Raw genomic sequence first — 144,179 nt, 5'->3', positions numbered from 1 at the left:
AGGGCAGGTGACAAAGCTTTCCGCTAGGACCACCAAAGGTACCTCCAAGCCACCAGTGTCCAGTACCTCCAACAATGGGTCATCACAGCCACCTGGACCCACACCTCAGGCCCCAGGAGGGCCTAGCTCTTTTAAACTGGACATGAGGAAGGACATTTCAATTCTGAAGTTGATTGCTCTTGACCAGGCTTTGACTCTCCTCCATGAGATCAAGCAGGCAATGGGAAGACCCCAAGTGACCAAAGCTACAGGGAGCCTTTATGCCCGTCCCCCTGTATATAGATTGTATGTATTACATAATTTTTTGATAGCTTAGCTTAGGTTAGTGCAATGATAGTGTAGCATTAGTGGTTTTAGGGGTTTTCTAGGGGTGTGTTTTTGGGGGGTTTGAGGGTTGAAGTGTTTCATATGTATTAGAAAACGTTTTTAAAATAATACAAACAAATTATGATTGTTTAGGATTTCATGTGTAGGTAGTTGAAGTTTAGATGTAATTTCTGTTGTCCTTATGTGAAAACATGTCTTCATGGGGGTGGGACGGGTTGATGTTTATCATGTAGCGCTAAATGTGAAGAGTAAGGAAGGTTAAGTTTAGGTACTTTCAGATAGTAGCTAGGATAAGATAGTGTAGGTTAGTTAGTTAGTATATGGTATGTAGATTTATATTTGTTTACTTTTATATTGACATTAAATGCCATTGTTTGCTAGTCTCTGACAGTGAGGAGGCGCAACAGGGTTGCTTTAAATTATTGTAAGTTTCTTCAAGGTGTTCTATGGCCCGGAAGCACGGCGGGCACATTGATTACGTACAGTTCAGACAGCGATGGGCATTTTATTAGCTGGTGAAAGATGCGCCCCTCACACTGTGAAAGTCTTGTGAATTCCGTTTCCTTCCGGAAATTGAATTTTCTAATCTTGAATTAGGAACAGGTCACCTCCCTTATTGAAGAACTAACGTAACCTTTTCACAGATGATATCTTTGTTGGTCATTAACTATCGCTGTTAAATGACCGAAAGCCTCCGTAATTGCTTGTTTTAATTGTAGCTCAATTAAAGTTGCCATAAGGGATGAACTGGCCAATGGGCGATAATTGCCAGGTGAGAGTGACGGTGATACCAATAATTCAGAGGACAGCTGGATACGTTCATATTATCACTTTCTTTATTTCACTACCTTCCTGCTCTCTCCCTCCATCCCCACCAGTATCTTACTCACTAGCCAACAGAACACCTTCAACATTCCTCAAAAAATAGAGACCAACTCACTAGGAAGACTTAAAAATAGAAGCCATTTTATTTTTCTTCATTTATTTTTCTGCCATTTTGGACGAAGCTCCTTAGAGTAAAAACAACAGGTATGTACCGAGAGCAGCACACTATCTATCTATCTATCGCCATCACTCTATCTATCTATCTATCTATCTATCTATCTATCTATCTATCTATCTATCTATCTATCTATCTATCTATCTATCTATCTATCTCCCTCACTCTATCTGTCTATCGCCCTCACTCTATCTATCTATCGCCCTCACTCTATTTATCTATCGCCCTCACTCTATCTATCTATCTATCTATCTATCTATCTATCTATCTATCTATCTATCTATCTATCTATCTATCTATCTATCTATCTATCTATCTATCGCCCTCAGTCTATCTATCTATCTATCTATCTATCTATCTATCTATCTATCTATCTATCTATCTATCTATCTATCTATCTATCTATCATCTATCTATCTATCTATCTATCTATCTATCTATCTATCTATCTGTCTATCTGTCTATCTGTCTATCTGTCTATCTATCTATCTATCTATCTATCTATCTATTTATCTATCTATCTATCTTTCTGTCTGTCTATCTATCTGCCTATCTATCTGTCTGTCTGTCTGTCTATCTATCTATCTATCTATCTATCTATCTATCTATCTATCTATCTATCTATCTATCTATCAGTCTATCTATCTATCTATCTATCTATCTATCTATCTATCTATCTATCTATCTATCTATCTATCTATCTATCGCCCTCACTCTATATATCTATCTATCTATCCATCTATCGCCCTCACTCTATCACCCTCCCTCTAGCTATCTATCGCCCTCCCTCTATCTATCTATCGCCTTCACTCTATCTATCTATCGCACTCACTCTATCTATCATTCGCATCACCACAGCATCACACAGCACCACCACAGCATCACTCAGGGGCACCACAACATCACTAGGCCCTACCACAGCATCACTGAACGCCACAGCATCACTAGTCACCACCACAACATCACTCAGCTCCACTACAGCATCAATCTGTGCAACGAGTCAACAACAACTGGTTCAAATATGTTCTCTCAACGTTTCAAGGTTTATTACAAATGTCACAAAAAGATATTAATATTTAACTTCTGTACTTGGATTTTCGTCACAATAAAATACACTGAAAATAATCTTCACAAAAGTTATTTACAAAAGTTTAAGCTATTGCCATTATTAATTACAATAATTTTTATTTAAGTATTAATTATTTACAAAAAATTAAAAGCCATTGTTATTTGTAATCAATACATCTAAGTCACGTAAATACAATGCATATTGCAATACAAATGCTATAGGTGTCCCATTTGCGAAAGTTTTAACTATTGGCATTGTAAATGACAAAGCTATAAATTTCGCTATTTACAAAACCAAAACATAAATAAAAAATGTGTCATTTACAATACCAATAGCTCAAACTTTCCTAATGCGAGACCTATTGCATTGCAAATGCTTGTTACCCTTCGCTGTCCAACACTTTCCCTACTGTTCCACTCATGGGAGTATGAATGGTAATTTGTACCCACCTGCTATCCAACATTTTCCCCACTGTTCCACTCCTTGGAGTGGGAATAGTAATTTGTACCCACCAGATATCCAACATATTCTATACTTTTGCACTTGTTGTAGTGTGAATACTATTTTTATTCACCATGCTATGCAACATTTGTATTATTGTTCCATTTAATGTAGTGTAAAATATTAATTTGCATGACAAATTTTAATATTAGTATTTATATTATTGTATATTATTTATTTTTAAATTTATATACGTTTTTTCATATATATGTAATTATATTTTTAGTAATGTTTTAAACATTTCATCATTAAGAATATTATTTATTTTTTTATATTATTACATTATATATATGTTTAAAAAAATGAAAAACAATGTTTACATTATATTTATTATTTTTACATTTTAGTTTCAGTGATGGTGTTTTTCTCTGTCTATGTGTGCTGCAGAATGCAGCACACATAGACAAAGCAAAAACTAGAAGAAATATTAATATTTTTCCTCATTGCGCCAATGTAATGGCTGCTTTTGCCTGGTTACGTTTTTGGTGCTGTCTCAGATTTACAGATCCTTGTAAATGTGGGCTTCGTCAAAAAGCAGTTGTCGTTATGGTGGAACGCCCACAGTAACACTCAGTTCAGTTCATAAACTTTATTCGACAGTTTAAAAAACGTCATAAAAGTACACAGATAAAATCATACATGTGACATTACACAGGGAAAGTACATATCATCATGGGTTGTTTTCAGAAGTCAGCAAAAAAAAAAAAAAAAAAAAACCCAGAAAATAATAGCTAAAAAACAATACTTTTTCTTGCAGCAACAGATTTCAGGATAAAAGTTGCTATAAAAAAGCACAAATCCGGGCTAGCAAGTGAAAATAACAATTTCATGGCATTTGAAGTAGAAGACACAGAATATTTTTTAAATAACGGTTTCAAGTAAACAATACGTAGGGCTTTATAAAGGGGGCAGATTAACATGAAATGAAGGGTACTTTGCTTGGTTAGTCCATCACATGGACAAGCAGATGTTGTATAATTTTTCATTTTTGGAAAGGCCACAAGGTTGTGGGCAATTCCAAATCTAAATCTGGATAGTACGAATTGGTGAGATTGCCTGTAGATTATTTTAAGATAGATAGGCAAACCAGGACCCTCGTTAGCATTGGAGGAATAGAAAGCATGGGTTGAGTAGTTACTTGTGTCTGCTTTCCGTTTAATGAATTTTACCCTCATAAATTCTTCTTTCACCTCCTTTTTGGATAAAGTAGTTACAATCTCGGGATCTTTGCGTACATCCAAATCAAAGAGTTCTTTAAAAGTAGTGGTCACATACTTTATCCATGGTATATTCTTGAAATTATCCAAAGACAGACAATCTTTGATAATGCTCTTTGTGAAACTTGTTTCGTCCTTCAGCCAAATAGACCTCCATACCAGGAGGGGTCTCAATTCGATTAAATCGGCTATATGGTCCAACCTTAGTTCCTCGTGGACCAGGTAGTTAGATGCCGATGAGGGTAAACAAAGTAGCCGTTTCAGAAACAAATTTTCCAGAATTTGCAAGTCTTTGTTAAACCCGTACCCCCATACCCCTGAACCATAAAGTGCTATTGATGAACATCTGTGTCTATAAATATTTAGCATTGCCGGAATCCGTCGGCTGCCCAGTTTATTGGCAAATCGGAAGACACCTAGGGTAGCCTTCCCCATCCTGGCTTTTATATTAGTTTGTTCAGGTGTCCATGAGCCCCGACTGTTAAAAGTAATGCCCAGATAACAGAAGTTATCTACAACCTCGATTCTGTTATCTTTAAAATAGAAAGACTTGGGGTGATTCACCTTTTTGCCACAGACCATAATGAATGTTTTAGAGTTGTTAATTTTGAGTTTCTTGCCCTGGATAAAATCATAAAAACAGTTCATTAGCCGCTGTAAGCCGATTGGGGTTCTAGATAATAAAACGGTGTCGTCCGCATATAACAACACTGGAATTGGTAGGCCACCTGTTTGTGGTGCATCTGCTTGGACCTGTTTTAATTCTTGTTCCATAGAATTAATAAAAAGGGAGAAAAGCAAGGGGGCCAATACGCACCCCTGCCTAATGTTTGATTTTACCATAATCTTTCTCGTACACTCTCCTGCTGGTCCATATCGAATCTGAGTGGTAAGGTTGGAATATAACCTAGCTAAGAAATGGATAATAGCAGAGGGAGCTCCCATATCGAGGAGGGTTGTCCATAACAGGGAATGGTTCACCAGGTCGAAGGCACTAGAGAGGTCCGCAAAACAAAGAAATAAGGAGCCCGATTTGACCTTGGTATATTTGCCTATTAAAAGGTTGAGGTTAATGCACTGGTCAATGGTCCCCAAACCCTTTCTAAAGCCATATTGGGATAGTGCCAGGATATTGTTATTGGTCGCCCACTCCTCCAGGCGTAGTAGTAGTACCCGGCTCATGATTTTAAGGGAGGAGTCTAAAAGGGAGATGGGACGGTAGTTTTTGGCCTCCCCTCTATCTCCCTTCTTATAGATTAAGGCTCCGCTGCAGTACTTGCCCCCAAAGCGTCCACGAAAGAGCAGAGCAGCACTTTACACACAGTGCGAGCGGCTCCCGCGCCAGCGGGGGCCGTGAGGAGTTATGAAGGCTGACAGGCAGGTCGGAGGGAGAAGGGGGCGGGAAGAGGAACCAGGTGCGCGCGAAAAACGAACTCCGGGAACAAGCCTGGGACAATTTGGATTGTGCCGCAGCTCTCCGGGACTGTAAATTGTTTTGGAGCACGATTAATGCCCCATTCCTCCAGAAAGAAGATTTCCCAGTACTTACCGCATTAGTAAGCGAAGATAGCTGGGTCCGATATTTTTCAGGAATATTTGACCCCCCTGAGGAGTCTTATGATAAAATCTGTATGAATCCCCAGCTGACCCCGCAGACCTTGGGAATCACCATCCGAGAAGTAGCTACGGCAATTAACTCTAGTAAAGGAGGTAAAGCCCCGGAACCTGACGGGGTCCCGATAGACCTTTACAAACATGATCTGGCCCTTTGGAGCCCCCTATTGACCCAGGTCTTTAATGCTGCCACCGATTTCTCCACCCCGGCAACCTGGAGTGAATCCGTTATTATCCCGATTTTTCCTGCGTTTAAGTTCAATGTTATAATTGGACCGCAGGGTTTTAATCACTTCCCTGTCTCTTGGAAGATTGGATAGTGCTTGCTTAAGGGTTTTTAGCGCTGTTGTACAAGCTTGGTCGAACCAGCCAACCTTATCCCGTTTAGAATTGGTCTTATTGTTAGTAAAGATTCTATTGGTAATAGTGCCTAGATCCTCGAAATCCGCTATAATACCCTTAGGGAGGGCATTGACTTCCAGACAGCAAAATATCTGCCTGGTACCACCTACCACAACTGCACTATGTAGTTTTTCTGATTTTTCTGTGCACCACTTTATCCGGGTGCCATTAGGCCTACTTGGGACAATATTGTCAACAACCCTGCCTGTAGGCGTGATTCTGGGGCCCCAGATAAGAATAGACATAGTTAGGGCATTATGGTCGCTCAGACAATAGTCCTTAATTATTGGCACTGTGCAGAATGGCACCAAAAGGGTTGAAATCAACAAGTGGTCAATAACCGACTCAGTATCCCTCCCTTTGAATGTTGGAACAATATTGCCCTGTTTATCAAGAGCTGGTTGGTGGATAACTAAATCAAATTTTAACAGAAGACCATTAAGGGAAGTCCCATATGGGGTGTGTTGAAAATGTGCTAAATACTCCCCCGAATCCCCATCGAACCCGCAAACTGGGGTTTGAGAGTGCGGGCACGTTCTGATATTGAAGTCCCCTCCCCATACGATGTCATAAGATGTGAGGGGTTTATTACAGATTTTATTTAGGAAGGCTTCCAGTTCGTCCACAACCAGGGTGCTGGTCGGATCAAATGTGTTATTATAATGATTGATCAGTAAAGTGTTCCTACCCTTTTTGGATTGTAATTCCAGGATTTGAGAATGTGTGCCAACAGTAGAATATGAACCTACAGTTATCGGGAGATCGACTGATATAAGAACAAGCAGACCCCCTTTAGCCCTCCCCATAGCAGATTCCTGGGCAACACAATTATAAGAAACAAAACCATCAAAATGAATGTCTAAAGTGGACCATGTTTCCTGTAAACATAGAATATCAAATCCAAGGATAAGTTCCCTCCACCATAGAGCCGAAGCTCTCTGACGCCAGCCAGCTATATTCCAGCTCACCATGGAATACCCTTGATCACTTGGGGTAGATATCTCTTCTAAGGGAGAAATCATTGTACATCCCCTATCAGCAATAGCCTCATCGAGTGGTGAAAGGTGGACTTCAGTTGGTTTATCGAGAGTTAAGGGGATCAGATCGGGTAGGTCAGAAGTTATTTTGCCAACCGTTACTGGTATGGTATAATACTCCACAGTAGCCCCGCTATCAACAGGATTAGTCTCGATGGGCAGAGGGGGAACAGTGGTGGAAACGCTGGGTAGTCAGTCGACTCCCTCTAGCCCGTCGAGACAACTATATCGATTATAATCCCAGAAGGTGTTCTGCGGGGGCTCAAATGGGGGCAATCTGGGGTATCTTGGGCAAAAAGGCCTTCCCCTACGTTCAACCCTAGTCCATTCATTGCCTCCATCATAGTACATGGGGTTAATGGGTGGGGGGAAGAAAAAGGAAACAGGGAGGGTCTGGATAGTGGAATCTAATGACCTATTAACACCCGCACATATGTAAGACACAGTACGTGGGTCTCTAAAACTGACAGTGATACAGTCTCCCTTAATGGATTTAGGGATTTTACCAATCCATGGTACCCTCCTCACCATGATGACTTCATTGTGCAGGTGTGCCGGTAAGGGACGGTTCCAATTAGGCCATTTTATGACTTGGTTTTTAAGGGAGTTAAAGGTTTCGGTTTCACCCCTATCTAATGGAAGTGCTCCTGCCAGAATTACCATGAACCGGTTGGCCTCCGGTGGTAGGTCAGGCCGTCTAATTCTTGGAGTTTTGGTGTCTTCGGGTGGGGGCCCTTGGGTATCGATAGACAAAAGTGCGGGTGTGATATGCGTACCTGGGGGGGGGCTTGGATATTCTGGGAGGCAACTAAGCTAACAGAGCTAGGGACTTGGGAATCTAGTTGGACGCTTGTGGACGTTGAAACAGGAATTTGGGGCACAGTAGTAGGAGGGATAATTTGGGGGGCAGGCAAACTAGGAGGGAGACCAGAACTATTAGGCTTGGAGGAGTTAGCTAGAAGTATAGCGGTTGATTTCTCTATATTAGACATTCTAAAATCAAGCCTATCTAGTTTGGCCTCTAAAGGAAAAATAATCGATTTTAGTAGGTTTGTTATTTTATCCATAGAGATATCGTTACTAGGTAAGCTCCCTCCACCATTGGAATTCAACAATACAGATGCTCCATCTATTCTAGCTGTTTTAGAAGCCCTCCCGTTATTTTTACCTTTATTGTTATACTGTCTCTTCCGTTTCCTAATAGCCCCTTCTTTTCCCCCCTGAGTTGTAAGGAGGGTAGAATTTCCATCATTTACAGAGGTAAGAGAAACATTTGCACAATCAGAGACATGGCTAGAATCAGCAATGACGATGGAGGGATTGGATATTACAGCAGAGTCTACACTTAGCAGGGGGGCAGAATCGGGAAGTAAAAGTTGGGCATCCACCACAGGCAAGCAGTCAGTAGGTCTTTCAGGAGTTTTGGCATTAGCAAAAGGGCCCATACTGGAACGTTTGAGAGACATTAGTTCCTTGGACAATCGTTTCTCCAGTGTGACAATTTCTTTGTCAACAATGTTGTTAGCCCTAGTAAGAAACTTCTCCATACCTCCTGCGGCAGATTGAGATCCTCCAGCCAACAGGGATTTGCTCCTGGTTTCGCGTCCGACCATGATCCACAGGAAATCAGGCAGCAGAAGGATTCAAGGGGGTAGCCCGGTCCGGTCAATACCGGTCACGAATGGGCACAAACGGGACCGCTCTTGGCCCGGTCTTCGCCCGCTTCTTCGTCCGCGCGCGTCCCGCGTACGCGTTCCAGGCGTGGTTGAAATAGAGGAGGAGAGAAGGGGGCGGGAAGAGGAACCAGGTGCGCGCGGTGGACGGCGCTAGCACTTCTGGACCTCGCAGTCCCGCTCCCACGGTAGATGGTAGTCCAGGCTCTCCCCCTGCCGAGGTGACCGAGCCGATGTGCTCCCAGGTCGCTGGATATGCAAATTAAGGCTCCGCTGCAGTACTTGCCCCCAAAGCGTCCACGAAAGAGCAGAGCAGCACTTTACACACAGTGCGAGCGCAATCAAATGGTGTCACCCACGAGGGGCCGGAAGTGGGTGCCAAGACGAAAGTTTAGCAATAGTTCCGGCTGCTTCCTCGCGCTCCTCTGAAGGCCAATCACGGACTGTGCTGCTCATTAACCAAGCCCACAGTAACACTCATTGCACGCCCCTTTGACGCCGAAGACTGTGTGAGTGGGTACTATATTTACAAAGTGTTGTTAAGTCACGCAAAGTGGCTTAACGCCACTTTGTAAATATGGTGCAGAGCACTGTGTTAAAAGAACATCAGAAAAAGTGACGTTCAGGTGGTGCATTACACTTGTGAATATGCCCCTCCGTTCCTCATTGATGCGTAGGACACCTGTTATACAAGGGAATGGATTGCAAATCACACTTAATTTCCCTTTCAGATGAATACCACTGTGTGCCTACTCTGTGTGGATGGGCCCTCTCAGATTCCGATCACTGACATTCAACCCATTTTGTCAGAACCTGAGTTGGTATTCTACAGGGTGTCACACATCGTTTTCATCAGATCCATGCACTTGCACATGTATGTGCCTCCTCTGGCTGTTGCGATTTTGGTCCTGGCAGCCATCTTACTGCCACACAGTGATGGCACTCTGGTCATATATTGATTCTCATGTGCCTATGAAACCTAAATTATGCCTGACCATATCCAATGGACTGGCATGGCATGCTGTTATACAGTGATATGAGTCAGGCAGTACCCCGGATGGTAGTAGTGCTGCGAATGGTGATATGTATCTAAAAAGGGGTATATTCACATAGAAATGGTACAACACAGTGGAGCAAGAAATTTTGCTGCACCACCTTCCATCATTTAAAAAACAGAGGGATGCACCCTATTCACAAGAATATGGCACACCCGATGAGTTTAACCTTCAGCTGGCACTGCAAAAAACAGTCTAGCGCCAACACTGACATCCATGCACCATGGTGCAAGGGTGCCTACGTTGGCACACAGCTGCCTTTTTGCACCAGCACAGGGGTGTGCACAGGGGTGACACATATCCCTGTAAATACAGACCATCTATCCATTTTTGCAATGATGCAGATCAGCGCTGCTGACTTTTTTGATTCGACATGGTGCTGAATATCACTGTAAAGATGCCCCATAGTCCTCCGGTGTCCATCACTTGCATTCACCCTGACTTCCAGTAGATGAGAGGAGTTCATGGGGTCCCTACCGTGGCAGGTTAAACTTGTGGCTCTGAGCCTGCCTGCCAGAACAGCTGCATACAATGTAGTTGCAGCTACAGACGTGACTTTTGAAATGTCCCTATTTGTAGGTACTACCCATGGCCCACAAATCCCTCCCCCCTAGGAAGTGTTGTTTCTCCTCTGAGATGCCAATTCTTTACTATGGATTTTCAGGCTAAATTAATGTGCATAGGCTCAGGTGAGACAGAGGGGCATATTTCATAGGCATGTGGTGTTGCCCAGCTCTACAGACCACCTTGCTGTGCCAAAGTGAGTGATTAGGAAAGAGCAGGGTTGCGCTGTGGTGATGAAGATACAACACATCCATGTGCTTTCCTCTATGCCGATGCTTATTCAGCTGCCTGGCACCAATGCAGGTACCCTTGCACCATAGTGCAAGGGTGCCTGCTTTGGCGCAAATCTGCTATTTCTGCACCAGCACAGGCAGAAAGGACCGGAATGCACTGTATCTTGTAGTTACATGCCCTTTCCTTTTGACGCAGGGTAGCAAATCTAGAAGGCTTGCCGCCTGCCCTATGCCAACATATTATCAAAATGTCCGTGAGCCTGCCATTTATATCATGTTAAACCATAGATGAGCTTTCAGACAGTGCTGTAGAGCGCTGGGACATAGCTGGCGTGCACTGCATGGCATTACATAGTTCCCCACATTACCCATTTTTGCAACTTACCCTGTTGCTGTTGTACTTCATCATAGCCAGCCCTGTCCTGTCCCACAACTCCAACAACCGACTCCTCGCAGATGAGAGAGGACGCCTGCACTTCCAAGGGATCCAACTCCTCCTGGGACACTGGACTACCACCTCCGGTCTGCAATGCTGCCTTGATATTGGTTGCCAGTTTGTCCTTTGTCTTGCACTTACAGTCAGTCACTATACTCTTGCCTTTAGCAACACTGTTCACCTTGTACACTACGGTCTGCCTGGTCTTTTTCCTCCCCAATGGCACTTTGAAGCTGATGAAAGGCTGGTGGTGCTGCACTGTCAACTCTGTGTTGAAGATATGATTCTCCTCCTCACTGAACCTGCACTTCCTCTTCACCTAGGACTCTGACAGGATATCCTGGCTGGTAATGGGGTTGCTGGACTTGTTGTCCTGGCCTGTGCTCACTCCTGTCTGCTCCATTGCTGTTTTCAGGTAAGTGTAACTTTTTTTTCACACACCGGAATTGTTTCATCTTTTTTTCCAGCTAGGTTCTCAAAAGTGATGCTAGGGCGGGTAGCATCTAGTTTTCTGGTGGCTAATTGGCCGAATGTCACTTTTTGTACATTAGCCTGCCTTTTTTTACCAACTCGGCGTACACATCACCATCAGTTTTTCCGACGCCAGCCTATTCCTAACACCATGAAGCGCTGTATCATAAATACAACTCTAACATGGCGTTAGGAACTGTCATACTGCAGCAATTAAATGTTTGTCACTACACAGCTGCAAAACAGCAGAGTGCAATTTCTTGTAAGTATACCCCTTTGTGCCTTTGTTTCCCTCCAATACATTGGCATCTAAGTGTTAGGCTCCAGGTAACTCCCAGCCAGGATGACATTAAAATAAAAGGAGGGCTGATGGTCCTTTAAATTATGCCTTTGTTTTGGGCCCAACTGAAAGTGAAAATACGAATGCCACTGACCACTTGCAGGTCGCTGCTTAGAATGAAAAGCAGACAATATGCAAGCACTGCTGAATGTATCCTGGTGTCTGCACATTACACTGGACCAACTTCAGCATATTTCCCTGAGAACAGCTAGATCCCCAATCTGGCTTAATTATACCTTCCAGACCTACGATCTAGAGGCATACCCCTCATTTACTAAACTGGTAGCAAGGCAGGAGCTGGCAGAAGTGGGCTAACTGGTACTCTGTGAGCCGCCATTGCAACAACACATCATCAGTAGGCTGAAACTAACCTGTCTCCCAACAGTCTAACTGTGTGGCCGCCAAGGAAAGTGCCAGATGGAGAGAATGCATAACTCAAGGTTGCAGCATTTCTCTCTATGCTCAAGAAAGGTGAGAACATAGAAAAACTACTTACTTCATCATGTGGGACTAGTCTGGTGAGGTAGATGTATGTTGCTGCCAACACGGTGATGCATTTGAAGGTTGGAGACAAGCAAGGAATGACAGTTTTGTGATATTGTCTACCAATTTCCTCTTTCCTTCTTTTCTTTCTGTTCCTCATAATTGTTCCCTTCATCTTTATCTATCTTAACATTCCGTCCATCTATTTGTCCGTATGTCTTTTAAATTCCAAACTTGTTTTCTTTTAATATAGCACCTGGGAATGTACTGGTGATTCTGTTGGAACTTCTTAAGTTGGATCAAGCAGGCTAGTGCTGCCTCGTCGCAGCTGACACTTGTTGCACCAATAAAGTTGATTCTTACCTGTTGCCAGCTTCCGTGTCTCTACTTCATTTTGGTAACAACTGTTTTCCAGCCCCAGTTATGCTCCTGCTTCACAGACCCTGGTTCTTCAGGTCATCCCGAACCAGCATACTGCAGCACAGTAGTGTTTCAGTTGAACCACTGCAATTGTTTTACCATTACTGAGTGGAACAACTACCCCTGTGTAAGCCGCACCTCGAGCTCCAAGGTGAGATCCAAGTGTGTAATTTTGGGATCTATACTCTACAGGGCTCCCAATGCCCTCAACTGTGTGGCATCAATGCATAATATTCTCCTCAACAGCAAAAGCCTTTTGCAACCCATGAGTCACACAGCGCTTATGTCTGAAAGTTTGTCCATCTTGGTTATTTACGACCAGCACTGCTGACACTTCAGTGCTCTTACAATCATACCAAATTGTGTTACTATCAAAGGCAATGGTTCAGACACCTATTCTTTGCACAGATATATTTTCACATTAAGTTGCACAGCAAGTAGATGTGGATTTTCCCTCAAGTTATTAAGCACATTTTTACATTGTGTCAGATCAGGTTAATGCATCTGATAATATCATCAAAGACAATATATGAAATGCAACAATGTCAAAACACTCCAACACCATTAATACCAAGCCCAAGCGAAAAATGTTTGAAATGGAGCAAATGATTTGGCTTGTATTCTTAATCTATGATTGCAATTGATGGATGCTCATTTTCAACACTCGGGAAAAAGGGCATATTGCTGAATGGGTCTCAGGGGGACTTGGCATGAGCCGGTGTCCCCCTGGGAGAGTTCGCGCAATGGAGCGATCCATCGCGGCGCGATTGGGCAGCCGGAGCAAGAGGGAGGGACTTAGTGGCCTCGGGGTGGGAGCGGGAAGCGGTGACGTCACCGGCATCAGGGAAAGAGCTGTGGCGGTTCGTTTTTGGTGACGGAGCCGTATTTCGTCCTGTTGCCAGATAAGGTGTCCAGTGAGCAGTGTTGGAGTCCTGCAACGGTGAAGCAGTCTTGCAGCCTGCGACGCTGTCTGGTGGTGAAGGCGAGATGGACGATGCAATAGCGAGAGAGGCTGTGAGGACACTGGTAGCGATCAGACGTGTGGACTTACTGCGCCCAGGAGCTGCTCTCGAATGTGCCGAAGAAGTGAAGCGCCCGAGGCGTATGGCGGCAGCAGGGGTGAGTCGTGCAGTCGCTGCTCGTATGCCACAGGTCAGTCGCCTCCCAGAGACATTGGCTCAGGCCCCGGTTTCTGTCACGAAGCCTCGTAGAGCGCGCTCTTCAGGGAGGAAGGTTCGTGGCAAAAAGGCGCCGCTACGTTCAGCTTCTGCCCCGAATGTTTTGCGGGGGGCCATGTAGTAGCAGCACCTATTACAGGGAAGAGAGCTGGTAAGAAGGGCGGCAAAGCAGGCACTAGCTTGGTGCACGGCCAGCAGCAGTTTGCCAGTCATGAGGAGGTGTTGCTCCCTCCTTATTTCGCAGGAGCCCAAATTTATTCTCAGTCAGCAGAAGTTTTAGTGCGTCAGGAGGAGGCAGTAGTTGCTGATGACAGACCCTCATAGGGCTATGCTTTGCATACAGACATTTCCAGAATTGACATTGCGCCAGATGTGTGGGTTGGGGGTCCTGCGACTGCGTTAGTGGATTACCCTTCCGATAGTGATGAGGAAGAGATGGGGCAAGGGGAGCCTTTTGAGACTGGTGCCCTGAGGGGGGAGCCAGTTTGCATTGACTAGGGAGTTCAGCAGCGCGAGGACTCAGAGAGCCAGGAGGTGTTGCTTCCTCTGCCTTGAGGCCCCTCGCGTTCACTTATGGACGTGGAGCCTCTGCAGGAGGATGTTCGTGTGGATTTGTTTCCTTATGACATTTTGCCAGAAGATGAGAGTTTGTGGGGTGGTGAGTGTGGGGTGGGCCCATTGGGAGAGGGAGGTCATTTTTCAACGGAGGCTACTAACTTGGGCAATGATGTTGTGGAGGTTTTTCCTGCGTCTAGGCCACCGCCACGTCACCCGCACGTGGATTTTGACTCTGAGTTGGGTCCACAGCAAGGACAGTGGGTGTGGGTTGCACACTCTGAAGTGCCCAAGAGGGCATCGTCTGGCGCACCTACAGACCAGGTAATGGGTAAGTTTTAGCTGGCTCTGAGAATAGTTCTTTTTCTCAGAGTTCTTTTCCAAGTAAGGCGAAGCAAGGAGCGGCTTTTGGTAAGACAAGGTATACCCAGCGCGGATCTTTTGCGGATTTAGGGTCATCGGCCGGGCGCTCTCGGCGGAGTCCTGTGACCTATTTGGGGTTGTCTGATGGTGGCATTGGTGATGGTGAAATGCTAAGCACCAGTTTTGATGGACACAATGTGCACGTGGGGTATGGTGAAGACTTTGATGGTCATGACAAAGAAAATGTTGACAATACAAGTGAATGGGTGTCAAAAAATGCGGCCCCTGATGTGGGTGGTCAAGAGTTTGGGAGGGGGGGCACGGGGCATTTCACATCTTCTAGTATGTTTCAGAGAGCTGGAGCGGTTTTCTCTGCAGACCGGGGACGGCATAGCGGACATCATAAGCGTGATGATCTGAAGGAATTTCAACACAGGGCTACACAGCTTCCTTCAGGTAAGAAGGATTGGTGGGCTGCATGGACGCGGCCTTTGGCGGACGGCTCAGTTGTCGTTCAGGGGGATGGGGGGGAGGGGGGTACCATGGTTCCATTCAGGCCAATCAGAGTTCAACAGGACACGCCTTTGTCAGGTATGGGGCCAGTTAGGCAGTGGAATGTGGGTGGTGGTACCAGTCCTGTTTCAAATGTGGTCAGTACTCCCAAGAGTAGGTTTCAAGGGTGTGGTCGCACTAAACTGCCGTATATGGGTCTGGCCATGCCTTTGGGCATGCACTTGTCTGAGAAAACGAGGCAAAAAATTTGGAACCACCACTATGTGGATGTTTTCAGATTACTACATAGAGATCTGCAGGCCAGAGAGGGTTCAAAAGAGGAAGAGCTGGAGCTGTCCCGTCGCCCTAAGGTCCCTAAGAATATAGAAAATTGCCGGCTGCTTTTATATTCTATGCTAGTGTCTACTGTGAACGGTATCCTGAGAAGGCGGTGGCGCTTTTCAAATACATTGATATCATTAGGAGGGCACACCTGCAAGTGGGGGGATTTGCTTGGCTTAACTACGATGAGGAGTTTAGGGCCAGAGTGAGTCTTTTCAACGACAAGCCGTGGGCGGAAGTAGACCAGGAGCTGTGGTTACAATGGATGTCGGTTCATCAGACTTCGGCGACCATCCATACAGCAAGTGGTCTTCCTATCACGTATCGGCCCTTTCTCCAGCGTCCCGCTCCAATGGGGGCGGGTGGGATGGGGAGAGCCCAGTTGCCTGTCACAGGAGCGTGCTGGAATTTTAACAGGGGTTCCTGTGTCAGGCAATTCTGCAAATTCAAGCACGAATGTGCTCAGTGTGGAGGCAGGCATGCTGTATTCCAGTGCTTTCCCAGCCATCCACAGGGAGGGGACCAAGGAAGGGGACAGAGAGGTAGGGGAGCCATTCCATCTGTTGTACCAAAAGGCTCCTACCCCAGTTAATCTACAGACAATGGTGCCCTATTTGGAAGAATACCCTGAGGGGATTTTCAGTGGGTTTTCGCATTGGGTATCAAGGTCCCTGGTGCAGCGCTGGGCTGACAACTTGCGGTCGGCAAAAGAGTTGCCTCAGGTGGTCCGTGCTAAACTGAGCAAAGAATTGCAATTGGGCAGAATAGCGGGTCCTTTTCATCAGTGTCCGCTACCCAATTTAATGGTCTCTCCTTTGGGAATCATTCCGAAGAAAGCACAAGGCGAGTTTCGGCTCATTCACCATTTGTCTTGGCCGGAGGGTCAGTCAGTAAATGACTTCATCGCATCAGAGGATGTGGCGGTGTCATATGCTTCGGTGGATGATGCCCTGCGCCTGGTTCGCCGGGCGTGGGTGGGTGCGGAGCTCGCAAAAAGTGATGTGCAGGCTGCGTTTCGTTTACTGCCTATCCACCCCTTGGACTTTGAACTGCTTGGGATGTGTTTTGAGGATGAATTTTACATTGATCGTGTCTTGCCCATGGGTTGTTCCATCTCCTGTGCTCTTTTTGAGGCGTTAAGCACATTTCTGGAATGGTGTTTGGTACAGGCATCAGGCCATACAGCTGTGTGTCACTATGTAGATGACTTTTTGTTTATTGGACAGGCAGGGAGCGATCAATGTAGCAGGGTGCTGGCTTGTTTTCAAAGGTTGGCGGGGGAGTTTGGGGTGCCATTGGCTCCGGATAAAACTGAGGGTCCAACGACCAAATTGATTTTTCTGGGCATTGAAATAGATACGGAGGCAATGGTGGCTAGATTGCCGTTGGAGAAAGTGACTGAAATCCAATCCTTTTATGCAACTCAGGCAGGTTCAGCGCCTGCTTGGGTATTTAAATTTTGCCTGCAGAGTGGTGAGGGCAGGCAAAAGGCAGAAGGCTTGGGGTTGCTGTGCCGGGAGCTTCACTGCCACACCATCGCATATGGTTGACCAGAAAGGTGAATGAGGACTTGGGCATTTGGTTGCGTTTTTTAGAGAGTTTAATGGTGTGTCGATCAATTTTGTGGAAGAGGACACTGTTTTTTCCGATGCCTCCGGGGCCCAAGGCTTTGGGCTCTTTTGGGACGGGCGATGGTGCAGGGAGCGTTGGCCAGAGCATTGGGTACATCAAGGCCGTAGCATCGCTTTTTGGGATTTTTTTCCGCTACTTGTAGCGTTACAGGTATGGGGTGAGGAGTTCCGGGATCGGACTGTACTGTTTCACATTGACAATACAAAGTCATAAAGATGTTAAAAATTACAAACTCATAAAGATGTTAAAAAAGAACACGCACAGAAATTAAGAGAGTATGATTCTTATTGGTACAAAGAAACACTACTATTGGCTTCAATTACTGTAAGCTGGAGGCATAGTTTAACCATTCAAGGATGACTACAAAAATAGAAAAAAAAACATGAAGGATAAAGAATAGAATGAAACGGCGTTGGTACGGCCCACTGGCCCTGGCACTGATCTACACTTTCTTTTAGATGGATAACAAAATGCTATTACTTACAGGGCAATGACGGAGGTGGCTGGCATGTTGCCCGTGCAGTATGTTGTGGTGGGAAGAACCATAATGTGAATGCTAGTCGGCCAGACCAATGAAAAAGCTCCCAAAGCCCTTTTATGTATGCATATGTTTATGTGTTGTATTTTTTTTAACTATTATTGTTTGATTACAGGCAAACAAGATAAAGCTGTTTCGGGGCGGACATAAAAAGCCACTTTGGTTGACATATAATTACTTGAATATGAAAAATCCGTGTTAGCAGCGAACACTGCATTCTTTGACTAGTTTTTCGCTTTAGCCTCCTCCCTCGAGTATCCCCAAGTCACTTTTCCTTGCCTTCAGATCCTCCCACCCAAACACCTCCCCAGACCCATTAGAACTGCAGGTGTGTGGGAAACCTCATGCTAGCAGCGACAGGTTCCACTGTAGGCCGCAGCCTAATTAGTAGCATTGTGACGGCGCCCCGCTAGGCCTCACTATGCCTTAGAGAAGCTGGTCTCTTCTAATTTACTCGCTGCTTTGATAGGGTCCGGGCAAGATTGATGGTTCCCTCAGAAAGGCGAGCACCCCCCTTCTTGGCATGAACAATGGCCGCCGTGCCCGCGCAGACACCACAGATGTGAGGGGGAGAGAGCCACTCCGTCGACACAAAGGGTGCCAACACTTTCTCCATTGTCTCCCATGTCAGCGCTGCTAATGTTTTCCCATGTCGAAGGCCAAGGTTGCATCCGCCTTCCCTATTGGTCACGTGTGGCCGTGAAGCTTGACGCGATTGGCGTGAGCTGCTTTGATTGTGTGAAGTGCCATGAAAAAAAGCCACCCTGAGTTTCGTGAATGGCGGCCTAATTAATGTTGACAGCCCCTCTGTAAATCTTTGGCGCGATGCTTAATCAGAGGTCGAATTAATACCGTCGACAAGCACTGCGGAATCATCTTTACTATTCACTGCGACACCGTTACCGGCTTCCACCGCTTCTTGTGATTCGGCGATGAATACACATCATTGAGCAACCCTTTCTCTGCCGCCGGTTCTTATTGGAGTTTTGTTTTTGTTTTGTTATTTAAAATTTTATGTAGGAAAAGCGAATTGTTTTGGATGGAAAATGGAAACAAACGAGCCTGCAAAAGAAAAAACCCAAAAGGAATTTCGAATACCGTTGTGTCGCTGTGAGAACAATGCACAATTAATTATAAGTCTAATTCTGACTTACAAACGCAGATGGCTTATATTCATAACTGCAAATGCTCCCTGTGTCTTTGGTTGCCGTGTGACTCCCTTGCAATCATTTTTGGCGACCTGCATTTGTCATTAATTGGACTTCAACCAAGAAGAAGAGAGCGAGAGACAGAAAAGGGGGAAAGGAGACGAAATAGAGTGACAGAAAAACAGAAATGGAGAACCGGGTAGGAAGTGTAGGATCAGGGTGGGACTGGGAAGGGAAATAACCAAGGGCCCCACTATAAACACCCCCACCTTAATGAATCAGATGGATAAAGTGGCTGCATTCTGCCATTCAGGGCAATTTTGAACTTGTTAGGAGATGCTCTATAGGGGTTCAGCAGGAGATGGGAGACGGCATGCATTGGTGCTTGCTGCGTGTAATGTTTGTGGTAATATTAGGAGAGTTAACATTTGGAAATGGCCCACCATACTGTATAAGAGACCCACAAATAGACTAAGACGTAGCCCACACTCTGACCTATCAGACCAGCCCTTCGTAATTGCAAGATTCCCTTACTGGCCAGCCCTATCCTTGTAGAGTGATGAATGATGGGATCAGGACTAGACAGCGCTGGTATCCAGCAACTCCCGATATTCAGCAGGAAAATCTTTGAGCAATGGCACTTAATATTTCACAAATTAAACACTCAAAACTCACAAAAGGTGACTTTGCACTTATAACTTCTTTTAGGCATGAGCAATATTAACCCATGGTGACTTAATTTTAGGCTTGTAAAAATTCCACCAGGAGGCCAGGAGTAGATGTTTCATTTAATTGGCTCCCTGGCAAGTTTGTGAGCACCCACACACTTGGGAGTTGAGTGCGGATATTCCCAAACTTCTCTCGTATGTACCCCTTCCCACCTTGCTATTATCACAGATTTACTTCTGCTACAGCAAAAGTAAACCCCTTTCCAAGCTGGCAAGAGAACATCCCTAACATTTGTTGTTACATGGAACAGATTTCTCTAAAAGGAAACATATTTTGCCAGGGGATAAAAAGTAAGGAAAACATATACTACAGAACAAAAGCAAAAACCTTTCTGCATTTATAATAGTACAAAATACAGAGTTGTGCATGCGAAATGCCTTGGCGCAGGAGTTTATGCCTGGAAACCTTTGACTGGCATCTAGTGTATAACTCTGAGGGTGCACAGCAGTTCTTAATTTGAGCCTGGGGTTTCCGGTGCTTGGCACTGGCACCTTATTGTCAATACCGGCTCTTATGCCGGTCTGCCACATGATGGCACTCTTTGTCTAATTTAGAGATGTGCACTACAACGGTTGTTTATCAATACAATATGCATAACAAATGACTAATACCTGCAACCCATGCCGTTTCTGTAGCAATGGGTGCATGGCATAGTATGAATAGTCACACTTGTAGGAGTGTGATCGTTAGTAGTTGTGTTGGTGCTGTCATTGGAAGCGACGGCAGGGGCAATGGTTGGTGCAGGCTGCAGTAACCTCTTGACAAGGGCCCTAGCACATATTTATTTTACAAATTAAGAATTAGTGCAAATACATGGTTTTTGTTATGATTTTGGCCCAGGGATTTAAATCGGGTGAGTCCTTCTGGGTCTCAGACCCAGCAGTAATTAAAAACTAACTTTGAAATGGTCTATTGGGCCCTAGATAGATCTCCTTAACAGGGAAAAAACTGAATGATTTTTCAAAAGTGATACCTCAACAATGACTGTAAAAACCAAAATCCATGTGTTTGAGTTACATTCTGTTTACATTTTACATGTTTTACTTAATTTATTTCTCTGCCACATTTGTTTTTTTTCCATAATGATATGTTTCTGTAGTTTTATCATGCAGCATATTAATCATGTACTGTGCATACTGTGAAGTGGGTTACCTGTAGGTGTCTGTGTGAATGAAGGTTGTAGAAAGCTGTCTAAATAGGCCACTGTCGAGAGTTCTGGAGAAGAGTCTGTAGGCAGGTCCAAGCAGCCTGTCTCCCATAACCAGAGACACATCTTTTGAAATAATATCAAGCCACGACCAACGTGGATTCCCCAACATCAGATTACTCTGATATAGAGTTAAAAATGTTGAGGGACAGGAATCCCTCTGCGTCTGTGTGTGTGTGCGTGGGGGAGGGGGGGGGTGAGGTTGAAAGGTAAGTCACTGATCCTCTCTAAGGACCAGGATCAACATGCATATCTCTTAATCCTGAAGAAAGAAGACACCCTTTCTCTTTAGAGTGAGAGCCAGTGGTGTATTATATAAAACAAAGACTCCGCCAGGCCATTGGCAAGATTGAGGAATGATACTCCAGAGTCATGTAATGATGAAGAGGTGTGGATGAAGGAGAAAGAGGTCAAGGTTTGCCCTGTCACATTAAGGTGTGTTTCTGAGAGTGAGTGGATTGCAGAGTTGGAGAAGGATAAGGTTTTGAAATGTGTGCGCAATGGCATTGTCAATGGAAGTGATACCTGTATTTGTGATGTGACTTTAACTGGATAAGCCAAGGTGTCTGATGAACTTGCTGTTAATAACAGTTTCTTGTTAAGAAAGAGCAGGTTAGTGCCGCCTGGTGGTAGGAGAAAGAGACTAATGGGTTTGGTTCATGAGGGACACCAGGGTATTTGTAAAACAAAGGAAAGATTGAGGGTTACCTACTGGTGGCCTGGAATGGATCTGATTCTTTAGAGGATGGTTCAGCACTGTTGTGAGTGTAAGTTAAGTGACAAAACTTTGAAGTTAAGGATATCGTCTATGGTTTTCCAGGAGATTCACAATGATGTCGAGGACAAAATGTGAAGTTAAGGATATCGCCTATGGTTTTCCAGGAGATTCACAATGATGTGGAGGACAAAATTGCGTTTGATATTGTGGGACCCATAAGTGGGAGTTCCTCCTCGAGATATATATTTGTGTTGATGGGTATTCTCTCTCAGTGGCCAGAGGTGGTGGTCACTACTGAAATCACCAAACAACTGTTATCAAGTTTTAACAGAGTTGTTATTTTGGGAGGGGAATCCTAAAAGTTTACTGACAGACAATGGGGTTCAGTTGACATCCAGAGCAATGGAAGACTTTTTAGAAGAAAGGAACACTGTTCATAAAAGATGCGCCTTATAACATGTAGATACCAATGTTGTTGTTGTTGTATAAGCTTTATTCGAGACAATTCTCATAAAAGCACATAAAATCAGAACAATTACACAAAATACATATTACAGGATAAAAATTCATTAAACACAGTGCAGCTTATACAACATTACAGATAAAACAATTTGTACCAATGTATAAAAGTTTATTAAAAGGAATAACGAAATTACCTGCAATCCCCTAAAGACCGTCGTCTTATCGCCCAAGCCCAACCCATGTATTTGGCGACACCCAGATACCAATGTAATAATTGAGAGGTTTAATAATACATTGGAAGAGACTGTGCAAATTGCAAAACACAAAGGTATGAACTGGATTGATATGGTAAAATCTAGAGGAGAAATATAGGTATACAGGGATTAGTCAATTTTTTCTCTTTAAGAAGGGCAGTCCAAATTTTACAAAAAAAAAAGAAGGGCAGTCCATATACCAAGGTGTGTCCTCCATGAGTGAATGTCTATTGCAAGGAGCTTTCTTAAAAGGAAGATCTTATTGAGAAATTGAGGTCGAGAGAGGTCCAACTTCAGAAGACAATGAAATAGCAGTATGATCTCTGTAAGGCAGACAAACACTTTGACATTCAGGGGAGGGACATGGTGAAAGTAAAACTGCAAAAGAATTCCAATACTTCTTTATCTCACTTTAGCAGTCTCCGTAACGTTATCAAGATGCTTAGAGGGGCTGCCAAGGTGGACGATGGGAGGATTTGCAATTTCAAAAGAATAGTGGCATTGCCTAAGAAAAAAGTTAATTTTTTTCTTGTACGTTGTTTTTTTGGGGCAAGGGAGGGGGACGTGTGATATTGGTATGTTACTTTAGCTGGTTCTTTCCCTTCTTCCCCATGTCTTTTGTGGTATGCTCTTGTACAATATTTATGCTCAAGTGGGGAATTGTGAAAGCTGAGAAAACTGTGATGGAGGTATGAAGTATCTGCACTGTGTTGTGGCTGGAGTTTCTTCAACTCAATAAAGGAAGAAGTTCTTCATCTCTGCATTTTTTCATTATTTGGACATCACAGGATATTCCTACTTTTTCCCAGTAAGGATCAATTCAATTAGGCAGGGCCCTTGGCACACGTACCTGTACAGGTAATGGGTCAATATTCGTACCTAATAAAACTAGGGGGGCAAGTCAGCGGTGTTTCTCAACAAATGGCATGAGATTCCTTCAGATGCATAGGTCCTCCAGGTAATTCAGGGCTTCAGAATAGAGTTCTGGGGCTCACCCTTCTAGGTGGGAGACCAACCCCATAAATGTTCTCAGAGGAATTCAGACGCCTGATAGAACAAGAGATCTAAAGTTAAAGGCAAAAGGGGTTAGAGAAGAATCAGTTTTGCATCCAAGAGGGTTATTGAGCAACTTCTTTGTGGTCAGAAAAAGGACAAGTGTTTGAGATCAGTAATTAACCTAAGGGAAATCAATGGATGGCTGGGCTACTGACATTTCAAGGTAGAGGGAATCCAATGTCTCAAGGGATATCCTCTCACAGGAGAATTGGATGATCTGAATGCACCTGAAGGATGCTTACCTTACTATTCCAACCTTTCCACCCCACAGACGTTTTCTCCAATTTCTCTTGAGCGACCAGATTTCAGATATCTGGAGAAGTCAGAATTCTATCCTAAGATGTAAAGACATTTCCTGGGTTTCACAATAGATCAACTTGATAAAGTAACTGAAGGAGGTGATTACTAAAGAAAAGGGTTCCCTTCAGACTATCTGGGGGATATCAGAACTTCTCCCATCCTGTACCAGATCCAAGACTCTGACGGATATTGCCAAGGATTTTTGGTGGTACTGCCTGAAAAGTGGAGTGAGCATAAAGGGTATTAATTTCCCATGGCAATTCTGCACAATAGCAGACTGAAATTTGTCCTTTCTGAGGAAATCTAGTTGTTAGCAGCTCAGACCCCTGATTTTTTGTTAACTTTACCACAGATAGGGCTCACCCACCAGAATTTATTTACATCTAGACTGAATTTACATATTCCGCAATACTTCAGCAGGAGACCAAACCCAGAAGCAACCCAAGTGGATGCATTTCTACAGTGCTGGAGCACGAGTCTCAATTATGCCTTTGCTCCTTTCATGTTTCTAACCAGAACATGCTTCAGACAAAATCAACAAGGGGCGATGATCCAGGTCACCCTAATCTGGAGGACATATGCCTGGTTTCCTCTTCTTCTAGAGATGTCCAACAAGGTCTGATCATGCTTCTCTTCCATAGGTACGTCCTTCCAGGTCTGGGAGGGGAATTCCATCCTATGATTGTAGACAACCTTCTTAATGTCATGGCCTGGAGCATTTCAGGGAGACATGGCATTTGCCAGGTCTTTCAGAGGCAGCTTCCTTTTTCATCGAGCATTCAAGTACTCACATAATACACAGATTAGCATGGGAGGCTTGGTGCAGTTAGTGTATCGAGAGACAAATGGATCCCGTGGGGCAGACATTGTATTGATCATGAATTTTCTTTCAGAGATGGCTATGGTTGCCAGAGAACAGTCCACAGAAAATTCATTCTGGTCTGCAATCTCCATGGGGAATTACCTGGTCTCAGGAAACCTCGCGATTGCTCACCCTCCAGGTTGCACATTTTTTAGGAGGATAAGGTTATCCAATCCACCTAGTCCCAAATACATTTGAACATTGGACTTAGATATGGTCTTTCAAATGTTATGTGATTGGCTAGACAATAACGATCTGTCCAGAAAATGACTGTTTGCAAAATTGACCATGGTATTAATATTATGCCTCATCTCTTGTAAGAAGGTCTCTGATGTGTGGGCTATAGACTTAACGAGGCAATTGTTTACCCCAGGAGTGGTTTCATTTTCAATATGTAGGCATACAAAGTTCAACACTCGGACTGTTCTTTGCACATCATTCCCTAACAACCCAAAGTTGTGTGTAATTAGTTGTTTTCAAGTGCATATGCCTATTTCAAAGAGCCTCAGACCCAGGGGAGTAAATCAAGTATTAATGTTGATCTTGAAACCCCAAAACCAGTATTATCACTCACTTTATCTCGATGGGTCTGATAGTTAATGCAAGAGGCAGGGATTGACACATCACAGTTTGTTGTTCATCCAACAATAAGTATCATGTCTTCCAAATCATTTACTCATGGAGCTGGATTAGAAGATATTTTGGGATCAGCAGTCTGGTCTTCGGATTTCATTACAAGAACCGAGGCTATCATTATGCATAAACATTTTATAACTGCCCCAACTTGCAGCCCTTTAAACAACATTCAATGTAGAACACATATTCCATTCTGGAATCTTGAAGCAGAGTATGTAAACCTCTGCCACACCATCACATTTCTCTTTGATTGGATGCTCCTAACAAGACAATTAGTGCATCCTTCTATGTTTATCTTCACTTACTATTATTTTGAAGCTTTTTCTAATTTTAGTCTTCCGACTTTTCCAATTTATGGATAGGTCAATGTTTCGCTTTTTTCATGTTTAGTTAGTTTTTAATAATATTTCTGTTAAACCCTTCAGTCTGCCCTGGTATGTCCATGATTGTTGCCTTTAAGTCTTCTAGCTTTTATTCTATAGTTATTTGATTACTGCTTACCTTAGTTCGTTTGGGAGCGTCTTACTTCGAAAAAACCTTTACTGCAAATTCCTGTACAGCCTGCACAGTACAGCGTAATTCGACTTGCCACTTGTTTCTCTTTGAAGTGAGCACGCTGTCAGTTACCGTACAGGTGAATAAAAGGGGAGAGGCACATCCAATCTCGGTGTTCTCTCTCGTCACTTGCCTTGCACTTCATAGCCAGATAAAAGGGACTGGGGATTAGTTAAGGCAGCTGCCATTTTCTTTCGTGAAGCTTTATTCTAATGCTTCCATTTCACTCGGGATCATGTACTAAGCATTGCCATGATGACACACTTAATTTCTGTTAGCAGACTCACCATGTGAAGCCCCTTACTGGCGTGCTGTGCTTTCATTGATTACCCATTTAAAAATAAATAAGCATTTACAATGCAATGGTTTCGCCTTTGGAAAAGTTAGAGCTATTGGCATTGTAAGTGACAAAATTTGTATTTATGTGTTGGTTTTGAAAACAGACAAATAAATAGCATTGTCATTTACATTGCCATTAGCTTAATCTCGGCAGTCACTCTGCACTCCCTAGCAGTCACTCTGCAGTCACTCTACACTCCCTAGCAGTCACTCTGCAGTCACTCTGCACTCCCTAGTCACTCTGCACTCCCTAGCACTCCCTAGTCACTCTGCACTCCCTAGCACTCCCTAGTCACTCTGCACTCCCTTGCACTCCCTAGTCACTCTGCACTCCCTAGCACTCCCTAGTCACTCTGCACTCCCTAGTCACTCTGCACTCCCTTGCACTCCCTAGTCACTCTGCACTCCCTTGTACTCCCTAGTCACTCCGCACTCCCTAGTCACTCTGCACTCCCTAGTCACTCTGCACTCCCTAGTCACTCTGCACTCTCTAGCACTCCCCAGTCACTCTGCACTCCCTAGTCACTCTGCACTCTCTAGCACTCCCTAGTCACTCTGCACTCTTTAGCACTCCCTAGTCACTCTGCACTCTCTAGCACTCCCTAGTCACTCTGCACTCTCTAGCACTCCTTAGTCACTCTGCACTCTCTAGCACTCCCTAGTCACTCCGCACTCCCTAGTCACTCTGCACTCCCTTGCACTCCCTAGTCACTCTGCACTCCCTAGTCACTCTGCACTCCCTAGTCACTCTGCACTCCCTAGTCACTCTGCACTCTCTAGCACTCCCTAGTCACTTTGCACTCTCTAGCACGCCCTAGTCACTCTGCACTCTCTAGTCACTCTGCACTCTCTAGTCACGCTGCACTCTCTAGTCACTCTGCACTCACTACTCTGCACACTCACTACTCTGCACACTCACTACTCTGCACACTCAAACGTAAGGAGAGCTGAAGGAAGGGGGCCGGACAAGCTGGCTGCAGAGGGAAGAATGGCTGAGTGAAACCGGGTAGTGAAGAGAAGGAGGGACGAAGTGAAGGAGATGTGAGAAGGATAGGATGAGAGGGTTGAAAGGGAGCCTGGCTGAGGCTCGGCAGGGGCTGGAGCTGAATAACAGACGGGATGCAGCAGGGGTCTGTGTGGAGTGATGGAGGGGTAGGGTCAGTGTCTTTCACTCCAGTTGCCACTAAAGTCTCTGAGAAGGACCAGTAGAACAATTATGTACCTAGAAGAAATAATAATGCATTTTGTATAGCACCAAACGCTACTATTCTGCTGTTTCTAAACACTGTAAAACATGGACTTACCACCTCTCGGAGGAATGAAAGACTGGGTCTGCCTTATTCGGATTTGAACTCATGACTTTTTCCAAAAACTGAAGATAGGAGAAGATGTGGCATAATGGCAAGAGCTAGTGACTTTGGAGTTGGTGAACTAGGTATGAATTTCACGTGGGCTCAACATCCTGTGATTCTGGGCAAATCACCTGTGTCCCTTAGGAGCACCCCAGCCAAACCTCCCGCAATTTAGGAACGAGTTGAAGACAGCTCTTTAAGAAGCACTGCGTCAGGACCAGTGACACTAGAATTATGTGATTTTGCCACCACCTTTTCCGCATAAATGAAGGATACTGAAACTGTAAGTTTCCTTTGGAGCAGAGTCAGGCTGTGGGCGCTTTGAGACAAGGCGGTGTTAAATGGCATGCAGGGGTGGGGGGAGCCCTACCTTTACCCTGTACAAAAGCCAGGGGCAGGTTCAGACCTGCCCCTTGTGGAAGTGTGCCCGGCGCTGCCCTCCGTGCTAGCTCCGCGCAGAGTGGCGTCGTCGCCCATGAGACCCGTTGGATGGGGTACAGGAAGGTACGGTTCAAACGCCGGGGGCAGGTCTGCTTTCATCCCTCGCTGCCACCCTGCCCTCCGCCGCTCATGGCTGCAGCAGTCCTATGAACTGCGCTTCATCTATCAGACCCATGCGCTCTCTGACCAGGTACTCTATCTGAGGTGCACTCGAGTCCCCCCCAACCCCCTGTCACTGTTTAAAACGACCCCCACCCCGACAGTTATCTTCATTTCATTCCCGTTTCCCCACCTTTCGAGTCATGCCATGCCGCCTCTTCTCAATGAACCGCCTTCTTGTCCATAGGCGACTTCGAAGCACTGTGTGCCGACAGAAAAAGCGAGAGTGGCATGAAAGCTAAACTGAGAGTAGAAGGGTCCGGTGGAGAGGGGAAGAAAGAAACATTATATGTGTGTTTTTTTTTAATGCACTTTACACTTCCACACATTGACAAAGCTGTCTCGAAGCGCTACTCAGGTTTTCTGAATAATTGTCATTGATTTATGTTTCGTTCGCTGCATTCCCTCTATATGCCGCTTTCTTTCGCTCTCACTAGTGCAACAAAAGAGGTCGCTGTACTGTTCCTATGGGAAATGGGGAGAGTGTTTAGCTGGCATGACCACAGATGTTAGAGTAACATCCTGGGGCATCCATTTTGTTGGATATAATGGCCTCACACACCCCGAAGGATGTCATGCTTCATCATCGGCAGTTGCTCCTCGTCGGGGAGGCGGTGCAATCCCCGACGGGCTCACCTCAAAGAGGGGCTCTTTGGCGGAGATCTTTTTCCAACTGCCTTTTGGTGAGGTGGGGGTGTGTGGACCGGGCTAGGTGTGATGATGTGTGGGGTATTAAAATGTAGCAAGGGGTACCTGAATTCAGTTTATTCTGGCGGTCCCCTGGCTGCAGTTAAAAAGAGGGGTTAGGCTCACTATGAGTCAACAAGTTAGGTCAGGTGACCCTAGATGAGGCTAAAGGTGATGAAGGTCGACATGTTTCACGCTATGGGTCTATTCACCAGCGATTCATCAGGACCGTGTATATGTGCAGTGTCAAACATGCTAGTGTCATGTATGTCTTATGTTTACCTCTGTGGGTGCTCCTATGCCTAAAGGTTGAGGACTACATGCCACATGAGGGGTCGGCGGGAATAGACATCAGGGAGAGCCCAAGGTTGAAGCTCGTTCCTCCTGTGTCCGCGCTGATAGACCTACCCTTCTCCGCCGAGCTCGAGTGCGCCAGGTGTCCCAGATTTCCGCAGACCGGCAAAGCTTTAGAAGACTGCCCCAGAAGCGTGGCCACCCAGCCAACCATTTATATTGGACATTCAGCTTTAATGGACATTCTGTACAAAGTAGGCACCCGCGACATGTGCCTCAAGTGAGACGGACTTGTTCTGAACGCTCTTCTAGACGGCTTCATTGAATTAAAAGAGGTCCGTCTGTGTTAGGTATAGTATTACACAGACATAATGGCTAGGCGCATCTCACAAAAAAATGCCACTGGAATCATGACACTTTAGGAATCATTTGGGGCTGTCACTGGTAAACAATATAAACAAATAGTCAAAACTCCACGGACAGAAGGGACCTTACCTCGACCTGTCTGGCAGTGAATACTAAACTAGTGCTACCGGTTGCTTCCACCCATGTGAGTTCTACTACAGTGAGTTGTTTTCGTAACGTCACCGCATAGGTAAAGTCAGTGTAGAAGGAAAGATGGTCAAGAAAAGCAAAAATGACGGACGTTTTCGGTAAGGCAGATTTGCTCACGGACAGCGGGAAGGGGGCGGGCACACGGACAGCGGGGGGTGGGGGGCGGGCACACGGACACCGGGAGGGGGGCCTACGAGGACACGTACAGCGGGAGGGAGGGACACGTACAGCGGGAGGGGGGGCACAGACACCGGGAGGGGGGCCTATGGGGACACGGACAACGGGAGGGGGGCTCGTCCCCATGGCTCTCTTACAGGATTTGTCGCACAGGTGTGGTGCGCACCAGCAGTGGTTTCCTGAACTCTTCTATGGCAGATGGATGCTGTCAGCTGGGGTGGCGTACCACCGAGCCTCCTACCACCACTAACCCGGGCACACATCAGGCCGCACCACCGACCTCCCGAAACCCTTAAAGGGCTGGCAATCTCAGCGTCCGTTCTCTCCTACGTCAGGGCAAGTGGGAGCCACCACTGGAAAGGTCGAGGACAGTTCCCTCATCCCCCCTCGCCCGGCCCGCCTCCCAATGTCTGCGGCGGTATGGCGGCCTATGAGGAGAAGGTCCAAGATCCGGGTCATCTCTGGGCCCCAGCGGACCTCACAGACCACCCCTAGCTCTGTAAACGAAATAGAGAATACAAGAGTCACTACGGGGAGCACTGCGTGCTTTCTCTTACCGGGTTAAGGATCGGGTGTAGGCTCCCACGCACCCCGCTCTCTGGGGGTGAGGCCCGCTCTGTTATGCTTCCGGAATGTGCTGAGTTGTGAGCGGCGGGTTGCACACGGACAGCGGGAGGGGGGGCGGGAACGGACAGCGGGAGGGGAGGGGAGGGAACGGGATCAAAACAAAAGGAAACAGAAAAAAGAATGTGCTGAGTTGTGAGCGGCGGTTGCACACGGACAGCGGGAGGGGGGGCGGGAACGGACAGCGGGAGGGGAGGGTCAGGAATGGGATCAAAACAAAAGGAAACAGAAGAAAGACATTAAGAGCGGAAATGTCAAAATACGTAAACATACAAAGTGAAAACACATTTATAAAGAAAATGCTCCTTACCTGATCGCTTCGTGGGAACTCAAATCTTGCAGCCAACTCCAACAAACACTTGTAAAAAGAAGAAAACAGGCCGACTCGAAAAAAAACAATAACACACACCCACCGCCGCGATGACGATCAGAAGTGGGTGGAGAGGGAAAAAATCTCGGGAACGCCCACGAATCTGGTCCGGCCATGACGGACAGATCTCTGTTCCAATGGCTAGCCTCCATTTATGGAGCTAGCCAATGGAACAGAGGGCGGGACTAAGCCCTACACTGTAGGGACATAAGATTTCTCCTGGGCGGAGCTAGGAGCTCCGACGCCAGGCGAAACCTAAAAAGGAAGAAAAAAGGGGATGTATGTAAATATTTAGTGAGAAAAGAGAATATGGCAGATGGATCAGAATCTCAGGTTCCTGCCTACTTTTGAGTATAATGATGATTAGTTTAAAAGATATTTTGAGCGGGATTAAGATTTTCCGATAAAGAAGTAGTGGAAGCCGCTTTATCTAAGCAGAAAAGAGATAATCCTTCGGTAGAGGATTATTTTTTAATTTCAAAGGAGAATTCCTCTGTTACTGTTAAAAAGGAAGGTAAGGTGTCTAAGAATGCAAAGCACCTTGTTAACAATGATGTTGATGTTGGGAGAGATAATTGTGTACAGGGTGGTCTATCTCACCGCTTAGTGTCTTGTAGCCCTATTGCTACAATAGAATGTTATGTCCTCAGCAGCACAGAAAGCAAGAGTGACTATATTAGTGCTACATTGGGGTTTGGTGTCCAGAGCGGCACAAAGAGAAAGAGTGACCATAATGGCACAAAAGGCAGACACGGCTTCCTTAATGTAGAAGAGGAACTATATGATAATGAGGACATGGAATTCGATGAATATGTGTTTGACTCTCAAGAGGCCTTTGAGATTTCAGAAAGCCTGGATATGATATCTGTTGTAAATTCATACTTAGCTCTATATGGCTTCTTGGTGTCTTTAGTCCTTTCTTTGTGTTTCTATCTTCTTACCTAGCTGTGTTCTATCTGGTGTCTTGGGGATTCTTGCCCTGGCAGTTGGTCTGGTCAGCTGTGAGGCTTTGTGCTCTGCTGTCTTATCTTATTCTTTGTAACTTAATAAATCCAACTTAACTACTGGAAGACGTGTCCCGCTGCCTACTTAATTTATTTACAACAATATCAAACGAACTTCAACCTCAAGGCTGATTAAAGACCCTCTTGGTGGGGATATGTTTAATCTCATTGGAATCAGGCACCTTCGTAGTTCAGATTGGTGGTCTATGGAGCATGTGCAAAAATGATTAGGTTTTGATTGAGGAAACCCTTAGATAGGGATACTCACAAATTAATGAGGGCTTCAATACTCCAAATCTTGATCCAGAACTGATACCCATTCTTTTTAAAACAAGAACTGACTTGAGAAAGGGAAATGAGTGCAGCTTAAAGCAATGCCAAGACAGATTGTCAGATTTTCTGGACTCGCCTTTGGCTTGTATTTGTATATGGGTGAGGAAGCTTATTATAAGAATTTAGTTGTTGTGGATCTCTTGAGGGGTTGGAGCCAGCTGGCTATCTGTATGCTAGGGAATGCTAACGGGGGACTCATAGCAGAGAAGAGAAACTTCGATGAACCCCAAGCTGGCAGACTTAGTGAATAGGGAAGCCATGGGCAAATCAAATGGCCTACAATTCGAGGAAAGCCTGGTTAAATCTTCATTCAAATATGTCTCCACCTTTGCTGCTCCTAGCACGGCACAATCAAATGTGAGATGTGTCTTTCACACAAGAGTTTTTGGAAGGGGATGATAGGGGGAACTAGCTGTTGGCTGTGGGATTCAAAGGTCCCACTACTACTCTCAGGACGTACGAGGTTATGGAAGTAACGTTTGTTCCAACATGGGTTTCTTTCCGCAAAGAAGTCAAGCCTCTCATTCCTGTGGAAACAGATCCAGATATCAAGGATCAGAAGGCCAAGTGAGTCTGAAAGCTTTGGCTCGTTCTTCCCAAATGAGAGTATGAGGAAGATTTCGGTTTACTGTTCAAAACTGGGTGAAAATAACAAGGGATTTTGAAAACAGTAAGAGGTTTCGAAATAGATTTTTGGGTGGTCCCTTTTCAGAGAACCCAGCCAAGGTAGTTAGTTTTGGACAAAAAACAAATGGTTTCGTAAAATTCTGAAGTTACCCAAATCTTAAGCAAAGGGGGTAATTTCAAAAATTGCAGATCCGGATGGCGGTTTTGGAAATCCTATTTGTAAGTTAGTTTTGAAAGTCCCCTAATAAATTTGAAGGATTTGAAAAAGTTCCTGGTATACAGGCATTTCAAGATGAAGGGAATCCATCTCTTGCGGGATATTTTACAAGAGAAGGATTGGCTAGTAAAGTTAGATCTATAGGATACTTATTTCATGATAACTATGTACATAACTTTTCAGAAATATTTACGTGTCATGTGGAGAGATACCCTATACCAGTTTTGCTGCCTTCTCTTTGGTCTATCATCAGCTCCTAGGTGTTTCACCAAGGTGTTGCATCCAGTTATACCTTTCTTGAGAGAAAGGGGTGGTCATCTGATAATATATTTTTGTTACATATGGGCAGATTTATGACCGTTTTTTTGCGGTGGCAAACGGGAATTTGGCCCGTTTGCGACTGCGAAATTGGTCAGCCACTTGTACAAACCATATTTTGCGAGCCGCTAAGCTATTAGCGACTCGCAAAATATGGTCCCTTCTTAAGAGCGAGTCTGAGTTGAGTTTGAGTTTAAAATATTTATAAAGCACACGTACACCAGGCGGTTTCATGGCGCTATAGAGTACTGAGCCCAGGAGGGCAGGAAAAACGGGGGAAGATAAAAGTAGCAGTTTTATGGAGAGAAAGCTTGTGAGAAAAGAAAAGTTTTTAGCGATTTACGGAAGAGTGGGTATTGGGTGCACGATCTAAGGTGGGTGGGGAGAGAGTTCCAGAAAGCGGGGGCAAGTGTGGAGAATTTCGTGCCTCCCCACTTTTTGCGTTTGAAGGGAGGAACTGTCAACAGCTGTTGGGCGGATGAACGAAGTTCCCTGACAGGGACGTAGGGTTTGATTTCAGAAGAAATGAAGGCAGGGGCTGCGCCGACCGAGCCTGAAAAGTAATGCAGCCCATCTTGAACTGGGCTCGTTCATGGATGGGGAGCCAATGTAAGGACTTGAGGAGGGGAGTGACGTGGTGGGATTTGGCCAAGTTGAAGACCAGGCGAGCAGCCTGGTTTTGGACCAACTGGAGTCGTTGCATGCTGTAGGCGGGCATGCCGCAGTAGAGGCGAGAGGTTACCATTGCCAGGACTATGAGCTTGAGGGCGGAGAAAGAAAAAAAACGAGAGACTTTGCGGATAGTGCGGAGTGAGAGAAAAGAAGAGGACACAACAAAACTAACCTGGGAGTGCAAAGTGAGTTGGTCGTTCAGTTTGACCCCAATAGTTTTTACAGATGACGATGGAGAAGGGGGAGGCACCAAAGGAGGGGGGCCTGTTCTCCTCCACAAAGGTGCTGAGTGTTCTGGTCATATGGCGCTCCAGAACCTTCCCCAAAAAGGGCAGTAATGAAATGGGGAGGTAGTTGACAAGAGCGGAGGGGTGTGCGCCAGGTTATTTTAGAATAGGGACGATGATGGCCGATTTGAGGGGTGGAATGACAATGCCCTGGGACAGTGAGCTGTTGAGGAATGTGAGAGGGGGCAGCACACAGGTTGAGTAGATCTGTTTCAGGATGTGGGCGGGGCAGGGATCCAAAGGGGAGCCTGATTTGACCAAGGGCAAGAGGGAGAGGAAGGACTCTTCTGTCAGAAGAGGGAAGGAGTCAAGGCGAGCTGCGACTGACGGACACGGGCGGTCGACAAAAGAGGAGAGGGGGAGGGATGTTAGCTTTGATGTTAGCAATTTTGTCCAGGAAAAAGGTGTTGAGGGAATCACATAAGTCCTGGGAGGGAGAGGGTTTGAGGGTAGCTCGGTCAGAGAAGGTGGGGTCGTGCACGATAGAGAAAATCTCTCTAGGCTGATTTTCGGCCGCCAGGATTTTGGAGGAGAAATAAGCATTCTTGGTTGCCAAAATTGATTTTTTGTACAAAGCCAAAAGGGAGATGTACCGATTTTTAAGATTAGGGCAATAGTCACGCCTCCAGGACCGTTCCGCGCGGCGGACGCTGAGTTTTTGGGCCTTCAGCTCCTCACTGAACCAACGGTTCGTGTCGTTTGTGCGCCTGGCGGACACCCGCCTGAGGGGGGCGACGGAATCACAACCTGATTGGAGCCAGGAGTTAATGGAGTCGGCTTGCGCGGAGGACGACAGCCCGTAGAGATCCGGGCTGGATGCGGAGAGAGTGGCGGACAGAGAGGCCACGTCTACATGGTTCCATGAGCGCGCCCAGGTGTTTTTGGGAAGAGAGGGCTTGGGAGCTGAGGTGAGGATTAGGGAGAATGATATCAAAAAGTGGTCGGACCAGGTACAGGGGGAGATAAACAAGGAAGTTACTGGTCAAGGATGTGGGCCTGGATATGGGTGGGGGAGTGGACGTGGGAGTCGAAATTGTGGGAGCGAAGGGTATCTGAGAATTCTTTCGAGGTTGAAGTCTCCTAACACCAGAATGGAGGAGTTGTTGATTGCTAGAGTGGCCACCAAGTCTTGGAAACTGGGAAGAAAGAGTTGGGAAGGTGAGGAAGGGCGGTACATGAGTAGACAGGTGAGCGGAGTGCTAAAAGAAAGTGAGCGAGCAACTAAGAAGTCTGAAGATCCAAAGGAAGAGAAGGCTAAGGATTGAAAGGAAATTTCTTTACGGGCGATCAGAGCGACGCCGCTGCCCAGTTTGCCAGAGGGTGGGTCAGCTCGTAAGGCATAATAAGAGGCGGGAAGCGCAGCCAACAGAGAGGGAAGAGAGTTTTCGCAAAACCACGTCTCTGTAAGGAATAAGAGGTCAGGTTTGTGCAGGTCCCAAAGGATAAAGAGTTTGTGGGAGTGCTTAACTGCAGACCTGGTGTTGAGGTAATAGGCGGATAAGCTGGTAGGTGCAAGAGAAGCCGGAAGGTCGGGGCAAGGGCCAGTGGGAGGGGGGATGGATGAGGGAGGAGAATGGGGAGGAAGGTGCTGTGCAGACAATCCCAGCCTGTTGATTCGCTCGGTCGCAGTGTCGTCCAGTGGCCACGGGCCTTGGAGATTAATCAGCTGCGTAGAGGAATATTGTATAGTTTGGCCATGATGGGGGGCCCCTGAGCCTGGTCGAGCGCGGACGGGCGCAGACGGGCTTACCTTTGGCGCACCTTCGGCGCGAAACGTCGTGCCCGCTGCGCTCGTCCTCTGCAATGTATGATTGTTTTGAGACCGCAAAACACTCACAGTTTACCACTCTTTTCAAAAGGGTGGTAAGTTACTCGCAAAAGGGAAGGGGTCCCCAGGGGACCCTTTCCCCTTTGTGAATGGTTCCGGAAATATTTTTTACGAGCAGGCAGTGGTCCCAGGGACCACTGCCTGCACTTAAAAAACGAAACTGAAAGGAAAAAGGGCTGCATTAAAAAAAACTGCTTCATGAAAATAGCAGTCACAGACATGGTGGTTTACTGACCCCAGCAGGCCACCATCCCTGTGAGTGCTAGCCATTCCTAAGGGGTTGCAAATTGCAACTGCCTCATGAATCGCAAATAGTGTCTGAGGCACTGTTGTACATATACTTTTTGCGAGTCGCACATTTTGAGTCGCAATTTGATGCAATTTGTGACTCGAAAATGTGAATGTTCGTACATCTGGCCCATATTGTTTATGTATCAAGACCAAGAAGAACTGATAGGGCACCTGGGGACAAGAAATCTGCAAGGGAGTTTAGGTTTCTCGGCAGTGTAGAGCAGTCTATCATGATTCCAAAACCAAACTTAGAGTTTCTGGGGTTTTAAGTGGATACTCTATTATCTCAGTTGGTTCTTCCTCATAAAAAGATAAAATAAAGAAGGAAGTAGGATTTGTTCTAGCATAAGAGGTGGTGACTCTGAGGGATCTGGCAAAGGGTAATTGGTCTTTTATCTTAATCCAGTCAGACCATTTCTGCAGGCCCACTTCACTACAGAGCTCTTCAGAGACTGAAGACATTGGGACTGAGGAAAAGTTTGTGGTATGCAGATGTAATACTTCTATCCCTTGAAACTCAGAAAGACTTTGAATGGACAATCTAGGGATATGGAGTGGCAAAGACATTTTGGGGAATGTCCTGAAGTTTACTTTATCGGCGGATGCCAGCAACCTTGGTTGGGGAGAGCGTTTGAAGGATATGGAGCCTGGAAGGAGATGGTCCAGAGAGGAGCAATGTTTGCATATACATTGTTTAGAAATGTTAGCTGTTTGAATGCATTGATGAGTGTCAGGAGAGTGTTAATAAACAGTGTAGTGTTGATTCGTATGGACAATTTTTCTGCAGTTTTATACATAAATTGGCTACGGGGATCAAGGTTGAAGCAATTGGTAGATCTTGCCAGGGAGATCAGGAATTTTTTGGTGGAAACAGAAAATCCTCTTGAAAGCAGAATATATTCTAAGTTTGCAGAATCAGAGAGCACATTGGAGTTTGAGGATTCTGAGGGATTTAGGCGATTGGAAGTTGAATCCAATTATTTTCAGGAAGATTCTGAGATAATGGGTCCCAATTCAGGTAAATGTATTTGCTAGCAGATTGACCTTTCAGGTGCACAAATGTTGGAGTCTGGATCCGAGAGCGGCTATGATGGACTCCTTCCTTCAGGACTGGAAGGGAGACATGGCTTACGCTTTACCCCCCTTTTGAGTGATTCAGAGAGTGTTGTTTAAAGTTTGGAGTGAAAGGTGCAGTATTATTTTTGTGACTCCCTTTTGGAGCTGTCAGGTTTGGTTTCCAGGGGTAATGAAACTTACAATAGAGGAGCTCCATTTGAAGCAGAGGAACATCCTTTGGTAGTAGAGAGGAATACGAGCCTTCTTGTCAGGAAGATTTCAGGGACTCAGGCAGAAACGCAGGTCTTTCAGGAAAAGTAAGAAGTTATTTGATAAATCCTGGGAACCAGGTACCAGGAAAAGGTACAAAGGGGTCTGGAAGAATTGGTATAGTTGGTACATAGAGAGGAATTTGGATCCTGTGGAGGCTCTGGTAGTGGAGCAAGCAAATTATGTGGTCGAACTGTTCAATTCAGGCCTCTCTTACAGAACAATTCATTATTATATATCAGGTGCTGTCCGGAAACAATGCCTTGGTGAATACATTTTCTATAGGATGTGATCCTTCGGTCCGTAGAGTGATGAAAGGAATTAGACTTAGGAGACGCCTAGAGCGCTATATGAATCCTTACGGGATGTAAGTCTGAATTTTAATCTTTTTGTATCCTGGCCAGGTAACATTTGTCATTCATTGAGACAAATATCTCTGAAGTTAGCGACTTTACTTTGTTTGTTCTCTTTTAGGAGAGCATCAGATGTTAAGGCTCTGAAGATTTGTAAGAGATTTTATACTCCATATGTTCTTCTCTTTAAAATTTGGGCAAGGACTAAGACCATGTCTGAAAGTATTTATTACTCATTGTTTCAGGACTGAAAGATGTTGTGTGTAGGGAGCTGTAAGAAAGTTTATGAGCAAAGAATGTTGGAATTTTGACCTGATGGGATAAACCAGTTATTGATCTGCTATTTGAAACATGAAAAAAGGCGGTTTCAATGGCTATAATATAAAGATGGGTGAAATCAAATATGTTGAAAGCTGGAGTTGATTTATTGAAGTTTGGGGCGCACTCCTGTAGTGGTGCGATGGGTAATAACATTTATTGGGCAGGTGGAACTCTTGCTGAGATTCTGAAGGCAGCAGAGTGGTCAAATGCTAACACGTTTGCTAAATTCTGTTTTAGACCAGAGGAGAATGTGAGAAGTCTGGCACTGGAGAACTTTAAACATGCATAATGATAGCCTTCAGTCTGGCAATGAAATGGCTATTCTCCAATTAACATGCAGAGAAAATGTTGATTTCATTAAAAACAACGGAGACTATCATTATCACACCCACCTCTCCCATTATGATTTTCTGAATAAATAATAAATATTACATGTTATGCAGAAGAAATATTGAGAATGTGTTTATGTGTTTTGGTTTAGCTGTATTAACAAGTGTTATTTACAGGTTTGTCTTCATTTGTGTGTAGGAAATTTGTTGATTTACATGATGTTATTTTACACAAAACAATTTGCAGTAGAAGACAATTTGAATCATGGTTAAAGAAGGTTTTGTGTTTTGTCGCAGCGTAAAGAGGAATGTGTTTGTGTGACAGGGGTTTATATAATCTGGTTTATGATTCTAGACTGGAATATGTGTTTTATGGTGTGTTATTCTGGATGTTCTTTAAAGGGCTAAGAGTTGGGGAAGCACAAAAAGGTTTATGCATAATGCCTTTGTTTTTAATGAAATCAAAGGATCTCTCTGCAAGTTAATTGGAGAATTGCCATTCTTCCACCAAGAAGTTTATTATTTAACTAATATCAGAGATGGCTTAATTTTGATAAATCAACTTTGAGTAGGCATAATATGTGCCTCTAGTACTGACACTGAATGAGAAATGTTCTAGCCATTGTGAAGGAGAGTTTCAATTATCTTATGAACACGGTGTTATGTCTTATGCATCTTAAGTTGTTATTGCTTGAGATTGTCACTGGCAACCAGGCATTGTGGTGAGAGTTTTGATGGGCTGGGATTCCGTTCTCCAGCAGAACTGTCACTCAAAAAGCATGTTTCGGGAGCTCTTTAAATAAAATAGGTCTTAGCACTACTTCTGTGAGGTTATTACTTCTCAAAAGTGGCAACAAGGATGGAATGCTGTTCCCTGGAAGCTCATACAGATGAAGCAAACTCTTGAATAATGTTGGACGAGCTCCAAGGCAATTGTCAGAACACATTGGGCAGGTATTATGGAAAGCGCTATGTTTAACTGGATGTGTCTGGCCCAAGCTATTTAATTAACCATGCTAGCGCAATGCGTCCCAGCTAGGTTAGGCTATTCATGAATTCTGACAATGTGGAAGAGGAAATGAAAGCAGAACTAAGAAAACCATTAAACTACATAAAGTAATTGGACTATTAAGCAAGAAGTGTGGAGATGAGTGGCTACTTTCATTGTTTTAGTTTGTTATGTTTTTTCCTGGTCAAACAATGGTGACAGCTTTATTTGTTTTGATTTGTTAGCGTGCATTTGCACAATTTGTATCTGTTTAATTATGGAGAAATAAGTAACGCTTGTTAGCCATGGATACTTCTTCCATTGTAGCTCCTCACAAGTTCTTACAGAATCTGAAATACTATCAGGCACTCAGAGGAACATCAGCTGGTGAGCTCGACAGCGCAGATGGCCATTAGTCAGTTGGCTCTTTCTCCCAAAACTCCCCCAGTGCAAGGGACAACTCTTCTCACAGGGCATGACTCAGTGCAGATGCAGGATTATGTTCTGGGTGATCGCAAGGCATTGGCACCAGCTACATTGCCAAACCCGAGGCCCAGTGAGAAACCATCGTACCCCCTGTTTAGGTCTAAGGGGACGAAATCATCGGCGGGGGATGGCAGGGAACGATTAATGACTATGGTTTTGCGGGCAGGGACGACAGAGCTGCCTCCTCTGGCTCCACTGACTCCAGTGAGAGATCAAGCACACTAGTTGCTACAAGCAATAAAAGAAAGGTTAGCCTCATTCATCAGACCTCCGAAGCTCATGAGTGTGTCCAGAGCGAAACAGGAGGAGTCACAGTAATAATTCCAGGGAATGAAATTCAGCTGGGAGAGACTCTTCAGGTGATCTTAGAGGCAATAACGGGAATGAAAAATGCATTGGAGAAGGCTCACAGGGAGGTCCAGACACAACTTGGGACCATTAACGACAATATCATGCAACAAAATCAGAGACTTAGCAAGCATGACGGCCTATATTAGACCTAGAAGATGTCCAGAAAATGTTTCATGAGAAGCATTGGCAGGAGATTTCAGAAATTCAGAAAAAGCTTCTTGAGTTTGAGAACCGCTGTAGGCACTCTAATGTATGATTCACAGACATTCCAGAAGGGCAGGAGGCAGGGCAAGATCACACAAAATTTGTCTCTGACTAAATTCAAAGCCATGTCTTCCCGGGCTGTACCACCAGCTCTAGCGCCGAGACGCCCACGGGTATTCGCCGCGCTCTACAAATGTCAATAAATAAATAAATAAATAAATAAATCAGTACTTGAGGGCTCATCTCGTTCCATTTCATCAGCCAGTAAAAGCTAAATACCCTCAAACCTTTTTAGTCAACTTTGGAGACTTTCGGCTAAAAGAATCAATTCTATTGGCTGCCATTGAGCAAAAGCGATGTCCCTATTTAATATGTTTTTTGATATGGCAGCAATAGCAGCTCGGCACTGTCAGGAGTTCAAATTTATGCTGGAACTTTTTAAGAAATGAGGCATTCAGGTGGCTATGATGCAACAATTAAAACATGAAGTTCTTGTGAAGGGGCAGTTTCACATCTTGGGATCGATTCAGCAGGCTATGGAACTTCTGCAGCAGTTAGATCATGCTAAATGATGTATGAGAATAAATGTTTTTTGAATGTTTGAGTCCATGTGGGTAAGTGCTAGGATGTTTAAGCAGCAGCACCAGTCTTCTATCAAGGCCTAAAACAGAGCTTTATTTAAACAAGTTATGTTATGTTATGTTATGTTATGTTATGTTATGTTATGTTATGTTATGTTATGTTATGTTATTAAATCATTTATTGAGTGCACTAACACTGATTAGTTTCTTGGCGCTAAAATTGATAGTAACACAATCGGAGGTGGAAAAGGTGGATTAAAAAACTTGTCTAAAAAGCCAGGTCTTCAGTGCTTTCCGGAAAGGTAAGAGATCTTGGCAAGACCGGATCTCCAGGGGAAAGGTGTTCCATAGGCAGGGGGGCAGTGTTGCAAATCTGCGTCCACCAGAACGTTTAAGTTTAAAGGGAGGGGTCTGGAGAAGGGCTAGATGGAGTGAGCGAAGGTTGCGGGAGGGGACGTGTCTGGTGATCAATTGATTAATACATTTAGGGCTTTTGCCGTGTAATGACTTGAAGATCATACAACCTGCTTTGAAGTAGCAGCGTTGTGTGACCGGAAGCCAATGCAGCATGATGAGAAGAGGAGTCGCCGCCTGCCATCTTGGTTGCTTCAGGTTCAGCCTAGCAGCATAGTTCTGCACCATCTGGAGACGCTTGAGTAAATAGTTAGGGAGACCTAGGTAGATGGCATTCGCGTAATCCAGATGGGACAGGACAGTGGCGATCACAACCTGGGTAATCGCTTCAGGCGTTAGTAGTCGCCTGACCTTCCTGATTTTCTTTAGCTGGTAAAAGCATTTGGAGACCACTTGTCCCACTTGTGATTTTAGTGAAAGATCACTATCCACAATGACTCCAAGCGTTTTAGCCGATGGTGATGGTTGCGGAGCTTGACCCAGGTCTGAAGGCCAATAGTGAGGGCCCCAGTACTTAGCACTGTCCCCAGTCAGTACCAGTTTGGTTTTACCTGGGTTTAATTTCAGTTGATTTTGATCCATCCAGGATTTAATAAACCTCATGGTTGACTGGAAATGACTCATAGAGTTTTCGGAATTATCAATGGTGAAGAGTAGCTGCAGGTCATCTGCATAGTTAAAAACTCTCACCTGTTTGTCCCTCAAGGTTTGTATAAGGGGGAGTATGTATATGTTAAAAATATGGGGTGACAGGGAGGAGCCCTGTGGCACTCCACATGGGATGGCCTGTTTAACACCGGTCAAGTCCCCCAGGCGCGCCGCTTGGGAGCGGTCCTCCAAGAAGGACCTCAACCAGCAGGCCGCCACGCCCTGTATGCCGGCCTGTCCGACACGGTCGATCAAGATGTTGTGGTCGACCGTGTCGAACGCGGCCGACAGGTCCAGTAGCACCAGGGCCTGGGGAGAACGTCTATCTGCGCAGTCTCGAAGTGTGTCCAAAACTGCGGTGACCACTGCCTCCGTAGAGTGTGCAGGCCGGAATCCAGCCTGATGAGGGTCAAAGCAAGAGGACTCCTCCAGAAAATTAGAGAGGTTTTTCACCACGTGTGCCTCTAGAATTTTCGCCAAATAAGGCAATAGGGAGATAGGCCTGAAGTTTGCCGTGCATCCAGGATCCGCCCCGGGTTTTTTTAATAGGGGTATAACCGTGGCTTCTTTAAAGGTGGACGGGACGATGCCCGACAAAAGGGAATCATTTAGAAGGGCAAGAATGGGGGTTGGGTAAGTGGAGAACAAGTGAAGGGGTGGCGGCCGTCACCAGGGAGTAGGCCTTCAGTGCCATTCCAAGGCACAACATAACATGAGTGGTGGGAAGGAGTGTAAGGCAGGCAACTCCCCCCTTGCTGGGTAGGGATGCCACCCATAGGGGCACACAAGTTCCTGAGAGTAGGTGTTTTGGCAGGGGTGAGGAGCATTTGCATAAAAAAAGAAAAGAGCAGAAATATGATGGAAGAAAGGAGGATGGTTGTGAACGAAAAGCTGGCATGGTGGGGTTGTGGGTAAAATGTAGTAAAATTGAGTAGATACTCTATAGGGATTGGTTGAAGTGTTTAGCCATTGTGGAGCTAGCAATGATGAGTGCAAAGGTGCATAAGAAAGGAGACAGTGGGCCAGATGTAGGTGGGAGATTTTGGCCATTTACCGGCCGGTAACGGCCGAATTCGGCCGTTACCGACCAGTAAATGGCCATGGAGATGTAGGGGGATAAAAAACATGCATTTTCGGTAATTTTACCGAATCAGTAATTTTACAGATTCTGTAAAATTACAGAATCGGTAGAATTACCTATTCTGTATATTTTACCGAATCGGTAAATATACCGGTCGGTAAAAGTACCGAAAATGCATGTTTGGTATGTAGGTGCCAAATTTAACATTGACATAGGGCTTTGAAAATCGGTATTTTACCATGCAATACAATTGCATGGTAAAATACCGATTCAGGTGTACATGCACATCTGTGAATGTACACCTGTGCCATGTGGCACACACACATGCCCTTAGGGCATGCATGTGTGCCACATGGCACACAAGCCTAAAACAGGGGTGCCAGAGGGTGTCAAAGTGACACCCCCTGCACCCTTGCAAAATTCGGTATTTACCGATTTGGTAAATACCGAATCGGTATTTGATATTGAATCTTATGGGCTTCAAGGCCCATAGGATTCAATAGCAAATACTGATTCGGTATTTACCGAATCGGTAAATACCGATTTTTACCGATTCGGTAAAATTTACCGAATTGGTACCTACATTAGAAATACCTACTCTTAATTACCGAATCGGTAAAATTCGGTAATTAAGAGTCTGTATTTCTGTTTTTGCTACATCTGGCCCAGTATGTACTATTTCATTTGAGATGTTGAAGGTACGGATTATCGTGTAATTTGTTTCTCTTCATTTGAGATGTTGAAGGTTAGAATACTTTCTTGTAATACCCCATGGTATTACTAATACGCATAAATATGAGAGTTTAATGAGGTGGCTCTCATTTCTTTCATCTTAAGTCATCTTTGTACTGGAGAGCCACCTCAAGAGTAATACTCCAAAGATGTATATTTCCCATAAATACTCTCAGGCGTTCTTTGCATCCACTCATGCTGCAGTAAGGGGGGTAGCAATTGATTTGAGTCGAAGCATTGATTGGGATGTTGTCATGAGGTGCCGCAACAGGAGACAATGGATCAGGAAAGAGACACAAACATTTCTCCCCTATATTTCTATATGCCCTCTCCTTTGCATCCACACTGCAAGATGTAAACTATGCCTTTAAGGATCTCGGACTCTGCGATCCGTTTCCTGATCATGTGACCTGGTCACATGATCCAATTAACCAGTCCTGCTACGACCCGTGAAGCGTAAAGAAGGGCTCTTCTCCAAAAGATGCGGCGGACGACCTGCAGCTGAAGAGCAGCTTCGGAAACAAAGTACCACCCACATACTCACTGGAAGAGAACCAGGACGAAAAACCGCCAAGAGAGGAGAAAACACCACCGGAACTGAAGTTCACGAAGACCACTACAGGGACGGACCAAAAGAGAGAGCCAGACTCTATTCGGTGCGGTGAAGACTCCAGCCACATTCCAGGAGAGACGTGACTTAGGAAGGTATGAGCGCGTTTGGGGAGCATTTGGGGAAAGGGAACCCGGGCTCTCAAGTCCAGTCGGGAGGAGGGAGACGAGTGAGGCGTATGCGTGCTACCATAGTCACGAAGCTGCGCCTAAAGCCAAGCAGAGCGCTCAAAACACTGGTGATGGCATCTGGGTGAAGTCTCCCCGCACACCATTTCCCATATCAGTTTAAGGACTTTTGGACCCCATACTCATGTCATTTTTGTTTGTGTTTTCCTTTTTTCTCCTTCTGCCTTACCCCCTCGTGAGCCTTATAATCCGTGAGGAAGAAACCGACAACACCAGTCTGCTCTCTGAGTGAAAGGAGTGAAGATGCTGCTCTGTCAAAAAGGGACTATAGGGAGACACCTCTCTCAATGTTCTCTACTGAGTAAAAGAGAAACCAAGTACATTTGTCGCTGTGAGAATAATAAAACCACCTAAACCCTAAGACTCAGTCTCTGTCTTGCTTCTCCACCAGGCCACAGATGTCCAAGAGGTGATTCGAGATTCTCAAGGTAGATGAATTTGAGTGAAAGTTGCTTGAAGGGGATGTGTTCAAACTTAGTCAACTATTACGGTCCTCTCAGCGATGATGTAGACTTACTTTCTCAGATCCTGAGGTTCTTTGGTTTCTGACTTCGTCCCGTATTTAGCCGCCATTTTGTGTCTCGTCGCCATTTTGTGTTGCCCTTGCAATTGCCGCCCTAAGTGCGCTGGGGATGCCCAGACGTGGGTCCCAGGCACTCCACACCACTTGGAGTCAAGCTAGCCGGGCTGATGAGAGGTGTTACCTCGAAACCGGTCCGGTCCTCGGATGCTTGATTCCGTTCTGGGAAGGACATGGCTTTTGTAGTTCGGACTGGACTGTTCCCATGGGGCAACAGGGTCAGAGCTGATTTGCATATCGCCATTGTCTAACCCAGGGTGGTGTGGAGTGCAAAAGAACGATGGATTTGGGCCCAGATCTTTTGACTGGGGGAATGTGTGACATTGATCCACATTCGGTCCATCACTTGTTGTTTTTGCAATTGCCGCCCTAAGTGCGCTGGGGATGCCCAGACGTGGGTCCCAGGCACTCCACACCACTTGGAGTCAAGCTAGCCGGGCTGATGAGAGGTGTTACCTCGAAACCGGTCCGGTCCTCGGATGCTTGATTCCGTTCTGGGAAGGACATGGCTTTTGTAGTTCGGACTGGACTGTTCCCATGGGGCAACAGGGTCAGAGCTGATTTGCATATCGCCATTGTCTAACCCAGGGTGGTGTGGAGTGCAAAAGAACGATGGATTTGGGCCCAGATCTTTTGACTGGGGGAATGTGTGACATTGATCCACATTCGGTCCATCACTTGTTGTTTTTGCAATTGCCGCCCTAAGTGCGCTGGGGATGCCCAGACGTGGGTCCCAGGCACTCCACACCACTTGGAGTCAAGCTAGCCGGGCTGATGAGAGGTGTTACCTCGAAACCGGTCCGGTCCTCGGATGCTTGATTCCGTTCTGGGAAGGACATGGCTTTTGTAGTTCGGACTGGACTGTTCCCATGGGGCAACAGGGTCAGAGCTGATTTGCATATCGCCATTGTCTAACCCAGGGTGGTGTGGAGTGCAAAAGAACGATGGATTTGGGCCCAGATCTTTTGACTGGGGGAATGTGTGACATTGATCCACATTCGGTCCATCACTTGTTGTTTTTGCAATTGCCGCCCTAAGTGCGCTGGGGATGCCCAGATGTGGGTCCCAGGCACTCCACACCACTTGGAGTCAAGCTAGCCGGGCTGATGAGAGGTGTTACCTCGAAACCGGTCCGGTCCTCGGATGCTTGATTCCGTTCTGGGAAGGACATGGCTTTTGTAGTTCGGACTGGACTGTTCCCATGGGGCAACAGGGTCAGAGCTGATTTGCATATCGCCATTGTCTAACCCAGGGTGGTGTGGAGTGCAAAAGAACGATGGATTTGGGCCCAGATCTTTTGACTGGGGGAATGTGTGACATTGATCCACATTCGGTCCATCACTTGTTGTTTTTGCAATTGCCGCCCTAAGTGCGCTGGGGATGCCCAGACGTGGGTCCCAGGCACTCCACACCACTTGGAGTCAAGCTAGCCGGGCTGATGAGAGGTGTTACCTCGAAACCGGTCCGGTCCTCGGATGCTTGATTCCGTTCTGGGAAGGACATGGCTTTTGTAGTTCGGACTGGACTGTTCCCATGGGGCAACAGGGTCAGAGCTGATTTGCATATCGCCATTGTCTAACCCAGGGTGGTGTGGAGTGCAAAAGAACGATGGATTTGGGCCCAGATCTTTTGACTGGGGGAATGTGTGACATTGATCCACATTCGGTCCATCACTTGTTGTTTTTGCAATTGCCGCCCTAAGTGCGCTGGGGATGCCCAGACGTGGGTCCCAGGCACTCCACACCACTTGGAGTCAAGCTAGCCGGGCTGATGAGAGGTGTTACCTCGAAACCGGTCCGGTCCTCGGATGCTTGATTCCGTTCTGGGAAGGACATGGCTTTTGTAGTTCGGACTGGACTGTTCCCATGGGGCAACAGGGTCAGAGCTGATTTGCATATCGCCATTGTCTAACCCAGGGTGGTGTGGAGTGCAAAAGAACGATGGATTTGGGCCCAGATCTTTTGACTGGGGGAATGTGTGACATTGATCCACATTCGGTCCATCACTTGTTGTTTTTGCAATTGCCGCCCTAAGTGCGCTGGGGATGCCCAGACGTGGGTCCCAGGCACTCCACACCACTTGGAGTCAAGCTAGCCGGGCTGATGAGAGGTGTTACCTCGAAACCGGTCCGGTCCTCGGATGCTTGATTCCGTTCTGGGAAGGACATGGCTTTTGTAGTTCGGACTGGACTGTTCCCATGGGGCAACAGGGTCAGAGCTGATTTGCATATCGCCATTGTCTAACCCAGGGTGGTGTGGAGTGCAAAAGAACGATGGATTTGGGCCCAGATCTTTTGACTGGGGGAATGTGTGACATTGATCCACATTCGGTCCATCACTTGTTGTTTTTGCAATTGCCGCCCTAAGTGCGCTGGGGATGCCCAGACGTGGGTCCCAGGCACTCCACACCACTTGGAGTCAAGCTAGCCGGGCTGATGAGAGGTGTTACCTCGAAACCGGTCCGGTCCTCGGATGCTTGATTCCGTTCTGGGAAGGACATGGCTTTTGTAGTTCGGACTGGACTGTTCCCATGGGGCAACAGGGTCAGAGCTGATTTGCATATCGCCATTGTCTAACCCAGGGTGGTGTGGAGTGCAAAAGAACGATGGATTTGGGCCCAGATCTTTTGACTGGTGGAATGTGTGACATTGATCCACATTCGGTCCATCACTTGTTGTTTTTGCAATTGCCGCCCTAAGTGCGCTGGGGATGCCCAGACGTGGGTCCCAGGCACTCCACACCACTTGGAGTCAAGCTAGCCGGGCTGATGAGAGGTGTTACCTCGAAACCGGTCCGGTCCTCGGATGCTTGATTCCGTTCTGGGAAGGACATGGCTTTTGTAGTTCGGACTGGACTGTTCCCATGGGGCAACAGGGTCAGAGCTGATTTGCATATCGCCATTGTCTAACCCAGGGTGGTGTGGAGTGCAAAAGAACGATGGATTTGGGCCCAGATCTTTTGACTGGGGGAATGTGTGACATTGATCCACATTCGGTCCATCACTTGTTGTTTTTGCAATTGCCGCCCTAAGTGCGCTGGGGATGCCCAGACGTGGGTCCCAGGCACTCCACACCACTTGGAGTCAAGCTAGCCGGGCTGATGAGAGGTGTTACCTCGAAACCGGTCCGGTCCTCGGATGCTTGATTCCGTTCTGGGAAGGACATGGCTTTTGTAGTTCGGACTGGACTGTTCCCATGGGGCAACAGGGTCAGAGCTGATTTGCATATCGCCATTGTCTAACCCAGGGTGGTGTGGAGTGCAAAAGAACGATGGATTTGGGCCCAGATCTTTTGACTGGGGGAATGTGTGACATTGATCCACATTCGGTCCATCACTTGTTGTTTTTGCAATTGCCGCCCTAAGTGCGCTGGGGATGCCCAGACGTGGGTCCCAGGCACTCCACACCACTTGGAGTCAAGCTAGCCGGGCTGATGAGAGGTGTTACCTCGAAACCGGTCCGGTCCTCGGATGCTTGATTCCGTTCTGGGAAGGACATGGCTTTTGTAGTTCGGACTGGACTGTTCCCATGGGGCAACAGGGTCAGAGCTGATTTGCATATCGCCATTGTCTAACCCAGGGTGGTGTGGAGTGCAAAAGAACGATGGATTTGGGCCCAGATCTTTTGACTGGGGGAATGTGTGACATTGATCCACATTCGGTCCATCACTTGTTGTTTTTGCAATTGCCGCCCTAAGTGCGCTGGGGATGCCCAGATGTGGGTCCCAGGCACTCCACACCACTTGGAGTCAAGCTAGCCGGGCTGATGAGAGGTGTTACCTCGAAACCGGTCCGGTCCTCGGATGCTTGATTCCGTTCTGGGAAGGACATGGCTTTTGTAGTTCGGACTGGACTGTTCCCATGGGGCAACAGGGTCAGAGCTGATTTGCATATCGCCATTGTCTAACCCAGGGTGGTGTGGAGTGCAAAAGAACGATGGATTTGGGCCCAGATCTTTTGACTGGGGGAATGTGTGACATTGATCCACATTCGGTCCATCACTTGTTGTTTTTGCAATTGCCGCCCTAAGTGCGCTGGGGATGCCCAGACGTGGGTCCCAGGCACTCCACACCACTTGGAGTCAAGCTAGCCGGGCTGATGAGAGGTGTTACCTCGAAACCGGTCCGGTCCTCGGATGCTTGATTCCGTTCTGGGAAGGACATGGCTTTTGTAGTTCGGACTGGACTGTTCCCATGGGGCAACAGGGTCAGAGCTGATTTGCATATCGCCATTGTCTAACCCAGGGTGGTGTGGAGTGCAAAAGAACGATGGATTTGGGCCCAGATCTTTTGACTGGGGGAATGTGTGACATTGATCCACATTCGGTCCATCACTTGTTGTTTTTGCAATTGCCGCCCTAAGTGCGCTGGGGATGCCCAGACGTGGGTCCCAGGCACTCCACACCACTTGGAGTCAAGCTAGCCGGGCTGATGAGAGGTGTTACCTCGAAACCGGTCCGGTCCTCGGATGCTTGATTCCGTTCTGGGAAGGACATGGCTTTTGTAGTTCGGACTGGACTGTTCCCATGGGGCAACAGGGTCAGAGCTGATTTGCATATCGCCATTGTCTAACCCAGGGTGGTGTGGAGTGCAAAAGAACGATGGATTTGGGCCCAGATCTTTTGACTGGGGGAATGTGTGACATTGATCCACATTCGGTCCATCACTTGTTGTTTTTGCAATTGCCGCCCTAAGTGCGCTGGGGATGCCCAGACGTGGGTCCCAGGCACTCCACACCACTTGGAGTCAAGCTAGCCGGGCTGATGAGAGGTGTTACCTCGAAACCGGTCCGGTCCTCGGATGCTTGATTCCGTTCTGGGAAGGACATGGCTTTTGTAGTTCGGACTGGACTGTTCCCATGGGGCAACAGGGTCAGAGCTGATTTGCATATCGCCATTGTCTAACCCAGGGTGGTGTGGAGTGCAAAAGAACGATGGATTTGGGCCCAGATCTTTTGACTGGGGGAATGTGTGACATTGATCCACATTCGGTCCATCACTTGTTGTTTTTGCAATTGCCGCCCTAAGTGCGCTGGGGATGCCCAGACGTGGGTCCCAGGCACTCCACACCACTTGGAGTCAAGCTAGCCGGGCTGATGAGAGGTGTTACCTCGAAACCGGTCCGGTCCTCGGATGCTTGATTCCGTTCTGGGAAGGACATGGCTTTTGTAGTTCGGACTGGACTGTTCCCATGGGGCAACAGGGTCAGAGCTGATTTGCATATCGCCATTGTCTAACCCAGGGTGGTGTGGAGTGCAAAAGAACGATGGATTTGGGCCCAGATCTTTTGACTGGGGGAATGTGTGACATTGATCCACATTCGGTCCATCACTTGTTGTTTTTGCAATTGCCGCCCTAAGTGCGCTGGGGATGCCCAGACGTGGGTCCCAGGCACTCCACACCACTTGGAGTCAAGCTAGCCGGGCTGATGAGAGGTGTTACCTCGAAACCGGTCCGGTCCTCGGATGCTTGATTCCGTTCTGGGAAGGACATGGCTTTTGTAGTTCGGACTGGACTGTTCCCATGGGGCAACAGGGTCAGAGCTGATTTGCATATCGCCATTGTCTAACCCAGGGTGGTGTGGAGTGCAAAAGAACGATGGATTTGGGCCCAGATCTTTTGACTGGGGGAATGTGTGACATTGATCCACATTCGGTCCATCACTTGTTGTTTTTGCAATTGCCGCCCTAAGTGCGCTGGGGATGCCCAGACGTGGGTCCCAGGCACTCCACACCACTTGGAGTCAAGCTAGCCGGGCTGATGAGAGGTGTTACCTCGAAACCGGTCCGGTCCTCGGATGCTTGATTCCGTTCTGGGAAGGACATGGCTTTTGTAGTTCGGACTAGACTGTTCCCATGGGGCAACAGGGTCAGAGCTGATTTGCATATCGCCATTGTCTAACCCAGGGTGGTGTGGAGTGCAAAAGAACGATGGATTTGGGCCCAGATCTTTTGACTGGGGGAATGTGTGACATTGATCCACATTCGGTCCATCACTTGTTGTTTTTGCAATTGCCGCCCTAAGTGCGCTGGGGATGCCCAGACGTGGGTCCCAGGCACTCCACACCACTTGGAGTCAAGCTAGCCGGGCTGATGAGAGGTGTTACCTCGAAACCGGTCCGGTCCTCGGATGCTTGATTCCGTTCTGGGAAGGACATGGCTTTTGTAGTTCGGACTGGACTGTTCCCATGGGGCAACAGGGTCAGAGCTGATTTGCATATCGCCATTGTCTAACCCAGGGTGGTGTGGAGTGCAAAAGAACGATGGATTTGGGCCCAGATCTTTTGACTGGGGGAATGTGTGACATTGATCCACATTCGGTCCATCACTTGTTGTTTTTGCAATTGCCGCCCTAAGTGCGCTGGGGATGCCCAGACGTGGGTCCCAGGCACTCCACACCACTTGGAGTCAAGCTAGCCGGGCTGATGAGAGGTGTTACCTCGAAACCGGTCCGGTCCTCGGATGCTTGATTCCGTTCTGGGAAGGACATGGCTTTTGTAGTTCGGACTGGACTGTTCCCATGGGGCAACAGGGTCAGAGCTGATTTGCATATCGCCATTGTCTAACCCAGGGTGGTGTGGAGTGCAAAAGAACGATGGATTTGGGCCCAGATCTATTGACTGGGGGAATGTGTGACATTGATCCACATTCGGTCCATCACTTGTTGTTTTTGCAATTGCCTCACTCAGGCAGCACGGCGAACAGAGTGTTTTTGCTTTTCTCAGCTGCTACGTGTCTCTTCCGTTAAAGAGTAACTCCCTGCCCTTGTTTACAAAACCGATGTCAGGGTCTGGCCGAGTTCGCTAATCCATGTCTCTGTTGATTGATCCCTGTCTCGACTGACTATTTGGTTTCTCCTATTCTTCCCTTACATTATCTTATCCGACTGGCCTTCGCTATTCTCTCCTTGTATTCTCTTGTTACACAACTATAATTTGAGGCACACAAATACGTCCTGCCACCTGCAAATTGGATTGTCGGTACTAGCACTGATTAATTTGTTGGGAGGGGTAACACATGGGGTTTGAGAAAGGGGCATATTTGGGACACCTGATAGCTTGTTTTCCAACTTTTCCTATTGGCTTGCTTTGTATGTATTGGAAGTAAATGTCGTAAATATGTGTATTATAAAAGATTGTGCGCCACGGACTGAGGTGGCAGTCTCCTTAGAATCTACACTCTGTATGTACTTCTAGGACAACTGTGCTTAGCTGCAGCTTATAAACCTGGTTTTCTACGCCCAACAGAGTGTCTTGGTCTCTGTTCGACAAGGCAGTTGAACTCGGGGATTTAAGGCGTGCCCTGCGCCACCAGGCCCACAAGGCCCGGTTCTCCAACTGGCGCCCAAAGTAGGGCAGCTTCAGAGGTAGCGGTTCAGCCCGAGGGTCGTAAGAAGCCTCGCAAGAAAATTCTGGAGGATTCGCGAGCCAAGTCAAGCGACCCCTGTATGTCGAAGTGGACCGAAGGTCTTTTTCAGGGCGGCTGCTGACGACTGCTGCCCTGACTGCCGCTCTGCCTTGGACCCTCTGGTGATGACTGGTATCGCGAGACTTTAGACGGACCTCTGTTGGCGTGAGAGACCACTTAGTTAAGTATTTGTGGGTAGAACCCACTTCTTTGTTTTGTTTTTGGTTTTGTTATTCGACCATTGCAATAGCTGAAGCCAAGGGGTGGGTACGTTTGTGCTGTATTATTTGTTTTAAAACCCCTTGAAGTTGGCAAACGGACCAGTGAATTTAAGATGCCTGGTCTTAGCAAATTTAGGAAGTTTTGTTGTTTTGGTTGTAATAGGGATTCCTGGCTCGAGGACTCATGTCTGATTCCTCCGGTTGGAACTCCCACTTATGAGCTCTATTCGAAACATGGTGTTTCTCCCCATTGCCTTTAATGAAGCATGGATCCAATACACGAAGAAAGGTGGTGTTTTACAGTAGCCACAAAATGGTAGCTTTGAGCCTGATATATTAGACAATTTGGAAGCAATTTTGTTCAAAAGAAAAGCCCGGCCGGCAATGTTTGACTCTTTCCGCCCCTGGCATAAAGAAGCCAAACAGAGAGAAATTAAGCAGGCAAAAAGAGATAGAAAAGCGAAAGATATGATGATCATACAGGCTGCCCAGCAGTTTAAGGACGATGAGACTGATCGAGTGATTGAAGTCTCAGACAGACAACATCGTATGGCAATAGATAGATGCTACCCTAAGCATGGGCGAATTTTGCGAATCTCGCGTTCGCGAATTTTGCGGATTTGCGAACTCGCAATCCGCAAAATCCGCGAATTCTCGCGAATTTGCGGATTTTTTTTTTGTGTTCGCGCGGGTTTCTGCCAGTTCGCGAGGGTTTTGTACAATTTCGCAAAACGCGAACTTACCTGTCGGGTCGCAAGTTTCGCGAACTTGTTGTTTCTACGTGTCCAGCCTGTTTGGGACACTCTTCTTCATCACTGCCACTCTCTGTCACCACTGCCACTCTCTGACTACTCATGCCACCCTCTGGCCCACCCATGCCACCCTCTGTTTCATCACAGCACCCTCTGGTTGTCCAGTCAGTGTACATTATTGTGGCAAAGCAAGCACACCTTCCCTGCCTCAAGTGACCTGAATTAATTTGGGGCTGATTAATGTGTCACAGAATATTTTTTTAGCTGGCACCTGCTTCCTTAGTGCTTCCTGATTAGTGATCTTTTGCACTTGCTAAGTGCTTTCATTGTTGCAAAATTAGTTACAACTCGCAACTGACAATAATGAATTAGGGGCTGATTAATGGATTTGAACTTCCAGCCTGGCTCCTGCTTGTCTCCCTTAGCTGTAATTCAGGACCTTTGTGGCATATGTGTAACTATTCTGAGGTTCAGAGCAGGGTCACATAATAGTTGCAACTGGCAACTGAACTCTGGAGGGGCCCCTCAGGAAGCACTACAGGAAATGGCTACTAATGATGAGCCTGAACTTTTGAACCTGGTAAGTAGTTTCAGTTTTGCTAAGATCGTATTTCTGCAATTTTGCGCTTATTCGCGGGGCGCGAAGTTGTACTGGGAAGCCGCGAACTCACGCGAACAGTGCGAGCAAGCCATAAAATCCGCTGCTCGCGGATTTGCGGATTTTGCGGGAGATTCGCGAATCTCGCGGATTGCGAATTTACCGAAAATCCGCAAAATCCGCGAGCGAAACGGATTTTCCGCCCATGCTTACGCTACCCTGTGTTGCCTACTTCTCCACAGAGTAAGGATCTTGACGAAGATCCCTTAATGTCCCATTTGTTGAGATTACCCCCGCCTAATGTACCAGGTGCTAATGCACTCTTATTGTTGCCACCTGTCCAGCAACCTATTGTTCAGCCAGTTGGTCCGGCTCCTCCGCAATTGCCCCTTCCTGTATTACAACCTGCACCTCCTTTGCCACTAACTTCTGTACCTCAGTCTCCTTCATCTTCGGTTTCTCTTGTTGCCGCTAGTTCTTCTCTTCGTTTGCTTAATACCGTGTCTCCAGTTTTATTGTCTGCTTCTTCCCCAACTCGCAATAGGTTGGTTGATACTGTTTCTCGTCTTTTCTCCCCCCTTTTTGGACCTTTTACCAGGACTCCTGCTTTTTCTCAAAGGCAATCCCGTATTCAAATCCCAGATTCTGACGAACGAGTTGCATTGGACTCTCTTGCTCACAAATTGATCATGAGTGGTCCACAGTATAGTGTACCTGATATTCTGAGTACCTTTCTCCAGTGGAATGCGCCCACGCAGAGATATATTTTTAATGTCATGTGTGGCACTCTTGTTAAAGGATGGGAGAATATGGAGTTGGATTTAACTCCTCAGGGTCTGTTAGATATACAGGATAAGTTTGATAAAGGACTTATTGTGGGTTCCGAAGTTGAGGACGCTGTAAGGACACTTGTCACTTTGAGGTCTTTATTTTCTTCTCAGACTATTCTTGAACCTGATCCTGCAGTTAGACAGAAAATGAAACATTATCCTATGAGGGAAGTTCCTCCAGTATGGAGGGAAGCGGTTCCGCAGGCAGGCGCTGTTCCGGGTGTCCCTGCTCATTTCCAGGGTATATTGGTACATGTCCCTTGGAAACGATCTGAAGTTTTAGAGCTCAAACAGTCTCTACCGGACCCTCGTAAAAATCCTGCCAGGTATTATAAAGAGCTGTCCCAGACTGTTGATGCGTGCATCATGAATCTGGCCGATATTGATATGGGGAATGTAGTTCCACAAGCGCTGTGGGCTTGGATTCTTAGGGAAGACCACCGCCAAGCTTTAGGTGGTAATTGGGCCGCTATAAGTGCCGCAGATGCAGCACAAGTGGGTGGTGCTAAGCCTGATGATTTGATTGCACAATTGCCTGGTAGAATCATCGCTTTAATAAAGACGATGATGCCTGCCTTACGTGTTAACTGGGATACGTTAGCTGCGTGTAAGCAGAAGAAAGATGAGAGTTTCTCCGATTTCTTTACTCGTTTTGAGGAGACGTTTATCGACCACAGTGGTCAAGATATGAGTACTGAAGGTGGACAGCAACTATTTGTGGATAAATTTGTATTTAATTTGCTTCCAGAATTATCGCATTAGTTGAAAGACTCAGAACGTTTGTGGGCTGTTTCTTCCTCTGCACAAATATTAGCTACTGCTCAGTATTACGAGAATATGGATAAAGAAGAGAAAGATAAGATTGAGAGGAAGACTGAGGAATTAAAAACGAAAGTTCTTTTGCAACAGGCTTATCCCCCTCGTTCTGCCCAGCGTCAGTTTCAACAGCCTCCCCAGCTTCAGAGGTTGTTACAGAAACCTCACCCTTTTGTTCCGCGACCTTTGCTTGGTCCTAATCAATGTGCCTATTGTAAAGAGGAAGGCCATTTTAAGAATAGCTGTCCGGTTTTATTGCAGCGTAATAGTGGATTCCCAGGGCCGCGAGGCCGTGGTGGTTTTCAATCAGCACCTAGAGGTAGAGGGCGAGGTGCGTTGCCTCAAGGACAGCGTTCCTTTCCCCCTCATAATTCTTTGAATTATTTTGATCAACAGAATACTCAGTCTGCGCAATATTACAATGACGATTACTGTGTTGAGGGTGAGGTTCAGGATTTTCATTCTAGTTAGGACAGCCATGGACAAAGTAAGGGAGTCGTATCAGTTCCAGTGGATCAGAATGGGCCTTATATTGAAGTTGTTGCATTGAGTGTTGCAGAGCCATTTCTTTTGGATACTGGTGCAATGAGAAGTTCTATCATTCACTCCAAACTCCCTGGGGCACCTTTGTCTGGTTTAACTAATGTTTCTGTAGGGTTTTCTGGTGCCCCAGTTACTAACCAGGTTTCTTGTCCTTTGCCTCTTTCGATTGGTCCTTACGATCTGGAAGCTCTGCTTATTTTAACGACTGGTAGCGGAGAGAACTTGTTGGGTTTGGACTTGTTGAAACGTCTTCATGCAACATTGTATTGTTCCCCCTCTGATGTGCATCTTTCTTCAGGTAAGAAACTGGTTTCTCCTATGTATTTATCGAAAGACAAACTTCCACCTGATTTGCATTCTCTTCCTGCTACGCTTTGGGCTACAGGTCCGAACGATGTTGGTCTGCTCCAGATTCCGCCTTACGTGGTTACTATTAAGCCTAATGTTAAATTACCACACATTCCTCAGTATAAGATTTCCAATGACGGTGAACGTTATTTGTTGGCTATTATCTATGATCTGGTTCAGAAGGATGTGGTCGAAGAATCGAGAGGTCATGTTTGCAAAAGTCCTGTTCTACCTGTCCTTAAACACACTGATCCTTCTCAGCCTCCTGTATATCGTTTTGTGATCGATCTTCAGGAGGTCAACAAGATTGTTGTCCCCCAGTTTCCTGTTGTCCCAGATATCACTGCCTAGCTTACTATGATATCCGCTTCGGCGGCATGGTTCTTGGTTATTGATCTCAAAACTGCTTTCTTCAGCATTCCTATTGCTGAGGAAAATAGGGATATTTTTGGCTTCTCTCTCGGAGGCGGAAGTTTTCGGTTCAAACGTGCACCTCAAGGCTATTGTGAGAGCCCCTCCATTTATAGTCAAGCTTTGAAATCTCAGCTCGATGCTTTCACTTTGCCCCCAGGTGCCACTCTTATTCAGTATGTGGACGATTTGTTACTAGCTGCTGATTCAGAGGATGTTTGTAAGGATGTGACTGTTTCACTGTTGCGTCATTTGTCTGACCTGCATCACAAGGTGTCACCCTCTAAGTTGCAATATTGCCGCCAAGAGGTTACCTATTTAGGTCATCTCTTGTCGAAGGAGGGAAGCCGAATGACCCCAGAAAGAATTCAAGCAATCGCGCAAATGTCTGTACCATCTACACAAAGAGAGGTGCGTGCCTTCCTGGGCATGACCTCTTATTGTAGACAGTGGATTCCACATTTTTCTTTGTTGGCTAAACCTCTGCTCGCACTTACGCTGAAAGATATACCCCAACCTCTTCCCTGGACTGATGAATGTCAGAAGAGTTTTTCTGATTTACGTACTGCCTTGTGTTCTGCCCCTGTGTTCGGTACTCCAGATTACATTAAGCCTTTCACACTTTACGTTCACGAAAGGGAACATTGTGCTTTGTCAGTTTTAACACAACAATTTGGAGACAAACAACGGCCATGTGCCTATTTTCCGGCTACGTTGGATCCAGTAGCCAAGGTATTGCCTAGTTGTCTCAGAGCTACAGCAGCAGCAGCGATCTCCATTCGCCAATCTGCTAGATTGGTACTAGATAACACTCTTGTTGTTATGGTACCACATGCAGTGGATACTCTTTTGAACAGAACAAAAACACAACACCTCACAAGTGCTCGCTTGTCTGGATATGAGCTGACGCTCTTGGCTAGCCATATACACATCAAGCGGTGTAATACTTAGAATCCAGCAACATTGTTGCCCATTCTGGAAGAGAAAGACACTCAAGAACAGCATGATTGTTTTCTCCGAACAGAGGAGGAAATGATAGGCAGAATAGACTTAAAAGACACACCACTTGTGGACCCGGATGGGATCCTATGGGTAGATGGGTCTTGTTTCAAACTTCCAAATGGCAAGATGACTGCAGCTTATGCTGTTACCACCTTATATACGGTAGTGGAGACAGCACACATTGCACAGAATTCAGCCCAAGCAGCTGAACTAATTGCCCTGAAGAGAGCGTGTGTGTTGGCTAAGGGAAAGAGAGTGAATGTTTACACTGATAGCCAAAAAGCCTTTGGCGTGGCTCATAGCTTTGGTCGTTTGTAGAAGGAAAGAAGATTATTTACTTCCCATGGGACTAAGATACAGCATGGTCAGTTGGTGACTGACCTTCTCGAATCACTTGCTTTGCCTACACACATAGCAATAGTCAGGTGTAGTGCACTTAAGAAGATCACTGATGATGTGGGTCGCGGGAATGCTTTTGCAGATGAGGTAGCTAAAGAAACGGCGAGAGATGCTACGAGTCGCATGTGTGTTGCAGGCCCTGCAAGATGGGTCAGAGAGGGAGGAATGTGTGAGGACACAATAGAAAGTGTGAGAACGATTCAAGAAGAGGCTACTGAGAATGAATTGAGTAAGTGGAAAGAAAATACAGGAATGTTGGACGCGACAGGGTGTTGGACGGAATTGTCAGAACGTCAGCGTTGGCTGTTACCAGACGCCTACGTACTGTCTGTAGTTACTATGGCGCATGGTCCAGCCCACATTAGTGCAAAAGGCATATGCAAACTTTTGGCTCCAGTATGGCAGAATGAAGGATTCTTAAATGTGCGGAAAATGTAGTGAATCATTGCATCGTTTGTTTGATGCATAATCCAGGAAAGGGAACCCCAACTCCAGCAGGTCATTTTGCTCCCCCTACGTACCCTTTTGAAGTAATAAAAATCGATTACATTCATATGGACCGCTGTAACTATTTAAAGTATGTTCTGGTGGTGGTGTGTGCCTTTTCCAGTCCTAAAGGACAATACTGCTTTGTCCACTGCGAAAGTCCTTTTGAAGGAATTTTTCCCGAGGTTTGGTTTGCCGCGCATTGTCTGGAGCGACAATGGGAGTGAATTTGTAGGCCAAATTATGCAGAAAGTCTGTTTGGGTCTTGGAATTAGGCAGAAATTCCATGTGGCAAACCATCCTCAGTCAGCAGGTTTGGTAGAGTGCTATAATGGCACTCTCAAGCTTAAATTGACAAAGATTCAGGCCAGCACAGGTCTTGCTTGGCCTGACGCTTTACCTTTGGCACTTTTATCCACGAGAAGTACTGTACATTCTCGTTTAGGACTCAGCCCATATGAGGTCGTTTTTGGGCGCCCAACCAACGTCTGGGGAGTCCCCGACCTAAAAAGTATTCTGACATCCCATACCCAATGTTGATTGACTACTTGCATGACCTCACCACTAAATTACGTGTTCTTCATCAACAGGTTCAAAACGCTTTGCCGGAGGCCTCTGCAGATACAGGACACTCCATCCAACCCGGTGACTGGGTCTGTCTGAAGAATTTCCAGCAGTAAAAGAATCTGGAACCTCGTTGGGGCCCGCCCTGGCAAGTCTTTTCAGCAACACGTACATCAGTAAAGGTCGTCGGGAAGAAGAACTGGGTCCATGGCGTGCATTGTAAGAGGGTACCTTTGCCCTTACCTTTTGACCAGTGGGTTCGTAAGGGTGTAAGTGACAGTGAAGGTGAAAGGGTCCCTTGATTTGTACCTTTCAGTAGTGCACGCCTGGATCGAACGAACTCTGAGAAAGAAGACGACGACGTGTTGCAGAAGCTGTACCATCACATCTACGATTGAACACAGTAAATCCAGAGACTTTGTTTCAAGAGCAAACGATCCCTAATAAGACTCGGTACAATTTAAGATCCAGAGCAACGAAAAACAATTGAACTTTCTTTTTCCTTTTTCTGATTACACTTTTTGAGAGACATTTCTTTTTTTCCACAATCCATCAAGTTGCAGGGTCACGGTAGGAGTCGTAAGCTGTGACCTGAGCAGTGACAGTAGGTCTGCAGAACTTGCAGTGTCATAGGACGGCTAATAATCACAGCTAAGTGATCTAGGAAGATTGCCGTGAGCAACACTTTAGAGAATAGATATTAAAGTGGAAAGCAATGATAAGAATGTAGAAATGAAAAGTAAATATAAGAGATTATTGGTTAGTCCATGTGGCATAACCTTATGTATTTTAATGTGTTCATGTATTTTATTGGCTTGTGTAAGTTGGGATGTTTACACTATGGAGCAAGCACCTGTTCCAACTTCTGTTTCTTTGTCTTTTCCTACTACTGCCTCCCCACATCAGTTTCATACACTCCCAGAACATGAACAAATTAGGAGGACAGAATACTTCAATATTTCATTTATTCAGTTATTGTATCAGCATCAACTGGTAATCAACACCACTGATTGTTGGGTCTGTGGGCTCATGCCCCATAACACAGAGAGAGGGATGCCATATTTAGTCCTTCTGTTTTCCTATGAAGGCTCCGCTTGGGTCTATTTGGCCATGTTTTCTAATGTTTATCAGAACCAACTACGGTATCCTCCTGGTAGTCCATATGGTGGTGGAGCAGATTTTAGTCACAGTTCTTTAATAAAGGGAATAGTGGCCATGGCTAGAATTGCTGAGATTAGTAAGATTCTCGTTGATGAGAAACGAGCATACGATGACTGGAACGTGACTCGTTATGTCACTAGCCTTACAGATAAGGGTAGACGAAGGAGATCCCCACCAATTTGGACTGTACCTCATCGAGGTAATTTCTGTTTGCAGATCAATGGCCAAAATGTGAAAAATCAACAGGAGAAGAGTGTCTGTTCCCATACTTACATTTATTCACCTCAGATTTCCTCACCGTTAGTGCCATCACAAGGCACATATTTTGTCTGTCATGATAGAGCCTATACGTGGCTTCCTACCTATTTGTCAGGCACTTGCTATGTGGCTTTTCTTCTTCCTGCAACATATACTGCTCCTTCAGGTTATCTTAGGAAAAGATATGGTAGAGGGGTTATTGATTCGAAGGACATGGTAGGACACGGAGGAGGTGACTTCATCAAAGGGTTGCTTCCTTTCTGGGGCCCAATGGCCAACAGCAAAGACATCAGACAGCTAGTTTGTGTTGTTGAGGCTACAATAAATGTAACTTCTGGAGCCTTGAGTAATCTGACAGCCGAACTTCAGGCGGATCGCCTTAGGACTTTGCAGAACCGGATGGTTCTAGAAATTGTCTTTGCAGATCGTGGAGGAGTCTGTAAATTGATCGGGTCTAGTTGCTGCATTTACATTTCTAATAATGCCCCTACAGTATACCAAGCCATCTCTAAGTTGCATATCATTTCCGAGTCTATACATCAGGACACAGGAGATTGGTCTGTGATTAGATGGTTTTGGGGACTACTGTCCACTTGGGGATGGAAGATACTAACGTTCCTTGGAATGGTTTTGGCCATCATTTTCTCTTGTTGTCTCTGTATACAGTGTGGCCCTGCCATCTGCGGTCTTTGTGCCACCATGTGTGTCCCAAGGCCTGTGTCACAGAAAACAGAGAACATTAAAATGATGTTGCAGCAACAGCTCGATGACCTCATGGCCATAGACATCGACTCAGATTAACTTGAGTCCTTTGTATTTTGCCTGAGTAATGGCAAAAGGAGGGTCTGAGGTTCTTTGGTTTCTGACTTCGTCCCGTATTTAGCCGCCATTTTGTGTCTCGTCGCCATTTTATGTGGCCTCACTCAGGCAGCACAGAGAACAGAGTGTTTTTGCTTTTCTCAGCTGCTACGTGTCTCTTCCGTTAAAAAGTAACTCCCTGCCCTTGTTTACGAAACCGATGTCAGGGTCTGGCTGAGTTCGCTAATCCATGTCTGGGTTGATTGATCCCTGTCTCGACTGACTTTTGGCTTCTCCTATTCTTCCCTTACATTATCTTATCCGACTGGCCTTCGCTATTCTCTCCTTGTATTCTCTTGTTACACAACTATCCTTTGAGGCACACAAATACGTCCTGCCACCTGCAAATTGGATTGTCGGTACTAGCACTGATTAATTTGTTGGGAGGGGTAACACATGGGGTTTGAGAAAGGGGCATATTTGGGACACCTGATAGCTTGTTTTCCAACTTTTCCTATTGGCTTGCTTTGTATGTATTGGGAGTAAATGTCGTAAATATGTGTATTATAAAAGATTGTGCACCACGGACTGAAGTGGCAGTCTCCTTAGAATCTACACTCTGTATGTACTTCTAGGACAACTGTGCTTAGCTGCAGCTAATAAACCTGGTTTTCTACGCCCAACAGAGTGTCTTGTGTCTCTGTTCGACAAGGCAGGTGAACTCGGGGATTTAAGGCATGCCCTGCGCCGCCAGGCCCATAAGGCCCGGTTCTCCAATCCATGATATAGCTCTTGGGTCAGTTGGCCTTTTGATTTGGGGAGAATATTTTAATTACATTCAGGACCTGGCTATCAATACTTCTAACAAAGCAAAAAAGCATCTGAAACCCCGAACAAAAAAAATTATTGATGTATTTCAAGCTGGTCAATCCTTGGAAAGAAGATCACCCAGACTTCGCACAAAATACTTGCTTCTCACACCGGTTTAGAATTGCTTCCCATGTAGATTTTTTTTGTCTTTCGGGCGATCTGCAGCGTGCGAACGGACACTTGGGCAATGCTTTCTCTGATCAGTCAGTAGTCTCCGTTGTGGTCAACTTAGGATCAGCTAGTAGAGATAGGCTGAGGTAACAGCTCGGCAGATCTCTGTTGTCGAATCCAGAGTGGGTAGCCAAGATGAGTAGGTTTATCACAGAGGTTTTCATTATCAATAGGAATACACAACCGTTAATCCATAAAGATCAGTGCGGATGTGTTGCAGGCTTTCCTATGTCAGCAAATACCCAGTTTTTAACGTGGGCGATAGAATATTTTTCAACTACTCAAATAAAAATGTTAATTATGATAATCAATGCTGAAAAAACATTTAATCTCGTGAACTGTATTTCCCCATTTTTTGGCCTGCAAAAGTTTAGATTCCCCTCTCAATTCACCTCAATGCTGGTAAATTTATACCGGGGAGCTCAGGCCAAACTAATGGTAAACTCTAGGATGGCCAGCACCATTTTAATAAAGAGGGGTACATGTCAAGGGTGCCCTCTCTCCCCAATTTTATTTACATTTTTTATTGAGCCTTTGGTGGAAAAATGACATAAAGGAGGCAGGAGGGCACCAATAGAGGAGATGGCTAGGCTTAAGCTTTTTGCAGACATTATTCTCCATCTGCAACCAGACGAGGTAAACATAAAGAAGGCTAAGCAGAGGATCGAAGAATTCGGAGGTATAGGAGGCTTTAAGATAAATCAAAATAAAACAGATGTCCTGATTTTAAATGTGGCAGTTGCATATCTCTCAGTCTCATTTCAACCACAAGCAAGGTTGCGAATCCCCATAAGGTATCTTGGGATATTTTTCACAAATAATTTTACCCATTTATTTTGTCTGAATAATGAGACAACACTCAGAAAAATTAATGGGCTATTTGAAATCTGGTCTATGCTCCCATTGACCATAATTGGATGAGTCGCAGTGATCAAAATGTTGGTTTTACCATTGCTTGGATTTCCTTTTTCCAATGTACCAAATCAAAATCCCTAATGGCTTTTTTCAGGAGCTAGATTCAACAATAAGGAGTTTTATCTGGAACAAAAAGACACCAAGGGGGAAATAAAATGTGCTACAACTGGAGAAAGTAGAGTGGACTAGCACTTCTCCATATGCAGAGTTACTATCAGGCAGCCTTATTGGATATGCCAGCAAGGTACTTAGATTCGAGCAGGGTACTAGATGTTTTCATTTCAATTCAAATGGTGCAGGAAACTAAAATACCTTAACCAGCTTTTATCAAAACAGCAAAGCTACCCCAAAAGACTAGATTGATGCCTCTCATGGAGTTCTTCAGATGATGAATTTATACCATCAGAAAATCATATCAGTTTTGTTTTGATGTTCTTTCTTACAGTTCCTAGAGGGCAAATTCTTAGAGTTATTGCTACCAGAGAGGGAGATTATGTCCTGGAACCCGATCGGTTTTAAAAACGTTAGGGATTTTCTTCTAAGGGGTACAGTCATTTCTTGGGAGAAGCTCCTCACCAGGAGTGGGGAACAGTGCAAGTGTTTATTCTTGAGTTTTGGACAGATAGTTCATTTTTTTACAGCCAGTATCCAGGGTGATAGTCAAGGGCAGCACTCTATTAATAGTGCTCTGGTAAAAAGTAAATTGACAGGGATAGGGAGCTGGTACAGACTGCTTTGGAACCAGTCTTTGAAAGATGATATTGGTAGATTTCTGTCCAAGATGCTTGAAAAAATGCAATTCATCCGAAATTTCAGAGATTGAATATAAATCTCTATGAGCTGCAAACTACAAAACAATGTCACTATCATCTCGCTGGATGGCATAATATACGCCAGAGACTCTCCATAATAATATATCCATCGGTGTCCAATAACTGTTTCCTCTGTCATCAGCAAAGTGCAGGAGGATGGTGTCATACATCTTTTTTACTGCCTGCAACCTCTGGAGTTATTTGAGGTCATTAGCCAGGCTCTACAGTACACAGTTCCTCCAGAGGCAAGTCTAGTGCTGTTTGGGGTCTCTAAAGAAAGCCAGCTGTTTTGTATCCATCACATCAACGACTGCATGCTCCTTTTCCCTACATAATTAGTGAACCAGCTTTATTCCACCAATACAAGGCTGGAAGACTAAAATGTTACGTACTATACAATTTGAAGACCTGTACACTAAGTGCATAGGGGGTTTGAAGAGATTTGATGCTATGTGGCATCATTTGGAGTGTATTGAAAGCTAATAATCCTATATTGGAAGGCATGTTTCTCTTTCTAAATATCTGAACTGTAGACTGGGTGTATAAGAGCTTCACAAAATGTCATTGAATTATATTTTAAAGCATTTTTGCATGTTTCAGATTGCACGCACAAAATGCACTTTTTATATAATGCACTTTAATTCATTAATGCATGTGATTTGGTGTACAAATTTTGGTTTGATGGGATAACCATGAGTGCACTTTGATACGCCTCTTTGCACATAAAACTCTGATTCAAATAATTGTTTTTTGTCTGTACAACGTATTAGTACATAAATCCCTGCTTCTTTAAAAAAAATGATTTTGTATTTATATCGGTTGTCTAAAAAAAAAAAGATCATGTGAATGCGAAAAATGCCTTAGAGGACAATAATGGCAAAAAACTGAGCATACTTGTGGTGAGACATAGATTTTTCTCCAGATCCCAGTTTTAAGAACGTTACCCCTTACATGTAAGTTTAGGGATCCGCACGAAGAAATAATAAGAGATCAATTTATTAATAGGACCAACAATATTAAGATCAAGGAGAAATTGTTGGAATTCAAAGACCTCTCCTTGGATAAGGTCATAAGCATTGCCAGGCAAATAGAGAACACATCTAGATATGTAAACGATCTTAGTGAGGGTCAACACAAGGAGAAAATCGAGAGAAGCAAGGTGAATGTGGTGCAGAAAGTGCAAAAGGGACATGGTGTGTTCCACAAACATCTTTTGTGAAGGAGAAATGTGTGTTAGAGATGCAGGAGCAGAAGACAGACCGCTGAAGCTGATGCATATCCCGCCATACAAGCAATGTGTTTTGAGTGCAAAAAAAAGGCACCTTTCCTGGGTGTGGAAGTCTAAAGGGCAAAGTGGGGGCAAACAAGGTATGAATGTTGCCAGTGACAGTCATGATGACTAGAAAGATGTAATTGAAGATGATGACAGGGTTGAACTGTTGGTAGTTTGCAAGAACGTCCTGGCTGAAATAAAAGAGTATGGGCCTCCTAGGTATACTTTGAAGGTCATTGAGAAGGATGTCTGTGTGTGGGCGGATTTGTGTTTGCCATACACGATAATTGATAAAGTAGCATGGGAAAGTCAGAGTAGTTGTAGAGTGGGCCCACCTGACATTGAACAAAAACGGTATTGTGGAGTGAAAGAATAGAGTGATTGAATAATAGCTTACAAGGATAGATGTGCGGAAGGAATAGTGTATGTGTTAGAGAAAGGGAAGGTGCTTTTGGGGTGGAGAGAGCACAAGGCGCTGAGATTATTCTCAACCCTAATCATCCCGAACAGGTCCTGCGTACGGAGGAGTCAGGAGAGCTGAAATGTGTCAATAATCCCAGGTTATTCCCCAAAGAATTAGGATGCTTAGAGAAATCTGAGCACTGTATATATTTAAAGTCTGTGTGTACCCCCAAAGTCCACAAAGTTAGGAATGTTCCATTGGCCATGTGAGAACAACTCAAGAAAGAGATTGATCGTTTATATAATGCTGGGATGGTTGAGCCTATACAGTCATCAGAATGCCTCAGCCCGATTGTCCTGGTGTGTATGTCTAACAGAAAGTTGCACATGTGTGCCGATTTGAGGGACCTCAATGAGAATATATGGTTAGACCAACACCCTTTGCCGCACAGAAATGAAAAAAATCACAAGCATTATCTTTCTAGCACTTATCACCAAGAGCAACTGCATCCCAAGTCAAAACACCTCACATCATTCATGACGTCTGAAGGTGCTTTCCAGTTTGTGCAGATGCCGTTCGGGTTGGCATCGGCATTCACGACCTTCCAGAGAGTTATGAGCAGTGTGTTGAAGGATATCACAAACGTGCTGGTCTTCCAGGATGACATCTTGGTGTGGGGTGCAGATATGGAATTTATTGATTGTGTGCTGGATGTGGTTTTTAGAAAGTTTCAGGGTGCTGGGTTGGCGGTCAGCATAGACAAATGCAAGTTTGGGTGAATCAATGTTGTGTACCTGGGGCACACGTTGTCGAGAGAGGTATAACACCTAAAAGGAATTTGCTTGAAACAATTGAATGTGCACCTTCTCCCGCTGACAAGGAGCAACTTTATTTCTTTCTCGGCTTTCCCAAGTATTACTCAAAGTTTGTGCAACACTTTGCTGACAAGGTGCATATGTTGAGGAAGCTGATGAAGAATGAGTGCAGTTTGAGTGTACTCTAGATTATCAGGCAGCATTCAAAGTGATCAAGCTGAAACCTTTTGACACCCAGGGCGAAACCATAGTGGTGGTGGGTGCAAGTGCTTATGGTCTTGGGCCAGTTTTGATGCAGTGGAAGAATGGCCAGGAGAGGGTGGTTGCATTGCCTCACTGACACTGAAAGGAGCCAAAGAAATATACTCGGTAATCGAAAAAGAGGCATTAGCGTGCTGCTGGGGTGTGCAGTATTTCAAGACATATGTGTTGAGAACCACCTTTGAGTCGCATACAGACCACAAGCCCCTGATCGAGTTTTTCTCCACTAAAGAGGTTAAGAGGGCGACACAGAGGATTGCCAAGTGGCTTTATTGTTTTAAAGGGTACACATTTGTGTTAAGTTACATTCTGGGTAGCAAACACTGGAACATGGATTGTTTAGCACATTTACCATTGCAGGTGGAGGGAGGGAATGAAATGGAGAATGACAGTGTAGAGTGGTTGGTTGCCAGTGTAATTGAGTCCTGTGGAGGAGCCGTAGCAGAGGACAAGTGAAAGCAGGTCGTCTTGAAGGATGACACACTGAGGCAGCTTATACCTTGTTTGTCCAGTACGACCAGTCAGTCAGAGAGTGTGAGGAAGGTCTTTGGAGATTACAGGGTTGTTAATGGTGGATGGGGATTTGAGAAGGGATGGGATAGTGGTGGTACCCATGGTGCCCATGTGGTTGCAGTGCAGAGTATTGGAACTAATGCATGAGGGTCATGCAGCCGTGTCAGTCATGAAAAGAAAGGCTCGCATAAACGTTTGGTGTCCGGGCATGGACAAAGAGATAGATTTGTATCCAATTGCATAGCATGTATGTGTAGTGACAAGTCCCACAAGGTTGAGGAGACTCCCATCACACCAACCTAGCTACCAGAGAAACCATGGCAGAAGGTGGCAATTGACATTTGTGGACTGTTCAGTTGTAGAGAGTTGGATGGAAAGTATGCATTGGTTTGGGTGGATTAACAAATGACCTATTTGTCCACATCTAAAACAGGCAAATTTGTTACTTTGTCCCATATACAAATTCTGACTTGAAAGATTAGATCCTGTATTTTCCTTCTCAAAACTACTTGACGTCTCATTTTTCTTCACTTGACAAACAACTTCTTCTATTTTTGTTTCTTCTTTTTTCTCATTTAAAGATCCTTTTTCCTTCTCCTTCTTCAACTCACCAACACACTTAGTCATATGTTCTACTTGTTTCGCTATCACCAATACTTCCTCAAGGGGTGGTTCATCCTTCAACCATAGTTCTTTTCTGATGTCATCATGTGCACACCTCAGTACAAATTGATCTCTAATCCGTTCATCTAGAGTCTGAGCAAAATTACATGAAGAGGCCAGCTTTCTCAATGAAGAAACATATTCTTCCACAGTCTCATCCTTTTTCTGCTCTCTCAATCCAAAGTGATAGCGTTCCATAATGGTACTGACCCTCGGGAGATAATGTTTATCAAGCTGTGCAATTGCAATTTCATACTCATTCAAATTTCGTTGTACTCCAGCAGATAAGTCAGGAAGATGTTCTAAAACGTCTTGACCCTCTCCCCCCAAACAATGAAGAAGAAGAGCAAGTTTCCTTTCCGCACTCATATTAGTTCCGCACACCCTTGCATAGTTGGCAAATATTTTCTTCAATTTTTTCCATTTTATATTAGGTTCTCCTGGAGTCGTCAAAAAGAAAGCAGGCTGAGTTACATTCTGCATTTTTATATATATATATATATATATATATATATATATATATATATATATATATATATATATATATATATATATATATATATATATATATATATATATATATATATATATATATATATATATATAAAACTGTGTTCCTTCTTTTTAAATTACAAGTAATTAAAAGATTCTCTCCTCCTTTTAAAATATTTTTTTTTAATTAGATCCAACAAAAAAATATTTTTTTTTTATTGCTTCACAATGTCTCTTGTCTTCTATTTCCTACTCTTTTATTCTGACATCACAATCCTGTTCTTTTACTTCCAAAGCGTGCCTTCCTACTTCAAAATTCCAGGGTTTAACAATTAGCTTTGTGATGCAATACCAATTACACGCTTGGAGTGCAGCGTACAACTCTGTGTTCCAATCTTGAAGCGCAGCGCATTTGATCTTTGTTACATAGACGTGCGTCTGGAACGCAGCACTTCCAGCGCGTAACACAGCGTCAGCAGCTCTACGTCATCTGTTCACGAGTCTCTTTCTTTCACGAGACGAGACGCAGCGCGAGAGACAAACGTTTCCGAAAATTAATCTCTCTTTTATTTACATTATGTCCTGGTCGGCACACTTCCAAATTTATACCACCCACCAAACTCCTCACCGCATGTTTTCCTTTTCGAATTACTGCCGCTGGAAAGACTCCGCTTCCTTTTTAATAAATACAGCCTTGGAGGAGCAGGAGAGTCGTTCTTCTTTTCCGCCTGTGTTGAGGTAGGGTTCACCCGATCGTCGCCAAACAATGTAGTGTCTTCTACCAGAAATAAGTAGAACAGGAACAAAGTAGATTGAAGAGTAGGCTTTAGTAACAACCTCAGCCACAGGTCCAATTCTCAACTGACCGCAGGAACTTCCATGTATTCCAGAATCTCACACGAGATCAGAATACACAAGGAAGGAAGTTCCAGCACATTAAAGGTATAGTAATAGAAACAGATATACACCATCACAGATTATTTCTCAAATTGACTGGAGGTGTCTTTTGTAAGAGAGAGAAGAGCTTCCTGCATCGTAAGCTTTTGAAGGAGGTGTTTAGAAGGAAAGGTTACCCTGAATGGATCATTTCTGACAATGGGCCACAATTTGTAGTGGAGGGGTTCCAGAAGTTCTTGAAAGAGGAGGGTGCACATCATCACAGAAGTGCACTGTATCACTCATAGGAAAATGGTCACGTAGAGAGTTTTAACTGGGTGTTGAAAGAGTGTTTGCAGTTGGGTGAAGAAAACGATGTATATTGCAAGAGAGCAGTCAAAGAAATGTTGTAGAGTTACAGGAATACACCACATACAGCTTCGGGACAAACACCTTTCTTCCTGCTGAAAAGCAGACAAGCATGCACCAAGGTGACACCTGCGTGAATTAATAGATGTTGTAGAAGGGTCGTTGATAAGGCTGAACTTGAGGAGAGGGTGGCTAGATATCATGAAATATATAGATGGAGGCAAAATGACAAACTAAGGCATGTATGTTCTTGGTGGGTGATTAGGTAAGAGTGCTGCATGGTGGAAATGTAAAAACAGGGCATTCAAGGTGGTCGAGTGCCAAAGAAGTAAAAAAGGTCATGAGCAACAGTGTGCCGTTGGATGATGATAAAAAGTGGAAGCCAAGGAAAGTCACATTGTGCAATACTCTAGATCACGGGATCTGGTTGGATAAGGAATGTGGAAGGAAGATTTCTGGGAACAATCCCGGTGCGAAGGAGATGGGCGGTAAGAAAATGCGATTCAGAAGGAAACCTGTTTGGCACAAAGTCTGTTAGAACATAAAAGTATAGAACTGTAATTCTGTCTAAATTAAGCATATTGTTCTGGTAGTACTCAATGTTTTTGTAGTTTTCTGTTCTTCCTGTCTTATTGGGAAAGGGAGATGTGCTATATCTTATGCATCTGAAGTTGTTATTGCTTGAGGCTGTCACCTGGCAACCCAGCCTTGTGGTGAGAGTTCTGATGGGCTGTACATTCCATTCTCCAGCAGAACTGTTGCGTGAACAGTAGCCTGTCAGGGGTTGCATGCTTACTGAGCTTCTTAAATAAAACAAGTGTTAGCACTACCTCTGTATGGCTCTCACTTCTCAGAACACGGAGGTGAAGATTATGCCACCCATAAACTGTACAGGTACAACGCTTCCTTTTTACGTACTAACAGATGTAATGGTCTTTCTCACTGTGACGTCTTATTGGTATCAATTATGAATGAAAACAGGCAGTTCTACTCAGTTATAATTTTGATTGCAATGGCCTGGTTATCCAGAGCATTATGTTTATTTAAAAAAAGATGCTGGTATATAGTATGGTTTTGTGTTTATGATGCTGTAAACTTAAACTGGAATGGTCGTTTAACCATGTTCCTAGATGTTTCCATGTTGGAGGAAAAATAATAGTCTACGATGGAAAAGGAGTAGTTGGATAAAACCTTTGATGGTGGCACAATCACATTCACAGTTGGACCTTGCGTAAAGAAAGAGGAACAGTTACTAGAAACAGCTTGTTTTATGGACTAGGGAGACTGGTATTGGTGTTTTCAGATCATGTGTTTTGTAGTTTCTGCACTCATGCATTGTGGATATTGTTGTTTATTTTGTGATCTTAAGTAAAGAAATTTCAACACAGTCTTCGCCTCCGTGTCCTTAAGGGAATTTAAACTGTCCTTCACGATAGCTGAAAGCTTTTCATTTACACACTGTGTTCTCACCACCATACCGTTGTACAATTCTCATTCTGCATTCTCATTCACAGCATATGTAGCAATAAAAGACTATTTGTAACATTTGTATTCCTTTTTTTATTTGTATTTTTATTTAAAAAATTTTTTTTATTGAAATTAGACAATGCAGTTGTGAACAACAAAAGAGAAATATATAAATACATACATACATAGGTCACAAATTCAGTATGGACAGCTAAGGTAGATAACATTTTGAAGACAAAATAAGGTTCATGGAAAGAAAACGTTTTCAGAAATAAAAAAAAATAAAAAACCGCTAGAAATAGATAATGGACCCAAAGTTCCTACTTCAACCATTCAATCATAGAAGCCCAGATCTTAAAGGCCCGCTTCCGCTTCGTCCGACCCTTTCGTGTAAACACAGAAAACTCCAAATTATGAATAGCAAGCAACCTGGCTCTCCAATTACTGAATACAGGTGGATCAGGAGATAGCCATTGTGAAGTGATACAAAGACGGATCACAGACATAGCTATAAACAGAAAGGCAGTATCATGCCACAAATTACTTGCCAGTGATGACGCTTTAGAGCCCATTATAACCATCTCTGGAGATAAAAAGCGAGCAATATTGATCGTACCGTTAATAAATCGCTCGACATCGAGCATAAAATCATGAAGGATCGGACAGAGATAAAACATATGCATAGAATCAGCTGCCTATAAGCCATGCTTAGCACAGTGATCCCCCCTCCTTCCCCCCATTTCGTTATTTTTGCAGGCGTGTAATATAGATCAAAAGCGGCCATATAGCTTTGGGTCCGTAAGCTACCAGAAACCAAAACCTCACTGGCTAGCTCCATAGTAGACCTCAAGTCAATACCAGTTTTGCCTAACTTAGTCTCCCACTTCCAATTCTGCAACTCTAGATCATCCGGGAAGCTAGCCAATAAGTGTTGGTACAACATCCCAATCCTTGCTTTTCCTTGTATTAATGAAAAAATATCAAATTCATCCAAAATTGAAGGAGTTTCGATGAGACCTTTAAGAATAAAGCTCCTGGTCTGTAAATATTTGAAAAAAATATTCAATTTAAACATATCCTTGAAAAGCAAAAAAGTAAGTATTTCCCCAGAAGATACTAAGTCCCCAATGGTCTGAATCACCAGGACCTGCCATCTAAAATTGTATGATCCTGAAAGATGGGGGGGGGGACAAGACGTGCAGCTTTAAATGGGGTATAGATATTTAATTTAGGAATGCCCAATCTTCGCTGTATTTTCTGCCAGATATGAAACATGGCTATAATGACCTTGAACCTAGTCTTCTTTAAGTAGCTGGGCTCCAACACTTGAGTTAGAATGCCCTTATCTGCAGTGCCAAGACCAATTTCAAAAATAGTTTGGCTATTGCATAGATGAACCTCCACACTTGACCCCATAAGTGGGACACCCAGAGATTGAGCAAAGGTGGCCCAATAGTATAATAACAAATTAGGTACTGCCCAGCCACCCTGATCATAGGGGAGACACAGACATTTAGCAGCTCTACGGGCATGGCGGTACCCCCAAAGAAACCTTAAACAGATTCTATAGGCCTTCAACAAGGTTTTCTGAGAAATTTCTAAAGGAATTGTTCTAAAGAGATATAAAAATGTTGGCAATACCAACATTTTGAGGACACAACAGCGACCATATAAAGAAAGGTGCAGATGGTCCACTCGTTCGAGCTTGATATTTACAGCGTCAACCAACGGCAGGATATTCAAATCTGGAATAGTTTCAACTGCCACCAAAATCTTAACTCCTAGATAGGTTGCTGTGCTAACCACAGGGGCCTCATAGGGGGGCATATTGGGCGTTTTGACAACCTGAGTTTTTGCCACATTTAATTTGTATACTGAAACTGAACCAAATAATTCAGATGCTGACTTGGGAGCCGTGAAGGCAGAAGATACGTTTGAAGTTAGAACCACAATATCATCCGCATAAGCGAGTGCACAGTACTCTGTGCCTTCGATCCTTATAGGTGAGATATCTGATTGGGCTTCGATCTTACCAAGAAATGGATCAATATATAAGGCAAAAAGCAAGGGTGAACAAGGACACCCTTGCCTTGTGCCTCTACTAATATTAAAATACCCCAACCCCTGGCCGGAAATGCGCAGTGCCGCTTTAGACACACCGCCACAAAGCAGCCGGGTCACAGGGACAGGGGGGCTGCTGGGGGCCATTGCAGGGAAAACTCACCGCCTCTCCAGTCACAGGGCACAGTACGTTCCCGCAATCCCCATGCACCAGTCACCAGTGCTCCTCCCCTCCGACTCGGGGACTCCCCGAAGCCGTTTCCGTAACGCAATGCCTCCCATGCAATCCAGGGCAAAGGCGGCAGTCCGGCGTCAGTGGGTTCAGTCGCGGGGATCGTCGGACAGCACTAAAGGCGGGGCGTAACACCGGCACTCACGATCCTCACCGGCAGACGCAATGACTCTGAAGCGGTAGCAGGATCCACTCGTGCCAGCGTTGACCGCCGATGGCATCGTCGGGCAGCAAGGCTGTGTGTGGCCGTTGGCTCCACCGTCTGTTTCGGCCCCAGGACTCAGAGGAGCGCTGCTGGTCTAGGCTCCGATAGTGATCAGGAGTGAGGAGACTCCATTTTTTGGGAGACCGTGCGCCGATCGTCATGCCAGAAAATTCTCAGATTGCGGGCGCAGTGTTTGGGGGACATCAACGTTGTCCAGAGCCCAGCAGTCACCAAGGGCTCAGCGTAGCAGCGAGGAGAAGCAGGATTTCGGCTGGATATTAGTCAGGGCCAGCGAGGCTGTTCCTGGCAACAACAAAAAAAAGAAATGGCGGCCACAAACTTCTGAAATTTTCGGAATCAGGGGCGTGTTTTGGCGTTCTGAGTGACAGATGACGTCACAGGGCGAAAGAACGCAAAAAACACGCCCCGAATCCAAAAGAGACGGGGCTTGATTGGAGCGATGCCCCTCTCCTCCAATGGCTAACCTCCATTAAGGAAGCCAGCCAATGGAGGAGAGAGGCGGGTTCAAGCCCCCATACTAGAAATCATTAAATCTCCTCCCGGAGACTGCGCAAGTGCAGCCTTCGGTCCTCGACCTATAAAGGCTTACGTGAGCCTTGTTTACTTTCCAAGCTACCTCAGGTATATCATGGGGCACCCTAGTAAAAATGTATCTGGGTGTCTTGTGCTGCTTCTCAGCATGTGAAGGGATCAAACAATATTATGGAGAGAGAGAGAGATAAAGGAAGAGGTGAGAACAGGGGAAAGACTGTGAGGGGGAAATGAGGGGAACACAAGGAAGAGCAGAAAGAAGGTGCTACAGACACATAAGTGAGCGATAGAGGCAAAAAAGAGATGCGCAGGTGGGTGTGTGTGTGTTAGATTTCTTTCCAGGGTTTCAATTTTGTGCACTAATAATGATCATTCATATATTCTTTTATATATGAATATTTATATAGGCTTAGTTGATGTTATTACAATTGATGTGTTTTAGGTATGCCAGATTTTCATATAAAATGCCATTTTAGATGAGATGGATGCCATCAATGTCACTCACTCCTGCTTCCTCACAAGCTCATCTTCTCCCCACAGACTTCGCAGCGCATAGTCAAGCTATTGTGTAGTAGTTTGTTTCCACTGTTATGGTTACATTGCTATCAAAAACATTTCCCTGTAATCTATTACTTGAAACATAATCAAGGTCCCTTCTGCATACTTCATTTATGATCACTAGTCTATTCATCTGTTTAAAGTACTACTGTATAAATGTTTAATATTAGCTACAGCATTTCCAGATCACATTAGCATAGAGAGTGTTGAATACATTTTTCAGAAATGGGACAAGGGTTATGTGTTAAGGTAATGACATTTTTTTGTGAGTTCTGATTTGCTAAATAATTTGATACTTTTGCTCATACCACAATGATCTTGCAGTTTTTCTGATTTGTTAATCAAGAGATATGTATAAGAACCCCTTGTTTTTAGGTGTGAGCGAGAAACTATGTGAGAAAGTTTAAGAAATCTTTCTATGCTTCTAGGGGTGCTGCCCAAATTCCTTCCAATTTTGCTGCTCATTTGGGACTTATAATAATTTCAGATTTTACATACTCTGTATAATTTTGCATTTGAGAGCTTTTGTAGCATTTACTCTGTATAACAGTTCTCACCGTTTACAGTAATTTTAGTAGCCACACTTCATCTCATTTCAACTCTTCAATTGGCAAATGGCTTCTTCAGCCAAAGTATAGCACCAGAATCACAACATTTCAGTTGTTTATGCCAAGGCGGTGAGAATAGCTAGGCTTGTGCACCTCCAGAAGTATGGAACGTTAACGAGAGGACCAGATTTTTCTTCATATATCCATGAGCAAAACATGCAACATGATGTTTTTGAAGAACATCAGCATAGGAGAGACAGAAAGTTACCATGCTTGCAAATGTAGAATAGAAAATCTATTTCAGAAAAATCGAACATTTTATTCCACAGTATTATTTTCTTGTGTTATAAATTACTAGTGAGTAAAAATAGCTACCACCTGAGAGTACCTTTCAACCTAAATAAACATTTTGCAAACTCCAAGCTCACATGGGATGCTCACATTGGTTAACGGTAAATAAGGGTATAAGTATGTTCTTTACAAATAGGGACAGACAATGCATCCTGTTAATAATTTGCATCTCTATGCAGCCGCAAAAGACAGATTAGTGCCTGTAGAGAAAATACAGACAGTAGTACGACCTGCTATCATGGAAGAGAGACTCACAACTCAAGGGATAAAATATTGTTGCAGCACCAATATCTATTTGGAAGCTGCCAAAAAGGCTAATTGAAGACCATTACACATGTTAGGTGCAATTGCACTCTACTCAATCTGAAGCAGACATATAATTCCAGCATGAGGTTTTACTCAGAAACAAAAGCTGTTACAAGGCCATCAAGCTGTTCCAAGCATCCGCACAATGTGCCCCACAGAATCATAGTGATGAGTTGATTCAGTCCGCCATACACACTCAAATGCATCTGCAGCCGTTGACAGGAGATTTAGGGACCATGGGACTCATTTATGAGACCCTATCCGCACTTTTGCGCTGCCGGAACATCACGTTTTTGACTTTCCAGTGACGCAGTGTGCCACTGGCATATTTATAAGGCCATGTAAAGCCACATTACTTGGATTTTCATGGCCTTATAAATATGTGTCTGTAACGACCGGATTCTCGAACCAGATAGGATCAGCTCCTCAGAGCACCTCCAACCCAGCCGGAACGTAACCACCTCCCTCCTCAGGACCCATCTGTCCAGGCACCTGGGTACCTACCTGAGGATGGGGAACTCGCAATATACAAGCTCATATCATCAGAAACACCGCTAAATCTATAGGGATTACTAGGAATACTCACTGATTACTAAGGACCTCATAGTCTCGCGACCACATGGGTCCAGACTAATCTACCCAGGGGCAGTTCTGATTATATACCATTACACACTGGCCACAACCAGTGCTCCCTCAAGCCACAATCTTGTGGGTATAAATACCAGTGTCCCCCCTGGTACTCTCTCTATTTCCACACCAGTGTCCCCCCTGGAGCTCTCACTATTTCCACACCAGTGTCCCCCCTGGTGCTCTCACTATTTCCACATACACACCAGTGTCCCCCCTGGTGCTCACTTACTTACATTACAAGCTGCAATCTTGCGGGTATATACACCAGTGTCCCTCCTGCTGTTCTCTTACTTACAAGCCACAATCCGGTGGTATAACGCCGCATCCCAATGACGATCACTTTCCTATGAATACCTTCAGCTCTCTCTCTCTCTCTATGTTGGGAAGTTTCTCTCACTATTCACTAGAGGTTCACTACTACAATAATATTATGGAATGCCCGAATTACTTAGTGTGTAACTATTTCCCTAGCTCAAGGGCTCCTCTCTCTCCCTAATTATTCAGTGGCTACTTACCTGATCAGGGGCAGCATCTGTTCTGGTTGTAACACCTGACAGAAGGAAAGGTTCCCTGCGCTTTAAGAACAAGAGACACACACTGTATGCAAAAGTTATTCCCTGATTTAAGCGCTCCTATTTCCTTTTGAAGAAAGGTTAGCTCTATCATAAGAACAACACATGCACACTGGTTCACTAAGAACTGGGGTATCTTTATTACAATAACAATAAAACGGGAATAGACAAATACAAAAATCTGCGGGGTCTCTGTAACTAACAGGAACTGTAACACACTGCTGAAAGAAAAAGGATTGGACATACAATAGCCTAGGGAATAAAGACAAGATTAAGGTGTAAGTGTAAAGCAAACTAGTTCAGACTACCTCACCTATTAGAAGGAATGTTTCTCTCTCTCTCTGGTGGAATCAGGGCTCTCTCTCTCTCCCTCCGTCACCACAGCTTCACTCCTCCGGCTCAACTGCTCCAGCTGGCAGCTTCAACTCCTCCATCTGCTTTAATGCATTCTGATAAACTGGCAGCCCCAGCTGATAGTTCCAACTTTGTTCATATGACTGCTCCCTCCAGCTTCAGCAATCATCTGCCTTCTTTCTCCATTCCAGAAAACCAATTGAACTGAACTATACTCTTCAGCTCCAGCAACCATTCTACTCTTCACTCTTCAAGAACCAAACTGACCACTCCTCCTCTCCTGCAATTCGCTAATATGGAATCCTCTCCTCTAGTGGAAAGTTCCAGCCTGTAGCCTCCTCCCACCAGGTCCATGCACCGGGCTCCTTGCTCTAGACGCTCCCACAGTGATCAGCTGCTTGTTTCGTCTAGAGAGACCTGAGCCCAGGAACACTTCTTGATTAGATTCAGCTCTGGCTGGTTCTCTCCGGTTCGCTTAGGACGAACAACAGCTCAAAACTAAAATATTACCTTTACCCTACAAGCATCTCAGTTCTGCAGGGATAGAAAGCAAAATGGAGTCTCTCTAGTTCTGGGCCTTGTAGGCCTGAGAAGGATGAAATAACCCTTAGCTCTGTCAGAGTACCTACACAAACCATACCAATATGTAATATAAAGTCAGGACTACAAAGGACACATAATTATGTCAAAGCCAATAGGCAATAGATGGATTAGAGTCAAGAATATGGGATCTATCATCATAATAGGCAGCTATCCTCTTCTAGGTCTGGAAAAAAGGGCTTAAAAGGACCAACACAAGGTAAGAATACAGATTATAGATGTTAGCAAGCTTAAAGTCATCATCACTCCGAAATAGAGCCAAAAACTATGTCAGGACAGTGTCCCATTCATGCATAAAACTGTGTGAAAGGGGAGTTCCATGGGTGTTGCTGGGGGCGTTCCCAGCTACATCAATGGCTTTTTGACTTTGCCCATATATTTTCAAGAAATCGTAAGTCTGCGGCAGCGCCAAAAACTTACACCCCCGCAGGGAGATGTAAGGGAGGCACACTGAGGAGAAATATCTGTATGGAATTCATTTATAAAAGCTGTTGCATTGCTGCAACAAAACAGCGATGCAACAGTTTTCACTGCAGCCTCCTCGCGACACGATGGATGCGCCATATTTAATGTACGGAGCTCCATGTCGTGAGGAATGAAAGTTACTTGAGGAATCCTGACGTATATGCTGCCGCAAAAGTCACACATTGCTGGAGTTGTGTCGCAAGCATGATGCAACCCCAGCAATGCATGAGGCAGGCCGATTCACATAGCACTGTGTCACCCTTACACCTGCTATGAGGCAGGCGTAAGGTTTTGATGCAGTGGCATCCTAGAAGTGGCGCAGTAACATTTGATAGATTTCACAGCTCCACCCCTACAAGACTTTTTTGCGTGAGATCGCCAACCCTGCATAGATTATACCTGACACAGGTATAATGTGGTGCAGGGGTTTACAAGTTGATGCATCACTTTGTAATTATGATGCAACATAGCACATTGTTTACGCCGCCACTGCGTCACGAAAAGTGACACAACGGAAGTGCAAAAGTATTGCCAGGGGCTCGTAAATAAGCCGCTAAGTATGCTGCACTGTGCAGCACACATAGAAAGAGGAAAAAGACTCTTGTGATTGTTTTTGTGCAGGAAGGTTTTCCTTTCTGCACAAATATTCATCCCCGCAATGCAGGCACCCTTGCACCATGGTGCAAAGGTGCCTGCGTTGGTGCACGGCAGCCCATTGTGCAGCGGCACAAGGGAAAAGAAAAGGAAGGCGCCATATCTAATACAAATGGCGCAATCCAGCCCTTTTCTTTTGCCGTAGGGCAGTGCAGCAGCAAGGCCTGCTGTCCTGCCCTATGGCAAAAAAACCCATAAATTAGGCCCCCTGGACTTAAGAACTTGTACACTTATGCTAAAACCTTAGGTGAACCTTATGGGTCCTAGACAAGCAGATCCACAAGATTCCACTTTTATTGTTTCAGGCTCTGACTTCCTTGTTTGGGAATGTAATATTGACTTGAAACACCAGTAGCAAAATGGTTGCAGCGACTCTAAAGGAGAGCTGACTAAACCCAAGGGGCTTTGACAAAAGGTAGATCTACTACATTGTATTCTACTTATAAAGCATGTGCAGCATACTTTGAACCTCACAAGAAATGTACACCCTCCAACGGGAATGCCACAACTATCATTCCTACGAAGATGGCAGTGACAATCTTCAAGGGTGCAGCTGTAACTAGGTCACAAACGAAAATCTATCCAGATACCACATTAGAACTAGAGGCACCTTTCACCACATAGCCTTATGCCTTCTCTCCTTCCCACATCCCCAGTGATAACCTTATGCCTTCTCTCCTTCCCACATCCCCCCCAGTGATTATGCCTTTTTGGACATTTGTGGCAAATTGCACTTAAGGCTTGATACCACTTTTTCAATAAACTATAAACAAGCCAAATGTGTATATCTTTTCCCTCACATGTTAGGGAAATTAAAGGGTGTGATATACCCTGAAAAGCCTTGAGTAGGTAGCAAAAATATAACAAATATTTTTTTTACATGGGTAAAATGTTCTGTGCAAGAAAGTGAGAATCAACAAAAGGTTTGGTGTGCTAAGATTACCCGCTTCCCATCTTTCGTAAACATGCAAAGCAACTGTTTTTGAAACTTTCTAAGTGGTAGTCAAAATTGTATCTTTTTTTATCCAGAATGCTCTTTCTGAAAACGAGACAAAACTATTAATTCAGCAAAGGGATTGATTAGTGGCGGAGGCTCAGAAGTGAGTGACCCGCACATACGGGAGAGACAGCCCGTGGTGCATTTAGAACATGTCTCTTCCTTCCTCGGCCCCAAGTGCCCCGCTTTCAATCACCTCGCCTCTCCGTCGCCTACACTCACATGAAATGCGCCCCTCCCCCCCTTGCCTCTGGCAAATTGGGCAAATTGCTTAAGGTCTTCCTAAAGCTAATTACTGAAATAATACAGTTGTGAATGTAAGATGGGGAAAAGAGAAATAGCCAACAAGGCTTCCATCTGTAACATTTTGCACTAGTGAACATTTCCTTTTTAGGGCTCGCGCCCTGCGTTGCACTGCGTAGCAAGAGTCCTTTTGTCCAGGTTTTGCAAAAGGACCTGGAAATTCCACACGCTCGTGCGTGTGATTTTCTATTTGCGGCCTGCTATTGGCCTTTCACTGCTTGTTGTTTTGTAAAATAGACACCAATAAGCCAGAGGCGGGCGCCTAGCTCCGCCCCTGGTCTATTGGTATCTATTACGCGCATTTCTGCCATATGGTTTCAATTATCGTGCCCAGACATGGGCACTTTTGGCCTAGCCGATCACGGGGCCGAGGTGAGAGGCCTATTCAAGCAGGGAAGGGGTACCGGGAGCTGGGATGACAGCCCTATGCAGGCAGCTATGCAGGCAGGGAAGGGGCCCCAGTTTAGTAGTACATGCCTTTGCTAATTGTGGTGCAGGGGATCCCTCTCACCCCTGTGCCGCTGAACCTGCTGCACGGTTGACAGCTAGGCTCTGGGCTGACTGCAGTGTGGGGTGATGAATCGTGTCATAGGTGGGTGGAGGAAGTGCATCTCTATCCCCTCTTCAGCAGCTAACCCCCCCCCACACCTCCAATCCCCAGCAGCCACTGCTCTTGGTATCTCAAGGCCCCGCGACCACTGAGGGGCTAGAATTCCACAGACCTCTGTGAAGTGCCTCGCACATGCGAGAGGTGCTAGAGACTAAACACCCCCTGCACCCCTGGATCACGGGCCAGATGTGTGGGCTTACGGCCCATCCCAGCCCTCTCCTGGATGGAAGCGTTCTTTAAACCGCCATCACTCAGATTCCCCCCCACGCTGTCATTCTCTAAATGACTTTTACCTGAAATGTTCACCCCGGGTGGATGAAAGGCTGAGTCAACCCTGCGGCAGGTTGAACTTGTGACCCGCGTGAACCATACTCAGACCGCTGCACAGCCTGCTCAACCCACTGAGCTCCTTCCAACCTCAAGATGACGCAATCCTCCTCGCTACCCTGCAAGCTGGGACATAAATTGTATGCCTAGGCTCTATGCAATACCCTTTCAGCAGTGAAACGTGTGGGTGCGATCTTCATGCGTCTTTCTATACGTTACACTTCGGTACATTATTATTTGACTGTTCTTCCGCTTCACACTGACCAGTCCATAATAATGGCGTCACACCGACCATCCGTAACTGGACGAAACACGATGTCCCTGCTGAACACCTTTGAGAGATGTCAGTCTGAGGAAAGTTCCCACAATCCTGTTTCAGATGCAAATATTACACTGAGCCGCCATGAAGGTGTTATTGAGAACATGCTGATTTAATAGAAAAACACAACACCGTTTTGCGCTTGCTCGCCTTTTTTGTTGTTGCAAGAACGTGGGCCATGTTTATAGCTGGGCTAAAATGGGGCGTATGTCCCGTCCAACTTTTCTACAGAGCACCAAGAGTCAGCGGTACCTAAACACTGTGGAGGAGGCGTCCGCCACGTTTAGGCGGATAATCCGCAGTTCTCACTCTAAATTTAACCAAATTATTCAGTTAATCAATCTCGATTAATAGAAGTATGTTTCTGCCAAAATCTCGACACAAACCAACACTTGAAATTAGTTCCTATTGCAACAACATTCCAATAGACATGTATTAGGAGTGGGTACATTTGGCAATATTTGGTCAAGGCCCGGTATATTTCTTTTAATTGTATTTTTTTGTTGAGGGACAAGGTGAGGTTGGCAAGTGTGTGTGTTTGATAGGGTTTGGCAGAGACCATTGTTTTGTTTTTAGCAGACCTTCTATTTTGGTCAAGATTTTGTCAGCCCATGTTTTGGGGTTTGAGGCGTGTCGGTAGTAAGGCTTTTCGTGGGCATTTTACTAACTGGAAGCGCCAGTGCAACTCTTAATCTATGTAGGGCTGAATGTCTGAAAACCTTTGCATTTCAGTGTATGTTTATAATATGCTGTCAGGTGAAGCGGTCCCTTTTGCAAAATGCAGCCACCGTTGGGATAGTGGAATTGTAGTGATGTTTACAGGAGGTCTGGAACAAACTTTACCTGGAAGAAACAAAATCAAACCTGGGTTTGTGTGAACCACGTAAAAGGAAAAAAGTCTTCCCCGTCGTAATAGAATATTTTCCAAGTGACATTTGTATACCGGTGCACGGGTGGCGCAATGTTGAGCCTTTCATGCCTCCATCGGCACATAACATGCAGCAAACAGCCCACGGCAGGGCCGGCCCTAGGCGTGTGCAAAGTGTGCACCTGCACAGGGCCGCCAAACCCCAGGGGCCGCCACGACGAGGATCGGATCGGAAGGATCAATTACATCGTGGCACTGGCGGCCCCCTGGCAGGATTTGGCGGCCTCCGGCTTTGACCCCGGCTTCCTGACAACCCATGCAAATGACACAGAAGGGCAAACATCCCTACAATTCCACATGGAGCCTGATCTGCTGTTATTACACAAAGTAGAGCGCCCTAGTTTTGTGTGGAAACCTAGCTTCAAACTAATGAATACCGGCGAAACACTGGGCACAATGTGTATCACGTGATATCTTGCCACATAACATGTATTTCTGCAAAATTAAACATATTATGCGATAATGCGGGTGGTTTGTGCACAGAAAGATTTGTACTTAGGGGTGTGCCTCGAGGACCAGGGTGACACACAGAAATCAGTTGGTCACAATGTGTTTTAAATTGTGCAAAAAGGCGTTTTTAGCACCAATGTAGCTGAGACATCGTCCTTGAAGCATAGCAAATTACATCACTGCACATGTTGTCTTGTTCGTAAAACACTGCAGATTTCCAATTGCACATGTGCTGGTACCCATAGGTCCGAGTTAAAGAAAACGGCAAACGCACATAAATTCCTGTTCATGTCTTTTAGCACTGCCCTAATCCAGTTTGGAGGAGCTCACCTTAAACTTCCCTGGTTTCTTTCCGTCTCAGTGCCTGCCTGTCCTGCGCCTACAATACCTGCTCTACAGGGCCTCGTCCCCTGATGGGACAAGAACCGCACATAGGCATTCCATAGAATACACTTACTTCGTCGCATGCCTAGAGACGGTCACTGAAGAAACGGTTAACTGACAGTATTGACTTTGTGCCTACGCTCACATATTCCCTCGATTATTATCCTATACTAGTTTATTTATGGAGTTATTTCCACTCATGTCTTAGGTTGTAGTTTAACTTCTATGACATCACTTACGGAATTTCTAGTTCCTGTGTACTGCGCCAAGCCTTTTTTAAAATTTTGTTTGATTGATTTTAGTTGCGCTAAACAATGACAAGCCGTCTGCACTGTGGATTTCAAAAATCGACGCGTAGCAAACATCCACTAAATGCGTCAATACCACCACATGGTATTTTCGCTCATTGTTTTACTACAAATAAAAACACAACAACATAAGACCAAGTCTCTTCTAAAGTTACCAATATCTTCATTGTGATGTCTGACCATAAAAAAATTGAAAAGATTACAGTCAACAAGCACTTAAAAGTATAGGACAGAAATAAGATGCTTCTAAGCCCACTTTTGTGATAGCATAAGAAAGATGTGACACTATGTTGGCTATTATTAGGCACATGAGTAAAGTTTTTTGTTAATATCTACAACTTCAAACATCCCCTTTCACATCTTGAAAACTTTCACATTAAGCATCTACTCTACTCCTTATGAACAAATTTCCTCGCTAAACCCTAGGTTACCCATCCCGTCGGAGAGTGCTAGGGTTAAGGCTAGATTGGGCACGCCAGGCATGCACACCAAGGGGCAGATTTTCTTTATCGCAATGCAGCACAGCAACAAAAGTTACTGACCTGCACAAAGGTGAGATTAAAGCAGCACAGAGCCGTATATATTAGATATGGCCTGCTGCTGCTCACTACTCGCTCGTCACATTACTTGTCCTGACCTGCGTCCCCAGGGCAGCAGTGGGCGTGGCAAACACAGGGAGGTCAAAATTACTATTCTAACTCCACGTTTTTCATTTGTCTGCATATCCTAAAGTCAGTTTTTGCATACATTGTTATGTATCATTTTAGGACCCTAGTGAAATGTTCCCGATTAATGCCCTTTGCCCGTATATAGGTATAGATCTCCATATCCTTATATAGGCATAGAAATCAAAACCAATGACCGATTATTTCTCTGTGGGGGGTTGTGGGGGTCCGGTGCCCCTGTCATGGCCCTGGCACTGCAGCTGTCTGTGCGCCCAGTCCCTCATGTCGTGTGTCACAATGCCCTCCTCCTCCTAAATTGTATCGTTCTGAGACGAATTTCTGAAGGGTAGGAGCAGCCGCAGGTACTGGTCAATCATCTAACGACTTTTCTGGACGTATTATTAAAACACCTTCCTGAGCTCTGCCCCGTCCGGACCCCCTCTTACGGGGCCCCCACCTACGCGCCCTGCACAGGGCCACCATGAGCCTAGAGCCGGCCCTGCCCACGGGGTCTAATTCATTGGGCTGGCGCTGCCTTTCACCCTGTCGAGGTAGCTATGTGGGTAAAAAAGCCTAGGACATCAGAAGTGTAAATGACCAATTATTCTAAAATCAGTAGTGTGAAGAAAAAACAAGAAATAGCTGTATACAGATATATATTTAATAAGTATGAATAAAAATCATATAGAAAAACAAGCTATATGATAAGGTAAAAATATAAATCATTAAAAACAAACACAAGTGTTACAAATCAAATTATGTCCTATAAGTCATACATTTTACAAAACACAATACAATCACATCGATTAATGACATAAAAAGTATGAAAATATTAATCATAAAAAAACTCGACGCGCGTTTCGGCAGAAAACCGCCTTCTTCAGGAGTCTCTGCTGATAATCTAAGAAAAGACATGTATAAAAAAGAAAAGATATACATCAAATTAAGATTTTATCGATTCTGACAATTTACATCATTTTTTAACAATACCTAAAAACGTTAAAATGGAGAGAACATATAAACATCAGGTTCATCTTATATCTATTAGATTCGTCAATCTTCACAAACTACTAATTGAGGACATTAAATTTGGTCATTTCTTGTCATATGATTGACAAATACTCTCGACTCTATTGTGCAGTACTTAATCATTACTTAATCATACAGAAAACCTCTTTATATATAGGTAGTGATACCCTTAAAGTTGGGCTGTGTATATATGACTTTCATAACAGGCGGATGGGAACAAAAGGTTTTTATTTATTTGGGACCAAGAATACCCTGTAATATCGGTAAACACTTACATTGATAAAATTCATGGAAGCTGTTGATATCTTCATACATGCGGTTAGTCAGAGCCACTTGATAGAGGCTAATACCTGATCAAAATAATATAAAGAATCAATTAAATACCAAAAAACTTGGAAGTTAAATGGGAAATGCAAAATGATAAGTCACTTTGAACACAAGGTGCCGCCTAGTTGTTAAATCCGATGTATTTATCATGTTCTTCTAGGTAGCTAGTAACATCCAGTGGGGGATAGCAGAATGAAGAGGATGGGAAATATGATACATACTTTCAACAGCTTCTTTATTGGGGAGTGCTAATCTCACAGAGCTAACGTGTCTATGCTGAGGTTCGTCACTGAACAAGGAGTACATATTGACGATCAAACAAACCAGACGGTTACCTAATTAAGTGCTACTAGTTTCTGAATCTATGGGTTATTATTATGTCTATCAACGCCTAACTCCCTGGTAAATATAAAAGGTACATAGAAATCACATAATGATGGTAAAGATACCTGAGATAGCATTGACATCGTCTTGGATTCAAAACCGAGGAAGACAGCACCAAGAAGGATAAGACCCAGGCTGCGGGACGATCATAGAATCATCATAGCAAAAGATACTATATTGGTGAAAAACGGGACATATGGGAATACCGTTTAGCATATAACCACGTATATAAAATGCTGCAGTACATTTACTACAGATAGCACTTTTACGTAAAATCGGGACCATGCCTGATTAAAGAGAAACGTACCCATGAAAATCTGATATAGGAGTATTAGGTCATGGAGGGGATATGGACATCTGTAATGGGTCAAACAGGTCGTGGCTGTAGTTGAGAAAAGAAATATAAATAGGGATAACAATCAATGGGATGGAGGATAACGAACTAAAACCTGATATTGAGTCATTGTACTGAAACCACGCATGTATAAATGGTTCCAAGCAAAACGCATCTTACATAGTGTAAAGTGGACACGTGCCTTATCTATTCCAGAGAGTACGTAAATTATGATTCTTAATCTGTATATGGTCAAAATCGATGGTTCAAAGTTGGCGCAAAGTTGTGCCAGTTCTTATATAACTGCAGAGATGAAAAAGAGATGGGAGGAGATATAGACAGGCTATACTCAAAAATAATAAGTAATAAAACAGAGGTGAAAACTGCTAAGTTCGTAGCTCGTGGGTCTACTAGTATCTAAAATTTCAAAATGTAATGGCGGATGCGTCCAACGTTGCGCCCCTTTGACCGCCTTCAGGAGGGCTTTGGGGTGAACAGGTTTTTTTTACAAATGATGTTGACTATTCATTTTACAGAACAATTTTCACAGGGCATTGACGAAAACCATGAGGTTCTCTAGCCGCTCTAAATTATTTTAATAGTTCTCTGCAGCAGAAACCAGTGCCTGCAATCATCAGACCATGGCGTGCCCCCCTCAGGACTCGTGTAAGGACCGAGCAACTCAGCCTAGCCAGCAGAGAAGCATGCTCCTGCCCTATATCACATGAGCGGCTTCCTGCCCTCCAGCCCTTTCACTCTTGAGAGCAGCATCTTCATTCTGGCTAATCTGCCCCGGAAAGCATCCTCCTGCCCTCCATCGCAGGAGCAAACACAAGGAGATGATGTACAGAGCGCTGAAACTTTTCAAACACTCACCCCCAGTCACATTAAATTACAATGCCTTTTATTCATTTGCATCAGTGCGTAAACAAGCACTTTGTACTTATAGTCCATGCTTATGAGAAGCAAGGCTGGCAGTCTCTTTTACTGCCAGCCTTGCTCATCATAAGCAAGGACTATACGTTCAAAGTCCGTGTTTATGCACCGATTGCAGGTTTTAAAAACAAATTAATAAAAGGCCTTGTCATTTACAATGCCAATAGCTCAAACTTTGATAATGCGAGACCTATTGCATTGTAAATGCTTGTTTGAAAATGCAGAAAGCTATACATTCTAAAAACTAGGTAAACTTCTGTATTCAACAAAGGGACATTTGTGTAGATGGCTCAAGGTTTTTGCAAATCTAATTGTGTAAATAAAAAACTGTGAGTATAAAAGGGAAAAAGGAAATAGGCAACAAGGTTTTCATGTGTAACATTTTTCACTGAAGGCCAATCTATGAAATTAATTATATGTCACTATGCCTGACTTGCTCTTGAATTTGCAGAGATATACAGTGTTTATAGGTTGTTGGAAAACCTGGAATACCTACAGCCAACAATCTAGCTGTGGCTTACAAAGTGTTTTTCATTGTGTACTGTCCATGTGTCACTTGATAATTAAAACTTAAATAAATAAAAATTGAGTTTCAAACAATACTATGTATATTTGAAATCTATACACAAATTATTGTTTTGAAACACAGTTTATTCGTATAACCCCAAATGTAGTATTATTATCATTGCCATGTGTTTTATTTTTTAAAAATACATGTTTACCGACTGACATCAGAAAACAAAAGATATAGAAAAATGCAATAGATAACAGCAAGTGTTTGGCCCGATGCCAAGATTTGAACAATCGCATCCCTTCCATGAAAATGTTTTCGAGTGGTGCTTTTTGCCACATAGGGGCTAATTAGGCATACTCCTCCAAACTGCCCCTCGGAGGGAAGGCAGGAAAACGAATGGGCCATGATGGACCCATGGGGTGTGGCATGAAAGGGGGGGGGCAGCCTGCCACCCCATTGATCTAAGTTTTAACATTTCCTAATGTTTAATGGTGGTTCTGGCACCCTGAGGAGACGGATTGGAGGCAGGATGCCCAACAGGACCCCAAGTGGGAAGAAAGGCTATAAGTTCCATGGGTGGATGTTTTGCAGACCGAAGTCAAGAGTGTCAGGTCCTCCACCGTATTGAACAATTTATTTTTTCTTTATAATGGTGATTTCAGCCCCCTAAGGGTAGTCAGATCCCTGATCCTATTGAACTATTTTCCCTAGGTGTTTAACAGTGCTTTCTTGTGTGCACACAGGTAGCAGCACACTCCATTCTGCAGCGGAACGAGAATAACCTAATGATGAAGCATGCCGCCAAGGGTTAACCCTGGTGGGTGAGTTTTATACTGTAAAAAAACGTTTTGCTTTTTTCTAAAGGGAGAATTGGCCCATACGTTTGAGTAGGGCTCTTGTTTTTGTTGTACCCTCTTGTGAGCAAACCTGACCCCAGTGATACAGAAAGACTGGTGTTGTCATGGAGGGTGGGGGGAAGGGAGGGGGGTTTGCCCTAAGGCAGGAGAATCCAGATCCCAACCTCGATAAATTAAAAAGAAATACCTATGTGTAGTGATGCTTTCTGCCCAAGGGGTTAGATTGGGTGTGAATTGCCAAGATGGGCCAGTCCTTACCCTATAGTAGAATCTTTTTCCCTGGTATCTAGTGGTGCTTTCTGCTCTGGGTCTATGTCTTTCCCTCTTTCTTTTTCAAGCACTCCTTGCTCTGCCCTTCTTTCATGCTCACTGTTGCTTTTTGTCCTGAAGCCTTTCTAAAATATAGGCTCCTTAAATTCAGTAATCCTATGGCCACATTCTGATCATTATTTTCTGTACAGCCTCCTCTTGTTCACCTATTGTTCTCCTTCCTCTCATGCTTGTCCCGGTAATAAAAATCAGCACGAATGGCGCAATGTAACGCACTCCGCCGCTTACAGAAGTCCACGTTGGCTGAATTGTTTGCACTGAACTCCATGAACTCCACCCAGGCCTACTCTTGCATTAGTCTCTTCACCTCCTCTTTCTTACATTATCCTCTGAATCCCCATTTGTTTTGCTTCACCTCCCTTTCTTCTATCCTCTCTTTCTCGCTCTCATATGCTCTTTTCCTTACTTTCCTTCCTTTGCCTTCTCACTCTCCCGCATCTCTTTACCCATACATCTTTATTTTCGCCTCAAATCACCCCTCTCTTTTCTATTTCCTAAATTATTCTTAAACCCTCTTCTCACGTTTGCCTTCCCTCTCCTTTCTTGCACTCCATTCTCTCCTCCTCGCTTCTATCAGACCCTTTAATTTATTAGAGGATTGCCTTTATTTCCACATTTTCACAGATCACATGTTTCCATTAAGTGTGTGTTGTAATCTAAGTTAGGAATTCTACCATGTCATGAAATGTAGTGACAAAATGCAAAACAACAGTTGATGGACAGAATGCAGAACAATGTCATATATTCACCCCAGTACAGAGATCTGGGCCTAAATCCATCGTTTTTTTGCACTCCACACCACCCCACTTCAGACATGGCCATATGCAAATCAGCCTTGACCCTGTGCCTCATGGGAACAGTCCAGCCCGAACTGCCAAGCCATGTCTTTTCTGGACCGGAGTCAAGCATCCTAGGACCGGTTTCTGGCTATCAGCCTCCTTCAGCCAGGATAGCTTGACTCCAGTGGTGTGGAGAGCATGAGACTCACGTCTGAGCATACCCATCCCACTCGGGGTGACAAAATGCAAAACAACAGTTAATGGACAGAATGCAGAACAATGTCATACATTCACCCCAGTACAGAGATCTGGGCCTAAATCCATCGTTTTTTGCACTCCACACCACCCCAGTTCAGACATGGCCTTATGCAAATCAGCCTTGACCCTGTGCCTCATGGGAACAGTCCAGCCCGAACTGCCAAGCCATGTATTTCCTGGACCGGAATCAAGCATCCTAGGACCGGTTTCTGGTTATCAGCCGTCTTCAGCAAGGATAGCTTGACTCCAGTGGTGTGGAGAGCATGGGACTCACGTCTGAGCATACCCATCAAGTTCGGGCTGGTCTGTTCCCATGAGGCACAGGGTCAAGGCTGATTTGCATATGGCCATGTCTGAACTGGGGTGGTGTGGAGTGCAAAAAAACGATGGATTTAGGCCCAGATCTCTGTACTGGGGTGAATGTATGACATTGTTCTGCATTCTGTCCATCAACTGTTGTATTTGCATGGAATGTAGTGAGGCACGCGATTCCGTGAATCACTCATTCCAGGGCGGAATGTCTTACTGGACAGTTGGTGCTGTATGGTCTACAGATTTCTTATATTCTTACACTATCTTTAGTGAAAAAGACCTCTTTATTACACTGGCGACGAGGGACCCTTGCCTGATTGTGGACAGGCATCTTCAGCATCAATTCCCTTTTCAACTATTTTTTTATTTGGACTGCGAAAACCCACGCTACTATATTTTTGTGTTTTTCTTTTTCCCACTTTGCCAAGTAAGACTGGACCGGAATTGAAAGACTATCCAAAATTCATTCAATGTATCGAAGGTCAGTGACAGAGTGTTTTAACTTGCTTGACTGTGCCTTGATTGCACCAGCGGCTGAGTGCTGTGCATGTCGATTGCATGATGGATATGTTATGATTGCACCAGCGGCAGTGTGGGATCGAGTTTTGTTTTGCTAACACATATTCAATGAAGATAACGAAAATTTGAATTACTGTGGCCTCTACTTTTACAAAAGACACACCGGTGTTGTCTTTTAAAATACACTCACCGGCAGTTTGTTGACCGCGCGCGTTCCGGTCATTGTCTTTCCGCGCGTCACCGCCTCTGAAGCATCATCAGCGTAGATAGATTTAGACGTCAGTAGTGGCACGTGACACGTCAGAACGTGCGTAACAGACGCATGCAACGTTGCAAGCAGCACGATTTTATTAACAGCGTGACCTCTTGAAAAAACATCAACATGATCACCTCAAAAGTTCAAGGAATTTAATATTATCAGCTGGAAGACATCGTGTGAAGAGCAAGCATTTAGGACAACAATTTATGACCTATGTGACAACGGTGACTACCTTACTTATTTTAGCTTGTTTTTGTTTTCTACCCATGTTAACTAGTACCTTTTTGTGGAAATATCAGCTAAGGCATTAAGATTTATTGGGTACAAACATGAATGTGGATGTCATCAAGTACTATCTTATTTTTCTGACATTTATCCTTAAAAACTAATGTATGTTTCAATAACCTTATTTTTACCTACCATTTCTTTTTACATTAAGGCTTTTGCAGTGACTCTTAAATATTGTAGTTCATATACATATTGTATTTGTATCATTGTGGAATTTTAATATGGCTGCAACAACTAGCATGTCTCAACCTCCTGCTTTCCTTTCAGAAAAAGGTGAACCATCTCTTCCCTGGAAGAGATGGAGGAATTTATTTGACTCCTACATTATGGCAATTGGCGGAGAAAAGTTCTCAGCATTCAGAAAACAAGCTATTCTCTTACACAATTTAGGTGTAGAGGGACGAAATATTTACGACAGTATGGATCTCATTCCTATTGGTAATGGGGAAGGTGAACCAACTGATGTCTATGAGATGTCCATGACAATGTTGGAGAAATATTTTGGCCCCCACATTAATGTGGTTCTGGAGAGGCATATGCTTTTTTACCAGTATTCAAGGTCCTACTGAACGGGTTGGAAGTTATGTTGCTTCTCTTAAAACCTTGGCACGAACGTGTGAGTTTGGTGAACTCTCTGACTCTTTAGTCAGAGATCAGTTAGTAAGGTGCACAAATAGTACTTGTATCCAAGAAAAACTCTTGTCAAAAAACCCAACGTTGGTTGAAGCTGTTGCCATAGTGGAGGGTATGGAGAATACCTTTTCTTGGGTGAAAGAGATGAGGAAAAATTGCGATGATAAGAAGGAGGGACATAGCGATGTTCATGCTCTGGCAGAAACTGCCAGTTTGGAGAGTTCTGACAGTGTGGCTAAAGTCTCTCCTATTGAAAAGTTTAAAACCTCAGAAAGAGAATCATGCATGCGTAGTTTGCCTAAGGGTTTATCAGTCAAAACAGATCGTGAGATTTGTCCGAATTCTACCACTAATAGTAGCAATGGTACTGAAAAAGGTTCTGGAGATTTTCCTAAACCTAAGTGTTTTAGGTGTGGAAGTTTTTCACACTCTTCAAATTATCCTCATTGTTATGCCAGAAAATCAATTTGCATGAAGTGTGGTGTCAAGGGACATTATGCCCAAGTTTGTAAGTCATCTAACAAAACTCGCAATCCTGAGAACAATACTGAGGTTGTACATACTGTAATATTGAGCGTTAATGATGATAATGGTGAGGTTGATGCAGGTAAAATAACAATGCCCGAATGTAACATTTTGGTAAATGATAATGACTTTGTAGTCCTAGCTGATTCTGGTTCCCCGTTCACCATGATCGGTAACAAGCAATGGGATGAAATGGTGGGTTTGGACAGGGTAACACTTTCTCCACCTGACATAAGTCCAGTCAGTTATGGGGGTGCATGAATTAAGGTTCTTGGATATGTCGAGGCGTGTATTCAATTTAAAAATAGAAAAAAGGTGTGTAAGGTCTATGTAGCGGAGAGAGGGGACAATTTGTTGTGGTGGAGACACCAACGTGATCTTGGTATCATGCTTAATCCCAGTGCAAAAGATCCCAGAGATCAAGTCATGCTGGTGGACTCTGAGAGTAAAGGTTGTGTGTATGAGAATCGAACTTGTGAGTATTTCAAATAATTTCAAGAGGTCTTTACAAACAGTTTGGGTTGTCTTAAGGGTTTTGAGCACCACATTTTTCTTAAAGAAAGGACTGTACCTTGTGTGCATAGAGTAAGGAAAGTACCCAACATGATGATAGAACCACTTAAAACTGAACTTGAGAGACTGTTAAAGTTGGAAGTTATTGAAGAAATAGAAGCATCAGAATGGCTGGCCCCCATTGTTTTGGCCCCAAAGGATGGTGGTGCCAGCGTTAGGATGTGTGTGGACTTGAGGGGCCTAAATGAATGGATTTGGGTGGATCAACAACCCCTGCCCAACATTTCTGAGTCTTTCAGCACACTTAAAGGAGCCCGTGTTTTTAGAGTGCTAGACTTGTCGTCTGCGTATCACCAAATTCTGCTGCTCAAGGATTCGAGTCATCTCACATCATTTGTGACACCTCTGGGTGCCTATCACTTCCTGAGAATGCCTTTTGGGCTGGCATCGGCAGCGGCATGTTTCCAGAGGGTCATGAAGATGGTCTTGGGAGGCATAGGTAACATTATGTTCTTCGAAGACGACATTCTGATTTATGGTAAAAGTGAACCAAAACATGGCAAGTCATTAACTAGTGTTTTGGAAAGGCTGAAAGAAAAGGGTCTAACAGTGAAGAAGGAAAAATGTCGTATTTGGGGTGGAAACAGTTACATATTTGAGACATGTAATCTCTGGTGAAGAGATTCAACCCAAAGTTGAACTTGCGGAGAGTGTTGTGAGAGCTCCCACACCCAAAGATAAAGAACAAGTAAGATCATTTTTGGGACTCGCTGAGTTCTATTCCAAATTCTTACAAGGATTTGCCTGTGTGACTGAACCTATCAGAGCATTACTTAGGAAGGTATCACATTTTGTATGATCTGATGATTGCCAGAAGGCTTTTGATAAGATCAAGTCTGAAATTGGGATAATGCCTACGTTAGGGCACTTTGATATCAACCGGAAAACTGTGCTAACTACTGATCCTAGCCTCAAGGGGTTGGGTGCAGTGCTCTCTCATATTGTGGATGGAGAGGAGAGAGCAGTTGCATTTGCCTCCAGAGCTCTCAAAGATGTGGAAATTAATTACTCTTGTATTGAGAGGGAAGTTCTGAGTGTTTTTTAGGCTGTGCACCATTTTAAATTTTTATCTCTGGGGCATTCCTTTTCTAGTTAAGGCAGATCATCATCCTTTAGTTCAAATCTTTTCATGTTGGCACCGAGAGCATTTCACACCCAGACTCAAGCGCTGGAGTGAAGGTCTTCAGAAATATAATTTCCGAGGACAATACATACCTGGGTCCAGTAATATGTCCTCTGATTGTCCGTCTCGATTAACTGTAGAGAAGGAACAAAGTGAAAATGAAAGAGAGAGCGTGTGTTGGGTTGCTGAATCGACATTGTCGAGTGAAGAATGGTTGAAGGGTGTGAAGAGAGATAAAATTCTTGTTTCTCTTGATTGTGGACTAATCAAGGATGGTCTGATTATAAAACCTTGGATCAAGAAATGAACATACTGGCCTGTGAGGGATGAACAGGAAACATTGTTTACAACGTGGGGATTACATTGTGATGCTATTACATTGCGGTTTTCACTGCGCAAGTCGTTACAACGACTTGCGCTGGAGGGCGCTCTAGGACAAATAATAGTATAATTTACTATCCAACACATTCCCTACTGTACGTAGACTGGAGTTGGAATAGTAAATTATACTACTCCTAAGTCCAGCGCCCTCCAACGCAAGTCGTTGTAACGACTTGCGTTGTAAAAACCGCGATGTAATGTACCGCGATGTAAATGTATGCGTTGTAACATCATACATCCGGGATAAACTGTCATTTATATGTGGAAATCTTATGAGAGGAGATAGGGTGGTTCCTCCGGTTGAATTTAGAGACAGAATAATCAACACAGCTCATGAGGGTCATCTGGGACGGAGTCTAACTAAAGCTCAAGTGAGAGAAATATACTGGTGGCCTTGCATGGATCCCATAATTGAGAATGTTGTCAAGGAGTGTATGTTATGTGCATCCAGAGATAAATCATATATTCCCAATCATGTGCCCTTATCTCCTGTGGAAGTTCCTGACGTTGTGTGGTCGAAATTGGGTTTAGATATTATGGGCCCTTTTCAATTGTTGCCCTCTTATGAACGTTTTGTCATACTGGTTGTGGACTATACTTCTAAGTGGGTAGTCACAAAATGTGTTTCCTCCGTGAACACTAAAACTGTTATTGATTTTCTCAAAGATGTATTTGTCTCTGAAGGTGTGCCCAAGGTTTTAGTTACCGACAATGTAGTACAATTTGTATCTCATGAAATGTGTACATTTCTCAAGGATCACAATATTGTTCATCAGAAAACAGCATTATATACACCTCAGGCTAATGGTTTGACTGAGATGATGAACCGGATATTCAAGGTTTGTGCTCAGCGTGCTCTTGAGTTAAGAATATCATTTAGTGGTGCGTTGAGAGGTACGTGGTGGGCACACCGTACCACTCCCAATGTAGTCACACAAAAATCTCCTTTTGAAGCTTTAAGAGGAAGGAAAGCTGCCTCAAAATTGAATCCTTCTTGGCTGCCTGTGTGTTCTGATGTGGGAATTTCTGATGAAGCAAGGCGTTTTAGAATCTCCGAATATTAACGTAAATATAAAGCTGATTATAATTCCAGAATGCATGTGAAGAACAAGAAGTGGAATATTGGTGACAAAGTTTTGGTGAAGAATCCAAGACATACTTTGAAAGGTAGTGCTAGCTTCATTGGTCCATTCACTATTGTTGCCATCAAGAAAAATGTTGTGAAAGTGAATACTGGATGTATGTGGAGTATGTCTAGGGTGGTGAAGTGTTTGAGGAAATCCACGAATGTACATAATCCAAGTGGTCATAACCATTTGGATGAGAGTTTTGATCATAACCATTCGGATGAGAGTTCTCATAGCAAAAAATTGGAAACTTTTTCTCGAAGAAGTCGGAATCTACCTGTGAAATTCACAGATTACGTTTTGCATTGATTTTACGTTCTCTCGTGATATATTTCTGTATAGGTTTATTCCTTGTAGGTTAATTGAAATGTCTGAATTTAATTAAATGTTTACTGATTATATTATTCTTTGCAAGATCTTTTCTTCCATGTTTTAAATGCTTGTTATGTTATCTTTATTTGTTAATTTCATTAATTTACTAGTATTATTTATTTGTGCAAATGGGATGCGTTGTAATCTAAGTTAGGAATTCTACCATGTCATGGAATGTAGTGAGGCAAGCGATTCTGTGAATCACTCATTCTAGGGCTGAATGTCTTACTGAACAGTTGGCGCTGTAGGGTCTACAGATTTATTTAATTAAACTTATATTCTTACACTATCTTTGGTGAAGAAGACATCCTTATTACAGTGTGCTTATTATATGCATACTGGTGATCTTATAATAATGCTCCCTCTGTACCCTCTGTAAGACCGCCTAGTGCCTCAGTACACCCTGCTACTTGTAACTTGGTGCAAGTCAGCCAGAACTGGTGCTGGGCCCAGGGCTTGACACCAGTTAGGAGGGCAGTATTTCAGTTGCCCTGAATGTAGTAATAGCCTAGGGGATTTCCTGAAGCATTGCAGAAATCACCCTAGGCACTTATCTCTTCTGCATTGTGCAGCGCTCTTGCAAGGTGCACAAAGCTATTTAGCAATCACAAAGCCCTCGATTTCCAAAAAAGGGTTTGTAACAGAAGTTTGTGATTTGGTAACAGATTATAGAATCGCAAAATGGCTTGTTTAGGGTGTTCCTTCCAAAATGTGATTTGTTATGACATGTATCAATGTTTTGCAACCAAAATCCGGTCGCACATCTTTGAAAAGTTACTGACTCCCAAGTTGTGGTGGCAGCGTATTCGTAAAAGAGAAAAGGTCTCCTGTTTGAGCGTAAAAAAGATTGCTAGTAAGTCGTTGCCAACTCTCGAACAAGCTAAAAAAAATAATCATTTATTTTTAAATGCAAATCATGTCCTTTACGGATAAAAAACCCCCCAAAACATTTTCTTGGTTTAAATGCGGTCACAGACATGGTGGTCTGCTGACTCCAGCAGGCTAACATCTCTGTGAAGGCAACCAATCTTAGTGAGTAGCAATTTGCAACCTGCCTTATCAATAGTGATGAGATAGGTCGAATTGAGACTCACTATGATTCAGTATTTTGGGAACCGAAATATTAACCCGTAGCTGCAATTTACAACCACTTCACTTTTTGTGAGTGGAAATTTCATGTTAGGCTCGTACAGTTGAGGTATAGGGACTTTTTTGTGTATGTAAGCATCTATATGTGGACTATTTACGAACTGTGGCAATATACTGTGTGAATGCATATATATTGGCAGCCGTGCTACAATCAGATGAGCTCATCTGTCAGCAAAACATGCATTTTACTCTTACTTTTTATAATATCGTAGCCTTCGTTTCCCCTTATACCTCTTTTTTCTTTCTTTTTTTTTGTTTTATTGCTCAGTGTTTTTATGGCAGCATCTTCCATCCAGGAAGTCTTTCAGAGACGTCCTTCGAATGTATCAGCACCTTGCATTTTTTTAAAAGGAGATGGATTTGTAGTTCAGTGTTGTTGGCTACTGCTTAATGGAAATTACATATGTTGCTCGCAATTAAAAGTATAAAAGATTTAATCAACCCTGGTTTTATTTTTCGCGAGGTATTCGAACATTAGAAAAATGGGTGCTTTTTGTCCCTATTTCTTCTTCAGCCATTTATACTGTGCATTATTTGACAGTGACTGCTTTTTTGGAATGCTTAGCCCTGGCAAAATATATTTTATAACCTGATCAAGGCTCACAACTTCCACTTAAATTAAACTTTGTTTTATTTTACTTGGGTATTTTCAAACAGTACCAAATGTCACGAAGACTCTGAGCTATTGTGAAGGAGGGGTTGGTCGTGATGACATGCTCATAGATGGGGTCCTGTCCCTCACTAAAAGACAGATTGGTCCCTTCATAATAAATTCAGGTTGGGAAGGCTTCTCTGTATGTCAGGCCATTTTTATAAGTTCCTATTTCATTCTATTTTCTGGATAGTTGGTAAGTTTTTCTTAGAATTATATATCACACTTAGATCAAGACCATACAATTGTAAATGGCAATGTCAGGGGTCATGGGAAGCTGCTTTGTATGCAAGCAGAATCAGACGAAAATTAGAGAAATTGAAATATTTGTTGATAGGTTGTTTATTGTAAAAACTGATAGCACTGTGAATAGAGGCTATGGTATATTGTGTTATGTTATGTTAAAGTATTGCGTAAGGTACCAAGCAAGGAATCAAAGTGGCCTTAAATTAGTACAAACATGGAAAGCTGCAAAGAAAATGTCAAGAGACCAAGCTGTGTCTGATTCATAAATATTGTCACCATAAGGAATTCGGAGAGGCCTCCGACATTTTACATAATTTAAGTTATTATATCTGTACTTTTATGTTGCGTTCTCTAAGAATTGCGCCAAAGAGGTTTGCAAATTACTATATACCTTTCAACTACTTGTATACGGCAATGAATTTAGTTTAGATTCGTTCAAGATTTAATTTTGACATCATTCTAATTTAGTGGATTTACATAGAATCAATTTTACAGTCACTTGGTCTACAGGTTCATGGGGTGGACAAGAACATTGTTGTGTCTCTCGAGGTCTGGTACTGGCAAGCATGTCTTATTTCATTAAAATATAAAGGCTTTCAATTAACTTCACTTGAATTCTACTAAAAATGTATCCTTTTTATTTCCAGCACATCAACAATCTATTCCCCTTCAATTTTTTTCAGCCATGACTCCTCACTCCAAAGACATTCTGAGCATTTGTTTTCATCGCTCTTTCTCCTTTTGTACAACCAATACTCATTCTAGTTGCATCTGACTTCAGGATCTATACTTACTATTAAAAATGCACCTTTTTCTAAAATACAGTCTATAAATTCCTTGTTAACACTTACATTTCTTACTCCTGTTTTTGCCACTTGATTCCCTTGTTCGCTCTTAATTCCCACGCTTATTCACAGTCTTAACTGTTTTCCGTGAAAACTCTCCTAATCAATAACTTACTACTTGCTTCTACAAGATCACAATTAGCAAGGCATGCAGTAAAAGTAAAGTGCTATTTAGAGCAAGTAAGAACTGCTTCAACTCCTTCTCAGACACACCTATTCCATAATTCTTTAAATAGATGTGACTCCATCAATCACTTCTTCACTTAGAAGATAAACACAATCTGAACCAACATCAACAATATCAAACAGGCAACTATACTCTCCAGTCTCTAACGGCTCCAACCACAGTGGATTGCCTTCAACTTCCTCTCACTGAATTCATTGGGACATTCTCAAGTCACTCAAGCCACTACTTATGAAGATGATATTCTACTATGATGCATAGTAGATCCCCTTATGCAGGTGCCTACATGCCCTCCTTCAATATCATCTCCCTCTACTGTCTGTCAGGGCCCACTAATCACCTACCTTTTATCATTAAAATCATCAAGAAAGCTGCCGCCATTCAACTTCAAAATCAATAATAACATTCTGGGGAATGGAGTCTGGCCATGGAAGAAAATGGTCCCTTCTGGTTAGTGCTCTGGCCATGGGGAAAAGCAGCCCTGTTAGCACAGAAGATTGCGTCGAACACTGCTGCAGTGGGAAATGGAATTTGTGGACGTTGCTGCTGCACGGCCCCATAAAGCAGAAATCCTGCAACAGGAATGCACTTAAGAATTGGTGGGCCCAACATTGGTGGTGCTGATTCTCTACGGCCTATAAAAAAAGAGTGTAGACCTAAACTTGGATAAACAAGGGTAAAAGGTTCTCCGCAGGAGCGTAACACAAGATCCTACAGCCCATGTGGTGTAGAGAGGCCCCACCCCTTCAGGGACCTCCTCAATCCTTCAGGGACACACAATTCAGTACCAGGCAGCGGCGGTGGGTGACAATTGAAAGTGGTGGGGCGCAAAGTGATTTGCATACAGCACCGTCGCGAGCGAGCGCAGCGAGCAAGCCAGAACCCCAAAAGGGCGGTTTGGGGGGGGGTTACCCCCCAAGAAAATTTTGGAAAAAAAGAAGAAAAATTGTGCATTTTCATGCAAATTTGAGAAAGCAGGAAGGTTAATAAAGCAATTGTGAAAGTGCAGTTATTACATTAATAGATGGCATAACATAGGTAGCTGCTTAATCAGTATAACCACAGAGCTTCATACATTCCGTCCTATTATGCTCAGGTGCTGAATTCAGACTATAAGACTTTCATGGAAATCTCAGCTCTAAGAGTAGAAGAAGTTGCACAGCAGTTGGGAAACAGCCATCACAAAGCATTGGGAACCACGCCTTACCTTTACCATTAGAACGCATGCGACTATCACGCATGTCTTTCCACACAGATAATAGTGTTAAGGTGAAACAAAATGTACTTAATATGCCATTTGATCAGTAAAATCTGTGTAGTCTCCAAATAGAACAAACACTACAAAACTTTTAAAAACAGAGATAACAATGTATTTCTGAGTACCTCAATCAGTATTTATTTTATTCAACAAACAAGTAGCGGCATTCACTTTTTGTAAACCAAATCAGTACGTCTGTCTTTCAGTGTACCTGTTTAACACCCAAATATAGCAATGAGCAACAGAAATTTGACCAGTAAAGCTTGCAAAGGGTATTCCACTCAACGGCAGAAACACATTTTAATTTGTTAAAATCAGCAGATTAAGCGGTATATGATGAATTATGTGGCAAATCTCTAATTATGCGAAAATCGCCACAGCCGCACAACACAATTCCATTCACTCTGACTATACCTAATAAAGTTGAATTAATTCGCCTGCCCATACCGTTTTCCTTTCAGCTTTCTCTGACAAGGTCCTAGTCAAATCTGTCTTGTCGAGCATTGGTGATGCGCACTGACGGTATTGGCATCCGTTCCCCAATAACCAGGGCAAACCTGTCCTTTACTATGAATGTCAGTTTCAATTTCCTGAAAGTGACATCCCTGCATACTTGAGTGCTACCTGTCTTACAATAAGACACCGTAAAGTACTTTAGTGAGTGTAATTTATGCCTAAATAAATATGAAGACTTCTGCAAAAATAAGTCTACTTTATGCTTCAAGCCCAATAATTGGGTTCACCTGCATTCAGCCACTCCAGAGTTTTTATCTGAGAGCGCCTTGGATTCTCGGGCGTGTGTATTCACTTTTCTCAACATGGATGTGGACCTACAAGTGTGTACGCAGTTGGATAAAAAAAAACCCCCTTAAAACGACGCTGACGGTAACAGGCCATTTGGCGGTCCTGTCGCTGGACATCAGACTGCACAGAACACACAATGCATGATCATCTGGGATAGCAACCAGGCCCCTGACTTAGAGGAGAGGGGGCTGCTTCCAACGGTCTCAATTTCAGACCGATTTTGGTGCCATTTTAACCATTCTGGTTGCGGCTCGCCTCGTCAGAGGCACTAAGCGCTAGATAAATGCTATTGCTCTTGTGCTTGTACAAGCTATTGTTCACCCAAGTGACGCTGGAATTGCCCAAGCCTTCTCTATGCGATTTCTTCAGCGGCTTACCCCAGCCCCTACGACTTTACTGCTCTTGGGCCCACGCTGCAGCCTCTTTTGAGACTTCCAAACGGGGATTACTAGACATCCAGGAGTGACCAAATGGACTTTTCTGGATCGCCCTGCTGCTGCTGGTAACTAGCACTCGCATCCGATAATTACTCACTCTCCCTCTCGTGCGTCGCTATAAACGGTTCACCTTTTTTTGCCAGTCCCTCCATATTTGGTGACGGAATGTTTGAAAACAAGCTGTCACATTTTATTATTCGGAAAGTGTTTTTCTTGTACAGCAGTTGCCCGCTTTAATTTTACTTGCACTATTTTTATATTCATCAATTGCATTTCCAATGATTTTGCTTTTGATGATCTCCGTACGCATCTTCCAATCTGTCAGTACATTTAGAGCACGTGTGCGTGCCTGTGTATAAGGACAACTGCTAATATTACAGTCTATGAATACTGCAGTAAGTACAGTGGGGCTGAGGCCCAGGGTGTGGGGTCAGTACACTTCAGTTAGGGCGCTAATATGCTATATATTCCAATACCATAATGTCCATCCGCGGAGAGTTGGGCGGTCGGGCGGAGCTGTTGAAGATAGGGCCTAGGAGAGGACAGAAAATACTTTAGAGGGGTGGGCGCGGAGTCCGGATCTACCCAGAGGGCACAGACTGCACCGGAGATGGGCTGTGAGACAGCGTGCGGCGGGTAGTGGCCCTGGGGCCGGGAGTGCCAGGGCAGGCCAGTGCTTGAGCGCACTCAGGCATCAGTCATCTGACTCTGTTATTAATATTATAATTACATAAATTACATACTACTTACTATTATCAACGACGACGGGTCGAAGACGACGACACTGTCTCTGAATGATGAAACCACGTTTTAAACCACACAGGGGGCACACAGACACAGGCAGGCAGGCTGGCTGTCGCGCATCACAGGGCAGACACGAAACACCACGACGAGTCCACGACCACGAGGCGACTTGAACCGGATCCTCTGATGTCAGCAGCCTGAGCAGCGCCGCGCGCTGCGAAATGGTCAATCACTGCATGACTACATTCAAGTCAGACACAGTGATTGGCCATTATGCAGTGCTGCTGAGCAGCAGTGCACCACCCACGCGCGGCATCCAATAATGGATTGCTGCGCGGTGACCGGCCAATCCTGGCGCTGCATGCAGCGCCAGGATTGGCTAGGGGGGCACACTGTCTGCTCGCCCTCTTGCCCTTCCTAACGCTGGGGGCTGCTGCCCGGCTAAACCTGCACCCCCCTGGTCACTCACTATGGGAGGGGACCTAACTGCGCATGCTTGGGCTAGTTTCAGCCCCAAGCTTCACATTCTCTCTAGGGGTACCTGTCTCTGCTGCTACAGCGCTGGTGTCACTCAAGCTGTGCAGGACAGCCCCCCTGTGCGCAGCGCACTCCCGGTCAACTCGGGTGCTGCCCGGATTCCAGGCGGGGCTCGGCGGCGCATAAATAAATTACTGCTGGTGGCGGGTTTTTTTCAAAATAAAAGTAGTTCAACAATTGCCTTCCAGCCGCGGGTCCATGTGGGCTAGTGGGGCTACGCCCCTACACCCCAATGGACGCACCGCGCCTGGTACCAGGTCAATAAATGTCTATGAGATTTGGGAGACTAAGGGCCTCCTCCTTACATTTTGCAGGGGGCCCCATCATTTTGCGTTACGCTGCTGGTTCTCTGACCCACTTCCACTCTTCGCGGAGAAATGGGAACAACAGCCTAAACATCGATGTGTGGCTGAGTGGTCAAGATCGAGGCAGCCTGAGGCACAGATTTATTACTGATACAGTGGCCCTGGTGCTTTAAATCAAATTACAGCAGCACCACTCTAGTTGCACATACGCCAAATCCCTCAAGTACCTTGGAGACATCAATATTGCATGGAAATAAAAGCATTTCACAACAACTTACAGTGACATTTTGAGGGCCACTGTACTTAACAGCGGTGTGAAAATATTGTTTGGCCCATATTAACAGTAATCATTCTATAACTGGTCAACATGTTTTCTCCCTGTGTATAGCATCCTACATTAGCCACTTTTGCATTTAAACATTAACCCTAGGGACCTAGTTTAGAGGCCACCACAATGGGGGCTGCAACTTAGATGGCACGTGCTGATGTTTTGGGCCGTTTAAATGATTAGACTACCTAGTGGGTTCCATGCACTTCAACACTGAGGGAGGCGTAATAAATAGAGGGAGACTGGGATCAAATGAGGAATGCTTACATGTTGGGAATGAAGAGAAGTTAGCACACAGGCATCCAAGGCGCCTAGCGTCCTATGAGTTGTGTTCCTGTAAAAGCACATTTGTGTTTATGCCTCCCTAACCTAATTGCCTTCTCATTGGCAAGTCAATGGAGTACTAATGGACTGGCATAGCCGTTTGGGGCTTGTTGCCACCAATAGAGAACAGGATTATCCTTGGTAGCACTTTCTGCTGTCTGCGTATTACCTTCGGGCGGCGAGACATATGGCACATTTCTGAGCCACAGATCAATTATCAGTGCCTGACTCAGATATCTTTTAATATTCAATATGGTCTCCAGAAAAGCCTCACAGCAATTACTCTTGCGGAACTAGAGGGCGGCACTAAAGCTGCTGGGTGTACAATCCACTCTCTACACAGTATAAGTCCCTGGGCACTATGCTCATCAAAATTTCAGCTGTGGAAGCTAAGTTGCTACATGGATTTATAGATGCTGGAAATTGTAGTTGATGTGAAAACATGAGTATAGATGTGGAGTTCTTCCACATTAAGCTGCAAGGAGGTGAGAATAGAGGGATGTAATGGAAGACCGTACGCATAATGCTTCTAACTAGGGCTGGACATTTGGCAGCTGAAACATAAAATAATTAAACTGGCAGAATGGACATGATGCAACAATGTCAGATTACATGGAGTAACTCCCTCATCTGTTTCTCTGCTCCACCTGGTAGCTTAGAGCCTACAGAATTAGCCCATGTTCGGTTCAACCACTATCACAGTGGAAAGCTGTTCACATTAGAGATTGAAAGGAAACTCTTTCCCACCTTGAAACTGACACTGCTGCAACATGGGGTCTATTATTCAGAATGTACATTTGACAGTTTCCTCTTACCTGTTACACCGGTTGTAGCCTCTGTGGCTAGATTTCCTTGCTGAAATATGCAACTATCACAAATTGTCCACATAGACTTCATGAAAACAGATCACTAATTAAACTAATTAAAGTAATACACTTGCATTTCTATTACTCCTTGGTGGTAACTCATAGGAATATTTGGTAATTTTGAATTTGCATCTTATTGTGATTGCAACAAACTGCATGTGATGTTATTTAACCTGGAATATACAGCATACTTTAAGCTCTGGATATCTAAATCTTCAATATTATAGTATAAAATAGGAAAACTATATGCTTACCAATGATAATATTTACCTCAATATAATGATATAATATTTTATCTTTGATATTTACTACCATCAATATTCTGACTTTATTATTAAGGATGCACCCATCCCCAGGTGAGTTCTACAAATAGGTCAAAGAAAAAGTGATAGACTCTATATAAGACATTTAAAGGGGCAGATCTAACAGGCACTATCTTGTTCCTCTGTAATATGGAACTAATAGCAGTATTCCCAAAACCCAGGAGAGACTCTCTACACTGTGGTAGTTACTAGCCATTTACAGATCTTAAGCCGACATCAAGATCTTGGTGAAGATACTGGTTAAAGAGCCCAAAAGATTTATAAGCACTCTTATTTAGCAAGCCCAAGTGGGATTTGAGCCTGGCAGAACATCTTGCAACCATGTGAGATCTTTCTCTCAGACAGCTCAGAGGAAACTAAGTTTTCCTGTCCCTTGACATCAAGAAGTCTTTCAAGAGGATAGAGTGAAGTCATATGTTTCAGAATCTTGGCAGATTGGGTCTGGGTTACGACCAAAGGCAGGTGATTATATAATGCACTCATGGCACAAGTTAATTGAGGGTTTTTTGTTTTCGGATTCTTTTGGTGGACACAGCAAGGCTGTCCTTTATCACCTCTTCTATTTTTCAATAGCCTTAGAGTTATTAGCAGCAATTTTGTATCAGTCAGCATTGAACTTATGCAGGAAAAACAGCAGGACTGCTAAAATACTTTTGTATGCCGACAAATCTGCTTACCCTCACTGACCTACGCAAATCTCTCCCCTCTCTTATTTCTAGCATAGCAGATTTTTCTGCTATTGAAGGATATAAGATAAACTGCGATAAGAGTGAGGCATTACATATTTCTTGAGTCATGAAAAGAGATGCTACAGAGGGCTACACATTCTAACAGAAGTCAAAACAGTTTAAATATCTGGGAATCTACATAAATAGGAGACAGAGAAGAATCATGTCAGACAAATGATATCTGTTGATTGCTAAACCCAATGCAGAACATGCTATATGTTTGCATAGGAACTTGTCACTATGGGGTAGGGTTCAGACTGTAAAAATTATAGTAGCTCTCCGTTTCAGTTATGTGCTAGGCATACTCCCACAAACGATAACAACTTCACTTTTAAAGTCTATCAATAAAGGTATCAAAGACTTCATAATATAGGACAATATGAAACCAAGACTAAAAATCTCTAACTTAGTTCTCTCTAAAGCAGTTCTGCCTATTTATATGCCTCATATAGAGTCTCGAAGGAATGATAGCAAATTGACTCTACTCAACATCGAACATTATTACAAGGCACACCACTTACCCCAAATACTGTATATTTGGACAAAGACAGCTCATATCCCACTATGGGTCTTAATTGAAAAGGTATCTACTGTATAATTCCAGAACATTCACTTTGCTAACGAAAAACACCATAGTCAAATCAATAGTATGAGTCTGGCTGATGACCCGTAAAACATAACAGGGAGATGCTCATCTTTGTAATCATGGACTGATCTGGAACAATGGTAGGTTGTGTTTAGGAGTGCAACCAATTGACTTGGGCACTTGGAGGATAACTGGTATTATCACCCATGACCAGATACTAGAACAAGATGAAATGAAGGGTTGAAAGAGAAGTTCCATTTGTCAAAGATGGAACTATGCAGTTGAAACACTGTCTCCAGAGTAAACTAGGGAGGATGCCTTGGTATATACAATAGTTCGCAATCATCTAATAAATAAAACAGTGAGGACAATATAAAGTTGTGATTTCAGGGCTATATACCATTTTCAAACACCAGTTGTATTCTAAACCCCTATTAGCTCAATTACAAGATAAGTTGCAAACAACACCATCGGTCGAATACAGGAAGAGTGATTGAGAATCTGTGGTAGTGAATTTTGATAATGGTGTTCAAGATGCCAGAATAAAATACAGTCTATTTAAGACCCTTGTACTCAGCACCTCTAAAACCTTTACAGGGAGGCTTATTTGTCAAGTCCAACTGTTAGAGATGCACACAATCTGGTTATGTTCTGCTGTAAATTATCTGGAGAGGTCCTAAGCTCTCTGAATACTGGGTCACGATTGAGAAAAATGTTTGCGAAAAATCAGACACGCCTTTAATCCTAACAAATAAACTGGTCATGCATACTCTCAATGATTTCTCATCCCAGTCACTGGCTGGCGACTGCATTGGCCAATCTCTGTCCTATTACATTGGCGGTCACCTCCAATGCAGACCATTGACAAATAGATGGTGGAATTGTATGAAAATGATTCTTTCGAGCCGATTATAAATGGACTGCAGATGGATGTAATGTAACTATTCATTGATAAAACCCCTGTTGAAATCAGAGCCCCCCTCCCATAAAATTAGCTATAAACATAAGGCACCACCTAGATATCTGTCACTTTCATTTCAGATAGCTTCCTAATATTTTAATCATTAATTAGGCATCTCTACATTAGGCTATATTATAGATGACTAATGCCCAGATTAATTAAACATAATTCACTCTCTATTCCAGACTCACACAGGTAAGAATGGACGAATATATCTTGTTATCACGCAGTCTTTTTCCCCGCAGGGAATTACAATGCAGTTGTTACAATGACCGCGTTGTAATTCCGCATTTCATTACCCCACAAGTCGTAACAGCGACTTTCGGAGGGGGGGCGCTGAATGTTGGAATAGTAAAATATACTATTTCAACTCCAGTCTGTGCGGACATTAGGGAAGGTGTTGGATTTTAAATCCAACACCTTCACCCCCCTCCGCAAGTCGTTGTTCCAACTTGCGGAGTAATGGTATGCAGAATTAAAACGCGGTCGTTGTAACGACTGCGTTGTAATTCCCTGCGGTGAAAAAGTTTCGCTGTAAAGGTAGTTTACTAAATGTACCAGAGTACCTTTCACTAAGCCTAGCCCAGATGAACTGTCACATGTATCACAATTGTAATCTCCTCGGAGGACATGCAATAGCATACTAGGGACCTAATTACAGCTACGGAAGTCCGTAGTCACAGTGGAGGTCTGACAGCTGCTGTACTGGGACCACCCACAGTATTACAACTGCAGAGGTCGGACCACCACGAGACCGACGCTTTGGCGCGACGGTCTTGAGGCCACAGTATGCTTGGTGGTGTTGCTGCAGCACTGCCAAGCATATTACGAGTTTCCTCACCGCCATCAGTTTCATGGCGGTGAGGAAGCTGGGGGCCCGACAGTGCCCCCTGATGCCTCTGTGCACTGGGGTGCATGCAGGCGGGCACATGGTGTGCCCCTCTGTCCGTATGCACCACCAGTTCCAGGATGGGATGGACATTCCAGTCCATGCTGTGCTAGTACGTACTGTGGCTGGCCCAAGGTGCTGCTTTGCTAAGGCTCTCCTATGAGCCTTTGAAAGGCAGAGCCGCAGGACCGCTCACCAGATTTTAACTCGTAATTCGGCAGGCGGTGTGCAGACGGCTTTGGTGATCCTGGATACGGGGCTGCAGCATGGTGGCCCACTCCAAGGACCGCCAAAGTCGTAATCAGGCACTAAGTGTTTTTCATGGATATTAAATCAGTTGTCTGTGTTGATATCATTCAGGTCTGTCTTTTGTTTAGTTTCAACACCCTGCCTTATCATGCCCAATGTCATTATGTAGAAGTAAATCTAATGATTGTTTGCCTACTGGAAGGATGTATTTATTACCGTCCAGATGCTATAGAGTATTGGGGAACATCCTTTACAACGCAACTTTTACAACGCACTACCATTACAACGCAACTTTTACAACACAAGTGTTTTTACAACGCATGACTTTACAACGCATGCCATTACAACGCAGATGTCATTACAACGCAAGTCTTTACAACGTAAGTAGTATGTATTTTATTATTTGTTTCTTTTTTTTAAATTATATATTATTAAGGAATATTTTTTTTAATTTACATTATTAAATGATTTATTTCCCATTAATACTGAAGTTACAAATAAATAATTTATTTCATATTTCATATTTCAAATATTTATCAATTACATTTTTATTTAAATTAATACTCAAGTATTTTTAAAATCTGTTTCAATAATAATGGAAAATTAATACTTAGGTATAAATTAAAAACTGAAGGTATATATATATATATATATATATATATATGCAGACAAACCCCTCCATTACCGAAAGAGAGAGGCCACACGGGGAAATTTCACTTGGAAGCCTTTTATTTAAACAGATGTCTGGCACGATGCATTTCGGCTGGTTAGCCTTCCTCGGGTGCCTCTGTAATGCCAGGATGCTGCCCCACCTGTGTTTTAAATAGTCCTGCATACCTCCGATTGGTGGAAGCGCACAGTGCTCCTGGTCATGTGCTCGCCCCTCACAGTGTAATGCATTACAAACTACATCTCCCAGAGTTCCTCTTGCCTGGGTGGAAGTTGCGCGGAGCCGGATCAAACATCATTCCTCCCTTCTCTACTGGTGCACTGCAGGGGAAACACAGGTGACAGATTGGAAGTATTCCTGGTTGCTGTTTAAAATCACAAAGTGCTTCCTTAAGTCCCCTTACACTCGAGTCTCTTGAAGATAGTGTCCACTGGGCTGCGGGTTTACATTGCAGTGAAGAAAACCCCTCGTGAAGTCACAAGCTGCACCTGGCAGCAGCCCTTGCATCTCCTACTTGCTGAGGCGGGCTGGAGAAATTCCGATACCTCGGATGAATATATATATATTACATAATTTGATTAATTAATAAAAATTAATAATAAAATTAATACTCTAGTAACATTTTCTGTAAAAGAAATTTGTGTAAATTTAATTGATTTGTTTTATTGTAATCATGTATTTAAAAAAATATTCAAGTATTTAAAATTAACTGAAGGTATAAATTAACTTAAGGTATATATTAATTAATTTGATTTAATTTAAATAATAATATTAATTGAATTAATACTCAAGTAAATTTTGTTATAAATGAAGTATGAGTAAAACTATTTCATTATTTTAAATATATTTATGTACTTAAAATATATCAAAAAAATAATTGAAGTATATTTTAAATTTAAATATAAATATAAATATTACTGTAGTAATAAAATATATATATATATTTATGTTTTGGATTATTAATTTCAAATAATAAAATTAATACTCAAGTAACATTTTCTGTAAATGAAAATTGTGTAAATTTAATTGATTTGTTTTATTGTAATCATGTATTTAAAAAATAATACTCAAGCATTAAAAATTAACTGAAGGTATATATTAACTTAAGGTATATATTAATTAATTTGATTACATTTAAATAATATTAATAATTGAATTATTACTCAAGTAAAAGTTTTAATAAATGAAATATGAGTAACATTATTTAATTAAATTAAATATATTTATGTATTTAAAATATATCTCAAAAAATTATTGAAGTATAATATAAATTTAAATTTAAATTTAAATAATACTGTAGTAATAGCATAATACATATATTTTTAATGTTTTTGATTATTAATTTAAATGAAGAAAATTAATGTATATTTATGAAGCTTGTTAAGCGCTCGGCTACCCCCAAAGGGGTTGTCCCGGCGCTGTAGACTGCAGACTTGGAAAAGAGAAACCCTTTAAGAGATGGAGAACAACCAAGTTTTCAATTTACTACAAAAAAGAGATTCAGAGGAAAGGTCCAGTGGGAGGCTGTTCCAGAGTTTAGCAGTCATTACACCAAATGCTCTGCCGCCCATTCTGGAACGGCGAAAGCGAGGGACAATCAAGAGACGCAGGTTGTTCGACCGCAAAGATCTGACCGATTGAGATAGTACAAGTCTCTTTCTCAAGTATCCCGGGCCCGAACCATTAAGGGCCCGAAAAGCAGGAGTCAGCATCTTGAATTGAATGCAACGGGCGATGGGAAGCCAATGTAGCTTCTTACGATAGGATGCGACCGACTGACGATAGGGGATGTTGCCAATCAGTCTCGCCGCCGCATTCTGAACGATCTGCAGACGCTCAATTTGGTACAAGGGGGCACCGGCATAGAGACTGTTGGCATAATCCAAATGTGAAGTGATCAGGGTGTGGATGATGGTTCTACGGGCATCCAGAGGAAGGTACGGAAAGATCTTTCTGATCATACGTAGTTTCCCGAAGCAAGCTGCCATGACCTTGTTGATTTGGGCTTTACAGGAAAGAACGCTATCAAATTGAAAGCCCAGATTACGTACTGTTTGGACTGGAGTGGGAGGAGGATTAAGCACAGTCGGCCACCACAGACTAGCAGGCAGCGTAGTTTTCTGATTAAAAAATAAGACCTCCGTCTTATCAGTGTTGAGCCTGAGATGATTAGAGGTCATCCAGGAACATATGTTGCCAAGGCAATGGCGAAAACTGGCGAATCTGGAGCCAGAGTGATCACTAAATGAAAACACAAGCTGAGTATCATCAGCATAAGAGATCACTCTGACCCCCCAGGACTCCACCACCTTAGCCAATGGGGCAAGATGCACGTTAAAAAACAAGGGGCTCAGAGCCAAGCCCTGAGGCACGCCACAAAGGAGGGGTTTACCCTCTGATTCGAAAGGTCTAAGAAGGACCTTCTGAGTTCGTCCTTTGAGAAAGGAGCCAATCCAAGTCAGAACAGCGCCACCCATTCCAGTCTGGCTCAGACGATCCAATAGTATCTCATGGGATACGGTGTCAAAAGCGGCAGATAGGTCGAGGAGGACCAGCATGGCCTCCTCGCCCCTATCCACACACTCTTGGATTGTCTCAGAGACCTCCAAAAGAGCAGTCTTGGTACTGAAACCAGTTCTAAATCTAGACTGTGAGTCGTGTAGCAGTAAGTTGGTTTCTAAATATTCCGCCAGTTGTTTCTGCACCGCCTTTTCCAGGATTTTTGCCGGTTTAGGGAGGAGGGAGATGGGACGATAATTACTAAATTGCGCCGGGTCTGCATCCACTTTCTTCAGAATAGGGACTAACATTGCCTCCTTCCAAACAGTCGGAAATTGGCCCGTGCGCAGTGATGTGTTCCAAATGGAAAGGAGTGGCCTGACCAGTTGGGGAGCCAGGTTACCCATAACCTTAGCAGGGACCGGGTCTAAAGGGGAGCCAGATTTGCACTGGGCAAACAAATTCAGTGCAGACTCAATAGTTAACTCTTTGAAGGACACCAATGACACTTTCTCAGGGTCCCTGTCACTGGGAATAGGGGGAGTCAAAACAGAAGAGAAAGAAGACGTAATGTTGTTAATTTTATCTTGAAAGTAGTCCGACAGACCATTACATAAGGCCTGGCTAGAAGAATTCTGAGGCACCATAGCGGGGGGATTAACAAAGTCCTTCACAATATTAAAAAGAGTTTTTGAAGAGTTATCTGCATTCTTGATTTGTATAAATGTTTAGAATGAATCACTAAGTTATAGAATATATAGAAAAAAATATTTTTAAAAATGAACAAAATATATTATCCATTTTAAATATAATTTATAAAATTATAATATAAATAAACATTTGATTAATACTGAAGTATAATTTTTTAAGTAATGGAATGTCTGTTAAAATTCTAATTTAAAATGAAAGATTTGAGTTTTTTATGTTAGTATTCAAATAATATTTCAAGTATTAATAGATTATTGATTAATGAATAGTTAATTGAAAATAATATTTATTATTTTGAAAAATAAATTTTAGTTCAAAAACAAAAATTTCTAGAACATGAACAAATAAATGAAACAATATTTTTATTGTTAAGAAATTTTAAAAGTCTAAAAAAGTTTGTTTAAAAATTAAAAAATGAAATTTTCCCACGCTTTTGTATTGAATTCAATGGAGAGTTTTGTCCTTTATTTATTTCCATAGTAGAAGATTTCAATCCCACGGAACTACTTTGCAAGCAGCTAAAAAGGTAGAATAGAGAAGTTTGGGATGGAAATGGAATAAGCATGGAGGTAAATACTATTTATCATTATTAACTATGATAAAAAGTCTATAAATGTTTGTCATTTAATAAAAATACATTATAAAAAACAAAGACACAATAGTTTTCCTTTTACATTTTTTATTAAAAAAAATAATATAGAATATATATATTTTTACTCAATTTTTGTACAATTTTTGAAAATTATGAAATGTAATGTAACATTATTAAATAAATGTTTTAATACGTTTATTATGAAAAAAAGAAATAGTCCTTTATTCATCTTTGCAGCTTTTGATGACGTCGACGTGTAAACGTCCATGCAAGCGGCCATTTTGAACAGCGTCGATGGAGGAAGCAGCATGAAGCTGATCTGCGTTCAGGTAGGAAACTTTTTTTTTTTTTTTTTTTAAAACCTTTATTCAAAAAGTAAGGAGATACATGCGCAGGACCACAACCATCATGGCCGGCCGCAAAGACAGTACATAGGAACAGGAGAAACGTAGGTCAATCAACAATCAGGATATTTCAAGATATTCCAGACGTGGCTGTGAGGTTCGCAACACAGGATATGAGGTTTTCATTTTTAAATTTTAGAGAAGAGTAGGGGCTGCAACAACAAGGACATCACACCTTACAGGAGAAATACACAAAAGAGATGAGGGGGGACGTACCCCATTCGCAGTCGGAGATAGGCTATGACTACAGTAACTATGAATCTAGTCAGCCGCGGCGGCAGAACTGGGCAGTAAGCAATACTACAGAAAGCAACATTACTAAGTATCATCCCAGAAAGCCCACCCCCCAAGAACAGAGAAACAGAAGCTTGTTGAGATGCCAGAAAAAGAAAAAAGGTGCAAGACCAAGAGACAGCCAACCCTACTAAAGAGGAAAAAGCCCTCCCAAAGCCGGAAAAGAGAGATAGGGACCATAGAACAAAACAAACTAAAATAACAAAGTCACCGGCCGTGGGTGCAGCCCGTCAGCCCCCGGACCGGGAAACGAGGGTCAGGCACACAGCCCCAAGCCACCGTTCAGGAGGATCACAGCACGTCACGATGTCTCTTCTCCGGCACTCTCCATCAACGAGGTCACAAATCGAAAGTGCAAAGAATTATTCGGATCCGGAAGACCGGCCACGACCTTGGTCCCACAGCCGATGTTAACCAGTTCCCACTCGGGCAGTTCAGGAATCGAGGTCCCGGCGGCGGCCCTGGAGTAGGCCGAAGATGGGACACAACATAACTCCGTCGCCGAATAAGGTAGGAAGTCCGGGACGGCACCGTTGGCATCAGGCAACCTTCATACAGCCAGGCATAGGGCGTGGGTAGAGGATAGACAACAGGATAGACGAGCCGCCGGCGGAGGTCGACGGAGCCGGGAGCTTGGTAGGAACTTTTTAAACTTTATTTATAAACATTAGAATGTTAATTAGTATTGTAAAGAAAGGATAAGGAGAGGTTGCATAAGATAAATGTAATGTTTATGTTTTAATTTCAGTATGTCGCCGATCATGTTAGTAGAGTATGCCTTTGTCGGGTCGCTATAAATAATAGGTTAATGTTATTTATGGATGTATTTTGTTAAAGTAAGCAGAATGGTATTGTTATTTTAGGATGTCTGACTATTTATTGCTTTAAGGAAAGTTAAAATTTTAAATGCATTTATAAAAAATATCTAAAAGTACTTCGAATACATGTATTTTGAAATAATTTGGAGTTCGAGATTGAAAGACAGCTTGTTTCTTGGTTTTTGTATTATTTGGGTGATCTAGTTGGAATCAAGTTTGTTTTCTGGAATTGTGGTTTTTATGGCGTTTTTAAATGTTGAAAATATGGGCTTTTGGGAACTTTTGAAACCTTGCAAGATGCACACAGTAAGAACATTGATTTCTAGGACTTAGTATTATTATTAGGATGGAGTTAGGAAGTTTTTGGATTTTGTGCACGTTGTTTTACTTTCAGGATGCACATGGAATTTGGAAACCTTTCAAAAATGATTTTGTAAGAATATGGTTTTCGTGGACTTTGGATTAAGATCAGGATGCACATGGACTTTGAAAATTTTTCAAGCAGGATTTGGAAAAAACAGATTTCGTGGAGTTTGGATTACTTTCAGGATGTATATGGACTTTGGAAACCTTTCAAACTGGTCTTGGAAAGAACATGGATTTTGTGGAATTTTACTTTTTTTCAGGTTGGAGTTGGAAAGATTTTGGATTTCGTGGACTTTGGATTACTATCAGGATGCACATGGACTTTGGAATCTTGTCCAGATGGACTTGAAAAATACATGGATATCGTGGAGTTTTGATTAATTTCAGGATGCATATGGACCTTTGAAACCTTACCAAATGGATTTAGGAAGAACATGGATTTCGTGGACTTTGAATTATTTTCAGAATGGATTTTGAAAGATCTTGGATTTCGTGGACTTTGAATTACTTTTAGGATGCACTTTGAAAGTAAAAGGATTTCCTGCACATTGGATTAAAGAATACAAATTTCGAAAAAAGGAAGATGGATTTGCTTGAAAAACTAATATTTTTGAAGACATTGAGTAACATATGGGTTTCGTTTTTGACTTTGAAACAAGAAGAAATATAAGAGGACTTAAAAAGAAGCATTTTCTGGTGTTTGTTGTATTCGATTCAAGAAGATATTTTTTGAAAGAAAATAAATGCATTTTTTGAAAAAAAATTAACATTCTTGGATTACTTGGGTTATTGGATTTTGCAATAAAATGGATTTATTTTGGGGAAACAAGATGAAGAAAAAGAAAGAAGACAACTAAAGGTAAGCTGACCCGACGTTAATTTATTTAAAATAATTTAGAAAAATGTGAATGCCTATTGAATTGAAACATTTATATAATTTAGATAAAAGCAGGAAAGTAAGGTGTAAATTATATTTAGAAATGTAGAATGTTAGCAACATTATCAAGGTAGTCTAAAGCCATACACAACGAAAACTGTTGTAGAATAGCCAATAGTCTCTTAGACATTTCCTTTGATATTTTGGAAATGCGTGTGTTTAGGCTCCCTATTAATGTTTGAGAGATTCTCATTTCTTGAAAACTTTGCTCCTTCTTCAAAGTTTCCAAAAATGAATAGATGTTAGGGTGTGGTTTGCCAATTGTATGGTTGAAGGAGTTATGCCATCCCTCTATGCCATTGTTTGTTTTGCCTTCTCCTTCTAAACAGCTCGTATAGCAGTTCCACCACTCCACATGGAAACGTGGCTTCCTCCTGCGACCCGATCTGCTTAGATGCCCAATCCATGTGTCCTCAAAATAATTTAGTAAGGGTGCCAATTTATCTTCATTTTCGTTAAAAAATTCTGATTCTGTAATTGCAGTGTAGTACTCGTCTACACTTTCAGAAGGAACAAAGCAAAGAGCTGTAAGTTTTTTTAATTCGAACTGTAGTTTGCTATCAGTTGAGTAATCTGCAACCAGGGATGTTTTTTGAAGTTTACGCCAGAATGCCTGGGAAAAATGAAAAAAACATCCCTGAATTTGGGTATCCGTGTACGTTTTAGTGATCACATTGATCATAGCCAATTCAAAATCAACAATTATCTTCCTAGGACTTTTATTGGATGTTTTGCTTTTAATCACTGATAAAAGCTCAGTGTAGGTTGCAGATTGCTTATCAGGTAGCAAACTATAAACTAAGGGAATTACATTGTGGTTAATCTTTGCGTGAATAGTGTAAATTTGGGTGAAAGGATGGGGTGTACTTTTAAACGTCCCATCCATCATCCAAATTTCACTGTTCTCTAACTTAACAAGGTTGCGGGGTGTACTAACGATAAGAATACGTTTATGAGGGTTTTGGTTGTCATGCAGGAGGAAAGGTTCATTAGAAAAAGAAATAGTGAGTTCATTTGGAATTTGAATGTCAGAAAAGGTAGGAGGAGTTGTAGTATGTGTATTACTTGCCTGTTTTTGTCTTTGAATAATTCTTCGCAAATTGGGAATAATAGGCATACTACTAGAAACATGACTGGGGACATGCTCTGCAACCTCTCTTAAAATAGATCCAGTAGTGTCATTGGAGGTGCATGCAATTTCTTTCATTTCATTTATTGTTTCCCTTACTTCAATCTCCATTGCAGAGGCAGAGTGGTTATGATCTATGGTTTTAATAATAGTTTCACCAAGAGTAACCGCTCTGCCACTGCAATGGGATGAGTAATATTGCACACACCTCCAATGTGTACGTGGTTCACTTATCCTTTCTTTACAATATATATATCCAGCCTGTTTTAACAAGCGGTTTGCCTTTTTCGATTTTATGTAGGATGCAGTTTCTCGAGTTGGCATTATCTGTTAAAAAAATTGAAAAAAAGATTTTATTATGTGATTTTTTACATGTTAATCTTAAACTACACTATCACACACTTTCCCTACTGTTGAACCTTTCTGGAGTTAGAATAGTACATTACAAAATACTACACTATCCCTCACTTTCCCTACTGCTGCATTTTCCTGAAGTTAGATTAGTATTTTACACCCCTACACTATCCCTCACTTTCCCTGCTGCTGCACCTTCTTGGAGTTAGAATACTAAATCATACCTCTACACTATCCCTCATTTTCCCTACTGCTTCACTTTTCTGGAGTTAGAATAGTAAATTACACCCATACACTATCCCACACTTTCCCTACTGCTACACCTTTCTGGAGTTAGAATAGTAAATGGTACCCCTACACTATTTCACACTTACGCTACTACTGCACCTTCCTGGAGTTAGAATAGTAAATTACACCCCTACACTATCCCTCACTTACCCTACTGCTGCACCTTCCTTGAGTTGGAATAGTAAATGGTTCCCCTGCACTATTCCACACTTACCCTACTGCTGCACCTTACTGGTGTTTGAATAGTAAATGGTACCCCTACACTATCCCTCACTTACTCTACTGTAGCACCTTCCAGGAGTTAGAATAGTAAATGGTCCCCCTACACTAGCCCACACTTTCCCTACTGTTGCACCTTGTTGGAGCTAGAATAGTAAATGGTACCCCTACACTATCCCACACTTTCCCTACTGCTACACCTTCCTGGAGTTAGAATAGTAAATTACACCCCTTGAGTATCCCTCACTTTTCCTACTGCTACATCTTCCTGGCGTTATAATAGGAAATTACACCCCTTCACTATCCCTCACTTTCCCTACTGCTGCACCTTCCTGGAGTTAGAATAGTAAATTACACCCCTACACTATCCTTCACTTTCACTACTGCTACACTTTCCTGGAGTTGGAATAGGAAATTACACCGCTTCACTACCCTTCACTTTCCCTACTGCTGCATCTTCCTGGACTTACAATACTTAAATATTGCTCTATGTTTACTTTCATATTATTGCATTTGTATCTGTTTTACCTTTTTAGTTGGAGGTATTGCCTTTTTCTGGTAACTGTTTTCTTTCTATTGGCTTTGTTTTGGTTTTCTTTGGAAGGTAGTTGTGAATCTGTAAAGATTGAAAAGAAAGAATATGTTATAGATTTTTTATATTCTTTAAAACAATTTACATGACTGTATTCATCTGCACTATCTTTCCCTTTCATTACAGATTCAACTCACAGGACTTAGAATAGTATATTACACCCCTACAATATCCCCCACTTTCTCTTTTGCTGCACCTTCCTGGAGTAGGAATAGTAAATTACACCCCTACACTATTCCTCACTTACCCTAATGCTGTACCTTCATGGAGTTAGAATAGTAAATGGTACCCCTACAGTATTCCACACTTTCCCTATTGCTACACCTTCCTGGAGATAGAATAGTAAATGGAACCCCTACACTATCCACACTTTCCCTATTGCTGCACCTTCCTGGAGTAAGAATAGTAAATTACACCCCTACAGTATCCTTTACTTTCCTTACTGCTACACTTTTATGGAGTTAGAATAGGAAATTACACCCCTTCACAATTCCTCACTTTCCCTACTGCTGCATCTTCATGGAGTTACAATACTAAAATATTGCTCTATGTCTACTTTCATATTGTTGCATTTTGATCTGTTTTACCTTTTTAGTTGGGGGTATTGCATTTTTCTGGAAACTGTTTTCGTTCTATTGGCTTTGCTTTGGTTTTCTTTGGAAGGTAGTTGTGGATCTGTAAAGATTGAAAAGATAGAATATGTTATATATTGTTTGTTGGGTATGGTTTGTTTCCCAAACCATACCCAACAATTCAGAGCCAGTAGAAGAGTCAGGAGGAGGACCTTTTCAATATCTTGAGTTTCATTATGACACCAGGTTATGCCGGAGGAGCACCTTTAGTGCCATCTGTAAGTGGAGCAGCACAGGTGGTACAGCCAGCGGGAGCTGGTAAATGATGCACAGGTGAACCCAGCAAGCATGGCTGGCGCAGCAACTGAAGCAATGGCAGGCTGTGAAGTGCCAGAGGGCAGTGCAACAAGCATTAGATAAAAGAATGACTCCACAACCTCATACCCCTCTGGTAAACATTATTCTCAGTCAGTCCCCTACCGGGCCAATGCTAAGTGCAACCCACCTACATCCCCAGATAGTCTGAGATGCTTCATTGGCAGACGATCGAGAGAAATTGAAAGTACCCCCCAAAATGATCAATGTATCCCCTCGTCCAGTAATGCTGATAGTGATGATCTCCAGGATTCCCCATTCCACACATCTGATGCCCTCTTTCTTGTACAAGAGTACTCAGGGCCAGGGGTCTGGGCCGAATTACCATTAATTTCCCTTGGGCAGACCCGGTTAATTTTAAAAGAGCAATTTGAAAAGAGTAACTGGCCACGATAGGCACCTGGTGAAGTGGCTGCTCTTGCTGCAGTGAAGGAGGCACTGGTTAATACTGACTGGACTAAGATCTTTAATTGTCAACGCTATAAAGGTGAATCGCCTGCTGATTATTTCACTTGATTCACAGATGTAGTGGAATGGTATTTTGATATTGGTCAACGTGCTTAAAGTGCTCAGAAGACTTTTGTTCATGGTCAGCTGCCAAAAATCCAGGATCAGCTTCACAGCACATGCATTGGGCACCACAGACCAAGGGTCTGACTGAGCTGGTGTTTGTTGCTAATCATTGTCTTGCAGCGCAAGAAAAGTAAAAGTAATAGATTGTTATTTTTACAAATGGAATTATTTCAATAAATCATGAAAGGGAAGAGTTGGTAGATCAAATGAGAGGGGTGAGCGAGGGGAGGAAGATTGGCATCAGGCCAGGGAATAGCCAGGGACAATGAACCCTACTTCTTCATGTTTTAGCTGTTGGCAATTGGGTCATGGGATTGCCATAATTAACGCAGCCCACCAGCCCAAACAACCTGAGTTCACCCAAGTCAGAGTTTATAGCCTACTTTTTAGAATACCCAGAGAGTTGCCATCTGCTCTGTAAACACCTTCATCCTGGTAGACTAAAGCTGGTCATATTTGAACTGTGTCATTAACAGGAAACCTACCTCATGCCTTATTGATACTGGTGCCAGCCCATCTGCCTTAAAAATCTCTGAATTTCCCTTATGACCTCTTTCGGGCTTGTCCATCGATGGAGTTGCTCTTTGGAATACCTGCATCCCCACTATTTTACTGATGCTGTTGCCAATACTTTGAGTCCTGTCACAGATCAACATGCCTTTCTATTGAGTCCCACCTCTCCTGCAAACCTATTGGGGAGAGTGCTTCTGTGCCAACTGAACTGTGCTGCTAATTGCACTAAAAATCCTGTTTATCTGCATGTGCCGAACAACATTGAAAATGAAGTTCCAGCTATCTTATGTGAGACTACTGATTGTAGTAATGATGTTGATTGTAAAAATAATGCATTGATCTCTTAAATACCTGATCAGGTGCACTCTACTTTATGGTCTGTACATGCAAACGTTGTTAGATGTAAGCTGCCTGTTGAGACCATGTAGATTAAATGAAATCCAATGAAAAAACTGCCCCACAATCCCAAATACCCATCCGCCCTTAAGCGAAAGCAAAAATGTGACCTGACATTTGTCTATTGCTAAATCGCTCCATGATTATATGAAGAAAAGTACCACAGAACACTTAAATTGGACCAAAGAGGTAGAATGGGTTTATGTTACTTGGATATAACCCTTAATTTCTGCCACTGAATTAGGGTTACATGACATGCGTGCACTGCATCCCCAAATGCGATGCAGTGCACTTAACGAAATTCGTTTTATTTATTTATATGTTTACTTACCTGTAAACCTCCGTAATCCATAGTTTACTCCCCCCCCACCCTGCCCCTCCCCCTCCCCACATCACCGCCCAGCAGGTACTCTCACTACCGACCGCGGCTGACTACTCCTTCGTCTTCGATACAGTTGTGGCAGGACTGCTGCTTTGCCAACTGTGATCTTTTTGAGACCCCAGGGCTCAGAGGTGACAAAATCAGTGCCAGGAACAGAAGTGCGGCTCCACATTCCTTACTTTCTGTCCTTTTTTCATTACACATGTAGTGAATAGTATTCTATTGCTTAATATTAGTGTACTAAGAAACGGAGCACACCTACTTGGAACTGGACCTGTGGTGCAGCTGTAGTAAGAAAAACTGGTTTTAAACGGTTGTTGTTTTGTGTGTTTGTCGGTGAGACTGTGTTTATGTGAGAGACACTGTGTGTATGTGAGACCATATGAGTCTGTATGTGTAAGAATGTATGAGTGAAAATGAGTGAGAGTTTGTGACAGGTAGTGAGTGAGTGAGGTTGTGTGAGACTGAGGCTATTCATTGACATAAGGCAATACTGCACCAAAGTTGCTGTGCTGCCTTGCATCAAAGAGAGGGAGCAAAAGGGCACCATATTTACTAAGATATGGTGTATTTTTTTCCCTGCCCATGCGGTGGCACACTTTTGGCAGCCATGTGCCAATGCACACACCCTTGAACCATAGTATAAGGGTGTTTGTATTATTTGAAGCATATGTTCTGTACTGGAAGGACTCCTTTCCAGGACAAAAACAATGCTTTAATGCTTCTCCCACTTTGTATGTCTACCTTACACTGCAGCACATATGCAAAGTTTGAAAAAGAGGAAAAATTAAAACATCTCTCTTTGTTACACCTGTCTCGAGGAGGCATAAGATTTTGATGCAGATTCCTTTCTATTAATGTTTGTAGATAGGGATTTGCATCAAACCCCATGGACGGTTGCATGAGTACGCCCATGCACACCCATGGATCTCCCCTTCACACAAAGTAATGGAAAGCAGCACAAACCACATCTTTGCCTTAATTTGGTGTACTATTGATTGATTGATTGATTGTGGGTTTCTAACGCGCTAGAATCAACTCCCGAAGGAGTATCTCCACACAATAGACCGCTGGGGAACCTGTCCTGGCTTTCCCTGTGAGATAGTCCCTACAGGGTATCTCCAAGGTGAAACCAGACATCCCCGGCGTATGTGGGGGGCCGTTGTGGAGATGAGGCAAGCTAATGCCCAGAGTTGCTGAGTGTAATCCCTGGTTAGAGTAGGCACCGAGGTGAGAATTATTGAGTCCGCTGACCCTGGTCCACGACCCTGCCGCGTCGGGAATTGAACCCTGGTCCCGGGCTGTCCTCTGCTCCCGGGTCTGCCGCCTCTAACCAGTGAGCCACACCACTCCACAAATCCTGATTTGCGTTGGATAGTAAATCCCATCTTAATACTTTGCTTTGGGTTTACATCACAGAAGTGATGCAAGCCTTGTGCAAAGCATTAGTAAACCTAGGTCTGAGTGTTAGAAAGTACAAGTGAGTCAAAATGAGTGTGATTAAAAGTGAATGCACATGAGTGAATGAGAATGAATGAGTATAAGGCTGAAAGAGAGTGAGTGTGACTGAATGAATGTGAGCAAGAATATGATGTGATGCTTGCAAGTTTGTTATTTGCTCTGGAATAATCAAGGAAATGACTATCTACTAGAGACACCCATGGCAAAATACTGGCACTGGCATACTTGCAGTAATTCCTATCATGATGGACACTTATGACAGAATACTGCCACTGCCACACTAGGGTTAATTCTTTCCATAAAGGATACAAATGGTAAACTACTAGTACTAGGCATGCTAGAGGCAATTCATATAGAGCGCCTGTGGAAAAATACTGGCGTACTTGATGACATTCTTGACTTGTGGACACCAATGGCAAATAGCTGTCTCTAGCACATTGGAGGGAATCTTGATATGAAGGTAGACAACCTGGCATATGGGATGGTAGGAACAATGACAAAATTCTGGGCCTGACATACTGAGGTAATTTTTGACATACAGGTCACCTGTGGTATATGAATAGCATACACTGAAAAATACAGGCTCCGGCATATTTAATGCCATTTTTGATAGAGGGCACACCTATGACAAAATGCTGGCTCTGGCACAATGCACCTATTTTTTTTACATTTAAGGGCACATGCCACATTTAATAAAAAAAATGTGGTTAACTCTTGAAGAGCGTCAGGTTATTTGACTTCGCATACCATGAAATTATTTGACTATTCCATGTGTGCCTGCTCACCACCTATGACAATTGATCAGGTTTATGTGTAATTGTGCTTTATAATGCACTACTCCATTCATATTGCTCCGAGAGAGAAACCCTCTGCCTGAGGTCTGGTTTATGCGCTTTGCTCCTTCATTACAATTCACGAATTGTATTGTGTTGTTTTGTATTGGGTTTTTTTTGTTGTTTTTTTTTTTTCTCTCTTTAATAGTCAAAGCCAGCCGCGCTGTTACGGGAGGAAATCCCGAATCAGAGACCAGAGGTGAGTTCACTGTTGGTTTATTCACTGCAATTTTATAGAGCATTATTCTTCACGGAAGCCTTTCTCCCCTACTTCTCGTGTCTCTAAGGGGGTTCTATCATTTTCGCCATCTTAGAAGGAGGGTGTGCCGCATACAGTCCATTACCTCCTCGTTAGTCTTCCTCGCCACATGACTTACATAGTGAGCTTCAGCTCCACGACAGAACCCTCCAAAGTAAAAAAAGCCTCCCGCCCCTCCCAACATGGCCGACCAGTCACCCCTGACCTCTATAAGAGGCGGGCCGGCCCAACCAACAGCCTGAACCACCAAGCAAACAATGAAGCCGATAGCCAGACAGGGAGGGGGGGGAGGGAACTCATGTGGCGAGGAAGACTATACTCGGAGTAATGAAGATTACCGGTAAGTAACCGGGGCATTTCCTCCTAACATGGGGAGAGAGGAAAGAGCACGACTTCTCCCTACGGCCTGTCAGCGGCCATCTTGCCTGCTCGCTGTTTTGTATTGTAATTGCATTTACTTTTATGCCCCAGAACTTCCAAATATCTAGTCAGCACCATAATAGAGGTGGCATCTAAAATAGACAAATCAAAGGGCCCAAAGATGTCCACAGATGATGCCAGCAAGAAACTAGGAGCAGTGATTGCTACGCCCATCGCATCTATGTGACACCTCTCTGAAGGACACACATTAACATATTCCTCACCGTTTTGCCTACAGTAACAAAACCTGCATTTTGAACTTAGATTCTCCATTGAAAACCCTTGATAAATATTTCCCAATGTACCTATGAGTTTCTAATCCTGTAAATTAGAAAGCAAAACGCTGGCATGCATGGGGAAGTCCAGTAAACTCACCAAGGTGCCACAATTGTTTTTCAAGGGAACTGTGTGCAGACGTAATAGTATGCAACAAAACCAGTGTATGCAAGGATAATGAAGCCTTCCTTAGAAGTGGCTTTAATGTGACGATAAATAGCACTCATAGCAACCTCTACCGTAGAAGAAGGGGGAGTCGCATAATAGCACAGAGCATTACACGGAGAGAGGTTCAAGCACCTGCAATGAATGCAGAGCCCTGCTCAGTGCATAAAGCGCCGCTCGTGTTCAACCTTTACTTTCCTCACTGCAGCATGTATCTCTTTTGTGTCGGTGAACAAATCTCATTAAAACAGTTGCGCCATTATGAAACAGCATAAACACTCTCTATGCGGGATTGCTATTGGACACTTAATAACAACACGCAAAGAAGAACAATGCGGCTGCATAGACAGAGTTGGGTACCGGCACATCTGAATAGCAACCATTGATTCGTTCTTGCTGAAAGATAGATCTGTTTAGCTTAACATGTTACATGATAAACTGACACGCAGTCTGTAAGTGCTGCCTAGACTAAGTAAAAATCGACAGATATAAGACAATAAATAAAATCAGCAGTGTGTCATTCTTTTAATATTACCATCTTACAACAACAAAAAACACTTTTTTAAAGCAATTGGAGATCGTTTTTAGAAGTTAAAATATGTCCTTCCCTATTAAAGTGTAGAAGTCTGCTGATTTCTCATAAAAAATATTTCCATCGACCTTTTTGGAAGTACATTCTGCACTTGTTTGTACATCATTTCGTGATTTTTTTTTATTGCAGGCTAACAAAAAAATGCATTGCATCCATGTTGTGTTGTAACAAGAGCCGAGGAAAATTGCATAATTTCTTTCTGCTGAGGTCTTGGCTGAGAGAAAAAATGCTCTCCTGCTTGATTGAACAGTGAACATCCGCTTTCCCACGTGCAATGGCCTGACTCCTTCCGACAACTAAATCCGGGAATCACCTTTAATGATAATGTTTTTCTCTTTGCTTAATTTGAGTCAGTGGTTGCCAGTGGGGGGCCCTCATTTTTGGTGACCAGAGCTTATTTTTCTGCACCAGACATTTGCAGAGAAAGGGGAAGATTCATAAAGGAGAAAGAAGGAGGAAGAAATAGATGGAAAACTGTCACAAAGGAGAAACCAGGAACCTGTAAGCGTGAGATAAAGGTCCTGGGAGTGTCTGGCATTGGATTAAGGCGGCATGAAGTGGGTTTAAGCCTTGGCATTTGGAGCGAGGGCTTTTGAGCAGAGCTGTGGAAACCGGCACTTATTATTTTGAAAACTAAGCACTGAACTCTTCCTCATTCGGCGAGCCAATTGAGTCACAAAAGAAGAAATCACTGACGTTCACGTCCTGCATGAAATGTATTGGGAATCTTCCTGGCCTTTTATATTCCTTTGTGTCTGCTGTATAAACACACCATTCACAATGCTACAGGCACTGTCAGTATCAGCTTCATGAACACTTAGTTATCTCATCCTTCTGTCCTGTCGAGGGATACATTGTTGTGCTTCCTCCTGTATGTACCAACTGCTGCTCACCTTGGGCCCTGCAAATCAGAGCAACTGCTACAATTACTGCCAGCACTCATCACGCAAGACGGAGAAGGAGGACAATTATCCCCAGGCAGTGGAAGTGCATTACCTGTATTTCTGTCAGTGGCGGCTAGTAATTTGTAGTAGTAGTGGGAAGGTACATAGGCATACACTCACTTGCACCCACCCACAAACACACACAAACATTCACATCCATCCACCCATTCAGAAAAACACATGAGCACACACACTAACACCCACCCATTCACATGCACATACATGCACACACTGGCACTCATTCATTCGCAGCACCCATATACAAATATACATACATAAACACATGCACCCAAACCCATACCAATAAGTCATTTACTGGGCTGTGGCAGTGAAGGCAGGACCAGTGAGTGGTGGGAAGGAGAAGAATGATGGCTCAGAAAGGAGCTGGAGGCTTCAAGGTAGCAAAAAAACGAGAATACTGTTGTCTCCTCTCATTGGCTAACCTTGTTATGGGTCAGCCAAGGAGGGCCTTCCATAATTCATCACAGAGTGGAGTGGGTCTGTGAGACTTTCTTTGATGAGATACGAAATGGTGGTGTGAGGCAACATTGAAAGACAGTCTGCTCTGGGCTCTTTAGAGATTAAACCTGATGTTCCCAAGACTGACTTTATCAGTGACACCGCTCGTGATGAGAGGAAGGATCGCTCAGGTCTTTGCCAGGCAATGAGATCAATGCCCTCATTGCTCTGAGATCTTTAGCCTGGAAAACCTCTGGATCAGAGTACAAGCGCCTGCTCATTAGCACACGTAAAGCACTTTGCTGTCTGACCCTGACAAGAGGAGTGTTTGTCAAACTGACCTTTGATCACCCTGACAGACACTCATTATGCTTTCGGAATGAGGGATGGAGAACCTGTTAGGATGGACCGCAACTGATTTCCATTGCTGGAGAGTGGAGATCCTTATTGGAGTATTGTGTCTGTTGGTTGATTGTTGAGTTCTGAGCTTGTGCCCCTCTCCCACTACTCCACCGAGAAGCCGGCGACAGCTCGCCCTCTTTACCTTGATGGTCAATTGCAGAAACTGACATACTTGGTCCATTTTGAAGAGCCACAGTAGGACAGACCCCAGAGCACCAGTAAATAACCTCATCCTCCATGGTTTGGGGCCCAGTACACTCTGTCATCTTGTCCCCAACGAGATGTGACATTGGTAATGATACACTGCAATTTAGCATGATGACAACATAAATCCTGTAATGAAAACTCTACACTAATTGCCCATGAAAGACAGATTGCAAAAGAAAGCATGTTGCCCCCAAGTCATTTAATGGGCTAAATACATTTTTAAGGTTTTCCAAACCATAGCAATTATACTTCCACCCTTCATTAGTGATTTTTAAACCTCAGCAAATATAAAGGATTAGACAGAATCTCATCAGAGGACGTGAACTACACACCCTAGTCTCAACCCTCTGTGCAGCATCTACTACATGAAGACTTCCTAGCTTCCAGCACTGCAGACATATCTGCTCTGCATCACCCATAGTTTAAGTGTCGACAGTATATCCCAGTCAGCTTGTAAGCTAACTTTCCACTCCCATTGCCTGCAGATGAAAAAACAATTGCGTGGCCTGAATGCATCTCCTAGTGAACAACAAGGCTGTTCCAGTTTTTAACATCTTGTTTTACAAATGGAATTCCCTCAAATATCGGCTAACATGGCAGCAGCTCACAGTGTATTTTGTCCTGAACAGTTTGACTTTCCTTCTTATCTACCACAGCCTTAACAACTCTACAGAGTTCCAGAAGCAGCTGCGGGTGTTACACAGTGCTTTACAAAAACAATACGATATATGATTTAATCTATTGGTTGTTTGTGACTATAATTCAGGTTCCTTGGTTTATGGCCTTATCTCTTAGCCTCCGAGGTTCTTTTCTTAATATTGTGAGTGCCTATACGTACGTTAATTCCCCTAATAAATTGCCTTGTAAAATACACCTAGATGTTTAAAAGGTATTGTTTGAGGTTCTTGCTCTAAGTTGCCATGCCTAGGGTGTATTATAACTATGGACCCAAACGCCAGCACAAAGCACATATAATCTACTAATGACTCCTCACTTGCCCAGACTGCATGGATCCATGTGCTTACTGAGCGACTGGCCCAGCTCACAGTCATTTGGGCAACTGGAGGCAAATCTGTTGACATTATGGTAAGCCATTTCTCCAGCACTTGACTCAAGTGTGGTAGCTGGAAGCAGCTAGAAGCCACACCAAGCAGGTGGCTGGGCGCTCCACATTGGTGATTTTGCATGTTATGCATTGTTCTCTGATTCCCGAAAGTCATTGACCCAAAAAGACTATATCAACCTTAAAGTTTTTTCCAAAGTTACAAAACAGAAATAATATAGATCTAAATGCAAAATTTGGTCTATAAATTGACTATGACGGGTCGCAAAACCAATGTTCAGAGTTCTGATTGGTGAGCTCCCCTTGCACCGCAGGGGTACAGGGGACCTTTACATTAAAGATTAGCAAGCTCTTTCCACATAAAATAACTTTTCCAGTGAAGAAGTCCCCCAACCTCCTGACACTGCTCAATGCGCGACAGCACTTTCACTAATACGCGGCAGCCTATCGACTAATATTCCATTACCAGCACTGTGCTATTTTGATAGGTTTGTTTTTCAAGATTTCACAAGGCCTTTTACTTGGACGCATTTTCTTCCCCATCTTGATTAATGATTTTAAAAGCAGAGATCTTTGCTTACATTTAACATACTTTTGCGTGCGGTGGAGCACCTTGGTCTCTTACTAATGGGCTGTTGAATGTAATTTTCTTTCTTTTAGCTCTCAGTCCATCCCCTCTCGCCTGCATTATCCAGTCCTCCTTTGTGAAATGTGGGCCTTGTGCGGCCTCCTACTTGAGGGACCTAAAGATTACTTTGTGTGTTTAGCCACTGGGCAAATTCTTGGTAGCTAATTGATGTGTTGGTGGGAAAATATACCCGATATGGGTTTATGCTCTGCCGACACCATTAATTTACCATCTACAACTATTGATCTATTTGAAGTGAGGGGGTGATGTTTTGCCCTCCAGAAAATACCCACGTTGTTATACATGTTCATTTGGTGCCAGAGAGTGCTTTTATGCTGTCCCTGCCACCTACACCATTTGCTATTTGAGTGTATATGGCTGTGTGTTTAACATACTGCATAGCTGATGGGTCCAGGAGGCTGGATGGGTACTAACCTGAGGTAAAATAGCAATCCCTCTCACAATATCCATGCGCTATGCTGCAGCCGCTCACCAGCATCATTTTCCATCCCATGTTCCGTATTTAAGCTCCCCATCTGTCTATGTCCCCAACGCTACCGTGTGGATACCAGTGTATATTACACACATACACACTGGCAAGACTATGCAGCGCTCACACTTTCTTCAAACACACCATTCTCTCCGCAAATATTTGGGGGTATTTGTGTACCTCTACATCGTGTGACGTGGGCTGGGAGGTAAAGTCAGGCCAGATAGTGGGCCGCAGGGAACCCATACTGACAACGGGAACATCAGAAAGTGTGAGGCAAAAGTCCACAAAAATGTCATGCAGCAATGGTCACTATTGTTTTGAACTGCCCAATGAAAGTAGGATGGCGGGCAAGTAAAGGGGTCAGAAGGAAGGGCACTGGACTCCTTGGTCACAACTGATCCTCGCCTTTGAGCCCACCCACCCACACCTAAATCACAGTTGGCGCAGCCGCAAAGACAGTAGAGGAGGGCCTGGTGAAGGCAGCACAGAAAGAAACCCAGAGAAAACAGTAACCAAGGAAGAAGAGCTGCTCAAACAGTGTCCTTGGGATGCCTCTCGGCAGGTGATAGCACACAATGACAGCCAGAATAGAAGAGCTGCTCAGACAGGGTCCCCGGGATGCCTCACTGCAAGGGTACTGGTCAGCAGGTGATAGCACACAATGATAGCCAGAATAGAAGAGCTGCTCAGACAGGGTCCCTGGGGTGCCACACCACAGGAGCATGGGAAGAAGGCAAGTGCTGAGCAAGGATCCAGGGCACGCGGAAACAGCACTTGAGCCCGGGCCGGGTTTGGCGGCCGCCCACAAGATCGGTAGCAAGGGAAGCCTAGAATCGGCAGAGCACTGAGACACCTGTGAAGGGGCCATCGCTCAGGGTTAGTGCTGTCAGCGAGAGATGGAGGTCAACAAATGGAACAAAGTTTGATATTGACAAATGTGATGTGTAACAAGCAAACACGGGCATTTTGAATGACCAACCAATAAGTTGTGAAATGTATGATCCATGTATTGTGTATTAAACTGTAGACTGTATGCACCATCAACTATTCTCTGTGTGATTTAGGAGGGAGAGGGTCAAGTTAAGTCAAGTCAAGTCAAGTCAAACATTTGTATAGCACGCTACTCACCCAGAGGGTCTCAAGGCGCTTAAGGGAGATGAGTTCGCTACTGATCAAACAACCAGGTTTTGAGTTGCTTTCTGAAGGAGAGGTGGTTCTGTGTGAGACGGAGGTGGGTGGGGGGAGAGTTCCAGGTCTTGGCCTCCAGGTAAGTGAAGGATCTTCCTCCCATGGTGGCTCTTCGGATGCGTGGAATCGTGGCGAGGGCTTGGTTGGACGATCGAAGATGGCGGGTGGGGGTGTAGAAGGTCAGGCGAGTGTTGAGGTATCTGGGACCTAGGTCATGGAGTGCCTTGTGTGCGTGGGTGAGGAGACGGAACATGATTCTTTTGTTGATGGGGAGCCAGTGCAGGTCTCTCAGGTGACCGGGCATATGGTTGTGACAGGGTATGTCTAGGATGAGTCTAGCGGAGGCGTTCTGAATATGTTGAAGTCTTTTCTGCAATTTGGTTGTGGTTCCGGCGTAAAGGGTGTTTCCGTAGTCCAGACGGCTGGTGACGAGTGCTTGGTTGACTGTCTTCCTTGTTTCGGTGGGGATCCATCGGAAGATCTTTCGGAGCATGCGTAGGATGTTAAAACATGATGAAGAGACGGTGTTGACTTGTCTGGTCATCGAGAGGGAGGAGTCTAGGATGAATCCCTGGTTGCGAGCATGGTCCGTTGGTTTGGGTGCGCTGCCTAGGGCCGGGGGCCACCATGAGTCATCCCAGGCAGAGGGGGATGAGCCTAGGATGAGGACTTCCGTCTTGTCTGAGTTCAGTTTTAGGCGGCTATTCTTCATCCATTCGGCTACGTCTTTCATCCCTTCGTGTAGGTTGGTTTTGGCGGTGGTTGGGTCTTTGGTGAGGGAACGGATCAGCTGGGTGTCGTCTGCGTAGGAGATGATGTTGAGGTTCTGTTGGCGTGCGATGGATGCGAGGGGGCTCATGTAGACATTGAAGAGGGTGGGGCTGAGCGATGATCCTTGTGGAACGCCGCATATGAATTTGATGGCCTCTAATCTGAAAGGGGGGAGGCAGACTCTCTGGGTTCTTCCGGCGAGGAGCGAGATGATCCAAGCCAATGCCTTATCCTGTATCCCAACGTCCCTGAGGCGTTCTACAAGGGTAATGTAAATGTAAATGTACAGGAATTTATATAGCGCAAATCACCGAGCGGTTTCTAAGCGCTTGCTTAGGGAACCTGTCCTAGTATTCCCCTTTGAGATAACCCCGGCAGGGTATCCGCAAAATGAAAGCCAGGCATCCCGCCGCGAGGGGCCGTTGTGGAGATTAAGCAAGCTATTGCCCAGAGTCGCAGAGTGTGAACCCGTGAATTGAGTAGGCACCGGAGCGAGAATTGTTGAGTCCATGGACATTTTAGGACTCTAGACCCTGCCGAGCCGGGAATTGAACCCTGGTCCCGGGCTGACTTCTGCTTCCAGGTCTGCCTCCTCTAACCAATGAGCCACACTTCTCCACTCAGAGACCGTGGCAGACCGTGTCGAACGCTACGGAGAGGTCCAGGAGGATGAGGGCCGCTGTTTCTCCGTTGTCGAGCAGAGTCCGGATGTCGTCAGTGGCTGCGATGAGGGTGGTCTCGGTGCTGTGGTTGGCTCGGAAGCCGGACTGTGAAGGGTCGAGGGAATTGTTTGATTTCAGGAAGGCGGCGAGCTGACTGTTGACGGTCTTCTCTATGACTTTGGCGGGGAACGGGAGGAGCGAGATGGGGCGGTAGTTCTTAAGTTCGGTGGGGTCTGCTGTAGGTTTCTTCAGGAGGGCGCTGAGTTCGGCATGTTTCCAGCTTTCCGGGAAGGTAGCGGTGTCGAAGGAGTTGTTGTTGATGATGTCCCGGAGTTGGGGTGCGATGACGGAGTCGGCCTTGTTGAAGATGTGATGAGAGGCATGGGTCGGTTGGAGATCCCGAGTGGATGGAGTTCATCAAGCGGATGGTGTCTTCAGTGCTGATCGGGGTCCAGGCGCGGATGGTGTTGGTGGGGGGCTTCGGTTCAGTGGTGGGGGGAGTGGACTGGTCGCCGAAGCTGTTTTTTATGTCTGCTATCTTGCTGTGGAAGAACGAGGCTAGAGAGTCGCAGAGGTCTTGGGAGGGAGTGATGTCGTTGTTGCCGGCGCTGGGATTGGTGAGCTCTTTGACAATGCTAAAGAGTTCCTTGCTGTTATGGGCGTTGTTGTCTAGTCGATCCTTGAATGCTGATTTCTTGGTGGTGCGGATCAGCTGGTGGTGCTTGCGGGTGGCGTTCTTGAGGGCGGTCATGTTGTCTGTGGTTGGGTTTCTTCGCCAGGCTTTCTCGAGGGTCCGGCATTTCTTTTTGGAGTTCTTGAGGTCGTCGTTGAACCAGGAGGCTTTTTTGCTTCCTGTCTTGTTGGGATGGTTTTTCAAGGGTGCTAGTTTGTCAGCGCAGTGGGTGATCCACTTTGCGAGATTGATGGCTGCTTGATTTGGGTCCGTTGATATGGCGGGGGGGTTTGGTTCAGAGATGTGGTGAGCTGGTCTGTGGTAGTTTTGTTCCAGTTTCTGCGGGGCACTCGTTGCGGGTGGTGGTGGGTCGTGGTCTCTCTGAAGCTAAAGTGGATGCAGCTGTGGTCTGTCCAGTGGAGTCCCGTGACGTAATTAAAGGAGATGTGCTTGCTGGAGTAGAAGATTGGGTCGAGCGTGTGACCGGCGTAGTGGGTGGGGGTGTTCACCAGTTGTTTGAGTCCAAGATTGGCGAGGTTGTCCAGCATGGTGGTGGTGTTGTTGTCATTGTTATTTTCCAGGTGGAAGTTGAGGTCACCAAGGAGAATGTAGTCCTCGGAGGGGAGGGCGTGTGGGCAGACAAAGTCAGCGAAGTCTTCGCTGAATTGTGTGCGGGGTCCTGGGGGCCTGTATATGAGGGTGCCTCTGAGTGTGGTCTTGGGGTCGGTTTGTATTTGGAAGTGGAGGTGTTCAGTGGCTATGGGGGTGTCGTCGGAGTTGGTCGAGATGCGGATGGTGTTCTTGTGGACGATGGCGATGCCTCCTCCTGTTTGGTTTATGCGGTCTCTTCGGATGATCTTGTATCCGTCCGGGATGGCTATGGCGATGTCGGGTGCTGATGAGGCGTTCATCCAGGTTTCCTCGAGGAAGGCGACGTCCGGCGCTGTGGTGTCGAGTAGGTTTCATAGTTTAATGGCGTGTCTGTGGACTGAGCGGGTGTTGAGCAGGATGCACTTCAGGTGGTTGTTGTTGGAGTTCAATTTGGCGTTTATGATTGGAGCGTGGGTCCTGATGCAGCAGAACTTGCAGGATTGGCAGGTGAAGGGTCCATAGGTACTTCCTGGGGAGGCTCGGTGACAGTCGATGAGGCGGCCGGTGTTGAATGCAGAGGGGTTGCGGCGTCGTAGGTTCGGCGGGCGGGAAGGCCTTTGCGGGGACCAGGGGGTCAGGTGCTGGTCGCGGTCCAGGCACGGACGGGCGTAGACGGGCTTACCTTTGGCGCGCATTCGGCGCGCATAGGGCGCTCCCGCTGCATGTGAATGCTGCGTGTTTGCCATTCTGCCATTAGTGGAGAGAGGAGGGGGCGGAGCGAGGGAGGAGCAGCTGGGAGGCGGGAGCGGGATGGCGAGTGGGGAGGGGATCGGTGATACTGGAGGGAGCGGTGGTGGGGCCGCGGGGGAGCAGCGGCGGGGATCGCGACGTAAACGAAACTAAAGTAGGCACAATAATAATAGGGGCAAAAGCAGGCACAACAATAGCAGCAGGGGCACGGAAGAAGATGATACAAAATCAATGCAGCAACAATAGCAGCAGGGGCACGGAGGACGATGATACAAAATGAATGCAGCCTCAAAATAATCCACAATACACAACAATGGCAGCAGGGGCACGGAGGACGATGATACAAAATGAATGCAGCCTCAGTACTTTTCTCAGGAGGGCAGCGGCAGTGAAGGGGAGGGAGGAGCGACCAAGCCCATGTACGAGGGTGTCTGACACTCCACAACGGAGACGCCACCACAAAGGGCAACTGAAATAACACTACCAGCAGAGGCAGTTCGTTTTTTAGATCAATACTATATCCCCTCCATCCCCAAAAACACCTTGGCTTATACGGAAATTCCTATAAAAATCTATGGAACCATTTAATGGATACTGGATTTCTGCAGCGACCATATGTCTCCGCAAAAATTGTTCCTTGTATATTCTGTGTTTGGATTAAATTGGGAGCAAGGGGAGTTGGGTTTTAATTCACTGGTGTCTCTGTGGCACTCGTGGATAGACAAATATCGGCTGCCCAGGACTCTTATCGAGGCAAATAGCCATGTCATATTAAGGTAATGTAAAAGTGGCCCTTTTTTCTGTCTCCTGTGTCGCCCACTCGAATGTGTCAAAGTCTCCAAACTGACTTCACGGCCTTTGTCCCTTTAGTCGCTCTTCCAGCCTCTTGGACCCCTCGAGGCTCCTCTAGCAAGTGTCTCATTATACATATCCGTGCTCTCCCTCCGCTTTATTTTTTATTCTATGAATATATCATGTTTCACTCTCTAATTTAATCTTTAATGCATCTAATTCCTCTAATATATTCTCTTTCTTGCTATTTCCAGACTTCTCTCACACCCTCTTGCTCTCTCACTTCCTTTCTCTCTTTCTCTATTCTATGTTGCTGTTGCTCGCTCTGTCTTCTGTCTCATTTCCCTATGGTTCCTCCCACATCCACACTTTCTCTTATCTCTAGATGCGCTGCTCTCACTTCATTCCTACTCTCTTTCCTCTCCCCTCTCTGAAGTTCCTTTCACTGTCTTCTCCCCTTCTATTATTTCTTCCCTTTTCCCCAACACCCATTTTCTCCAGTCTTTCCACTCTCTCCATTAGACACCACATATCTCCTCTATGCTCCCTGTGGAAGCCAGGTTCACTGAAAGTGTGGTGGTGCCAATGCTACATCACACAAGCTACATCACGCCGAGATGTCCTGCAAGCCCCGAGGGATACCCTGACCCACAGGCTGGATTTTAGATTGAAAAAATATGGGAATTGCAGCACCCCTTTAGTCCCCTGCCCTATTCATAAGCAACTCTTCATTCATTTCATGTAGCACCACCCAGCAGCGCCAGATACTAGGAATGCCCTATCAAGCTGGAAAGTGGCACCATAAGCAGAGGCATTGCTCAGGCTGGTGTATAGTTTATCGTCTAAGGTCGCGGTTATCAAAGCCATCCCTTGGATTACACAGCTTTTTAAGGACGCAGAGATGTCTACCAAGTTATATGCCTCATAGTTTCACACCTCAGACAGTTAAGCTGACCTGTGTTCATGGTCCAGTTATCAGAGCTTTGAGGCTGTCTACCTGCACATGTCTGGAAGGGGTGAGCTGAGGTCAAGATTTTTCCTCAGTGAATGTTTAGAATATGGGAAAAAATATTCGTTTAAATAGCTCTGTTCAGACACAGCAGCTTGGGTCCACTTCTCTCACTTAAGTTTCCCTCCCACTCCCGTGTCCTGATACTCTTGAGAATGGTCCTAATTTCTGCGCAATGTTGTTTTCGCTGTGTCCTGAAATCTGTTCCATCTCTTTGCATTTTCCTATTTACCCTAAAATAACGCCAACACGCTTTTAAAATACTCTTACACTATTCTACTGTACTCTAACCTGTGAGAGGTATTACACACTCCAGTTACTGCAGTCATTAAATTAGATATGGAAGCATTGCACTCACTTACACACAACAAATGCACACTCGCCACAAGTCTGTGAATACCTTAAAACACATGCACACTCATCACAAGTCTGTGAATACCTCAAGACTGCAGCCATGTTTCACTGTTACATTGCTTACCATCTGGCATATATAGCCCAGCCCAGGGCACAAGTCCTAAAAAAAGAAGTGGGGGGACTCACCAAGGTAGGCGTGGTCACAGGAAGTGACCTCATGACCGGAAGTAACCTCACAACAGGAAGTGACATCACAACAGGAAGTGAAATCACGACAGGAAGTGACATCACGACAGGAAGTGACATCACATGTAAGGCAGATCTATCATTTGCATATATTGCAAGATTTAACAATTGAAGCTGCTTGGTACTTAAGCCTGTGACTTAAGGTCCCTGGATGTAGGAATTAGCAGCCCAAATGTGGATGAAGTTTGGCGTACAACTACATTAGTCAAGCCATTAAGTGCTGTAAGTGAGGCATACTAAAACATGGGACCATGAACAGAAGTAGAATTAGTGTGTTGAAAAAAGCCAAAGAAAAGCACATACTAGAAACTACAATAGTGATTATCAAAACTATAAAAGTTATTACACTACCTAGAACACAACATTTACATTTATTAACAAGTATAATACACTGTGACCATGAGAGAAAAAAATGCAAGGTGTACACTTACAGTTAAAGCCTGATACTCTGTACATCTGTTATTTCAGAAATTATGGGACATGTTATATTGCCACAGGATGTCTGGCCATGGAAAATGTGAGACAGCTTATATCCTTGTAAGCTATCAATTAAAAAAAGGATCGACCTTTCTAGATTGATTATCTGCATGACGATAAACAATCAACCACCTGTTCACATATGGCACTGGATTCCAAAGAGGACGAGGAGGACCCTTGAGGTTTATGAACATTAATGATAAAAGCATCCGATACCAAGGCAGTTTCGTATGGGTGACATTACCAAGTTCATTGTGCTGAAACCCCTTTCGCAGTCACTTGAACTCACAGGAAGTGTGTTTATCACCCTCAAAACAGGTTGCAGTTGCTCTGGAATGTCATTACCACCATTATCAATATAGTCTCCGAAGCCTTCAGATACACCTTTGTAATTAAGACAGAATCTCCTGCACAGGTTTTGTAGTTTCTCCTCACCTTCAAACCATGGGCTCTCAATGTCATATGGCCACTTCTGTGGGTTGAGAACATCTATCTCTGATGTAAGAGCTAAAAATTCAACTGTCCGAGATGATGTGGCCGACCTATTGCTTGCAAACTGCGCATACAACCTAGAGCGCAAGTTATCTGCCAGATTTTGATCAAACTGGGGAAGGTTTATTTTGACCTGCCCACGTGAGTCCTCACAGCTGATTGCCACTCCTCTAAACAAGCCACTCTCAATAGCTTTTTCAGCCTCCTTCCTGTGTGCCCCTGGAAACTCCTTAAGCTTTTCAATCGCCCTTACTGAACGATTGATGAGCTGGTAAGCTCGTGGCAGAGTTACTTCATCCCTTTGAAGTGCTTCCGACAGTGTTCCAATCTCATGAACCGCATCTGCAACACCAGCTAGATTGAGCACAAAATCGGAAGATGTCAGAATTCTATTCAGCCCGCTGAAAGTAGACTGGTGTTTGGCATCACGAGAAGTACTTAAGCTGGCCTGAACAAAATGCTGGTGAAGGGCTGGGTATGACTCCCACACTGCTCGTATTGCCCTTTTGCTAGAAGCAATCCACCGGATTGAAAATACTCGCCCAATTTTCAGAATTGCAATCTCTAGCTCTTTTGCACATGCAGAAAGTTCCCGCTGATTTTTGGGAGACTGGAGGTACACAGCATACAGTTTTTAAAAAAATGATGGAAGGTGCTTATGTATTTTTATTGTACTTATGCTTATGTATATTTTTCCGCAGTGAGCCTAACTGGCTAGCTTTTGTTGTGCCAGATGCAGCAATGCTCCCAGTGACCCATTCTCTTGACAAACCCACACCCTGTGTTGCTCCAAGTAGCTTAACCTCACTGCATATGTTGCAGCCAAGGCGGCCATTTTCACAACTTAGCCATGTATGCTTTTCTTTAAATTGAGCCCACTGATTGTGGTCCCAACACTCTGGCAAGCTGGTATCCCTTTCAAAAGTGGCACCCACATCCCGGATCTTTGTTGAATAGTCTTCCAGTGGAGAAGGTAGAATCGATCCTTGGCTTGACATCAATTTCTCCGAATCTTGTGCAGGTACATCTTTCAAGCACGCACCGGGCTGTACTAGGGTACTTCCCGAATCAAACGGCGATCTCTTATTCGCATTCGCAAAGAAATCCATGATGCTGGATTTGCGTTTGCTTATTTATGTAGAAAGCAGAAAGCATTGGGTCAGTTTTATATTTTGCATTTGTCACTCATATTCACGGATGGTTGGCGAGGAGAAAAAATTGAAAAATTGCTTGGCAAAAATATTTTCCGTATTACTTTTGGCACCTAGCTAAATGTTTGTGGCCCAATGAGCCACCCATCCCGGTTTGTGGTGGTATTATAATAAAAAAAAAGAGAGAAAGTCACAAAATGCCCTTTTACAAAAGAAAAATTCCCTCAATTCGCAGAAAGCATTGGGTCAGTTTTATTTTTTGCATTTGTCACTCATATTCACTGATGGTTGGCGAGGAGAAAAACTTGAAAAATTGCTTGGCAAACATATTTTCCGTATTACTTTTGGCACCTAGCTAAATGTTTGTGGCCCAATGAGCCACCCATCCCGGTTTGTGGTGGTATTATAATTAAAAAAAAAGAGAGAAAGTCACAAAGTGCCCTTTTAAAAAAGAAAAATTCCCTCAATTCGCAATTGATGATCTTCGATTTTACCGGTGTGATATTGCTCATTTCGTTTCCCATGTCATGTTTGAACATTACATTAAAATGATTTGTGGTTATAAATGAACAAAACATTTTCTGCCAAGGAGTATTCGCGCTTTTTACCTCTCTTGGCTACCACTGTTGCAGCATCCGTGTTAGGGGTAGAAGGTAACGTTTTCGGTCTGGCAGCAGCTGGCTGGGTGAATTCCTGGTGATCTGTGTTGTATCCTGGGTGAGCATGGAACCCAACGCGGCCCTGTTGTGCGGCAGGATTAACCATTGCAGGTGTGAGCAGGACAAATGTAAGGCAGGGAGATCTTTTGAATAGGATGGCTCCCAAGATACTGTAAGCTGTAGTGTAAAAAAGATTCCACATTAGGCAACTGTCAAAATTTTCATAGTTGAAGGATTGGTGAGTCACCGCCAGTCATTCCTTACAAACGATTGTGAGGCATTCCATAGATGTCCATCAATCTTGAGCACCCACATTTTTATATTTGAAGAGGTTAAAGTGCTTTTGGATGTTGGCGACACAGCAGTTTGCCTTTAATGAATGCATGGAGACCTTTCAAGAGTGATCATTTTGAACCCTAAACTTAGAAACATCAATGATTCCTTGCCCGAATGACAAGCACAAAATAAAAATGGAGAAATACAGATAAAATGGGCACAAGAAAATACAGCCATCGTTAATCTGAAAAATCATTGAGAAAGCAATGTGCACCAACTTTTTACTTTCAAGCAGCCCGGGACAATTCCGGCCACTTCTTTGAAATGCAATAGGTCTCAGATTTGCGAGAGTTTAAGCTATTGGCATTGTAAATGACAATGTTATTTCTCTGTTTTGATAATTAACACGCAAATAAAATTCATTGTCATTTAAAGAGGTCTGCCTACTTGGGGCGGATTTGCTGAGGCAGACCACTCTCAGTGTCTGCCATGCCTGGCAGGAAAAATTAACACTGCCCACCACTTGTAGGGGAAAATCTCCCTGTGGGTAGGAGACATTTTTATTTTTCCGAAACAAACCCTTACTATGGTAAGATGGCTAGTGTACAAGACTGAAAGCCTTAAACAAAATGTGCTGTGGTTCCGGATGGCAGTGTAGCCTTAATTGAGCGAAGGTGACATGAACACATTTTCAAAACACTACAGGAAAGTTTGACTGCAAGATTCTGTATACATTACAGGTTCCCAGAGAGGCTGCTTCCGACACTCGACAATGACTATTACACACAGTAGGGCTCCATATTCACGTTATTCTATCGATGAGTGTTATATGTTATCTCCCCACCTATTGTAAACTAGCGACTCTGTATTAAATAGTTTTGTCCCAGCTGCCTCTCTCTAGCTGTGGCTAGATTTATTTATTTTATTTATAAAGTTTTATATAGCGCGAACTTGATCCCGAAGGATATCCGAGCACTTTACAATTTGCAGCAAAGGTAACAAATCAGAACATTAGTCTAACATTGGGAATCTTGGCTGAAGACAATGGAGCTGCCGGGGCATTAACTTGGGTCAATGCCTAAATTTTACATATATTAACTGGCCATTGTATTTATTTTAGCAGATTTATTTATTTCTATTTATTTTAGGAAATGTATTTAGTTTTGGTATATTTTAGTTTGACTTATTTGCCTTCATTTACTTCATTGCAACAAAAAATAAACATTGCTTTACTTTGTATTAATACTGTTTATTTTTGTGATAGTTCCTAAAAAAAGGGCTGATTGTGACTCATGCATTGTAATGGTTGTTTCCCCCCTTACAGGGACTACTTACTATAAAATCGGGGTGGGCCTAGTTCATGATGTCATTTTGTAGGGACTCCTTGAAGAAAGCGGGCAGAACCTTTGCAAAACTTTGTGCCCCCCTATCCAGTAGTGCAATTATCCAAACACTGACAGGATTGAGCCTAAATTAAAAATATACTGACTTTGTGCCGGTGATTAGCGCTGGCACTTAATTGGCAGGGCCGGGTCTTGTGTGACTCTGATTCTACACGCACGAGGCTCACCGTGCATGTAAAATGTTTTAATTTAACTTACAGCACACTTGCTAGTACTAATAATTAATTAACTCCTCAAGTCTCGCGCAGCCGCATCGCATTGTGTTTAGTTTTTCACATCACAGAGAGTGAGTCTGCCGGCGCTGGCGGTTAACAGTGCTGCCGTGTGGGACACTTGCCCTGACCCCCGCCCCCAGATTGAAGAGATTCATGATCATCATTCTTCATCATTATACCTATGGTTCATGGCGGCACCGGACTGCGTGCCGCGACAGCCTTAGCCACTCACTTGCCTGTGGTAGGCGAAGGCCGCGGGCTGTCCGGCAACGAGCGCACTGCGCAGTTTTTTTTCACATTGCTGCCACCCCCCACCATAACCACCCCAGCACATAGCAGGCAGCTCACCGCCACCACCACGAGAGTATATCATCGCGTCAAGTGGGCCTGCCCTGCCCGACCCAGTGTGGCTTTGAGGCGGGCATCGATCCTCAGCCGCAGTTCTGTGTCTGACTGGTGGTAATATCATTTATTAAGCAGCACGTACCTGGCAGGCCTAATCAGTAAAGAAAAAAAAGGCTGTTTGACTGCGTGCATATGAAGCCGGTGTTAGTGTGTCTCGCCTTCCTCGCCTCCCGCTGTCCCTGCCGGGCAGCCCACCACAAGTAACATTAAGTTTAGTTAAGTACTAACTTACTTTAGTAGTAGTACTGTACTAGTAGCTGCTAGTGCTACTAGTGATACCAATATGCCATCATCATTCATTGCCATAAAAATCAACGCTGCTTTTCATTTGGAGTGTGGGTGATGGGGGTCACCGTGGCGTGATGGCCGTGTCTGACGACCCTATCCGACCCGACGGACACGCAGCTCTACACACACAAATACATGAAAACACTTTCAGCAACTAGCAGACATACACAGGCTGACAAATAGAGACTCAGACACAAATGTGGAAACAGCAACACACGGAAGAACACACAAGGGTACACCATCATACTACTTACATTCTAATCTGTGATAAAAGGTTTGAAAGAGGCCGGGAGAGGGCAGAAGGCGAGGCCGGGAGAGGGCAGCAGTCGAGGCTGGGACTGGAGAGGGCAGCAGGCGAGGCCGGGAAGTCTGGTGCAGGAAGCGGAGGCAGGTCAGGCAGCAGGCAAGGAGGACAGTCGCAGCCGAGTCAAGGGGGTCACTCGCTCCGAAAAAGCAAAGGAGCTCATTGCAGGAAAGCCCGAAAAATAAAGGGCATGTTGCAGGTGGGCGGGACTGCCGAGTTGCAGACCCACCCATTCATTGGTTGAGGTCGGATCTTGGCGTCTATTGGGTACCCTGGCAACGCTGCACCTGGTAGGTGCAGGGGCGTGGTGACCGGCGTGCTTGGTAACTTCCGGATTCAGCCAGGCACTCGCCCACCCGGAAATGCTTTGTTTACTTTGTGCGCGCCGCACTCCCATTTTGTAATGGTGGACACGGTTTTGATTTAGCAGGGTGGACGGCGTCCACCCTGAAAAACCCTCGGAAATAAGTGGGGGATGCCGTCCACCCGCGTGGTACCCCGACTCGTGCCCTGATATAGCCCATGATCATGGTTACAGCCCTCAATGTTGCTGTTATCTGCGTATTCTGTACCAGGCACTACTTTACAATAGCAAATAGTAGCTTATTGTAAAGCTCTCTGTCTCCTTGGTTGAGGTTTTCATTTAGATGGCACTATATAAAAACTTCGACATAAACTTTTAATGTAAAATTTTAAAAAAGCAAGACAAGAGCCTGTCATTGTCACGGCTGTGGCAATAGACTTTGTGCTATTTTTTTAAAACTTTGGGGCATATTAGCAAGGCGGCGATATGAAATTATCGTCGCTTTTGAA

This window comes from Lissotriton vulgaris, chromosome 5 (assembly GCF_964263255.1).
Source record: "Lissotriton vulgaris chromosome 5, aLisVul1.2, whole genome shotgun sequence".
NCBI classification, from domain to species: domain Eukaryota; kingdom Metazoa; phylum Chordata; class Amphibia; order Caudata; family Salamandridae; genus Lissotriton; species Lissotriton vulgaris.
This window is presented reverse-complemented; position numbering follows the sequence as displayed.